The 119,270-nt window shown below is 44.2% G+C and overlaps 1 protein-coding gene and 1 pseudogene across 2 annotated transcripts; both read left to right on the forward strand.

Moving 5' to 3' along the window:
• The first annotated feature begins 17,505 nt into the window (after window positions 1-17,505).
• On the forward strand, window positions 17,506-19,212 carry LOC106834923 (cytochrome c oxidase assembly factor 5 pseudogene; annotated as a pseudogene).
• Window positions 19,213-26,654: 7,442 nt separating this feature from the next.
• On the forward strand, window positions 26,655-100,715 carry GLRA1 (glycine receptor alpha 1). 2 transcript variants are annotated; one of them, XM_014846942.3, is made up of 9 exons: window positions 26,655-26,845; window positions 58,431-58,558; window positions 63,562-63,629; window positions 79,726-79,949; window positions 82,921-83,003; window positions 84,190-84,327; window positions 86,451-86,665; window positions 94,301-94,447; window positions 100,263-100,715. In XM_014846942.3, exons 1-9 carry the CDS (start codon window positions 26,790-26,792, stop codon window positions 100,551-100,553), a joined length of 1,350 nt encoding a protein of 449 aa, XP_014702428.1. In that variant the 5' UTR covers window positions 26,655-26,789; the 3' UTR covers window positions 100,554-100,715. The 2 variants fall into 2 exon arrangements, with proteins under 2 accessions (XP_014702428.1, XP_014702427.1); XM_014846941.3 differs by having other exon boundaries at window positions 100,239-100,695.
• Window positions 100,716-119,270: the final 18,555 nt, after the last annotated feature.

Genomic DNA, 119,270 nt, shown 5'->3' on the forward strand with positions numbered 1-119,270 from the left:
GAGGAATAGTTAAAACAAGATTAGCAAAATGTCAATAATTGCTAAAACTGGGCGATAAGTTACTACATCATTTTGTCTACTTTTTTGTACTTTTAAACATCTCCATTACAAAAAATGTTTTTAATTCTTGGCACTGTTACTTGTCCCTGGTAGGAAATGAGTCAATGATTGGTGAGTAGGTGGGTAAGAGTGAAAAATGAAAAGCAAATAAAAATATAACTGGTTAAAACACAGGAGGATCATGATTAACTGAGCTCCTGCTCAGCGTCGCTCGATACAAATACGGAAATCTCTCTTTAGACATTCGTTCATTTTTGCCTCATCCTGTATTTCAGGCCTGACATTAGCTTCTGTGAGGGGAGAAGTACCTCGGGGAGATTTGAGTCCAGTAAAGTGATCAAAATTAAAGCAAAATATAATGTACAGAACAGTAATTAAGAAAAGCTAACTTTTTGAGCTCCTACTCTAGGAACTGTCCACTTAATATTATCTTATTTAATCCTCACAGCACCTTTGAAGGTAGCTACTATTATCCCCATTTATAAAGAAATTGAGTCTCAATAAAGTTAAATAACTTGCCTAAAGTCATGCAGGTAGTAACTGGGGGAGCCAGGCAGCCTAAGGACCATCACCTGGCACAGGGAGAAACGTGCTTGGGAAGATGGAATCATTTCTTGCTGGTTCCTCTACAGGAATGAGTTTAATGATGGAGAAGTTAATGTCCTTACTTTGAGCAACTGGGCAGCCTAGAAGGCCCAGGGGGCATTTGGAAGTTATGTTGGTATCGGTTTTACTTTTATCTCTGGAATACGAAGGAAGTTAAAACTTTCAGGAAAATTCAAACTTCTGAAGATGCTCAACCCATGAGAATCTTTCCTCTTGGCTCAGCCTCATCATCAATTTCTGGCTCATTTCCCACCAGAAGAGCCAAGTCTTTAGAGATTGAGGCATTGGAGTCAAATAGACATGAGGTTCAATCTTAGCCCTGCCACTCACCGGCTAGTGACCTGTGGGGAGGAAAAGGGGTTCTTAGATCCTCTGCACCTTGGGTCCATCTGTAAAATGGGATGATCATCCCTTCACAGGAGGATAATGAATTTTCCATGCAATGTGTTTAACACCATGCAGGTGATGAAAAAATATGAGTTGCTATTAGAATGATGAAACTTTGCACCCTGCTGAGATTTTTCCCTCCTTCCAGACCCCTTGGGCTCATTGACAAGTGAACTTCAACCATAATAAACCAATGCCTGGCATATGGTAGACAGTCAATAAACACTCTATGGATTACTATGCTACCTAGTAATGTCTCTCCTATAGGCTTATAACATTATCTAACTTTTGTACATGATCCTCAACTAGACTGTAAGTAGGGAAGGTCAGAACTTGCCTTTCTGCATCCCCCATTTCATGCAGCATGAGATTACAAGATCAACAATGCCTCCTGAAATACTTAAATGAATAGCAATGCGTAGGCTGCATCTATGGGACAGAGTGAGCAGGGCTCCAGGCATGCCCACAGTACAGCCTCCAGTTGAGTCCATTCCTACAAGAAACACTGCAAAACCTGATGAGTCCAGTGGGGGTAATTTAAACCCCAGGTGACCAGAAGCAATTTCTCCCCAGTCTGCAACACCCACCTCTTCTCTCCGCTCTGCCAGGCCAGGGAGTGGACATGTCCCTCTCTGTGATTTGTGACGCTTCCATTGGGACAGAGGAAATGCAGCAGCAGCGGTGACAGTGTCTACGTGGGGACGCATGCAGCAGGCTGGCCAAGGAGCCGAGGGCTGGCTCCCCTGGGCACGGCACGCTGCTGCGCTGACCACGGCAATTCATCATGCTTAAAAACCTGCCACGGGAGGGGCCCTGAATGGAGCCAGAGGAGCCGAAGCCACAGGTTCTCAGGGAAAATCGAGGCTTGTGATCATTTTTTTTTTTCACCAAGCTTAAAACGATGGTGAGAAACATCCAATCCACAGGATGCTATGAGCATGATCCAAAGCGGAACACTCATTCTGGACCGAATGGTCAAAACAGTCTAAGAAAAATCAACCTCACCTACAAGATGAACTCCCTGTTTCCTGCAAAATACCTCATCACATCTCAACTGCATCCCACCGCCTTAGACACCAATCCCTGTGCAAGGAAAAGAGCTCAGTTTCAAGACCCAGATGGTCTAGCCCAGCCACCGGGTGACCTTGGGCAAGTCAACTTTGCCCACTTGACCTCAGCTTCCTCGTCTCTAAGAAGAAAAGAGTGAACTAGATCAGGGGGCACAAATTTAAATGATTGGGGGGAGGCAGTTTACAGACGTATATGTGTGTGTGTATGTACGTGTGTGTGTGCATAACGGGTAGGCAGATGGCAGTGGTGCTAAGCTGCTTATACTGTCACCTGACTAAAACTCTGGAAGGGTATAACAAAAAACACAGCAAAACAAAACTCTCATGAGTCTACCTGTTTGTGACCCATGCTGAAGAGCCTCTTAGGACCTTTCCAGTCTATGGAGTTCTCCTCCTCCTTGTTTCAATGATGTCTACAGTTTTCTCCATGGCACCATCTCCTTGGCACCCGGCCAGAGTTGGCAACCAGATGTGCTCACGGGGGCCAGCACTGGAGCAGTCCAAGAGATTATCTTCTCCCAAAAAGTGAATGGGGAGAGGTGAGAATGAGGAAGAAGAAGGGAAGGAGGAGAGAGGGAGCGAGGAGAGGGAGAGAAGGGGGTGAGGAGAGAAAAAGAGAGCTCTTCATTTAAACCGTTTCTCAATATCCCCACACATGAGAAAACTGAGCCTCAAGGGGGCTAACTAGTTTCGCTCAAAGTCCCTCTACCAGGAAGGAGCAGAGCCAGGATTCAAACCAGGTCTGTCTGAGTGAGAAGCCCTTGCTCTCTTCCTTCTCCACATTTCCCCCCAAATAGGGTCAGGGCGAGCCTGGCCCTGACTGAGTAAAACAAAAAGGCACGCCCTGCCCACACACACAGGTGGGCTCAGAAGCAAAGATACGTTCAACAACTTAGCGTTTCATGGGGCCGACCCCGTGGCCAGGTAGTTAAGTTCCCACGCTCCACTTCGGCAGCCCAGGGTTTCGCTGGTTCGGATCCTGGGCACAGACATGGCACTGCCCATCAGGCCATGCTGAGGCGACATCCGACATGCCACAACTAGAAGGACCCACAACTAAAAATATACAACTATGTACCAGGGGGCTTTGGGGAGAAGAAGGAAAAATAAAATCTTTTAAAAAAAAATACAACTTAGCATTTCAGAGCCTGCGTTTCCTCTAGGGCATCTTACTCTCGCCAACATTTCCATTTTGGGGTGTTTGCCTTCACCCTTCCCTTTGCCTAGAATTTCCCCTAGCCAGGCTCCAGGGCAGTGAAAGCGTCTCCCCTCCAGGAAGTCTTGCTGATTCATCCCTCTCTGACCCTACTGGAAGTTCCCTCTCTACACAGTTTGCAGCCCACACTAACAGTAAGGAAAATATGAATACAGTCCCAGCATTAACAGTTTTTGTCAAGCTCTAGATCTATGTCAGGCTCAGTTCTCAATGCTTAATGGATGTAAAATTTAATCCTTGCAACAGCCCCATGACGTGAGCATGAGAACCCTCTTCCTCCGTCAGCAAGCTTGGGTAACTTGTCCCAGGTCACAAACTCAGAAGCCGCAGGGACAGAATTCAAACTCAGGCAGTCAGTGCCAGCCAGATCCTCATCTCTAACCACCCCACTGCACTGCCTCATGTTTCCATGCTGCTTTACAAACGGCCTCCTCATTTGTCATCTTGTATCCAGGCTCGTAACAACCCTCAAGCGTAAAAAGAGAGGAAACTTAAAAAGTTGCAACAAGCCTGCTACATTAGGAGACTTGCCAAAGCAACAACGCCCAGTACGCCATCAACCCAAGATCCCCGGCTGGACAGACCCCTGGCCGGGCTTGTAAGAAAGTCTTACAGCCAACCCTGGAACATCTCCCAGAGGCGGCACAGCCAGTACCAAAGAACCGTAGTTATTGACCATTACCAGGGACCAGGGAGGAGACCAGGGTGTGGCCATGAAACTGAAGGCAATAATCAGGATCCAGGGAAGAGGAGGTGACAGGGCCCAGGAGAGCAAATGCTGATGATTCTGTTCACTCTGGTGGAGGGCGGGAGGCTGCCGTGCTGCCCAGGGCGGCACATTCTAGCTATCTGATGAAGGATGGAGACTCAGTGTGCGTGTGCTTCTCTTTTTCAGGAACTGTATGATCTGAAAGAGCCAGTACTGTCACTCCCTCCTTAGAGAAAATGAAACGAAGGCCCAGAGAGAGGAAGGTCTTGACCGAGACAACAGAGCAAATCAGCACAAAGAACCAAACCCAGGCTCTCCCTTTGAGCCTTTCTTCACCAGACTCATCCTCTGCAGCACCCCACAGCCCCGAACAGGGACCATCACTCACTGGACAGGAAGCCTGGGAAATCCCAGCCATCTGGCCTCTGCCCCAGCATGTCCCTAGCCTCTGCAGACAGATACGCCACGTGCAAGGAGGTGGGGTGCCTCCATCTGCACGGAGACTTAATGAGAAGCCTGTGATTTCCTGATGTCTTGGCCAAGCTGTTTGCTGGTCCCAGCAAGTGGGCACCTTTGATCTAACCTAACATAGGCCCTTAGCCCCTGCACGGCCTAAATAAATCACCTTGGACTCCTCTCATCTGCTCTGTAATGAATAGCTTCCTTGGTCAGGGAAATACTTCTTAAAAATCCTAGCAGCAGGAAAAGCATGGAATAAATCCTGTAGGGTTTATGGGTTTGAAAGGAAAACATCATATCTTGGTCTGTCTTTATACAACATGAGATTCTTAAATGCCCAGTGTCCTGGGGTCCCTTTGCTAGGGAAGCTAATGGTGACCCCCCCGCCCCAGAGTCTTTGATGGAGAATAAGGAGGTCTTTGGGGAAAGTAGGAAAGGAAGGCCATTCTTACTTCAGTGAAAGCCCACTGACAGTGAATGTCCTTTGTCAATGGAATGGGTTGGCTCCACAGGACAAGGAGCCAAGTGGAGGCTGAATCTGTTGGGGATCCATTAGCAGATCCTATGTGGGTAGAACATTAAATAGAGGCTTTGGAGGCCCCTCCGAATCTTGCGTCCTATTCCCATGATTCTTGGAGGGCCGCAGTACAAACAGCTTTAGAATCAGGATAATGCAGTTCAGTCCTGGCTCTGCTATTTAGAGGCTGCACGACCTTGGCTAAGTGTTCCTGATCTGTAAGATGTGGCTGACCCTCCCTCTACCTCTTTCGGTTATCATTGGGGTTGAGATAACACTGGAAGGGGTGTGTCCTGCCAGGCACATAGATACTCAGTGAATGTTAGTTCCTGCCTCCCTCTGAGGCAGCATGCAGAAACCCAAGATCCCCTGATCCTATGACTTATAACATTTTTAAAAATCTGTGATTCCCACAGAAATAGGGCAAACAAAACACTGACATGGACACCTCCTTTCCTGCCTCTCAAGAGCACCAAGGCAATCTTCTCCCCGACCTTTGAGACGATGCCCACGTTGATTTTCATTTCTACACTTGCTATTTGGCAACCTGCTTTCAGCTTCTTTTTTTCCCCCTTTTCCTTCAAGTGACTTAAGCTGAGCTGTTACTTGAGCCAAACAACAACAACAAAAAAACACACAAAACCAAGCTGAAGTCTGCACCCTTCCTTCCAGAAGATAAATTATGTTGATTTTTGCAGCGAGTGAATTGGGGCAGGAGAGAGATTTCACTAGAATAAAATTTTCTGGGCTGAAGAGATGACTTGAAGTAGATCTGTTTTGTTCCCAGATGCCCCCGATCCAGCCTGGGACCACTGCTGACCTGCAGGCCCTCCCACGTGGCCCAGGGAGAGCCTCTGAAGACTTGGAACATAGGTGGGTCTGGATGGAAGGGCCCTGACCCCTCTCTCCTCTTCCCTCCCTTGGGAGCAGAGCTGTGAGTAGAGACAGGAAGAAATAAACCATCCTGTGTCTTGTCAGGAGGAAGAGAGATTTTAGTAGTATTGTCTAAGCTATCAGACCCGAGGAGAGAGGAGGAGGACTTCCACTGATTCAGCATTTTTCAATCAGTCTAACACCGACTCCACATGGCACAGGAGATGATTGTAGGTGGGAAGCAGCCACAACATGAAATCACACTGAGTCATTGACCGAGAAAGTGATTTCCTTTCCAATCTCTCCAAATTCTTCTCATCACAAAGAAGAGAGCCTCAGCTTGGTACTAGTGTGTCTTTAACACTATTCTACCACTTCTTAATCATCCTTCTCAACAAAAAAGCAGGCCCTGGCATAAATCCTTTAGCAGACAACAGTGTCTACTAGAACTTAATTACTTTTTCTATTTTTGTTATATTAATTTTCACATCACCTACTTTTTAAAGCAAGAGGTAATGGCTTCCCATTTATTGTAGTGTTATAAAGATTCTTTTAAAATAAATATATGTATGATTTTTAAAAGGGGTTGATTTTTTTAAAAAAAATACTAAGTAATATTACAGCTGGTTCACAGATATGGCAACAATCATAAAGACAGAATACAAAAGACTAAAACTGGAGAAACAGTGGATTAATTGGAAAGAAATACATGGCGTGCAACTTTTTTCCACCTTTCCCAAATTAAATAATATATCTTGTTGCCTTGTTTTTCCAAGTGAAATGAGAATGTGGGCTCTCCCACTTTCTTCTCCCAAGGCTTCCTTAGCAGCAGAGGAATTTGCTGCTGGGGAGAAGTATATCATTTCCTTTTCCTTAGATTCTAGGTGAATGCTTTGAGCTAGATAAATGCTCATGATACTCATCTATTCATTCACCCATTTAATAAGCATTTGCAGGTGCTCCCTCCATACCTGTCCTATGCCAGGTACCAAAACACAGTAAAGAACAGGAAAAGCCAGGTCCCTGCCTTCCTCAGGCTTATAGGCCAGTAGACGGAGGACCACACAGGCAACTGCAATGTAGTTCCACAAGGACTGGGATGGGAGAATTGCATGACAGTGGGAGCACAAATTGGGGGTCAGGGAAGGTGGCCAGGCATGTAACAGCAAGTCTACCAAGCCTCCCAGCTTTGGTGTAGTCAGACGTAGAAATGAAACCCAGCACTGTCCCTCTTCTGCCAGGAGATCTTGGGCAAGTGACTTCCACCCTCAGCCTCAGTTTCCAGTTTTATTAAGTAGATGTATTAAGTAGGTATTATCACTTTATCTCCCCCTTGATATTACTTAGAAGATTAAACAAGATAATGAGTGTAAATTGCTTTAGCACAGTGCCCAGCATGTAATAAATGCTCAATAAATGCCGAATAATTTCTTTCAGCATCTTTCATCCAAGTGCTATCTCTTATACACACACACATGCACACACGCATGAAATTTCATGCAAATATCCCTGCCTTGCCTGAGCAAACGCTATCTGAAAGGCAAAGAGAAGATAAGTATGTCCTTACAGCACACAGCAGACCTAGCACAATGCTGAATAGAAATACTTTCTTGCTTCTGATCGGATAGTGTTTCCTTAAGTACAGCTCAGTCCGGAGGAAGAATCCTGGGGTTGGGGTAGAATTGATTACAATGGCCAAGATGAGGAAGATCAAAGAGAAAGGTTGAGGGGAAGGTACCTTAGCTACCAGTGAGAATAAAAAGAACTAAAATAGTAGAAAATAGCAAAATAATGAATTTCAGAAGCAGAGAAAAATGAAACAATAATCTCTCCTTTGGTTAAAAATAGACCTCCAGATTCCATTAGAAAATATGAGGACTGGAGCTGGTATTTACGAGTGCACAGTCTTTCACAAAGCAAAAGTTAGAACTACTGAGGGAAGTAAACATCTCTGATATTTTTATAGTGCTTTCACATTTACGAAGTGGATTCACACGCGCCCAGTCCTCACGATGGCCATGTGAGGTAAGGACTATTGCTAGCTCCATGTTGTAAATGGAACACTGAAGGTTGGAGAGAGGATTTGATTCTCCCAAGGTCACCCAGTGACTGAGTGTGAGTGCCAGGGGTCAACCCCAGGCCACCTGACTCCAAAGCCTGGTGATCCTCTAAAACAGGTCAGCACGCTTTCTCTGTAAAGGGCCTGATATAAATACTTTAGGCTTGTGAGCTGTGCAGTCTCTATGACAACTACTCAACTCTGCCATTGTGGCATGAGAGCGGTCATGGACGATGCACAAACAAACAGGCGTGGCTATTTACAAGAGAACTTTATTTATAGACACTGAATTTGAAATTCATGTAATTCTCATGTTCATGAAATATTACTCTCTTGCTTTTTTTCAACCGTTTAAAAATGTAAGAACCGTTCCTAGGTGGGCCATACAAAAACAGGAAGCAGGCCAGACTGGGCCTGTGGATGGTATTTGCCAGCTCCTGTTCTAGAATATCTTAAAGATGAATGAGGCATAGCCCCTGGCCTTACAGACTTGAGAGAAAGGAGGCATAACCAATTCCACTCCTAGAGAATTCGTTTCAGTTAAATTTCAGTCACTGGGGTGCAACTTCCACTATACTTGGCTTATCTACAGGAAACTTCTATTATTTAATCCTTTTTTCTCCTACCAACTCACTTTTTGATTCAAGTTTCTTTTTTAATATTATAATACTTTTATAAATAGAAAACCCCTATTCTTTGCCAAAAATAAAAGATAAACACAAATAAAAGCAATATAATTAAATGAATGCTGTAAAATTCCAGCCACCTACAACCACGTGTGGAAGACTGTGGGCCTGAGGCCTGCTCTGACCTCTACCTTTATTTGAAAAAAAGACACTGGCAAGTGGCAAAAAACTATCCAAGTCACAGCAGCACCAACGTGAGGCCTCCTTCTTGATGTAGTCAGAAGTACGGAAGAGGGAAGAACTTTCTCGCCACGTACTTCAAATCCACATCTTGCCTACGTAAAACCACCCCAGCCACTCAGTAGCACACGCGAAGTGCCACAGGTTCGTACAAGCAGGAGAGAAACATCTGGACAAGTGTAGGAAAAAACCACAGGGAGGACATGGCCCTTCAGAAGCACTTTGAATAATGTCTAGGATTTCATTAGACATGAAATTCCGAAGAGCATTCCAGACTGACTGAATAGAAGAGGGAATCAAGATGAGGCGAAAAAGAAATGTGGCTTCTAAATTGTGGACGGCCTGGGACACCATGCCACAGGCTTCAGATACAGCTCTTTTTGTTTTCTCAAGAGGTCCCCAAGTCAGCGGATGCTCAAGGTTATATTTTTAGGCTCTTCTGGAAGGAGATGTGGACCCGGGTCTCCAGAGAAGGCCCATGGGGATAAAGAAAATAATTAGGACTGGTGGCCCTTGACTTTTGTACCACAGAAGACCCATTTCACATTTATCCTCGTGCATTCCTGGCTTCAAAATATTTCAATCTACTAGACTGCATGATTAGAGTCTTGATGATTGTTCTTCTGTTTTCTTAACCAATGACACACATTCTCCCCAGTCACCATGAGAGCCTGGTATGGACCACACTGAGTTGCTCTGATTCCAGCCAAAGTTATGGAGGAGTTGTGACAGGAGGATTAATTGGGGTCGACTCATTTTGGTGACCCCAGGGATGAACTCCGGTCCCAAATCAAGCATTCTCAACGCTGGACCCCACTGCCCTGCTCTGACCCCACACACAGTATATGAATTCAAGGCCAGCTCTCCAGAGCTACCAACTATATTACACGACACAGGAGTGGTATGGGAATGGAAATGGAACAGCCTTGATGGTAATTTTCAAAAACGAAAGAAAGAATAGAGCATCATATGCTCAATTGCTTGCTCTCGCCTTCCTCTGGAAACCCACACGTAAGTACGAGAAATGTCTTCCTTTATAGCCTGCAATGTAATCACAGAGAAGCAAATGGAGTTTGCAGGAGCTGCCTCCTACCTGCAGTGCTCCCAGAGTGTTCGATAACTCGATAACCTCACCATTGGTTGCCAGAATAACAGTGTAAGGCAGTGGCTGCAATGCAGCTGCAGAAAATGCCAGCAGGACCTCTCCACGGAGCTCCATGGAAGCAGCAGGACTGGCGCCTGGCAGAATCATCAGAGAAATAGACCCATCCTTGCACCTCCATGATAGTCAGCCCCCTGTGAACACAGGGCTTTGGGGCTTATAGAGCGCTCACCTTGTCTCATTCCATGCTCACACTCTCCTGGGAGAGAAGTGGGACAAGACAGCTGAGCCCCAGTGTCTGATGTGAGATGACCCCAAAGCTTCTGCTGCCTAAAATTACCTCTCCTGACCCTGCCCGCCTCCCTGAAATTGACAGCTCCCTCCTCTGGCATGGAAGATTGTCTCATAAAAAAGAAAACTGCTTCAAATTCATCGTGGCTTTCCCGTGTTCTAGCAAACACTTTCCAAGTACGTGAGCTCCCAGAGACTCAAGTCTGTGTTATTTTTAAGTCGACTTCACCTGCCTGACCATCACGCTCCTTACGCTGCTCTTCAGTGCGTTTGTGGTTTGGTCTTGACTCTTCTCTCCAGTTTTATTCCCCGCTGCTTGCCTCCCTACCTTCTGCTGAGACCCACAGTCCACCTTCCAAGGGAGTTCTGCCCCACCCCTTGGTTCTGGCTAAGCCTACACTCTAGAATCCCTCCTCTTATTGATCTACCAGCTACCCATCTCCACAGTTTGAAGTCCACCTCCTCCAGGAGACAACAAGTCCCTCTGGAGTGTGCCCATGGCCCCACAGTGCCTTCTTCATGGCACTCATCCTCCCCTCTCCACCTTATAGGGGGCCGTTTCCCAGACAATGAATTCCTTATGGGGAGGGATTACGCCATCTTCCCCACTGCGTTCTGGGCACTAGATCCAGTACCTCTGCAGGTGGAGATTCTCAAAGACTGTTGCCTCAATGAATAAACTACTCATAGGACAAGCATGTGAGCCCAGGCTTGGGAGTCAGATACAACTGCCTTCAAACCCTGACTCCACTAGGCTTTAGAGCCACCCATGTGACAGTGGGTGAGTCACTTAAACTCTTCAAACCTCAACTGCATCATCTGTAACATCTGGAAGAGAGCCTGAATACCCTCCTCAGGGGTTGTTGAGAGGATTAAATGGCATAATGCATGCTAAGCTCTCAGCACATGCCTAAAGCAAGAAAAGCATTCAATAGATGGTACACACAGCTGTAGACCTAGAACCTAAACTTTATGACAGGCCCTGAAATAGGCACTGGGGATTCTGCAGTTGTTAAAATACAGCCCCTGCTTGGCATTTTAATTACTTTATTTATGTAAGTCTTATCTACCCAATTAATAGTGCTATCATTTGTTCAGCATTACTATAATAATAAAGAGCACATGCCTTGTGCTAAATAGTTTATATTAATTATTTCCTGTGATCTTCACAATAACCCTATAAATTAGGCATGTTTAACAGATTAGGCAACAAGACCGAAAAGAGTTAATTCACTTGCCTAAGGTCACACGACTAACAAGGAACCAAACAGACACTTGAACACACACTGTCTAACTCCAAAAACCAATCTCTTATTCTCAATACCAAGCTCTCTTGTCTCTAAGAACTTGCCATTGACCTTTCTCACCTTCATGCTGACCTCTGTTACAAGATGGGAACACTTTAAGTTGCCATAAACATCTATACAACACAATTTGTTTACAAATTTTGAGGTCCCCAAGAGGTAGTATAGGTCCCAGTAAATGTGATTGGGAAGAGATTAGGAGAGGGGAAGTGGGGTAAAGCAGGATAACTGGTTTCCAGGTCAACTCTTCCCTCGGCAACCACCTGGCATACAATGTGTTGACTGAATGAATCGCTGGGAAGGGGAGACCCAAAGAAGCACCAGACTGGACGACCTGCATGGTCAAAAGAAACCAAACAACTCAAGGAATTGGGAAGGTGGAGCAGCACAAAAAGTGAATGGAGGAGAACCAAAGGTGAGCTTCACATATTTGAGAAGACCTGGGGCTAACCTATCTAGCTCATTGATCTTGTTTGACGTTAAGCAAACCTCCTAGCCCCGGGCCTGTCATTCCTAAAACAGGGTACTGAAAGCCCACCCTGCCAGGCTTGTTGGATCACTGGATCCAAGAAGATTCCTTAAATTTCTTTGAAGAAAATTAAAGAAGGTATATTTTGAGGATGACTTTTTAAACTTCTTTCTTGTAGGGCTACAACTGTGAGGTGCTGGAAAGTACATCATCCAGTTGTTCAAGAAGAAGAGTTTGCATCCTAGCTTTGCTTCTGGGGACTAGTTTGCTACCTCGGGCAAACTCCTTAACCTCCTGGAGTCTGTTGTTCCTATCTGTAAGTCAGGGCTATGAACTTCATCCTCTCAGGGCTAGCCTGAGAGATAAACATGAAGATGTATACATTAACTCATTGTACATGTATGTTATGATGTCTGACATTTCTACAACTGTTTTGTTAATCTGTTAAATTTATTATATAAATAATAAATCCTCTCCTATAGACTTCCTAACAGAAGACAGCATGATTCACCATAAATGGTCCAAGCTTTGGGGTCAGACAGATCTGCCTTTGAGTCTCAACTCTGTTCCTTACTAGCTGAGTGGGGGGAGCTACTGTGCCCCTGTGTTTCTTTATCTTTAAAGCAAAAGTGATAACACTATGTCATTCCTCTTTTAAAATGGAGGGGATATTAAGTAAATGAAATGTATTTAAGAATCTACCATATGTAATAATTTATTTTCAAGGAGCTTATATAAAAGAAGAATTTATATAAGAGAGTCTTTGAATCAATTTTGTTCCACCTTTCTTAAACCTCAAATCTTGCAGGACAGAGAATTACTCTGGGAGCAACTTTGCTCTGAACCAAGGGGTGGACTGGGGACTGGAGATCTCTTCTTGCCATTCTCTAAATGACTGAAGGACAGGAATGGATTTTCTATTCCCAGAGCACATGTTTTGCTGATGCACTAATAACCCAGACACTGGAAATTCAGGTCAGGGATTTGGGGGGAAACTGAAGAAACTGCCGTCAGCCTTTTGGAAACCCAATGTTAGACTCTAAGCTTCTAAAACAAAAAACGAGCCCCTGCCTCTGAAATTCAGGAGAAAACTGCCTTAATGAGTGCCTGCAGCCAGGATCCCAGAAGAGATTGGAGAAATGATATTGTGTTTTTACCTCACATTGTTGGCTTTGAAAAGTGGTCGGAGGCCTCAAAGGCTCAGATCTCCAGTCTCACCGTCAGCTGTCAACTGACTGCTCAGAGGCACAAGCTCTGGGGTCTCTGGGGAACCTGCCTGGTCCTCTTCTGCCTGAGGCCTGAGATGCCACCAGGAGGGAGGATGGAGACAGCCCCCAGAAAGTGCGGGTCACAAACAAGGCTAGGGATCGTGGTGGAAGAGGGAGAGTGGTGGTAATAACGACAACAACAACAATAATTGGGCACTTTCTCTGTGCCAGGCTAAGTGCTAAGTGTTCTTTGTGAATGACTACACAGCATCCCAAGGAGGCAGGTATTGTTATCATCACCATTCTACAGATGAGAAAACTGAAGTTCACAGATGTTAAGTAACTTTGCCAAGGTCACACATTAATAAGTAGGGCTGCCAGAATTTGAATCCCAGAGCCCACATTCTTAGTCATTGTGACCACTGCCTATGTGTATATCAAGTGAGGGAGGATTTACCTCTTGAGTACAAGCTTTGCTCCCAAAAGCATTCCATAGCCAACTATTCTGAAGATCTCTCGAATACCACCGTGTGAGCGGGAAGGGAGCCTAGAAGCCCAGGTCCTCCTAAGATGCTTGAATCTCCTCTACACTCTCCTGGTGATCAGCCAATACCTGCATTTATACGTTCAATGACACAGACCTTAACTATCTTATAAGACGGCCCCTTCACCCTTCAAGAGCTTTGGCTACAGGAAATCCTATACTAAGCTAAAATACGTCTCCCTAAGATGTCTACCCGTTGGCCTTGTTTATGCCCTCTGGGAGAGCACTGAACAAATTCAGCTCTTCTTCCACCTAACGGTCCTCTAAGCGCTTTGGAAACCATTCTGGACCCTTCAGCTATACCATCCCCCATTTCCCCAACTCCCGCAAAAAATATATCTGTATATTTTAAGGTATTTATTTACTGTTCACACTCTCAATAAACACTGCCTGAATACCTACCACAGATCAAAGACTCTGCTCTCTATGTGCTGAGGGAACTATGGCACTTAAATTCTGGGAAAGCAGGTATATTACAAATGATTATATTACAAGGTAGAAAATTATGAAACTGTACAAAGACCTGAAGGAGTGCCGTGAAGGTTCAGAGGAGAGCTCTTTTCCAGCTGGGCTGTGTGTGGAGATGAAGTAGAGGAGATGCTTTTCAAGCCTGGTCTTGAAGAATAAGAAGTATTATTGACCATGTGCTGTTGCAAAGAACTGGGTATTCAGAGGGCCACGGGTTGGTGCAATGATGAGAGTACAGGACCTGGAATGCATCTGCTACACTGTGGCTGTCTCTCTCTGCACCTCATGTTCCTCATCTGTAAAATGGAACTAGTAACACCCGCCCTGACTATCCGTGAGTTGCCAAAAGGATCAGGTGCAAGGGTTTTGAAATAAGATGATAATGAAAGGAAAGTGTCCTGGGTGTGCAAGGAATTGTTAAACCCTATTTTGCTATCTGCGGATTACTCTACCCTTCCACAGTTTGGTGAGAGCTGGAGGAATCAGAAGACACATGCTTTGGTGACAGCCCCACTGAGGGGCTTCTATTCCAGCACAAGCAGGGGGAGAAGAAAGAAAACTGAACCACCAGAGCAAAGCAACAGGGCCTAAGTGTGAGCCAAGACAACCAAACAGCCTCTGTTCCTCGGCACCATCTCATTACAGAATAATCCTCTAAGGCGTGATCAAAGAAAGGATCAACAGCTCAAACATATTATCAGCCACCTAAGCCTTTAGAGGGGAAGGCCTACCAAGAGATTCAGACACTCAGGACATGTCAGAGAGGTTTTCCTGCAGTTAGAGCGTCACTAATTGATAGCCAGGCATCAGCAACCACTCCGTCTGGCTCATTATTACCACCATCCGAGAAAGGAGAGCCTGCCCTCACAAAGAGTAAGGGCCCAAAGCAGAGAGAAGAGGGAGGCGCATGGTGAGATTTTCTGCGGGGTCACTTACAGTTACCTGCTATAAGGGTGCGAGACACCCTTTTGCTTGTAATCAGGCTGCATGGGTACACTCTAGGGTTAGGTACAAGTTGCATGTCCACATAGGCAATCAACCATCAAAAGTCATTTATGGAGCACTATATGAATCAGGGTTCTTTCAGGTGTAAAGGGAAGAGAAATTCAACTACAACTGGCTTAAGCGCAAAATAAATTAATTGTCTCATTAACTAAAAAGGCCGGAGGAGATCGTGGTTTGAGGCTGGCTGGATGCAGGTGCTCAAACAATATCATTGGGAATCCGCTCTCTGCTCCCTCCAGCTCTTGATTCTGATTTCCTCGGCATTGGTTTCATCCCTTCTGTCTTGTTTTGGTGGGGGAGGGGGTAGTAGGCTCTCCGATTTACATCCTGAAAGCACTAAGTCTAATTAACTGTGTTTGCATAGATTGGATCGTATGTTTACTCCTGAGCAAGTCCCTGTTCAGGGGCTGGAGTATACTGATTAAGCAGTCCTGTGTCAGGCCCTCCCACCCCTGGATCTTGGGAACCCCACCCAAACCATCTGGACTGACAGTGGGTAAGGTGAGGGGTGTTCGTCAATGAAAATCCAGGTGCTGTTTCCAGAAGAATGATGAATGGATGCTGGTTGGGAAAAACAGTAGATATCTATTCTCAAAACTCTTCAGGGGAAAATGCAAAAAGGAAATCCACAATAAGGCCATACTTTTGTCATCCAGGAAACTATTCTTTAGTTAAGAGAAAGTTGCCACATGTAAAATTAATAGAAAACCTTAACTGATTATAACAAATAACTAAAGTGTACACTACAGATCTTAAGTCTAAAAAATGACATTAGGGGTTAACAGTGCAGCTTTGGGGTTAAATCACAGTGCCACCAGTTACCTGCTATAGCTGAGCGACACACTTGCTCTCTCTGTGCCTTACACATCATTCTTCTGTAAAATGGGGACAATAGCACACTCTACTCCACACAGTTACTGTGATAATTTAATGAGAAAGTGCATCAGAAGAATGAAGCGCAGTGCATGCCACATAGTAAGTAAATCTTATAGGATTTCATTCATTCATTTAATGCTTACTAAGTGCCAAGAACTACTGTAGGCACTGGCCATACAGTGGAGAGAAAGAAAGTTCCTATTATTTGCTCCTTATCTTCTAAAATGAAAAAGTCAATACAGAAATGAGCAAAAAAATCTTTAGATAAGGATAATTGCTATGGATAAAAATTTTTAAAAAATGAATGATAGTGATGAGGGAGTATGGTCATGGAAGCCTTTGTTGAGGACTAACATTTTAACTGAAATATGAATACCAAAAAGAACAAAGCATGTGAAGATCTGGGCTCAAAGACAAGAGTGAGCAAAAACCTGTAGCTTGGTGAGGGCAGTGGAGAGTGGCATGAGGTTAGTCAGAGAGGGAGGGCAGGGCTGATCACATAAGTCTGGAGTGAGGAACTGTATTTCATTCTCAGTGCAAAGGGAATTCAATGCACTGACCATATTTTAAAGATTGCACTGACTACTGTGTAAAAAGCAGACTATGGGTTGAGCTAAAAGTAGAAGTGAGAGCTAGAATAGAAAACATTCTTGATGGAAGAATAGAAGCAGAAAAGTAACAGTTGATCCCTGAAGAAAGCGTAAGTTGGGATGGGCAGAAAGATGGGCCAAAAGTGAGCCAGTTGCGGGGAGCCAGGAGAATAGTGCAGAGTAGAGGTGGGAACCCTAGAGTGGCTCCCTATTGCCTCCTGGCTATGAAGAAGTAATTCATATCTGAGAAACTCTCCTCCTGAGAACAATTGTAAAAACTGGATCAAAACTAAAATCAGGTGCTTGAAGGCAATGGGGAACAACCAAGGCAGCCTTGACCTGAAGGGTGGGAGAAAGGAAAACATGTTGAAGTGGGTCCTAAATAAGTGCTTTTCCCACTTGGGGCATTTTTTGATTCTCATTGCAGAACAAAAATGTGAAAGAGAAAGCAGTGGCCTAGCAGTTCCACTGGGGTGGAAGGACAAAAACATTAGTTACAGACAGCCAGAAATTGAGGAGTCAGGATCCTAGAGAAAAAGGAACCACAGAGAAGTGAGCCCAACATTCTGCACACAATTTCTTATCTGTGCTTTTACCAAATTCTGAGATGCAAATGTAAGGGGTGAGTCTGAGAAGCCAAGCAAACGCTGATAACCTCCTCCAGGAGGTGGGGCTAATTTCCCTCTTCTTGAGTGAGAGCTGGACTTAATAATTCAATTTCAAAGAACAGAGTGTGGGAATGGAAAAATACTAACTTTACAGCGGAGAAACCTGCAAGACACTACCTTACCCAAATGGTCAAGGTTACCATCCATGGTGATAAGACATGGCGGTATCATGTACCTGTTGAGATCACAGGACAAGAGGGGCACTTCACTTCTGTGATGTTCTTCCAAAAACTCATGACCTCGGTCTAATCATGAGAAAAAACTCAGACAAACTCAAATTGAGAGACATTCTACAAAATCCCTGACCAACACTCTTCAAAACCATGAAAGTCAAGAAAGACAGGGAAAGACTGAGAATCTGTCACAATTCAGAAAAGACGTGATGACTAAATATAATGTGGTATCCCGGACTGAAGCCTGGAACAGTAAAAGGACAATAAGGGAAAAATCAGAGAAACCCAAATAAAGTCTATAGTCTAGTTAATAGTAATGTAGCAATATTGATTTCTTAGTTTTGTCAAACATACCATGATATCTAAAATGTTAACATTAGGGAAAACAGGTTGAAGGGTATATGGGAACTTTCCTGTAAATCTAAAAATGAAACAAAATGGATGATAGTAAGGGGGGGGGGGTACTTCAGGGAGAATGGTGAGGGAAGGCTTCATTACAAAATAAAATAAAAAGATTATTTTTGAAAAAGCCGCTGCTAAGAACTGAAAAAGCTAAGCAATGATTTGGCAGTCCCAAAGAGTTGGGGAAACAAAAATTGGAGTTCAGGACCCACCAAAGAGAAAGTACTGACTTTCAGTTGAAACCCTGATGGGCAATGCCCAAGGAGTGGCACAAATCAGAAATAGACAGCCCTCACAAAGCCTGAAAATGCATCTTCAAATCATCTCAGTCCAAACTTGGATCAAGGTAATCTGGCCATACTGTGCAATCAGAAGGAAATTTAATCCTTTCTAAAAGAAAATCTGATTCGGAGCCACTATGATAGTTCATATACAATTTAAGGTATTCACTGCAAAAATATCAGGCATGACAGAAAACAAGAACAAATGACCAAAAATCCAATTTTAAAATATCAGGCAATAGAAACATACCAATAGATAACCCAGATTCTAGGATTATCAGACAGGAACTTTGAAATAATTACGATTAATGTGTTCCAGAAAATACATGAAAAGATGGAGAGTTTCTACAGAGGACTGGAATCTATTTTTAAAAAAAGAAAAAAAAAGCCAGTGGAAACGCTAGAGCTGAAAATTAAAACAATTGAAATTAAGTCAATAGGTAAGTATAAAACCAGATTAAACACAGCAGAAGAGAAAATTAGTCGAAAGAGTGAAACGATCTGGATTGATGCAGAAAGAGGGGAAAAACAGAATAGAAAATGTGGAAATGAGCATAAGCAACACATGGAACATAATGAAAAGGTCTAACACATGTGAAATAGAGATTCTGAATGGAAAGGAGAGTGAAGAAGCATTAATTAGAGAAATACTGACTATTGATGAAATACATCAAGACACAAATTCAAAAATCTCTACGACCCCAAGCAGGGTATTCACAAAGAAAACAAAACCTAGGCAGCCATCGTGGACTGAAGCTGGTTGAGATGGCAGCAGGCCGAAGGCTCACTCTCAGTCTTAGGAAGACAAGCCCGAGGGCAGAGCATGCGTGGGCATGAAAGAGGACGTGGGCGCACGTGTGCCTCGGTCAGACTTTGTGCTCCAGGAGAGAAAATACTTTCAGCAGTCTTTGAAGGAAGAAACTGCAAAGCTTTGAAATATTCATTTTTTGAATGTCAAAGATCAAGGTTGGACGCCAGATCAAGATTCAGAGGAAGAAAAGGATATTGATACCATTGTGATGAAAACAACAAAGGATTTTCTCTGGTCATTAAAACAGAGAAGCCAAAATAGGAAACATACTTTTGCTACATCTGGTTGGACCAGATTTTCCCTCATGGAACATTGGAGAAAATGGATGAGTTCTGTTTTTTAACATGTATAAAGTAAATGATTCTCTTGCTCTAAGTTATTTTTAGAAGAAAAATGTAATTGAACAATTATGGCCTGGGAGCATAATAAATGTGTTCTGAGAATTGTTCTAAAGCACAAAGAATGGAAAGATTGTTATTTTCAAGCTTGACTCTTCAACCAAATGACACAATTTGTACATCCTTTGTGAATATTATAAAGGCCACTGATGGGACTGACACAATTGATAACATGGAGCCCAGCGAGAAAATGTCTATCAGGAAAGTTAAGCATAAAAAACTTTATTTTATTCAATCTGCCCTATTTAGTTCTACAATAAATTGTGTTTGATTCCTTGGGAAACAAACCAACCAACCAACATAGGCACATCGTATAAAAACCAAAGTCAGTAAAACATTAAAAACCACCAAGGAAAAAAGATGTGTTATCTTTAGAGAATCAAAACTAAGACTTGTAGGGGCCAGCCCCATGGCCTACTGGTTAAGCTCAGCGTGCTCCACTTCAGCAACCCAGGTTTGGTTCCCAGGCACAGACCTACACCGCTCATCAGTGGCCATGCTGTGGTGGTGACCCACATACAGAATAGAGGAAGATTGGCACAGATGTTGGCTCAGGGAGAATCTTTCTTAGGAAAAAAAAAGAAAAGACTTACAGGTAACTTTTCGAAAATATGATGTAAGGCAGAAAAGAATGGAATGACACAAACAGTACACTTCCAAATACCTCTAAGGATCAAAGACTAAAGCAGAGTGGATACAAAATATTTTGAACTGATTAATATTGAAAATACAACAACTTGTGCAATGCACCTAAAGTAAAGCTTAGGAGAAAATACAAAACTTTAAATAAACATATTAGAAAATAAGAAAGGCTAAAAGTCAATTGTCTAAGCATCCATTTCAAGAAGCCACGAAAAAAAACAAACCAAAAAGAAATGCATAAGTTGAGAGTAAAAAGAAAAGGGAATAAAAAAATTTATAATATAGAAAACATTTTAAAGCTAGTTATTTGAACAGACCAATAAAATGGCTAATCCCTTAGAAAGAATAATCAAGAAAAAAGAGAGAAAGCACAAATTACCAATAAGACAAATAAAGAAGCCATCACTACAGATTCTGTAGACTAGATAAGAGGATTATAGCAATTTTATGCAAATAACATGAAAATTTATTAAAAAATGAGCAAATGCCTAGAAAAATACAACTTACTAAAACCAACACAAGAAGAGATATGTAATCTTAATAGTCTTATATCTATTAAATGAATTGAATCTGTAAAAAAAAACCTTCTACTAAGAAACCTCCAGGCCCAGAAGGCTTCACCAATGAGCACTTCCAAGCATTTAAAAAAGAAATAACATCCATCTTATATAGACGTTCCTAAAGAACAGAAAAGAGAAAACATTTGTAACTTGTTGCTGAAACCACCACACTCTTTATACCAAAACCTGAAGAAGACATTTTTAGAAAGGAAAGTTATAGATCAATCACTCTCATGAACAAAAATGATTTCATTTTGTCAAAAACAAGAAAACCAAGTAATAGAATTAGAATAGTAGATACTTTTAGCAGATAATGACTGGGAGGGGACATTACGCAGGCTTCCGGGGTGCCAGTAATGTTCTATATCATAGTATGGATAGGATCCATTTTGTAAATAATTTATCAAAATTTCTGCACTTTACATATGTGTATTTCCATTATAAATGGTTTTTCAATATGCAGTACAAGAACCTCTTTTCATCACCTCCTCCCTTCTAGCAACACTGACTATGCTCTTCTTGTGCTACCAATTGCCAAAGTTCCTAGCACAGAGAAGGTACTGAATATATATTTGTTAGAAACAGAATCAACAAATCTTTTGTTAGACATGGAAAACACCAGCACAGTGTCGCTGTGTTTAAACACACAGACGGTGTTTAAAATATACGCACTTCTTTAACTCAAGAATGAACCACTGAGTGAAACCTCGGGAAAAAAGTGTATCCTCTTCCAAAACCTCTTGATGTCAGAAGTCCTGGCAGAGGCAGTAGAAGATGAGTGATCCAATAAGAGGAACTGATCGAATAAACATGAAATAAGAGGTAAGGGCAGATTGAGAAGAAAGTAGAGGGGAAAGACAGAGATGATTTGAAGGAAAGGTGGAAAGGAAGCACAAGGAGATAATGAAAAGTCTCACATGGATGTCAAGCTGCTAGAGCTCAGAGGTCAAGTACAGATTCAGCTGCACAAGAAAATTGGGGAGTCTCTGGGCAGAAAGCCAAGGTCTGATCAGCCTTAATATGAGGCGTTTCTTCCTCACTGAGCCTACGTCTTCTTCTTTTATTTTAGGGCTCCGAGTGACCTATGACTTGAGAGACGGGAGTCCTGAGTTCTAGATTCAGCTTTGTGATGATGCCTTAAGCCAGTCATTCCACTTTCCTGGCTCCTGGGGGACTAATCAGTAAAATGGGAGGACAGGTCTTTCAGTATTTTATGTATCTACTCCTTATGACTAAAAATGCTCCTGGCGCCACTGAGATTTCCCAAGAAGTTCTGAGGTCCCTTCTTTAAAGCACAAAGAACAGACTATTGCTTTGCAATAATAATTTTTTTTTAAAGTGCAATGCATTCTCTAAGTTGGGTTAGGAAATGTTGGCAATAAGCCTCCAGCTCCTTGGAGGAAAGGCTCTTCCATAGTCCCATTTTCAGAGGCACATTCATCATAATGCTTCGGCACAATTAGGCAAGCTGCTCAGTCACTCCAAATATCCATCTCTCTTTACAAAGTACCATTGAAGCCTGTCAAAGTGGTGTTGAAGCCTCCGGCACTCTCCTCTGTGAATGTCACTGTGGGAAGAGGCTTGGCATTGTGTTAATTACATTAGCTGGCTCAGGACAACATAATCTCACCTGATCAACACTGTTCCTTCCTCTTCTTTTCCTCTCTTCAGGCCCTCTGCCTGCATCTTTTTATTAGTCTTTCATTTACTTATTCATCCTTGCAAGAAATATTTACTGAGCACTCCCTTGGTGCCAGGCCCTGTGCCAGGTGCTAGGTATATATCAGCAACAAGCCAGGTAAAGTCCCTTCCCTTGTAGATTTCTTGGACTTTCCCTCTGCATGCCTTTTATCTTAGTTGGATTGAAAAATACTTTAGCCATAATTGGGGTACATGTATTCTTGTCTCAACTCTGCTACTAGTCTAAGGGGTAAGTCGCTTAACCTCTCTGAATATGATTTTCTTCTTCTGTAAATAAAAGTGTTGAACAAGAGCAATTTCTAAGAATCTCTCACATGGATTTTTTTCAGTAGCTCCTGACTAGTCTCCCTGCCTTCATTTTGGCCCTTCCCTCCCCACACATTTTATCCTAAACACAATAGCCAGACTATTGTTAAAATGTTAAGTCAGATCTTGTAACTCCTCAGCTCAAAACTCTCCAACGGGTCTCACTCAAAGTGAAACCCAAAGTTCTCACTGTGCCCTGGAGGTAGTGCGTGATCTAGCCCCCAATTACTTCTCTAACCTCATCTCCCATCACCCTCCCCTCACCGGCGCCACCCAGGCACACTGGCCTCCTGGCTGTTTCTCGCACACTCTAAGCATACTCCTCTCTCAGGGCCATGGCATTCACTTCTTCCACTGCCTGGAAAACTCTCCTTCCCCTCCCCAAGGTTCACATGGCTCATCCTCTCACTTCCCCCATCGTTTGCTCAGATGTCTCCTTTTCAGAAGATATTCTCTGCTCTGACCAGCCTATACAAAAATAGCACCTGCATGTCACTCTCTGCCATTTACCCTGCCTTTTTTTAATCCTTATGATTGTCTAATACATCCAAATTTACTTGTTGCTCTTCCGTGCCCCTCCACTAGAAGATACACTCCATTAGAATGGGGATCTTTGCCTGTTTTGTTCCCTGCTATGTCCCAGTGCCTGGAGTAGTGCCTGACACACAGCAAACACTCAATAAATGTGTGTTGAATTAATGAAAGAATGAATCTCCTCTAGTAATCAAAGAAGTCTCAGTGCGTGTCAAACTTTATTCGTACTTTAGGAGGGTTCAAATCTGGCTATAAGGAACCAATTATGTACCGGAATTAGGCTATGCAGAATACTTACCAATAAAAATTGACCATCAGCTGAAGCCAATCCATTCCATTCCATGAAGATTTCTGTTTCATAGCATGAGAGGCACAATATGATTAGACCTGAAAGCCATTTCTTCTATGCAGCTCCTTGTGGTGAAAAGAGTGGGCATTACTGTCTTCATTTGACTTAGGCTCACGGAGGTTTGGTCATTTATCCAATATCATCCAGCCTTTTTGAGGCAGAGGTAAAATAAGAACATAAATGCCTGACCTCTAAGCCTATGGTCGTTTATTTTCAATAGTGACCTACACAAGACAGGAAGGCCTGGATATACTGTTTATAGGCATAAGAAATATGCGAGGCATGGACTAAAAAGTGTAAATTAACAACCATGAGGAACTTTTCCCACTGATCTTCTGAAGTGATTGGGTGTCCCGGAGGCTCAAAGTACTATTTATCTTCTATGTTGCCATATGCCCAATGCTTGGCACATGCTCAATTCACATGTGATGATTAAATGAAAGTATCTGTCTCATAGTAAACAGAATCCTCCTAGCAAACAGGTGCCCCCAGGTAATAATTACTCCCACTCCTGCACAGGCCACAGCCTTGGAGCCACTCACATCCACAAACGGCAACACCCCCACATCGCCCCGCCCCCACACACACACTCACAGCATCCCTTGAAGGAGAAGAAAAAGTACCCTCTACACACTGCATCCACACCTGCCTGTACAGGTGCTTCCTAGGCAAGTGAAGAGCTAGGACAAAGTCGCCAGCTCCCAGTTTGTCTAAAAGTACCTCCAGGGGCACCACAATGACACGCATAGATTCATACATATATATTTACTTGGACAGAGACCCATTTACAAACACAAATGTACAAATACACATATGCACTTCAAATTCACTTCAGAATTAGGCAGGATACAAACAATAAATCCATTTCTAATGCAGAAATAAACATGCTGGTCTTGCCCAAGCATATTCACAAATGTACTCACACATGTATACAAGCACATTGACAAAGATAATATTTTCCCCAAGGTATGACTGTGAGAAGTAAATGAGATTATACGAATTGCACAATAGTGCCTGGTATATAGAAATCATGCTAATAAAGGTTGGCAATAATAGGCAGATGGATAGATAGGGAGGTAATATAAATTTGTACCAGACTCATGTTTATACCCACCTTCAAAGCAAAATTTCCTTTTCAGTCACTACTCAGAATCTCATGGAAATTCTAAGCAGCTCATCACTGTTCTGGTGTGTGGGAGCCAATAAAAGAGGGAGTGATGTGGGGTATGCTACAACAGTGGAGGCAGGGGAGAATCCTGCCAGTAGGAGGCTGGTGAACAAAGCTTTCCAGACCGCTCTGCTTGGGAGAAGGCCTGGACTTGGGGAGAGCTGAACTGTTAAGAAATATCCCAGGGAGAACCAACCTCAAACACTCAAAAGCAGGAGTTCCTAAAGCTACTGTGTAAGGGAGAGGGGTTGTCCCTTCTCAGCAGGCTGGGAGGGAGAGACCCCAGAGTCCCAGCGAGTTCAAATCAGCCTGAAAATCCTACAGAGGCTATTAATCCACTAAAGTCCGGTGGCTTGGAGAAAATCTGATTAACTCCACCTCCCAAGCTGGGCTCTAGAGTGAAATGTATAACTGGTTTCTGAGACTCAAATCAAGTGGGGAAACAGAAAAGCAGAAGAAGAAAAAACGGAGTGGGAATGGTGAGTACTGGATACCTGTATGTTCAGCTTGGCTCTACCTTAATTTGGAGCAAGCTGCAAGCTCTCTGAGGCTCTGTTTCCCCAGCTTGTGAAATGTAAATAAAACGGTCTCCTGTCCAGTTGGAAGGGGGCATATCTTCCTTATCTCCCAAAAGGGTGCCAGTGGTGAGGCCAGGACTGCTCCCTCTTGACCCTGGAAACTGCTCAAGGAATTTCTCTTCTATATTCCTGCTGCAGTGGCCCTGGAGAGGCAGAGGGAGAAGGGTCTCCTTTACCGACTAGACTTCTTTTTGAAACCTCTCCTTTCCTTCCAGGGCCAAATATTACAACTTCAGAGCTCTAAAGAAACTCAGGGATCTGACTCAATTCTTCATTTTAAGATGATAAACTGAGCCCAGAGGCACGTCTAAACTGGGACCCATGATGTTCGTTTTACTGACATAAGAGTACATTCTTTAAAAATCAAGGTAATATTTTGAGAGACCTCTAGAGATTAACTCCATAACCCCCTGCACCCCACCGCCCTCAGGCAAAGGAGAGGGGAGGGGCGGATCTTGTCCAGCACACTAAGCGTTAAACTCAACCCGGAGTCTAACACGCGATTGGCTGAACAGTGGGAAAAGATCTGGTTTTCGCAGCTGCAGGCCAATGAGCACCTCGAGTGGGAGGGTTTGAAGATACTAAGGAGTTTTCCCCCCTTTTTTCCCCCCTTCACCCCCTCCCATGGCCATCGCCCGCCCTCCCCCCGCCCCTTCAAACCCCCACGCCGCCAGTTTGTTAAATTAATGCAGTAAGAAAGTCTGAAGATCTGAAGGAGTCCTGACCAAAGGAAGATGGGCGAGCTCAGAAAACCGAGATGCCTCTGAAGCCTTGGGCTCCTGAGCCCCGCGGGGTCGCCATGGACCCCGGCAGCCCCTGAAACTTGCCCTGAGCTCTCTCACGCCTGCATCCCTAAGCAATGGGACACCTTTCCTGCAGCGATCATAACTTATTCGGCGGGGACCAGAGAACACGGATCGCAAAGCGGCAGCAGACCGGCACGCAGGCAGGGGGACGAGATTCCGGGACTCGGTCGCGAGGCGCCAGCCTGGCACACTCTCCGGGATTTAACTGAAGGCAGCATCGTCAATCGCTTCCCCTCGTCCCTAAACCCCTCAGGCCAGCCTAGGGGCATAAAGCCCTGCTCTCACTAACCAAGATGCTCGCTCAATCTTACCGTCCGAGGCCAGCGCTCTGATCTCCACAGAAGATTTTTTTTCTTGTTTGGAGCTGGCCGTTTAAACAGAAAAACAGGGGTAAAAAAGAAAATATACCCACCCCTAAACGTGCTTCCCCAGCGCCGCAGGGAGCCAGCAGACACGCTGGAGTTTAACAAACAGCAATACTCTTCGCGCTCCTGAAAAGCAGGGCTGGACGCTCTCCGTGGTGCTGAAACGCTTCGCTGCTGCCGCTCTCCGTGGTACCCACAGCTCCCTCGCTTCAATTTCCCCTGGGGCTCTTCCTCTGCTCCCCTATTCCCCACCTCCCCTTAGCATCTGGATTATTTTTTTCAATAGCGCTCGCTGGTCTTGTAAGTGCCAATTTGAAACATTTTTTGCCCCCATAACTCGTGGACTACAAAGCACAAGGACCTGAAAAATGTACAGCTTCAATACTCTTCGACTCTACCTTTGGGAGACCATTGTATTCTTCAGGTATGCAATTTTCTACTGACCACATCGCTTTGATGGAAATGGGGTAAAGGAGCAGGGAGGCTGACTCTGTCCTCGATCCGCTCATTTAGGGGGAGGTGGGTGCTGTATACCTCTGCAATCGGGTCCTTCCATCCCACCCCCACCCGCCACTCCGCCCGCAGGGTGTCTGGCTTGTGCGTGGAGGTCTGAGACAGTCGTTGCTCTGGCAGCTGTTTGCCTTTTTCTTGTGATTTGTTTGCCCTTCCGCCTGCTACACCCCTACCCCATCACTGGCCCCCAGCCCCCCTGCATACGGGCTCTCACTTGGCTGAGGACTTTAGGGGGAAGCTTTAGGAGTTACTCAGTTTAATTAGGACTGCATTCTCTCTAACCGCAGTGCCGAAAACCTCAGCTCCCCGGTCTGGGAGCCAAGTGACAACTAGCGGTGACGGGGAAGGTTGCACTCGAACTCGCTGGACACAACATTTCATTTTCTCTCCTTTTTTGTTGTTATTTTCTTTTTCTGCGGGGTGTAGGTAGGGGTGAGGGTGTTGCTGAGGTTTAGTGCCTGGAAACGATATTGTTATGACCTCAGGTTGTAAAGCCCTGAATTTAGGCGCAGAGTAGATCTGTTTATGAACAGATTCTGGGAAACATTTCCCTTTTGAAACTTTGACTCCCTCGTCTCCCTCACTCACCTTTCTAAACTCTACTTTGTTAGCTGCAGATCCTGAACTGATGAACAATTCTTGTTTGTTTTGTTTCTTAGTTTATGTCTATCCCTGACTTAATAGCTGTTAAGTTGTCTTTCAGGTTAAATTTTTTTGTTTACAACAGAAAAAAAAAAAGGCTTAGTATTTTTATGTTAGTACAAGTGAAAAGTGAAAAATCACCTCTTTGGGAAGCGTTGAAATAGATAGTGCTTTTGTAAGTGGATGAATCATGCCGTCTTCAGAGGTGGTTATGATAAATTCCATTTACATGAATTGAAGGAAATTCTTCTTCTTCCACGACCTGCAGGGATCATTAATCTTCCTCATTTTAGATGCCTGCCTCTCATGTTTTACCATGGCATTGGATTAACAGTCATTTGGAAACAGCACTCCAGGTTGTTTTTAAAAACAAGTAGCCTGCGAATATAATTCTGTCCCACCATAAACATAAGCAAGTAATTCTTGATTTTTTTACTTTGTAGAGAGCTCTGCATATGAATTGCTGGTTTGATTAATGCATTGGTTTGTTTATTAAATAAATGATACCTCCCCCAGATTGTAAGGATCTATATGCAAGCCTCCCTTCATGTCTTTCTCTTGAAATAAAGAAAAAACTCCCTTCCTTCTCTGAGATTTTCAGTGCTAAAGCTTCTAATCTCCAGTTCAAATAATTCTTTGATAGGCCACAGTCCTGCCCGCAGCTCAGAATGCAAATAAGGAGTCAGAATGAAAAAAGTCCAACAATCCAGGGCCTTGTGAAATATAGCTACTTTATGAGGGAAAGGGCAGAACTCTTATCTAATGATATCAATTCCTTTCTCCCCTACATACATAGTAAAACAGTAAAATGCTGTGGAGGTCGGGTACTTGGTAACATTTGTATGCAAATTGATTCTCTGTTTGGCTTACCGAGACAGAACTGAACCAGGAAGATTAAAGAGCAAATTAATAGGACCAAGCACATCACCCCCCCCCAGCTCCTTTTTTCTTGATGAACAGTATGTAATGCTTGATTTTCTTCCTCAGACATTGTCTTTCACAAAAGGGAGACACAGTCCAAAAGGTTTGCATTGTGATCATATTGATAAGGTTATGAATCCACCGTATTAATTCTTCAAGTAAACTGATGGTGACCTATCAGGAAGCATCACTCTATCTACTTCCCTTACATGTGTCAAGGCATACACGAGCTACCATGGATATGAGATAGAATTCCAGGTGTTTGTAAGGAAGAAAAGTCATGGCTGTGGAGAGCTGGAAAGGAATTGGTACCATTGCACTTTCAAAATATAGGAATGGCTACATGATTTGAGGAGTAAACGTTGTTTCAGAAATGTTCTGTAATGTAAAATGATAAAAATAAGACTTGCACCAGGGAAATACCCTCAGCAGTTTTTCAGGGAGATGGGGAAAAAAAAAGGTTACGAGGAGGGAAAGTATTGCCTTTGTCTAATTAGCATTCTCATTTCTAACTTTCTCATTTTTAAAAAATTTCAGGTGAAAATACCAAGTATTGAAATCTAGGGGCTTATTAGATTGTATGTGGGGGTAAATGGAGACTGGCAGCTCCCTAGCAGGTTCTATTTGAATAACCCCTTCTCCCCCAAGGGAGAGGCACTGTGTTGGAATGAGCCAATCCAATCATCTCAGGCACCTAGGTACTCCTTAGATTAAATGATGCCAGCTGCTTACCTTGTTGAGTAAATCTGGGGGGCTAGAAAAGGAAAGGCTCTCGATAATAGAAGTGTTGCTGCATCAGCACGTAACCAGCAAAATGGCAATAATGACAGCAAAACAAACAAAACAACAATCGAAGTGAGTGAGGCGGAAATCTCATATGGTGCCAATACAGAGAACGATGAATCGAGGTCTTAGCAAGAGCTGAAGGGGAGAGAAACATAGGGTACTGGGAGACACAGCATTGCAGTGTTCATCAACTGTGTCCCCATAAGTAAAATGAGGTAATTTGGCTGAAGTTCCTGCTCTGATATTTTAAAAGCCTGTGGTTCTAAAATTCCATGAGTGACAGTCTAGGATTCAATAACCTAAATTTTGTCTCTTTATTTTAAATTAGGGATGGGGCTTTACATCCAGACCAGTCAAAAATAATAGGCAAAGATAAGGTTTTTTATGATAGAAACACATTCCCATTAAACCTCCTTTCAAGCCAAAGGAAACTTGCTTTGATTCCTAGAGCCCTTAGGGTGGCTTATGGCTGGGAAGGGCCAAGAGTGACCCCCAAATTTACTCACCTTCTGAGTCACTCAAATAGACTCATGGTGTTTAACCATGCTGCTCAATCTTGGCACTATTGACATTTGAACTGGATAATTCTTTGTTACGAGGACTGTCCTGTGCATTGTAAGATGTTTAGCAGTATCCTTGGCACCAGTTGCACCCCTTCCCTGAGTCATGACAGTCAAAAATGTCTCCAGGCAGTGCCAAAAATCGGGGAAGGGGGGTGGGAGGGGATTTCCTGCAGTGGAGAACCACTGGTATGGAATGACCAAATATTTAATCTGCTGCTCTGATGTACAATTACGAGGAGAACAGTCTAGTTTCCTTGAGAAAACACCTCTCACAAAACACGCAAAGTACCCCAGTGAAGCAAAAAGGGACCCAGCTTGTGCTTGAGAAGGGAATAAAAGCAGAGGAGAGAAACCAAATCTAAACCATGAGTGGTTTTCCCAAAAGATGATCAGCTTTCCTTTATGTGCACTTCCATCTGCCATCCCAGTGGATGCTTCCTTGCACAGGGTTTTGTTCTGAATATGGCACTCCCTTATTAAGAAAGGTCACCAAAACCTTGAAGGGGAGATGTTTCTATTCACTCTAGGGTCAAAAGGAACACGGCAAATAGATTGTTTGGTATCTCGGTCCTGAAAGGCAACCCAGTTGAAAGGTAAATAAGCTTTCCTTTGAGGTGGTCCCTCTGGCTCCCCAGTCTCCAAGCTTGCCAAGAGAGGCAGATGACCACTTGGATCTTTTCCTCCTGGTAGCGTAGCTGTATTCTCCCTCAAATCTTACCCGCTGCATTTGGGGTACTGCGGAAAGTGTCTAGGAACTTCTGAAATGGGCCCAGGACTTTTTCCTAAGGAAAGAAGCCCCTTGAGCAGTCTGCATTAGGACCAATCAAAATGTCAGTCTACCCTCTTTTGGGGGCTTGGGAACCTTGAGAAAGAGAAAAGAAAACATCATTTCTTTTGTTCCTGAGGGACGGCTTGGACAAGAACCCTAGGCTAGTGAATGGAGTTATGAATCAGCACATAACATCTGCATATTTGCAAAACTGGTAATGACCTATTGGGATATTTAGGGAACTGATTTTTGAGACCATCTTATGAAAGAGGTTGCAACCATGTGGTGAATTGGGAAGAGCAGGTAGGCTATGATTTGAGAGCCCCCTTCTAGAGTTAGTGCTGCTCCCATCCTGCAGCATGGCTTCCACAAGTCTCTTTCCATTGTGGGGACTCAGGTTTCTTATCAATCAACTCAAATGACTGATTCCTATGCTTCTAAGTTCCCTCCAGTCTCAGATAGGGTCTTGATTAAGGACAGGGGCCCACACCCACAAAGGCTCGGGATGAATTTGCTTTGGTGCTGATATAGCCTTCATTTCTTCACTAGGCATTTATTTGTCATGTGTTTATGTGTCCAGTCCAAAACTAGGCACTCTGCAGGGGAGACAGAGGTAATAGATGCCACAGTCCCTGTCCTTGCAGAAAGGGGAGTCACTTCTCCCTTTAAAGCTACATTAAAAACGTTTTTCCTTCTTCAGAGGGCCCACAGATCTCCCCTCCAGACAGCCTGTGTGCATGTCCTGCCACAGCATCACATTTATGTGGGCGTCATTAACTTTATTTCCTTCATCAGCTGGCAGAAGCCAGAATGATTTTTAAGATGGATGGCACTGTCTCCCGCCTGGCCATCTCGACGCCATTCTGCAGGTTTTCTGCTGCTTTAGACAAAGCAGCTTTGGCCCAAAGGGCAAGAGACCTGGGATCCAAAATTTAGCTAGTGGCATGACCTTTAGAGGGTTCCATGACCTTTCTGGCCCTCAGTTTCCCCAGCTGTAAAATGAAGGGAATTGACAAATCACTCGCTCTAAAATCACTTTTAGCTGTGCCAGTCAAGGATTATCTTCTCCCAGTCTCCTCCATGACAGAACAGTTTTGGTTACAATTGTTGCCGCATATTTTAATTATCACAAGAAATGGCAGCATTAAATTATATTCAACCTCAAAGGTCTGAAAGAATTGAGGAGGTCACTAAGCAACTTCACTCTCTGGAGAGTTATCTCAACCCGGATACAATTATTGAGAGACCCCATAAATATGTCAGTTTCCCCAGGAAATGCTTCATAAAATGGGAAAACATGATGCCTTGATCACTGTCCTCATAGATCTCAACAGTGGCATAAGAAAGAGACCGGAGGTTTCTATACATTTATCGGTAATTCTGTTTGGTTTTTTCCTCCCCCATAAAGACTATGTTTTAAAAATTTTGTTTATCAAACCGTGTTCATCACCATCTTCCCCATCTTTACTAATCAAAGGCATACATAACACACTGAACATCATGGGACAAGCAGCATTGCCACACTGAGTTGACCTAAGAAAAAACAAAAGTCAGGGCACGTGATGCTTTTTAGCTCTCCCACAGAGCCTTGTCAGAAGTAAATATGCAATTTGTTAGAGTCTTCGAAACATTTAAAACAGATTCTGAGTTCTCATTACTATTTCATGAACCCCCTAGGTACCCGGGGACCCCATTTGGGAAATATTAGATTTGATTTATTCTATATAGCTCCAAGAGAAGAACTGGAGTAAATTGATAGATATTTTTTTTTAATGTACACACACAAATTCTGGATCAATGTAATTCAGAACTTTCTGGCAGATCTGTCAAATGGTGCAATGGGCTGCCTTAGTGGTAGTGAGGGTCCCTGCCAGTGGAGGTATGCAAGCAGAGACTGAAAATCCACCTTGCAGGAGTGATGTAGAAGAAATTCAAGCTGCTTTTGTGGATTGAGATTTGTGATTCGCTGCAGAAATGTAAATGAAATGCAGGTCAGAGATAAATCTTCACGATACTTATATTTCCTCCTTTCCTGAGTCCCAAATTAACTTCTGATCTTTGTAAGCTCTCTGAGTCATGCCATAAACACACATTCACTCGTACCTTTCCTTTCTTTAAAATGGATAGGATAATGAATAAATTGGGCAATAAACACACACGCACAATGCGACAAAGGATTATTAAAAGGAAATCACCTTGGTTACATAAGAGCCTGGTTTTAAGAAATGAGAAGGACCTCAGAATAAGAGAATGTCAAAGCCGGAAGGACCACCAGAAAATGCACTGGGCCAGGACAAGTCCACAGGCACAGATGATGTTCACCGGACTGATGGGCTGTGTGGCTAAAGGCCTCTCAGCCCTGAACTCCAGCTGTCTCTCCTGAACCAACTTCCTATTAAGCCTAACACACAGCTGAAAACACCATAGGGCCAGCCAGCAAATTCATTCAGAAAGCACATTAGAAGGGAACAATGCCCGGAGATGCTGAGGAGGGGGGCTCAGCCACATGGTGCCTATGCTTTGTAATGCAAGCCCTTATGAGGGGTGCTGAGTCCCCAAAGCTTTTGAAACTCCTTATAAAGGCTCCCTTTGTGGTTTTCTGAAGTTGATATTGTCCGAGTCTCCCGAGGCTAATTCAGTGCAATTAGATTACCACTCTCTGCCTTTGAATTCCGCTGTTTTTCAGTGTCCGCAGCTAAATGAGTTTACCATTTTCACAGGGAGCTGCTGCCAGTCATTAATCCCAGCCATGAAATGGGCAGCGTTCTCTCTTGCCTATTCCACTGGGCAACCCACAGGCACCTTGAGAACCAGACTCTGCTCCCTTCCTCCAAAGGTCCATCCTCAGTCTCCCACCCATTCAGCCCCCAAGAGTCGCACTTTCCTTCAGTGTCTTAAGTACCAGTGGAATCATGGAGACTTACAGCAGCTCTATAAGTCAACAGCCCTCAAAGCTAGCTGTGAGGGGCTTGTCAAACATACAGGTCCCCACCATCATTCTAGACTACTGAAACAGAATCTCTCAGGATGGGGACCCAGAATCCTGGAGTGTTAACAAGAGTCTCCAAATCACCTGAAGATCTCAGTAAGAGGCTGATTCAGACTCAGGAGGTCCGGGGTGGGGCCTGAAAGTCTGCATTTCTAACAGCCCCCAGGTGATGCGATGCTTCTGTGGACCAAAGATTTGAGTAGCAAATCTCAACATTACTCTGACTGGGGACCCCTGATTTAGATCAACCCTTTATTTTGCAGACGAGGAGAGGATAAATGACTTCTTCCAGGTTATAGAGTGAATGGCAGAGCTACCAAAGCCCACAAAATTGTGCACGGGCCCCACACTTATCTGCATGTCAGCTCTAAAACCGCGTGCCCTGGACTCTGTCACCGCACTTTCCTTCCTTCAACCCCCTCTCACACTGTCCTCCCTCATAAACACGTACCTCAAGAAGGACTCCTCAGGGAGCTATCCCCAACCCCAAACTGGTGGCCTGGTCCCTGAAGTCCTAGTGCATCAAAAGCTCTCATTCAAAAAAACAGCTCTCATTCACAAAGCTGGGAACTCTGACTGTGTGAGGCTGGATAAAGAGAAGGGGCACCTGAGGAACAGGCTTTGAATCCTGGCACCAAGGGGCCCTGGGACACAGTGACGAGTCTGTTGGGATTGATGGAGGAGGTAGATCAAGGTGATCAGAGGGAGGGAATCTGCAGTTTCTTTCTCCAAGGATGGCCTTGCTGACCAGTCTTGCTGTGCCCATTGTACTACCAGCCCTGCATAACTAGAGGCTCACTTAGGACTCCCAGGTGTTCAGACTGCTGCCCCATTCTACCATCTGTCTAGCCTCAGGACCATGTCCTTCCTTCTTCTCTACCCCCTTGACTTACATCCTTTCCACAAAGCACGTTAGTATCTTATACATCAAATAGAGTAACTTTTGTGATCGTCAGCCTCTGAGAGCTGCGTGTTCGTTGCTGTGTGCTCAGTCAGACAATGCTCCCCAGCTCCAGAGATATGCGGCGAGGCTGATGCAACCCTGGCTGCCAGGGAGCCTTCAGTACTCTTACAGGAGTGCTTCACAGTCAACAAGGTCTTTCAGAACCACAATCCCAGATGCACTTCCCAACCACCTTAAAAAATACACACAAGACAGTGGTTACTATCCCCATTTTAGGTGTTGAGAAAACTGAGGTTGGGAGAAGAAAACTGACTTGCCTAAGACCAAACTGTTAATCTCAGGGTAAAGCCAGGATTCAAATACAGATCTCCTTCCTCCTAGTTCACCATACTGCTATATATATATATATATATATATATATATATATATATATATATATATATATATATATACATATATATATATATGTATATATATGTAAAAGAGAGAGAGGAACATATATGCTTATACACACACAAACACACGTATATATATTCCTCTTTAAGGTGCAGCCCCTGTGAGCTGGTGCAGATATCAGGCTAAAAGCCCTCACCTCTCACCCTCTGCCACTGGGCCTCAGGGATGGAAAGAAGCCTATGAGAGAAGAGCTGGGAATTTCCCATCAGGCCTTTGGTTTGACAGCCATATTCTTCCAATTCTTAGCTAGATAGGTATATCTTTCTCTGTCCTTGGTAATTTTTAATTGTACAATATATGCATACATTCTCCCTTTTGAAAATTCTAATACTAGACTTAAGCCTAAAATTCCCTTTGATAATGATGTCCAGGTCCCTGCCAGCATTTCTTTCTTTGAGGGGTATCCTATTTGATCATTTTGTGGAACGATATTGCCCATATAGTTCTGCAATTTGTTTTGTTCACGTATCAACATGTCCTGGGAAGCTTTACCCGTTGAGGCATACGGCCCCACCTCATCTTTGTAACGATTGCAGAGCATTTTATGTTATGGATACCCCACTGTTTTGCAGTCATCCCCCTACTGATGGGCATTTATACTTTTTTCTAATTTTTCCACCACAATCAGTGCTGCAATAACCACAGTGCATCTTTGTGAACATTTCTGATGTTTTCCATGTAGATAACAAGTACAAGGAATGGAATTGCTGGAGCACAGATCACGTACATTTTTTATGTTAATAGCTACTGCAGGCAGGCATTTCTTTCTTCCTGAATCTTCCCTCCTTCCCTCCTCCATGATGCTCCTCCTCAGCTTGACTGCAACAACTCACTAATAATATTTACTATTTGTTGAGTATCTATTGAACGTTAGGTACCATGCTAACAACATCACATGCCTCATCCCATAATCCCACAAAAATCCTTAGATGTAAGTACTATTATGTTCCCATTTTACAGGTAACAAAACTGAGGCATAAAGAGGTTATGTAATTTTCCCAAGGAAAGACAAATAGATAGAGGCAGAGCCAGGACTTAAAAACAGGTCTGACTCCAGAAAATATTCTTTGAACTGTTGCACTGCCATTGTTGCTCCAAGAATGAACCAGGGAGGAGAAAGGAGGAGACTGAACTAGACGAGGAAGATAGAGGCAGAAAAGAGATGAACTTGCCTCTTAAGACAATCAAGGGCTCATCTCCTGTGGGTGGTTCTAGATAATAATGAAGTTAACATACCTCTATAAACAGATGTGAGTTTTCAATGTCTGTCCTTCACATGGGAGGGATATTGCCTTAACTTCCGCCTCCATCACTGAGGTATGTGGTTAGAGTTCTACGGATAGAAGCCAGTTACTGCAGCACATGCTTTCTTCTCTGTCCCACCTGCCTTGTGGCCTAGATCGCTCAACTGAAAGAGCCACTTAGGAGTACAGGAGAGAATTTCCGAGTAGGGAGGTCAGGAAGAAGAACAGCAGAGTCTCTGGCTCAGGAAAAGAACCTTTTGTATTGCTAGTCCCTAGTACTCAGACCAAAGACCTTTTCAAACCTTACACTCTAACCCCCAAACACACAGCCCTGAGTATACCCCATTTCCTTTTATCTTCCATATGGGAGGTTGGAGAGGCAGCCCAACTCCAGCATTGGAGTTCTCACCAAAAGCTCCCGAGTTGCTGCTTGAAAAGCAGACCCAGGACATCTCTAGGCCAGGAACCCACACCTAGTCCAGATGAGGGTGGAGAGAGCAGAATGGGGAAAGGCAGCAAGGACTGGCTGGCCCTCCTTTATATTCAAGAGCATCACTCCGCACATGGCCTGTGGGAAGCCCAAACGATGCTGTCTCAGACACCTGTTTCCATTGGCTCCCTGAGTGACACCAGAGACATCTCTGAAATTGACCCTAGCAGGCCTGTTGCTAGTAGATAAACACAACAGAAATCCCCTGACACCAACTTTTGAAATAAACTTTCTGGTTTGTTTGTTTACATTATAAACATTACACATGCTTGCTATAAAATATTTAAACCACATAGGAGATATGTCTAAAACTAAAATACACAGAAATCTTACTCCCTAGGGTAAATCACTTAACAGTTTGATATTCATCCAAATGATTTTAATAACATAATAATGACAAAAACATGAGTGCTTACTATGTGCCCAACACCTTTCCAAAAGTTGAATATGTATTAACCCGTGTAATCCTCAGAACAAATCCTGTAAAGCATGTACTATTATTCATCCCATTGTATAGATGAGGCTACAGATGAGGAAAACAGAGAGGTTAAATAATTCCCCTAGGGTCGCCCAGGCTGCAATTGACAGTGCCAGATTGGAATCCAGGCTGTCTGGCTTCAGAGGGGCTTTAACTGCTGTGCTACGATAGTAAGCTGTTTCTGTTTTACAAAAATGGGATTATAGCAAACATCATGTTCTGCAACTTCCCTTTTCTCGTTGGCAGTACCTTGTCAGTGTGCTTACAGATCCATCTCACTCCTTCCTGCATTTGTGCTCCCCTTCGCTGAGCACACCAGGTTCTAGTAGGACACAGCTCTCAGCTTGCCACAGCATAGCCCCTACCTACATTTCCAGCTCCTTCACACCAACCAATTTCCAGCTCAGACTGGATTTCTCACTGGTCTCTGTAACCTGCTGGTTATTCTCATGTCTGCGCTTTTCTCACACTGTTCCCTATCCCTCCATAAATCTAGAAAAACCTCTCCCCTTGTTTCTGCCCTGGAAGACACACCAACCAGCTCTGGATTCAAGCTAATTTGACTTTGAATCCTGCCTCCGTCACTTCCTTGTGGTGTGATCTTGGTGGTTTGCTCAACCTTTCTGAGCTGCAAGTTCCTCGTCTTAAAAAAGGGAGATAACTTCACCAATAAACAGATAAATGAAGTCACAATTCAAGCGTTTCTCCCATGCAGAGCACAAGCCCTTAACAAATGGCAACTCCCCCTCCCTCAATTCTCTGAGATCCTATCCATGCCTCAAGCTCCACCTCTAGCACCACTTCCTCCACGAGGATTCCCCTGGATTGCTGCCGTCCATCCCCCAAACTGGGCACAGGCTCTCTTTCCTAAATCCCCTTGGAAATGTAGGCATTATCCTTGGCACTCAGTTTGTTCAAAGTGGGCTTACATACATTTGGGTGCCCTTCTAACTTTCCTGCTGGACTGTAAGCCCTTCAAAGTCTAGGAACTTAATGAATTTCTCGGTGCATGTGAAAGGCCAAGAAGACAAGAGACACATCCCCCAGTGCTTCCCAGAGTGTTCAGCTTGCTCCACTCCCCCCTCATAGATGGCACCCTCCCAGTGGTTTAGATATATTAGACTTCAGTGCCTGTTGGTTTGAGTTGCTTTGTCTCCACATGCCGGCTCCCATCCTCCTCTTATTGGCTCTGCAGAAGCCCAGGACTGGAAGGCTTCCAAGCAGCCAACCCCAAAGCACTGCTGTGTCTCACCACGACCCCTCTTTGCTCCAAGAAATGAGTCACGGTGAGAGTGAGCTAGACATGGCAGCTCAGCCCTGGCTCTGTAGCTGGTGCCGTGAGGGGCTCGGCCTTATCCTTGCCGGCTGGCCAAGCATGTCCAAACTCTAGCAGTCTCCAAATGTCTCAGCCACCGCAGAGAAGGCTGCTTCCCATCATTGCCTGGGTCTGCAGAGAGACCCCTTCCACAGAATAAGGCAAACTTTCTAAAATGGTTTTTAAGTGTGTAGAAAGCATGGGCCTCATTGGAGACAGTTTTCTCGACGTAACCTAAAACATCTAGTAGAAAAAGAAAAACTCTTCACAGGAGCCAAGAAAAGATTGCATCAAGCCCAGAGAGAAGGGGCTTGGAGGAATTCATTGAACATGGCTTGGAATATGAAAAGCTACACTTCCTGCAAAAGAAAGTGACAAGGCTAGGTAAATCTCTCATGCTGCCTCGAAATTGGACAGCCTAGAGAGTGGAACAAGTTTTTCCTCCCCTGAAAGTACTGCTCTGACTATAACTGAGTCTCAGTTTTTCCATCCCTCAAATAAGACTGGACTTATGGAAAGACTATGGGTCTTTCCAGCTATCATTGCATAATTCTTAAATTAAGTCGGCTCAGCGAAGACTCAGCATTTAAAAACTCTAGCCTGGGAATCAGTTAGATATGTTCTGGAATCCTGGTTATACCACTTGCTAGCTGTATGCCTGGGAGCAAGATAGTCTTTAAGATTCATGAGCCTTAATTTTCCCCATCCGTAAAATGGCAATGATAATTGTCCCTCCCTGACAGACCACCCTAAGGATTAAATGGGAGAAGACATGTAGAGTGTTAGCAGTGCACATGGCACAGAGCATTGTGTAAAGCAGGAAAACCATTATTACTATTAATAAAAAGGGATAGGTGCAAAGCATTGTGGGAGCATAAGGAAGAGTCTGACTAACTCTGCCTGGAGGTGGGGAGACAGGACAAAGTTGAAGACAATTTTTTAGGAGTCAGGACACTTAAACTAGGCCATAAAGAATGACTAATTCACCAGGTGGCAAGAGTGCCAAGAGAGAATGATGCAGGCAGAAGAAAAAGTCTTGTAGAACAAGCAAGCTGGATGATGTGGAGCTCAAGGGCAATGGATTGGCCAGCTGTCCACTGTTACCTAGGCTTGGCCCAGTCCTGCCCTGCCCCATTCTCTCCCAATGGACCTTTTATCATTTGGAAGCCTGGCTAAGAGTGGATAATTTGTTCATTATCCAAAAAATATTTATTGAATTCCTACTATAAGCCAGCAATTGCTCTAAGTTGACAGACATAGTCCCTGCTCTCACATAACTTAACTTCTAGAAGGGGTGCAAACCAATAAACAAATTAGGAAGCTATAGAATTTCAGGCCATGGTCAGTGCTATAAACTCAGTAAAACAGGATAATGGGACAGAGAATGGGCCACTGGAGTCCACCCAGGGCACCTATACTTTCACACGGGCCCATTATCTCCCTTGAACCTATGACATAGGGAGACAGGGAGGTGGGAGAGGATCGTTTCTTTCTACAGATGAGGAAACTGAAACCCTGAGAGGAGCAGTGACTCATCTAAAGCCTCACAGCCAATAAGCAGGTGACCTCATTCCATGCGGGAAAGTCAAAAATATCCAGGCAGGAAGATTAAATGGAGGAAAAAAGCAAGTAGCAAAACAGTATGTATAGCAGGTTCCCACTTTTATTTTATTAAATGTTTTATTGTTCTCATATGGGAAAGAAAAAAATCTAGAGAAATGGACCCAAAACTGTTTATAGTTGTTATTATCTCTTAAGAATGAGACTATGGGGGACTTTTATTTACTACAGTAAATATTTCGGTAATGCTTGAATGTCTTACAACAATATATATCACTTTTGAAAGCTGAAAAAATAGATTTTTTAAAAAGAGGATGTCAGGGAGTGTGGGCACACAATCAAACTTGAAGCCCACCTTAATAAAAGATGATCTTCACAAGGTGGGAAAAAAATATGTTTGGAGTGATCCAAACCAGTACTCAGTTGATTGGTTTTCACCAAGCAACAACGAGCCTAGAGGCTGAGACTGTTTGGTGTGTTTGGAGGAATTTTCTGAGCAAATGGAAGTTGTTTTTCCCACTGAAGTCATTGTGCTGGAAGTTAATGTCATCGGAAAATGGAAGGCCAGAGTTATATTATAGACTTGGGTTTTTAGATCAAGTGATGGATGGGACATATTTTCATCAGGGTGACTGAAGCCCTACCTAATTCTGTGTGTAATTTCATAAAATCCTCCTGGTCATAAACAAAGTTAGAGATGGAGAGAATTATCTGACCCAATCCTTTCAATTCCCAGGGAGGAACTGAGGCGATGGGAAAAGGGATTTGTCTAAAGTCAACAGTGAATTAAATACTCAGCCCAGACAAGGACTGAGGACTCTAAGTTTCTTATTACCATGACAATTTTCCCTAAAATCTAATGATTGTTCCACTGGTAGTGTACAAGATAAATTTCAATGGTACGGGATAATTCTCTTTTATTTTACTTATCATGAATTTTACTTTACTGGGTACTAGAATTTACTGATTCCAGTATAATACTGATAGTTTATTTTAAGCTAAAAAAATTCAAGTTAAAAGTAAATTAAATAACAGTATATGAATTGGGCAAAACTTGTCATATGACGTGCAAGCAATCTGGGCTTGGAGAATACTGGACTCTACACCATTCTACCCTAGACCTTACTATTGGAGTAAACGGAAAATACCAGAAGAACTTGTGAAACTGGATCAGTTCTGAGCAAGGCCTAACTTTACCTTTAAGTCCCAAATAGCTTCTCAATGTGAGTCATGGACATGGGCTACTTATTTGAATTCAAATAATTGGAGAAAAGATGGCACATTTGGGCAAAAAGGAGGCACATGCAGCAGGCAGAGCACAGCAGGGATGAGGTCACCAACAAGTATCTATTTAAGCTGTATTCATAGTTTTCTATTCCCTTCTTATGTTAGATTGACATCTGTGACTCCCAACCCTTTGCCTTATGGACAGAAATTCCTCTAAATAATGATATTTAGAATTAATAATGTTATCAGATAATGTATATTTAGAACATACTATATGCCGGGAACTTTTCTAAAGCTCCACGTGCATTAACCATTTAATCTTTATAGCAACCCCATTTTGTGCATGAGAAAACTAAGTCAGTGATCTTACCAATCTGGGAAGCCTTTAGGCCACCTTGCCAATTCAGTTCAAAGTCTTCGTATGCAGAAAGACGTTGCACAAACCTCTCCAAAGATGCAGTGGGGCAGGGTGGAGAGAGCGGAGTCTCTGAGGAAAAAAACTGAGCGCTCACCCCAAATCATAGCCTTTCCCAGTAAGGGAGAGAAGTGGGGAGCACTTGGCTACACAGGGCCCCTCGGTTCTGCTATCCAAGGTCCTGATTTCCTTTCCACCTATCACCATGGGATTTATTGTATTTTATTTTTTTCTTTTTCTCCCCAAAGCCCCCCGGTACATAGTTGTATATTCTTAGTTGTGGGTCCTTGTAGTTGTGGTATGTGGGACGCTGCCTCAGCGTGGTTTGATCAGCAGTGCCATGTCCGCGCCCAGGATTCGAACTGACGAAACACTGGGCCACCTGCAGCGGAGCGCGCGAACTTAATCACTCGGCCACGGGGCCAGCCCCATCACCATGGGATTTACAAAGAGACAAAATATAATAAGAAATAATACTGGGCAAGAAATAAAAAGAGGGGGAACAAGAAGGGGGAAAGACGGGGAGACAAGCAGAGAAATAAAGAGTGAAGACCCCTCAACTCAGGTCTACACTGGATTCAGCCAAGAACTCGCTGTGTGAGTCTTTTTCCTTCTTGGGCCACAGTACTCTCATTTGTAAAATGGATGGGTGGACTGAACTACACAACTTTTAAGATCTCTCTCAGCTCCACCATCCTAGGATTTAGAAACAAATGAAGGAAAAAAAGAAGGTAGAGGACCAGAAGGAGAGAGAAATTTATGTGGGAAGAAGCAAATGCTAAGGAGGAAGGATGAAAGAAGGAGGAAACAAGAGGAGAAAGAAAGGAAGGCATTTCCCAAAGTAGCTGGAGTCTGCTTATCTTATTGAAAGAGGAAAAGCAAAGACTCTTACATCAAGAATTACAACGAAATCTTTATCCTCAGGTAGCCAATTCCATGTCTCCTGTTGGTGGGAGCCACAGCTGATGTTGGTGGGGTTCACGCTGATGTTAGTGGGAGCCATGGCTGATATCTGAAGAACAGGGGCCTGAAGGGAGCCCTAGGAGGAGTGAAGATGCTGCTTTGTTCTCTATGTCCAGGAAGAAACGCAGCCCCCTTCCGCTAATCAATGGATGACAATGATTAGCATAATTCGAGTCTCTGGGAGTTGTCCTGGGGAAATGACTAGAGAATGTGCCAAGGAAGCTATAACTGCAACAATACCACATTGTGTCTGAGAGGAAGCAATCCTGGGAACTACCAGAGAAAATCCCAGGCCAGAGAGAGATCTGCCAAGGTCATCTTCTCCAACCTTTTGCCACTAAGCATCCCTTCCCTAACTCAAAGGATTTGATGCAGAATGACACTCAGTCCTCTAATCTTTTCCTAGTTGTCTCAGCCATCCCAGGCCTTGAGGTCCTTGAAGACAAAGACAGTGCCTCCAATTGATTGAATATACCCTTAATGCACATGGCACAGTGATAGACACATAGTGGGCTCTTCAAATCCATGTGATAATTCATCAATAGGTTAAAATGGTTCTAATCTCTCTCCCAATAATATCTATTCTGTTGTTTAACATTTCAGTCTAAACATCTTTCCTTTTCTTTACTCCACTGCCCCTGTTTCAAAGTCCAACCTGTCATTTGCCTGAGGGGACAGAAGCTGGCAGATACCTGCCCCTGTAGAAGTGAAGCAGAATACCCCCTCTGCAGGTGACATCTCCAAATCCAGAATTGACCCCAGGGAAGAAACAAATAGATAGTGTCACCATATAAATTAGAACCACTGGTGCAAGTAAAAAGACCATAGATAATTGTTCACTTAATATACAATAAGCAACTTCTGTATACCAGATTCTTGGCTAAGCAATTTATCTGAGTCTTTTACTCTTTTCGACAATCCTGAAATTAAAATTAAGTATTCCTAGTTTACAGATGAAGAAACTGAGGCTCGAAGATGTTAAGTAACTTTCAAGGTCACACAAGTAAGTAGTAAAGTCACAATTCTGGCCCATTCCTCGGCAGGTCATCCTTGCAGCATGCTACTGAGTTCAGCCTGTATGTGAACTCTTCCAGTGACAGGAAACCCCCATCTCCTTAGGTAGCCTCTTCCATTGTAGGGTAGTTCTAATGATCAAAATATTTTATTTTCCACATGTATCAGGCAGCCACATCCCTCTTTGAAAGTCCACCTTCCCTGGCCACCTGGAATAAGTCAGTGGGCTGCAGAAGGTACCTAAACTATGGAATCAGAAAGATCTGGTTCTACTCATCCCCTACCACCTACTAGCCATGTAACCTTCAACCAAGTCACTTCTGCCATCTGTGCCTTCGTTGCTTCATCTGTACAATAGGAGCTATGTACCTCATCGAGTGTATTGGAGAAGAAAAATAAGTAATATTTTCAAAGAGCTTAGCTCAATGCCTGGCAAATAGTAACTATTCCAGAATATTATTTTATTAAGTTGAGTCCCTCTTCCCCGCAACAGCCCAACAGAGATGTGTAAAAAATGATCCCTCTGCTTAAATCTCCTCTGAGCTAAACACCCACAGAGTCTTTAATTATTCCTTACAGGTCAATTTCAAGTTTGTTTACCAACCCAGTTGCTCCTTTCTGGACTTCCTCCAATCTGTTCATGTTCCTCTTAAAATGCAGCACCTATCATGGAATATAATAAATTAGCCAAGATTTGAAGTACAGCCCACATTCAATATTTCCTGCTGTACTTGCCTCTTTGGGTCTTTAGATTTTTCTGAAGTCCTTCAGAATTATTAGGTTTAACCTAGACTGGTATAAAACTTTGGTGAAGAATATCTGAATCTTATGAATAAAAACTTTAATTTGTATTTTTATTTGTAATAATGGCTAACATACTAAGTGGTTTTGTGTGCCTGGCACTGCATCAGCACTTGACAGATATTTTCTTCTTTAACCTCAACAATCCTAGGACCACCATTATTATCCTTATTTTACTGATAAAGAAAGCAGTTTGAAGAGCTTAAGTGACTTACCCAAGATCGTACAGCTATGTGGCTGAAGGAGATTTGAGTCCACTCAGTGCTATGCTCTAATTTCAAGCTATCTCTCATTTCAAGCATTTACGGGATGCTTGTTATATACAAGTACTCACAGGGATAAAAAATTGAATATGACACAGGCAGAAGACATAGGCAGGGCAATTTAATAGAAAAAGAAATGGTTACATGTCAAATTTATTCAATAAAAGATAAAGAAATGTATCGCACCATGCAATGTTGGACTTCTGAACTACGCTGTCACAAAGATCTCCCCTTCTCCCATCCAGCGCATTCCAATGTCTATGGCTTCTTGGGCAATATGAGTTAATGGGGAAGAAGGAAAAAGATAGAAACAGTCATCTCTCTTCTTTTAACTTTTGCTTCCTCACCATTGCCTTCAGCCCTTGCCCCTATCCAACTCCACCTAATGGAGAATTAATTTTCTCCATTATGAGAAATGAGGAGCCAGGCTGCTGGTCCGGGGGTGAGGAGGGGTTCCTTTACACTGGTACAGCTTTTCTGCCTTAGAAATATTCATACCCTTTGACTCAGCAAATTTGCTTCTAGGACGTGAATAGAGGTTTGTGACCAAGGGGGTTTTTCACAGTATATTTTATAATAGCTAAAAATTGGAAATAATATTAGTGCCCATCCATAGAGCGATAGCTAAATGAATGTTAATACAGCAACACAGTGGCATATGCAGCATTTAAAATTGTGTTTCCAAAGTTTAATAACAAGACAAAATCTCATTCAGAATCTTCAGTAAAAAAAGCAGGAAAAGAAACAGATTATCATCTATAGAGGGAAAAAACCCTGGCAGAAATTTACTAATGTGTTAACAGTAGGTATCTAGATAATGGGATTGCCAGGTGGGTTTTATTTTTTTCTTTGAACTTCGTTGTATTTTTCCAATGAGCATTTATTTCTTTAATCATCAGTGGAAAATGTTACTTTTTTAAAGGGTTGGAAGAATCTGGTCTGAGGGCAGCCAGCCAGCTTGTGAAGAACAGTTTTTGCCACTGGACAGTTTCTATCTGAACAGCAGTAATTACTAGTCCGTTACCATCAGATCATCTTAATCCTATTGACTGAAATGCCAAAGTAATGCTATTAATTTACTACCTAATAGATAAGTTACTAAGAGCACAGCAGAAGGGTTACCTGAGAAGGCTGTGGTCCCCCTCAGGTTCGCTTGAACCTCCTTGAAGATTCAAGCGAAAAGCACAAAGAAGCCTCTAGAAGTTCATATATTCATCCCCCATCATAGACCAATCTCTCTGAATTGATCAATGTCTCTAAGCCCAATGTCTCTGAATCCGAATCTCATACACCATCAACCAATTCTCCCTGAATCACCAAAAATCTTATTAAACATTTACAATGTGCCAGGCACCAAAGTAAGCACGACAAAGAATTATTTATTCTTAACAAGAACCCTCTGAGCAGCAACTACTAATGCCCTCATTTTACAGATGCAGAGACAAAGACAGATACGATAAGTGACTTGTCCATGGCCACAGAGCTAATAATGGCAGAGCCTGGATTTGATGGCAGAGTCCATGTGCTTAACCCTGGAGCATGCCCCTGTTTCAGTCCAGAAATGAGTTCTTGTGTAGCATCTTATGCTTTCTTCAACATGATTTCAAATAGTAATTTATAAGTTAGGACAGGAAGTATCTACATTCTGTGGATGAGGAAACGAATGCTTAAATATAGCAAAGGACTTTCTCATGATCACACAGGAAAGAATGAGAACAGGCCAAAGTCAAATCAGGATTTCTGACTCTACATCCACAGCTTGTCCCATTCCCTGGGCTGCTTCTCTCTGCCTCTGAGACCTGCAACAAGAAGCAGGAGGCAGTGGAATTTGGTCCTTTTGCTCCTCCTATAGCTACACAGAGATGACTCTGCAGGAGGATCCTCAAGGTGCAGGGTTGACAGGCAAGAAACCCCAGAAAGAAAAGAAAGACTCAACAGTGAGTGACCCTCCTTCATTCTAAAACCAGGAAGTTGCACTGGCCACAGAACCTTGTTTTTTCTCATCGACCATCTCTTTTCCTTTCATCTCACTAAGTCCCACAGGCTTCGCTGACACCTCTTCTCCCAAATTCTACTCAGTAAATATTCCCTATAGAAGCTAACACTAAGCCACAAAGGAGCAGGAACAATGCAGATTTGAGTTGAGTGAGCTGTTTTAGCACACTTGGACAGCTCCTCCAAAACTTATGCCAAAATTCCAGCTCGATTAGATGCATGTATCAACTCTGCCACCAAATCACTTTGATTAAGTCACTTAACTCCGCCAAGCTTCAGTTTCCTCATCTGAAAAATAGAGAAGAAAATACTACCCGTTGCATAGAGTTGTCGGGCAGATTAGAATGCACCTATGGGAAAGTTCTGTGCATGGCACCAAGAAAGTGTTTGATTATTGGTAGCCATTGCCATTATTGTTAGTTAATCTATGAGTCAATTTCCTCAACTATAAAAGGAAATGATAATCCCTACCGACATTGCAGAGTTGTAATATACAGTCATTAATTTATAGCACTGCTCAATAAATGTTTGAGTTTTTTTAATGAACAAGATGACCAGGAGCCATAATTCTATGACTCTTCTACCCACTTCTTCCCCAAGACGTTGGAACCTGCTGAGCGAGACAAAGAAGTTCCACCCCACTGAGCAAAGCTGCAGCTCTGTGTTTTAGAGGATTCAAGGGAATCAACAAGGTCTATTTAGAGCATTATTAGAGCCCTGGAGCTTCCATAAAACTCTGTATTTACATACAAATACCCACTTCAACTAAACCCTCTCAACTCACAGTGAAGTGTTCTCTTTCTGAAGACCAGTCACTCCGTTTATTCAAGGCAGCTTCTGATTTTAATCCAAGTTGCTCTTTCCACAGTTTAAAATCATTTCTTCCTCAGTGCACAGTTAGGATTGTTTATTTTCTCAACATCCTCCTTTGAATCACAGTCTCTCGGATGCTCGAAGACCACACACATCCAGGCTCCACTCTGATGAAAATCTCTGTTTTCTCTGGGATAAATAGCCCCATCTTGCTGATGCATTTCCTAGGGGTTCATTGCAACTTGGCTTATTTTTCACAAAAGGTTTGAACTAGTACAGACTTGGGAGGGAAAAGTGGTATGTTTTTTCTAATAAGACCAGACATTCAAGCACTTATTTGTCTTCACATAGGTTTCCCTTGTTTCGTTTGGGAGCCCTTGGAAAGCAAGGGCTATGGCATATTCATTACTCATATAGTTAAGAGAGAAGTCTGTGGGTCAGGCAGACCTGGATAAGTTATTTAACCTCTGTGAACCTCAGTTTCCTCATCAGTAAAATGGGTTAAATCTTACAGATAAAGCACTTAGTGTAACGTGTGGCACTTTATAACCAATCGATGAGGGCTAGCTGTTATTATTAGATTATTTATGTGCTGCTCAGTCGCCTAGTACAACCTCTGACTTATAGTAGGCACTCCATAATTATTTTGGATAACTAAGTAAATAAATGAAGTAATAAATTAATGCAATCTCAAATGAGATGATGATTACCTCAAAGTGCCTGGTGAATGGAAAAGGTTGACTGACCTGAGAAGGAAGAGTCTCTGTCCACAGCATCTGGAAAAGCACCATGACCTTCTGCCATTCAGACACGCCTGCCGTTGGTAAAGGCAGGTCGTATTTTAAAGATGAGGGAACTGAGATGGAGAAAAATAAAATGAAAGGGAAGTGGACTCCAGAGAAATTCTGAGAGACGATTTAATAAATAGTCAAGACTGTTTCACCCATCCCCTTCCTGTCTTTTGGGAATGACCAAATGGTCAGGATGCCCCAGACCAGATCTGGAGATCCTGGGCACACGAAGGTGCTGCCATCCGAGATCCTGAGCAGGTCTCTTAACCTTTCAGGTGAGCCTCAATGTCATCACCTGTACATGGAGATGCTGTCATGGGGATGGTATAAGGATCAAATGCAGTGACCGATTTGGAAGTGCCATGTAAACTAGAAGTGTTATCTGTGTGAGAGTAACGGTCACATTGTTTCCAGCCCAAACTTTCCAATTCCCAGAGCTCCGTGAATTCTCACTTCTTGTTCCAAACAGTCAGGCAAACATTTATATCATGAACCAGAGCAGCTCCTCAGAGGGACTTTGCAAATCACTGTCACTTGGAAGAGCCAGGAGAGTGTAGTGGTTAATAGTATGGGCTTCAAACACCAGCTGACAGGTGGGCTCTGCCACTTCCAAGCTATACGACCTTGGCTAAATTTCTGAAAACGCAAGTGTTGGCGTCCTCATCTGTAAAATGGAGGTGATGATGCTGTCCATAGGCTTGTTGAGAAGACCAAATGCAGCAACATACGTAAAGTACCCGGGACATAGTCAGCCCTCACTGAGTGGTAGCTATAACTGTTATTAACTAATATCACGTCTTTATCTGTGTTTACCCTACTATTATTTCTCCTCAATATTTATACTCCCAGGTCTTTGCAACCTCAAATGACCAGTCCCTGTTAATCAATGTAATCTTTTTCCCCAAAACTTTTTGTCCAGAGGCCCTGAGCCGCGTTCTCTGCAAAGAGGTGCTTTTCCAGGGCGATGGACCTGATTATAAAGAAAGCCGCGCTGAAGGCAATGAGAGCCACATGCTCTCCTCTCCAGCTCGTGGGACGCATGCTGATGACGCAGGGCCCACTCAGAGCGACGACTCAGGCACAGCAAACCCCATAGGCCTGTTCTTCAGCACACCAGCCTCTGAAGAATCCCCCTGGATTCCTCACACTGTAACTCACCTGAGGGGCTCCTTGATGCCCACGGGCTCAAGTGAAGAGTCCTTTCACGGTGGAACCAGATTGCAGAATGACGCTGTAGGTCAGAGGCACAGGAAAATTTCCCCAACTGACACATAGGGACAGTCAGGGCAAAGTCAGATGGCTGCTGTAGAATTATAATTAGTGACCTAAGAGGGGAGAAATATGGGATTTATGCACAACATATGCTTGCCCTAGGCCGCTGATTCAAGTCCTTCCATGGGAGAGTTGTGCATGCTCCTGAAAGAAAAAAGACAGCATCTTCAGCATCTTCTCCCCTTTTCCTGTCTTGGCTTTTCCCAGAGTTCATCAGGTATTTTCTCCAGGGACTGACTAGGCATTAGGGCTAGAATGGGGGGGCAGAGGGGAGGTGTTTTCCTCCAGTCAAATCACATCACTGATGCCAAGTACCTGCACAGCTAAATTCAGCTTCCTCTGGAATGCCAGGTATATATCACTCATTTAAAAAATATTTATTGAGCCCTGACCATGTTCCAGGCTCTGTCCTTGATGAAAATTGTATTTATTAAGAGCCTGGAAAGAAGCTTGCAAAAATCGTTCTCTCAGGATCTTGCGTACATAAGGCCTTGCCTCAATTCCTAGGGAAAGGAAGGTTACAGAGTTGAATGTCGAGCTTGAACCAGCAAACACCAAGGGCTGCCATGATTCCAACCATGAGACGTACCCATGAGTAAGGAGAAGAGAGGTGAGAAGAAAGAAAACATCAACCCAATTTAAGGACAGAGTGGTATGTCAGAGTGCGATCAAGTCACACGCACCTTACAGCTTAATTTTCTTATTTGTAAAATGGGGACAGACATCTCTACCTCTCAGGCTGGTGGGAAGATAAAATGAGATAAAATATGTAATGCTGTTTCTTGCCACCAAACAAGAAAAATAAAAACAAAGCTATTTGGAAATAAAATGAGAGGCTGTGAGAAGCAGCGGCTCCCTCTCCAGGTGAATACGTTTTATCATACACAGGAAATTCTACCCCAGATAGACTGGGTTTGAGGACCTAGGATGCTGCAGGAGGGCCAGGACCAGGGTGAGGCCAGTGAGGCACCCAGGGCACAAAATTTCAGGAGGTGTTCACTCAGGGCCCTGCAAGTGCAGTGTTGGCACTTACACAACCCTGGGAGTGAGTGTCTCCTGAAATTTTGCTAGGTGCCTCATTTGCCTCGCCCTACTGCTGGCTCTGCCATGTGGGGTTACATAAAATAAAGCAGGAGGGTTAGTGGATGGAAGGCTCTCCCGAGGAACAGACTGGAAGCAATGATAAGGAGTAGGAGAGATCCCTTGAGAATCAGGCTTTCCCAGGGGCACGGGAAGAACCAGATGGAATCTCGAGGTTCCTTTCAACTCCAAGAATCCAGGAGTTTATCTTACTGCAGAAGAGAATCATGTTCAAATACCTGTGCTTACAGGAAGCAGAGAAAGCAGTGGGAAGCGGGACAGGAAGGAGGAAAGTTGTCTTGTTCTACAAGACCCTGGGGAGAACTGGGCTCAGGACATGCCAACTGCAACATTCTGCTCCCAGGAGTGCTTAGCAGATCATGAAGTGAGAGCAATAAAATGTCAGTCACTCCCAGACCAGCCTAAGCCCCTTACTGAAATCAAATAAAATCAGAATTGCACAGCTGGCCAGGGGAAGCCAGATGTTGACCTGAGGATGCAACCCAGGCAAAGCTGAGGATAACAGGCAGGGCCAGTGCTGCACAACAACTCCCAAGTCTGCGGGTGTCAGAGCCGGGGACAGGAAACTGGTTCAGTCCATAAGGCCGGAGAGTGCCAGCCTCATTCAGCCCCACCTCTTCCCAGGAGCCTAGGACACCATGCCTCCCCACCACCTCTCCATTCCTTTCCCAAGGCCAGCCCACAGGCAGAAGAAAGCTTTCTCCCCCAAGTACACAACATGGACAATGGCAAATATTGGGTCTTTCTAAAAGTGCACAGAGGCTAAAATTAATAAAACTCAGAAAAATTCTCTGATTCCTGTCCCCACCTCCCCCCAAATACTGCCTTCCTCCCCTGAAGCACCATAGCAGTCCAGTTACACGGCCTAAGCTGGCTGGCAACCTATTATAATTGTTTATGTACCTAATCTATTCTACCTGCTGAATATAAACAATGAGAGGGCAAAGCCCGTTCATCCACAAATGATTATTGATCACTGCCACATGCCAGGCACTGAACGAGACAGACACAAACTCTGCCTACATGCAGGGCTTTTTCTGTCAGCAGCAATCTGTTTACCTGCATCTCCCCCGGAGTGCCTTATGCATATAGTAGGTGCTTAATAATTCAGAAGGACCAGAGGATTTTAGAGGAGGTCCCATAGCAGTGAGACAAGCCACCACTCCACAATCTCATCCCTTGGCAGAGGCTGATGGTGCCTCCTGCTACCCTGCCCTGCGGGTCAGGCCCGGAACCCTTCTCTGAGCAGCCACCAGCACTTGAATGGAGTGGCACTCAAGGGAAAACTGTTTACTGTGCCTGATCTAATCCAAAACTGGCATTTCACAGATAAAGAAACTGAGGGCCATCTAAGAAAAAGAATTAGCCCAAGACCACACAGAAAGTTAGAGAGAGCCAAGACTGGAAACCCATGTTTCCCAGCTCGCATCCCAATGTTTTTTCCTATGCTCCACAGTGACCTTCAAAATTGTACAGTAAGTAAGTGCCCATGGACCTTCAAACAATCTCTGACTGGTTGACCAGGTACTTTCTGCACAGAATAAATACCAGCTCAATGGATTACCTCCCTGCCAAGGCAAAGGGGATAGATATTCTGGCCCAAGTCAGAGGACGAGTTGCCTGGAAACCAAGTTGGTCACCGACCACTTGGGGGCATCTTTGGAGGGCCCATTTGCCAAGCTTGACCAGGTCATAATTCGGTATAACTAGAAACAGCTGGGAAATCAGGATGGATTATTTGCACTGTAAAGAGATTGGGGAGAGAAAATCTTCCCTTAACTTTCAGATGCACCATAAGGGCATAGGCCAGGGGGCCAATCCTTGCGACTCCCAACCCTGCAGACTCAGTGTTCCATCCTCACTTCTTATATTTGTTCTCTCTCACTCTCTCTCTCTCTCATTCTTTCCTTTTCTCCCTCCTTCCCTCCCTCAAACACACAGTAAACTTCTTTCACTTCTCCAAGTCCTCTCTTATCTCTAGACTTTACATGTGCTGTTCCTTCTATCCAGAACACTCTTCCTCCACTATTTCTTCCAGGTCAGCTCCATACACAACCTTCACGTTTGACTGTAAAGCCACTTTCTCTGCAAAACTTTTGGCAAAACCCCTCCTCCAACCAAGTGCCATTGGAAGTCCATCCTCTGCTGCCGGAACTCCTCCCTGACAGCACTGGCCGTACCTCAAACACCTCCACTTCCACACTGGCCTCTTCTCTTCCCTCCCACCTTTCTTCCCTCCTCAACCCACACCTCCAACCTCCTCCTGCAGCCCCACGCATCCACCCCTGGTTCTCTTCAGCCTCTTAGCCCGTCCTCCACCCTTCCTTGTCCTTCAGCCCCTTTTCCACCCCTGACCTCCTGACTTCTCTGCCCATGGCAAACTGAGGAGATGGGATCTGTTGGGGGGCCCCCTCTGCTAACCTAGAGTAGTTCTCAGGGAGGTGGTGCCATGCAGGGTTTAACTGAAACTGTTTCCCCCAGGTATGGTTCCCAACCCCAGCTCATCTGAAATTCAGACTGACAGCTCCATATTGATTCTCTATTTCCAATTGCTGTTGCAACTGGAGAATGAGAATCTGAGCATTGATCTGGCCTTTCTCCCAACAAATCCCCGAAAAATGAGTTCTTCCATTGGAGAGAAATCTTGAGACCAGATGGGGAAGAACCAAGACACAAACACACTCGCATTCCCCTAAAGGAGTCCAGATGAACTTGGACCCCAAGACCAGATGTGTGAAAAAGAAAAATAAAGAGGGAATGTTGTAGACTATTAAATGATGGTTTAGGGCCAGAAGGACTCTTAGAGATTGTTCTAATCCCCTCATTTTATCATTTGGGAAATTGAAAACCAAAAAGAGAAGTGACTCACAAAGGTCACACAGCCCCCACTTCACTATGTCACCCTGTCTCCAGCCCCACAGTGGTCCTTTCCATAGTCTCTGCCATTAGGAATCTAAACTGAGGTCTTTTAAGTACCAAAGTCTCCTAGTGTCATAAAGCCCCTGACTAAAGGGTGGTAGACGGTTTAATGCTCTGTCCAGTCAGCGCAGCCTTCGCCATAAGCCTTCCCAGCGACGGACACAACACTTGGTCCCAGAGGACCTCACTGTCTTTCTAAAAATTACTATTAATCAAATCCGTCTAAACCACGTCTGATTCACTACATTACATCGCAGTAATCCCTGAAACCATTTGCATCATTTCCAAATGCTTTTATAGGGTCAGCAAATCCTGACAATCAAATGTTTCGTTTCCCAGATTCCATCCCGGTTCTCTGTCCAGTAGCTCACAGTCTTGAAGCAAATGTGTAAGTTCCCCAGAGGTTGTGGTTCCGAATGTGCATCCAGGGCCCGGGGATGCATATATGCACTGCACAGGAGCACAGAGCACAAAGGTACTGCAAGGGGCCCCTGGACTAATTCTGTGCAAATGTGCTAATTACAGACAGAAATGTACCATGGTTATCAAGTGGAGGGGCCTGGCTCTTTGGGCATTAAAATGGAGGCTTTGTATTTGAAAAAGAATTAGGGAGATTTTGGACAGGGCGGTAAAAGATGGGAGATGATTTTAGATGTTCACACACAATGATAAGGTGAATTATTAGTGAACCAATTCTCTTCCAGTTCTTCTCATTATCTCGAGAAGAAAGCCTCAGTTCAGTGTTATGTGTCTCGAACACCTTTCTAACACTTCCCCATCTTCCTCTGGAACTTGGGGCGGGCCTCAGGCTCAGAATGTTGGCAATCGACAGGATGTAACTAGAATTTTAAACTTTTGTTTATTTTCCTTGTATTCATTATTATGATTATTTCTACTATGTCAAGTAATACTGGTTTTTCATTTGTGGGTAGTCAAATATAAAGTTCTCTCAAAACAGGGTAAGTTTAAAAGAAGTGAGGCAATTTAAGGAAAAATTTTTAAGTGACTAATCATAGAGGTGGTACAGAAACAGGGAAAAAAATGTGAAAGTGATACCCAAGAAACCGCTGGAACGTGACATATGGGAGAATCCCGACTAAAGAATCTCGACATTTCAGAGAATCCTGCCATGACTCATTTGACAAAACAGAGGGTCCTTTGGCAATTCACAACTATTTCTTCCCTGTTTTGAAGTGTGGGAAATTCAGAGTGTAGGTGTCAGGATGGCTGGAAGTCAGACACACGTTTTGATTTCCTTGGATGTAACAGAATATAACAAGCTTCAAAAACAAATAGCAGGAGTAGCAGCTGTCACGACCTACACTCTTCACCATCTACAGATGGCTTTCCCACACATTGTAGCATTCAGATGAGGCAACACTGGAAAATTTGAGTTCCAATCCCTTCTCTCATCAAAGTGCTGTGTGACCTGAGGCCAGTTCTTTAACTTCTCAGAGTCTCTGTTCCCTCCAGTTCAGCTCATTGTGCCGGGTTTTCAGTGAGTCAATGGCCTAGTAACCAGACTGCAAATGCCTCGCTGCAGACCTGGGAGCTGGGATGCGCAGAGGACTGCAGCTTTGGGGAGGATGTGGGTGTTCAATGGCGCATTTTGCTAATAGCAAATAGTAGGGGATAATTGGGGGCGAATTCATTCTCTCACTGTACTGCCTAACGGGATTCAGGCTTATGAAGGAGGCCTAAGGGCCAGGGGGTGGCTTGGGCTCTGGTAACTGCTGAGAGGGAGTCCTGTGTTCCCAAATCTCGTTATCTGAGAGGACGGCCGGACAGAGAACAGGAACTCATGAAAGCTTCATCACTGCCACTCCTGGAGAGGTTCTAGAAGTGAATGACAGCAGCAGAAAAGGCGTAAATCACCAGTTGCGTGCCTTGTGGTCCCCTCTGCTCACGCCAGAGCCACAGAGCAGCCACGAGTCTGGGGCTGAATGGAGAAATGGCTGGGACTGTGGTACTAGCAGGCGGCCATGGAAGGCATCTGGCAGGACTTCCTAGCCATGTGGGGTCCAGGGTGCAGCTGAAAGCAGCTGTGAGACCCAACGAACCCCCAGACTGGCTCTGAACTGCTTCAGATACACACACACACGCAGCAAGGCAAGAGCAAGACAATATATTGAGTGCCTGCTATGCTGCAAGAACTGCCCTAGGTGTTTTTTACCTGTGCCATCTCAGTTACTCCTTGTGGAAAACTCATTTGACATATGAGGCAACCAAAGTTCAGAGAGGTTAAGTAACTTCCCCGAGGTCACACAGCTAGTAAATAACTAAGACAGGATTGACTTGAACTCATCTGTTCCTTTCACTCTTTTTAAACTATTCTATATTACATCTCACCGTACATTTCAGAAACACACACAGGTGCATTATACACACCATATACATGCATCTACAAAGGCATTTTACACATTCATGTCCTATGCCCCACATGTACATACACCCCACATATACACACAAAAATGCCCATACACAATGCCACACTTAACAACACGCTTTCACATGAACACCGGTATTCACATTTTTGCACATACGAATCTGTGTAACACAATCCACTGTTCATTCGCAAACAGCCCCGTGCATGTCCTAATCCCCACACACATCCATACACATCCACACACTTGTATACATAACACACATACACATCACACTTAGAAACCTACCCACATCACGCGAACTCACAAACATCCATAGTCATACATGTAAAAACAGTAAAATGCATTTGTCCCTCATCCTGTCAATCAAAACTAGCTCTCCAGTAAATGAATGAGGGACCTTCAGATTGTAAGCATGAGCGTCTCAATAATCCTGGAACGCCTCTGAATTGTCAGAGGAATACCAGATCGCTTTCAGGATTTTTCATTCCTGGGTATAATAGTCTAATTATTTTTAAATTGTTAACCCATATATGAATATTCATGAATACCTTACTAGCCAGGATATTTGATAGGTAAAGTAGCATATCATTCATTCATTCATTCGCCGTGCAATTCCTGAGCACCGATTATGTTTGAGACACCATGGAAGACACAGCGGGAGATTAAAAGAACAAACAATAAATAAAAACACCATGATTCCTGCTCTTAAAACGCAAACTCAAGTAACTATATTACAAGGTAGCGTGGCCCAGGAGCTGCTGAGTGAGGCGATGAGAGAGGGGAGGGGACAGGAGACAGGACGGCTCCAGTCCTAGAGACTGGGAAAAGGTTGGTGCCATCTGGGGAAACTGTGATCCTGAAGAGAAGCTTGAGAAGGAAGCTGTGGCCTTCAGTATGGGAGGCGGACGGGAGGCACAGGCAGGACACATGGATGGACTTGCCCTGCATGTGTTTGCAGGTGAGGACAGGCTTAAGAGGGAAGCCAGGGCGGAGACAAAGATTTAAGAGTCACCCTTTAGAGGCGATCACCTCAACAGTTACAACTATGAGATCAGAGAGGAGCCAAGGCGAAGAACAGGAGACACTGACTGCAAGTCCTTGGGGAACGTGATGTCCTACTTGGCTAGGCGACAGGATCTCCTGTCTTACGCAACACACGCCTCTCTCTCTACACGCACTTCCTCCAACCTGCCAGCCCCTCAGCCCCACACGACAGGGTTGCACTAGCTCCTAGCTATCTCCTGGGGATGATTTCAGGACTAGGAAAGCTCAGTTGCCCAAAGCAACCCAAATAATTGTTCTTCAACCCTCCGGCTTCCAATCTAGACTCCGAGAAATCTGCACGCCTTCGAGAGTGTGGTGGGGAGGGCCACTGTTCTCAGACGTCGGTAGTTCATGCTGTGGTGTGGATGAGGACCTCGAACCACATTGTGGAGGGGGGGTGTGGGGAGGCGGTGACGGAAACAGTGGGAAGCATCCCCAGCAATTTGATCTCAAATCCCCTAACCCTTGATCCCTTGAGACAGGCTACCCCTGATTTACTCTGGGACCTGCATCTGTCCCTTCCCCTGGCTGCGCCTCAGGTTTCCCAATTGAGCATTTTCTAAAGTGCATGTTTCACGAGCTAGCAGTCCCATAGGTAGAGGCATCTAGGCTTCTTAAAGCTTCTGCGAAGACCTGAGGAAAAGAAGCCTGATTGCGTTTGTGTCCCAGATGCATTTGACTCAGGCAACTTTTTTTTAAATTAGTGACTCTGATTCTGAGGAGAAACTTTGGGGAAAGGCTGGACTATCCAGTCTGTAAGATTCCTTCTGGCTGTGCTGTTCCGTGGCCATGCAAGAGCGCAGGCACCTAAAACACGGGGCTGGGCCCGGCAGGAGGTTAACTCTTCAGTCTCCTCTCTCAGGGAGACCAGCAGCCAAGTGGGGTTGCTGGAAACCCCAGAGATGCAGCCTTAAAGGAGTCTTCAGCAGGGCGGCCCCGTGGCTGAGTGGTTAAGTTTGCACACTCTGCTTCGGCAGCCCAGGGTCTCGCCGGTTTGGATCCTGGGCACAAACATGGCACGGCTCATCAGGCCATGCTGAGATGGTGTCCCACATAGCAGAGCCAGAAGGACCTACAGCTACAATATACACTATGTACTGGGGGGCTTTCGGGAGAAGAAGAAGAAAAAACAAAAAGAGTCTGCAGCTTCTTGGCAGTCCTCCGACACTCGGCTGCCAGCCAGGATCCCACGCTGGGTGATATTTGGGCAGGGTAACTAGCTTATCCTCAGCCTTACCTCTTTAAGAATCCGTATTACCTATTTCTCAGCCTAAGAACACCCTAGTGGTTCTTGGGGCTGGGGAAGACTGGAATCTGATCACAGCGTGAGCACAGGCCGTCATTAACCCTCTGCTTTCCTCTCTCCCTTCCCAGCCTTGCAGCGTCTAAGGAGGCTGAAGCTGCCCGCTCGGCGCCCAAGCCTATGTCGCCCTCGGATTTCCTGGACAAGCTCATGGGGAGAACCTCTGGATACGATGCCAGGATCAGGCCCAATTTTAAAGGTAGAGAAAACTTTCCTTCCAGATCACCAGGGATCTGCTTTCCTAGATTACAGGAGCAAGCGCGTGGCATTGTACGCAAACAGTAAATACACGATGTGCATCCCGTGATCTTTCCTCTTTCAGAGACAGCCATTGTTAGTCAAGTCGGTCTTCTCTCCCACCCAGCCCAAACAAAGCCTCCGAGAATCCAACCCAACAGCACCTCTGGTTGTCAGGAGTCAGTGTGTGAATTAAAACCTGTTGGCTACCTCTGGTGTAATGGACAGACAGCAAACGTGGAATGTGGTGAAATGGGTTCAAGTTTTGGTTCCTCTAAAGGAAGCAGCCTCTCCTTAGCCCTAGTCCACCCTATAGGAACATAGGCCCATGTTGCCAGATCATCCAGTATTCCAAGAAGAGCCATAAATCAAGATTTATGCAAAATGTCCTTATTCCTAAAACATGTCAATTCAAACAAAATATGTCTGTGACCCAGATACGCCCTGTGGGTAGCCAATTTACAGACCCTCACCAAAGTGATCTGAGAAGCTTCTTTTAGCTCTTACAGTCCTATGAGATCTTAACATCTATGACAAGAGGGGACTAGTTCCCCTCGTCCACTGCTGCCTGAGGAGGCTGTAACCATCTCAAACCGCTGAGTGGGATTTGGCAGGTACAGCATGAAGGGCCTCCTCGGGAGCCTGCACACTCCCACCTTCCTGCCAGCACCCCTGCAAAATTCTTATTTCAAGGACCCACTGCCAGCCTCCTAATCAATTCTTGATTTCAGATGCCCTTCCTTGCTCTTCCTTTTGGCTCAAGTCCAAGACCAAACAAGGGAAGTGACAGCTGGTAACAGCTTCCTAATATTTGCACCCTTTGCTCCTGTTCTCCAGTCCCCTTCTCAGAGTGTCTGCAAATGGGTAACGGTCTGGGAGCTGCACTGAGGTTTGTACTTGAGCCCATCTCCCACCCCTGTGTGCCCTGAGGCTCCATGGCTCCCCCAGCACCTTGCTCCTGAGGCCTATCTTCCAGCATCTTTAGCATAACCGTGGTTCCCTCCAGGATAGAGAAGTCAGGACTGTTACAGCACACTGGGTTTAAGCCCTACCAGGGTCACAATCTCAAACACCCAGAGGGACTAGGCAGGTATGATACGTGAGTGAAGCAGGATGGGAATCAGAAAAGGAAGAAAAAAAAAGCACAGGGCCCATCTACCAGCAGCCACTTCTCAGCTCCTGCCGGCAGCAGGCCTTCCAAGACAAGACTTGAGTCGAGTCTGGGGTTTTATGAGAAATCATCCAAGTAGGCAGCTAAATCACATCTTTTAGGAACACCATTGGCCAAATCAAACACGTTGGAGACCTGACCACCAGGTTGCATCCCCTGCCCCTGGCAGTTTTTGGGAATTCTGGCCCACAATGCCCCCTGGTGGGCCCTCTGGGAACTCCATCCTGAGTGCCAGGGTCTTGCTCTCCTGAGAAAGGAAAGCCTCTGTAGGATGTGCGGGCATCCAGGTTCACGTGCATACCACTGTACTTGGCACATAGAAGGCCCTCAACAAACCTTTCATAAACAGAGGAATGAGTGAATGAACCAACAAATATGCTCAGGCTTAGAGCAGTTCAGTGACTTTCCCAAGTCACTCTGTCAAGACTAGGGATTCTAACCCAGCTAGCTACTCTCACTCAAATTCTTTGTCTAATGCCAGTGAAGTATTTATTTGTTTATTTGCTTATTCATTTATTTATTTGCTTACTTATTTAGCAGTAGCCGTTTTTAAGAAATAAAATTTCTCCGAGACTATGAAACCACTGAATCAGGGCCCTTCCCTTCCCACACTGAGAACCTTACTCCTAACACTGGGACCCCAAATCTACAGGACTGGAAAATCTCTTAGGCCTCTCCCAACTCTGCACTGTCTCTAACCCCTTCGGTGCCCTCTGAGTCGGGCTCTGAGCATCCTCCTGGAACCCCACCCCAGGGGTGGGGAAGCAAGATGTCTCTTCTCTTCCTTGGGGTGAGGGCTGAAACACTGGCATAAGGGGACCTCCTCCCCTGAGCCCTGTGGTCCCTTCACAGTTCCACCAGGCACAAATAGGACCCCCAAAAGCCCCACACAAACGGCAGAGCTCCCGAAGAGGCCATGCACATAAGGCCTCTGTGACCCCAACACAGTAGGAAGAGGCATGCATTGTTCGGAAACTCCACAGAGCGATTAATCACTCAGCACTTTCCTTCAAGCACCAGAAATTCTGCCTGCTCCTGACTCTCCTGCAGACACGAGTGGCCAGGAACAGCAGGCTGGGTCTGCAGAACACAGTGGGAATCCAAATCACAATATAGGAAATAAGGGGTGCTAAAATTGGATCCTAGTCCTCTCACTCCTTACCCGATACGTGTGACCCAGAGTAAATCACTTGATGCATCCGGACCTCCATTTCTGCATCTGTAAAACGGTCCAGTAAGACGAGGCCCTTTCGGCTCTGATATTCTGTATCTCCTCTAAGACGTGTAGGATAATGGCTCCCAGGATCAGGGGCACAGCCCAATGCAAACACATATACGAAAACAAAATGAAACTTTAATATTTAATGAAATATATACATTATCCTGTTGCCAAAGGCAGCCGGATTGTAATTTTCTCGAGGATAATTTAATCTCAGATTTATTTCAATGAACTGCACCTCCCCATGGGGTCCTTTGGCTGGCGCCCTCTAGCACACATAAATCAGGACCTAATTTATATGGGAGTCACAGTGCCAGACACTCACAGGGCCTGGGTGGGAACTCCATGCACGTTATTTCAAGGCACAGGCAGTAACGCTTTGAGGCATCTTAATGGTATGAGGCTAAATGAAAAGAAAAACCTGGGTCTGAGTCTAAATGAGGGGAAAAAAAAAAAAAACCTAATGGATTGTTTAGGTAGAAGGACCAAGGAGGCAGATTTCCACACAACATAGGGCAAGTGTTTTAGCAGGCAGAGCTATCCAACCGTGGAAAGGGCTGCTCAAGATGAAATGAGTTCCCCCCTACGGGAGGTGTTCAAGCTCTCAGCCTTGAGTGGGTAGCTGGTCTACAGCAGTGGCTCCTAAACCTGGCTGTGCGCAAGAATCATGCTCCTTAAATAATAGACTCTGGGCTAAGCTCCAGGGACTTGGGTTCTCTGGGGCTGGGGCTGGGCCAAGGAATCTGCAGTCTAACTAGTTCCGCGAGATGATCCCACTGCAGACAGCCTTGGCTGCACATCAGTTTGGGAAGCAATTGATTAGGTGAGCTTTAAACACCTTCCAGCCCTGAAATTCTGTAACCTTGTAACTCACATGGATAGCTTCCATAAGGGAAGTCCAAACCACTGGAGCTCCAAGTGACAGCCCAGATCAAGAGCTACTCTCCCAGACTGATGGGGAAATTGCGACCCAAAAAGGGAAGGGGCACTCCTGAGTAAAAGAGCCAGCCAGCACCGGAGCTGTGTCTAAAACTCAGGAATCCTGGCACTCCCTTGGAGAGAAAATCTGGATTCTCACCACAAGAGTGAGTCGCTTCCTACACCAAGATTTCTGAAAAGAAGGAAATCTTAGCTGAGTTTGGGTGAAATGCTTGGGCAACTTTTTCAAGAGAGACAGAGAGGAGCGGGTAACAGAGGATGCAAGTATATCTGCTTCCTTCTTTCCGCAATCAGAAACTTGGGTTCAAGTCCTGGCTTCACCACTTGCTGGGTAATAGGCCCAGGTGAGTTACTAAAACTCCCTGTGCTCCACTTGTTAAATAGGGACGGTCACTCTGCTCTGCCTGCCTCAGGACCTCTGGGAAGCAACAAGAAAGTGGGCCTGAAAAAATTCACCATTGCACATTGCAATCTTCATGTGAATGAGTATGGCCCGTTATCCAAGTCTAAGCCACCTTTAAGGTCACCTCAAGGTCATCAACTTCCTGAGGTCTTCCCTAAAACCTCGCTCTCAAGAACCTCTCTTATACCTGGACTCCTGCTGCATACATCACTCCTACTCATGGTCTCACATTCCTCTCTGGTTACTTCACACTGGCCCTCTTGTCAGCTCACGTGGAAGCCTAGTGCTTAAAACCCTGGATTCTGCCACTGTGTGACCTTAAGCATGCCCCTTCCTATCTCTGAACCTCTTTCCTACAACTCTAGCCATTAAGACCACCAGCTTTGGAATTACATAAATCTTAACTCAGACTCTAGCTCAACCATTTACTAGCTGTGTGGCCATACACAAATGACCCCTCTGAGCCTGTTTCCCCATGTGTAAAAAGGAGGTGATAACCATGTCTTCTCATGGAGTCGCTGAGGGATGGAAAGATATTACGTCAGTGACACTCTCAGCACCACAGCAAACCCTGAAATGCCCAGTAAACGGTAACTGCTATAATTAATAGTGTAAAATGAAGAGATCGGGCTTCAGCTGGACAGAGGTCCCTCTACCAATGAGATTCCAAAGAGCGAATATTCCTCTGCTTCTTTCCTATCCTTTCAATAGGCTTCAAAAAAATTGCCTGGAAAGTATTTAACAAAGACTTATGGACTTCCCTTGAGGTTGCCTCTGGATTCCTCAGCTCGTAATTCCCATCAACGCCCTTTCAGACAATCATTCTTGGTTCACAAGTTCAAGGCAAGGAACTTGCTGTTCCTTGTGATTCCCAAGATGGCCTCCAAATGTTGCAGCCGTAAATACATTTCAGCCACAAATTAGCAGGCAGCCGATGGGGTTTGGGGAAGGGATTTCAACCATATGGCAGGATGATGAATCATCCCGTGTTAATGAAAGTACATCTCGGCTCAGCCTGTGGTGTTCTGTACCTGGTGCTCACTTGGGGACCAGGGAATCTGGCACAGCCAAGTGGCTGGGAGTCCCAGCTGCTCGAGGATGGGGTGGAGGGCAAGCAAGGGTCTCCTCCACCAAGTGGGATCTCTCCCTGGAGTCGGTGTTCCAGGGATGGGTCCTATCCTGTGGGTTTCTTCATGGCCCTGGAGCTAAGCAGGAATCTCTCTTGATCGGCAGGTCCCCCAGTGAATGTGAGCTGCAACATTTTCATCAACAGCTTTGGTTCCATTGCTGAGACAACTATGGTGAGTGAGTCAAAACGTAAGCTGCTATTTCCTGCTGGGGATATCTCTCTCCCTGAAACATTCACCCTCTGCACTGGTCTTCTCCGGGAAGATGGGGAACCTGGTGTTTTTTTCAGGTCTCCAGAGGTATGCTATGAGACTTGGACATTTTTACTGTCCTGTTCAATGTTTTGGGTGAAGACACACGTCTGAAAATAGCCAAAAAGCTAGCATGGCTAGCACAAGTCAAACACTTAGGGTTCCAAAAACAAAATTATATCAACAGGCTAAAGTTTTTGATTCAAAGAAAATGTAAAGACCTGCTTGTAAGTTTAAAAAATTCAACTGCAGAATAGCCGAAGACTGGTTGTAGAAGCTGAAATGGGTATGTTGCATTGATTCTAATCTTCTCTCTACTTTTGGAAGTATTTTAAAATTCCTGTAGTAAAAAAGTTCAAAATAAATCTATTACATTCGGGAAAAAGACTAGAAGGAAAAATATCAAAACGTTAACAGCAATTATCTCTGGATTATAGACCTATGGATAATTTTTAATTTTCTTCTTTCACTATTCCTGTTTTCCAAATTTCTGCAGAGTAAATATTACATTAGTAAATTTATATAAATGTAATGATACTTTAAACTTTTTTTTCTCAATCCTTGAAAACAAAACAATCAATTGTACTCATGTGACGGGAGTGGTCTAGCTTGTGAGAAAATAATCAAAGCCTCCAAGAAGTTGTCTGTTTATGAGCAGAGTGCGAGGCAGCCAGTCACCGAGTCCTGTGGATGTTACTGCCCTGAAGTCCTCTACAGCATCCGTTCCCGGATGGCCGCCTGCCCCTAGTCTAGTTCAGGCTTCCATCGTGGCTTGTCCACACTACTGCAAAGGGTGCTCGATTCTCATCTTGCCCCCTCCAATCCATTGTTGCCCACACAGTGGTCTATCTAAAACACAAACCTAACCACACCGCTCTCCTGCTTTAATCCTACCCGTGGCTCCCCGGCACCTTCAGCATTAAGTCCAATTTCCTGTGCAAAGCTTAGAAGGCCCTGCCTCATCTCTTCTCTCTCTCACTCCCTACTCTGGATAAATGGACTCGCTCAGAGTTCTCCACGCAGAGGGTGCCCTCTCTCTCTCGGTTTCCAGCCTTCTCTTGATGCTGTTGAGGCCTCTGCCCAGAGCATCTACTCCAGCCTCCTTTCCCTTGCTGACTCCTACTCTCCTTTAAGTCTCTGCTCAGAATCACCTCCATAGAAAGCCTTCACATCTAACACGTATGTACATGGGGGTGAGTTCATGTGGGTGCTTGACCCAAGGCTAGAATGGGTTCCTGCTACCCATTCTCGACACATTTTACAACTCTTATAACAGCACTTAGCACCGTGACAGTCTGCTTATTTACCCCTCTTCTCGCTGTAATGGAAGTTCTTTGCAGGCCAGAATCTTGTCTCATTTCCAGTGGTAGCCTCAGCAGCTAGCACAGTGCTGTAATAACAGGCACTCAATAAGTTTTTAAAATAAATAAACCAAATCAGATAGACTGTCAATTCAAACCATTATTTGGTCTTAAACGTCTATGGAAATTAGATCTAACCTTTCAGTCCCAGACTGGCAAAAATCACTGAGCTCTGTGGGTCATGGAGCAAATGGTCCAAAATCCATCCTTTTGCAAAAAAGGCTGCCTTGATATGCTCAAATCGACCCCACCCACATCCAAAGGGCAACTGATCAAACTCTCTAAAACTAACAGGCCTCGTATCTCCAGATGGAGACGATCCCACCTGTCAACTAGGAATGAACAACGCTGCTTTCACTGGGATTCAGGTCAAAAAGCCTAGTTTTTCCACACTTCGAATGGATGTCTTATAAGGGCTCCTGATGAGCCCCTCTGCTTTTCTTCTCCCTCCCAAGTCAGACGTGCATTGGCATCTGCATTATTCATAGTCTTTGTGTGGTGGGTGTTCACATGTGCACTCTTCTTCCGAAATGGTAAACAGTCATCAAACCAAGTCAGGGCCCATCCAGTTATGTAAAGCACTTGGTTTTTTGAGGACAAGTGCACACATCTGCACCCTGCCCTCACTCCTACTTCTTTCCCTATAACGACCGCACAGAGATCTCTTTCTCTGATACAGATTCCTAAAAGAACAGCAGTTGGCCCTATTTTGTGCGGTCATTGAAAGCCCAGGCTCTGGAGTCACATAGACCTGGGCTCACTCACTCCATGTGATTCGCTTCATGTCTTTCAGCTTCAGTTTCCTCATCTCTAAAATCCCAGTGGTGATTAGCAGACCGACCTCATCAAGTTATTAAGGGTGGAAATTATGTGCAGGAAAGTGTTTATCCCAGTGAATGGTCTAAATGCTTCCAGTGATGACAACGACGGTGATGATGATAGAGACTCCGGACGCTGAAGCCCCGAGACTCTCGGTGATTAGCTGTGTGATCCTGAGCAATCCCTAGACTTCTCTGAGCCTTAGCTTCTCCTTCCCGCGTGTCTCCTGTGCCTTTCCAGATTTCACTCCTGTTGCATTTAGCTTCCTACTCAGTGTAGCAATTAAGACACAGTCTTCCACAGCCAGACAAAATTTGAGGCTCAGCTCTGTGACCCTGGGCAAGCTGGCCTGTCCAAGTCAGCTTCCTCATCTGTGATGTGGGGCACCTTGTTACCTGTTCTGAGGGTTAAGAGATAAGGCATAGAAAGCGCTAAGCATGGTGTCTGACACAAAGGATACACACAGTGAATGGCAGCTGTTATTATTAAATGCCACTTAAAATTTTCAGCACATTTTCACACTCATTCTCTTCCTTGATTCCTTCTCCAGACACTTGGTCTTACAACCACTCTATTAACTAGACATGGCGGACACTATGTCCCCGATCTTACAGCTGAGGGAAGTGAGATCTGGAGATGTCACATCACAGAGCTAGTTAGTGACTGAGCAGGGATTAAGATGCAGTGGTCATATCCCATAGACGAGTGTTTGCTCTGCCCCACACTGCTGTAACACCACAGAGCACAGACTCAAGAAATCGGGGGACCACAGATCCACAAAGCACATTTAAGCAACAACTCAAGTGCCATCAAAAGTGGAAATCCAGCCTCCTGTCATGCCAGGCTCAGCGCAGCTCGGGAGAAAATGGTAAATAGTGATAATGGAGGTAACCAACAAGGGGAGCCCAAGGAGATGGCTCCCTGGGGTGAAGATAAATAGCTTGAGACAGGGAACGAAGGATTGGCAATGATGTGCTTCCTCAGGAGTGGTCCCCAGTTGACATCGCTTTCCTCCTTATTAATTAAAATTAATCCAAAGTAGGAGTGGCCATTTTCCAGCTTGCACATCCCATAGTACTGTGATTTTTTTCCACTGGATTCTTAATTATCTTTATATGTTTAATTTACTTTGCAGATCATTTAGGAGAAAAACCCCTAAAATCTCAGAGCCAGAAAAAAATCTTAAGAAATTGTCTAAATCCTCCTTTATTTTACAGAGAGGGACTCTGATGGCTAGAGAGTGACATCACTTGAGCAAGGTCATATAGCCTGGAATGGGTGTGACTGTGTCCCGGGAGCAGAACTCTTTGCAGTGGCCAAGGGTTTCCCTCCCTTTAGCTTCTTTCTCTCCTAGATCCCATTAACCAAACACTTTGGACCACCTTCCCATTCAAGCCTTGTTCCCTGCCACTCAAAATATGCTTGGAGAGCAAGAGAGCACTCATATTAATTTAATAACAAGAGCAACAACCATGCATTAAATGCCAGTGTGTTTCAGGTAGTTTGTAGAGCACTTCTACATATACCATCTCATTTAGACCTCACAACAACCCCCATGAGGCAGGAAGAGTTATCCCCATTGTACAGATTAGGAAACTGAGGATCAGAAAGGTTAAGTCACTTACCTAAAGACACACAGGTAACAAGTGGCAGAGATGGGATCTGAATTCAAATCTACCTCACCCCAAAGCCCATGTTCTCCTGAGCCAGCTATAAACATTTAATCCCTAGATGTTTGGGATTACCCAGTCCCGCTTGTTTCCTTTGGTCATAGGGAGTGTGAACTGAAAGGGAACTTCGTTGAACAGACATGCCCAGGCCCCCAGACTTCCAGCCCAGGGCTCTGCCTCGCCAACCACACAAAGAGCTGGTTGTGCACCCTGGGCCCATGGCAATACGGACGTAGTCTCAGTGTCAGAAACTTTCCAGGCTGTGTTTGTTCTCCAGGAGCAGCAGGAGTGCACAGCAGCTCTATAAACAGCTGGAGTCCCTGGGCCTGACTGTCTGCTTCCCAGCGCCTGGCTTTATTCACCAGAGCTAACAGACCGGAGAGCACGGAGAGGCAGCCAGCAAAGCAACAGGGGTCTCTCTCCATTCCCGATGAGGGGAGGGCTGAGGCTGCCTGTCCTTCACCTGACCTTTCCCGGGACTCTTTGAGTCTATGCAGCAAGAGGAAGGTAGAAGCTGGAACAGGATGCATGAGGGAGGAGAAGGGGGAGGGTCCTGATCCAGAGCAGCGCCCCTAGCAGTCGACAAGAGAACGATCTGGAGCTAGAACCTACAGGAACCATCCAGCTTGTTGGGACATGTGTGCTTATGACTGTGCATAAGTGTGCACTGTAGCATCTATGTGTCTGTGTAGCACAAATGCACATGTGTATATTGTAGGATTGTGTGTTTGTGCAAATGTACGCATAGGCATGTATATATGTGTGTGCTGGTTTGAATATATTTAGACACGTGACCTCAAAGAAAAATGTGCATGACCATGTACAGGCATGAATATAAATATGTGTATTTCTGTGGTTATAAACGTGATCGTGAATAGGTGTGAGTATGGATGTGCATGTATCTGTGTGTATGCGTATATGTGAGAATATGTGAAAGTATCTGAGAGTGACTATACGTGAAGCGTATTATTTTCATTTATGTAACTGTGTGTGGATATTTGTGAATATGTAAGCACATATTTAAGTATGCACCAGCATTTGAGTCAGCGTAATTATATGTGTGTATATGTATGTGCTTGTGAATGTATGTGCAAATACATGTGACTAAGTGAAAGAGTATTCAAATGCGTATTAATATGTGAGTAGGAGTATGTCTAAACATGTGTGCAGGGGTACATGTGAGTGTGCACATGGTGGGACATGTATATAGCTGGAATTCATGTGGAACTATGTATAAACAAATGTGAGACAGAGACAGAGAGAGAGAGTGTGTGTGCGTGCATGTATGTGAGTGTGTGTGTCTGCACGTGTGAGTGTGTGTGTATTGACATCCTTTGGGCATGAATCCCAGTATTTCCATTATTAGGACATGAGCTCCAGCCTCTCTTGCCAAGGGTCAGGCTAGCCTGGCACAGAGACAAGCACGCTGTGGCCAGGACCCCTGGTGATTAGTGACAGCCTATCCACAGCATGCTGATGGACAGCAAAACTCTGGAAGAGTTTTTTAAGTATATGAGAAATAGATGAAAACAAGCTTTTATAATAAGGCCAATGAAAAGGGAAACAGAGAGAGAGAGAAACATAAATGCAGATGGACAGTTTAACGTACATCCTACTAGTTTCCTCTCCTTGATTGTACATACATTTGTGCACATACGCACATCTCTGTAGAAAGAGGGTTGTGCAATACAATTTGCCTTTTTCACTCCTGCCATGTCTTGGAATCTCTCCACTTCGCTACATATAGGTCGAGCTCCTTCTTAACTCTCTACACACCACTAAATTTGGAAACATAATACATCACTTATTATTATTACATTCAACATATGACCAAATGATTTTAATCTATGTTTCCAGACTTTACGGGCTGCCTGTAAAATTCCATGGTCTGGACACATCGTTATTTCATGGTGTTTAGTCACTCTTCTCCTGATACACCTTAAGACTAATGTAGCTTTTCACCATTACAAACAGTGCCATAATGAACATTCTCTACATAACTCTGTGCATTTCCTAAGGACATGTTCCAGAAGTGGAATTTATCAAAGGACATGTACATTTTTATTATTTTGACAGATATTTTTGCCCAGCTCACTTCCAAAGAAGCTTCAACAATTTACAGTCCCCCCAACAGTATTCGTTTCTCTTTATCCTTACCAAGCCAAGATATTCTCAAGCTTTTTTATTTTACCAAATGGGATTTTTAAAATTACACCTCATTGGGATTTTTAATTTTCACTTAGATTCGTAGTGAATTTGAGCACTTTTGCATATGTTTATTGGGCATTTTGAATAATATTATAGGTTTCTTTTTTTTACATGTAACTCCTTAATCCATTTGGAGTTTGGTTTTCTGTAAAGTATGTGGTGGTGGTTTAACTCTATTTTTCTCTGATTAGACAGTAATTTCTCCAACACCATTCTTAAGTAGCCATCATTTCTCCACTGCTTTGAAATGCTCTCTTTTTCATAAACTAAATCCTCATATATACTTAGGTCTGTTTCCAGTCTCAGTTTATTGTTTCATTGTTCTGTTTATCTGTTTCTGTACCAATACCACACTGTTTTAATTACAGTCATGAGTCACTCAATGACGAGGATATGTTCTGGGAAATGTGTTGTTAGGCTATTCCGTCATTGCGCAAACATCACAGAGCGTACTTACACAAACCTAGGCTATACTATACACCTAGGCTATGTGGTACTAATCTTATGGGACCATGGTCGTATCTGGGGTCCATCATTGACTGAAATATTGTTATGCAGCACATGACTGTACTATGGCTTTTCGTTACATTTCTATGTCTGGTAGAGGAAGTCTTGTAGGACTTCGTTATTCTTCTTTTGTAAGGTTTTCTTCACCTTTCTGGCCCATTTTATCTTCCATATGAACTTTAGAATCCACTTGTTGAGACCTATAAAAATCGCCTCAGATTTTGATTGGGATTGCATCGAGTTTATAGATTAATTTGGGAAGAATTGACACCTTTACAATATTTTATAAACATGGTACATCTCTCCATTTGTACAGGCATTCCTTTATGGCTTCGAGTAAAGTTTTAGAGTTGTGGGGTTTTTTAAAATATATACAAGTCACACATTTCTTGATAGGTTTATTCCTAGATGTTTTGTGGGGTTCGTAGCTACTGTGGATGAGATCCTTTTTTGTTGTTGCTTTTTCCATTACACTGTCTTTCTACAGAGCTAACGCTAGGTCAGTTTTTATACTCTTGGGTTTGGAGGATCCAAGAGAAAGTCTATCAACTGTCATCCAGTTAGATATGGCTCGACACTCCATAAAGCCTTGGTACACTGAAGACTAAGAGAAGGCCAAGCAGAGAGCCCTCAGAAATGCCGTTAGAGTCTGTTACAGGCAGAAAATGGGGTGACAGGCAGTCTTGGTATCCTCTGCTGGATGACGCTCTCCCAATGCACCACCAAGGGAGGCACCAGGATCATGGATTTATGAGAGCCCACAGTTGGCTCTCCACCAGATCAGATTCAGGAAGGCTGACTCACGACACCCATCAAAAGTTGCTTTTGACATACCTGGAATTAGAGGGAAAGAAGGTAGACAGTCCGGAAGGAAATTTCATCCAGGCCAGAGAGAGATCTAAGAAATCATCCTTGCCTCCCTGCACACAAGCCCTCTTTACAACGATGAAGAAGTTGATTTTCTCTCAGCAGTGTGACCCTGTCCTCTAGATGACGCTAGATTACAGTTGCCAGATGCCTGCTCCTTAAACTGCCCTTTCCTATACTACTGAATGAATGTCTCCCATGGGTTTATAAAATAGTTCTCTAAACAAGACACAGTACAATAAATTAGGGTTCCACTTATTAAATTATAAGCACATGCCTGTCCTAAATCATTGCGATGACACATGAGTCATCGTGATTGAGGCTGGGCCCTGCCAAACTCCTCCACTGCAAATTCATCTCTCTTGTTAGTTTAACTCTCAAAGAGCAGCCTTACTCTTCCTAGTTCCAAGTTTGTTAGTGGTGTGTTTCATTATTGTGCCCTATACTGCAAACACTGTCCTCTTTGCTCTTTCCAGGTTAACATCCACCCTTCAGTTTGCAACCAGTTGTGAATCCGCCTCACTGTTCAACATCCCAACCCAAAGTTCTCCACCTGATACTGACTATAAGGCTGCGTATGAGCCACCCTGTCACAGGGGCTCAGTGAGGTGCCAGTATACTACGTCTCCTACATTTCTTTCACCTACCCATATAGGAACTTGGTTTAAAAAAAAAAGGAAATAGAGGCAGCACATGATTGTCAAAAAAATGTGAAATGGGGAGCCAGACAGCCTTAGATTCATATCCCTGCTCCAGCACCTAGTAGCTGTGGGAGCTCGGCCAAGACAGTTAACCTCTGTTTAACCTCCATGAATTCCAGTTTCCTCCCCTATAAAATGAGTATAATAATACCCAGTGTGCTAGGTTGATGAAAGGTTTAGAGATACAATGCATATAAAGTTCCAGCAAATGTTAGACATCCAATAAAGTAGCTGCTATTAGCATTTTGACGCATTTATTAAACTCACGCTCAGCTTTAGTGATGCCCTAAAGACAAACAAAGATGCTCAGCTCTACTGGTCCAAACCATCTACAGTTCTTTACAACAAATGTAGTTCTGACTGTGTGAGATCCAAATGAGAAGGCACCAGGCAGGGTGGTGAAGTAGGAGAGGTTCAGGGCACGGAGCAGGCATCTGGAGCCAAGGAGGCAATGGGTCAGGATCTGGGGAGTCTGCCAGCGCTGGACTTGAGTGTAGAGCAGACAACGGGTCAATGCAAGGGTCAGATTGGGAGGGAGCTAGGAGTGCTAATGGACTGCTGGACCTGGGGCAGAAGGTTTTCTCCTTTGCCCGTTTTAATATTTTCTGCTAATTGTGAATATCTACAAGACCACAGGTACATAAGAGCCGCGAGAGGCAGTATCTGATGGCATGGAGGTGTCATAAAACTGTCACTCAGTGCAATTTTGGGAGATCCTGGGTAGTGCAGTTTAATGGTTAAGTTCTTGGGCTCTGGGATTAACATCTTGGGTTCAAATCCCAGCTTTGCCACTTACCAGCTGTGTGATGTCAGGAATAGCATTTTAACTCCTGTGTGCCTTGATTTACCTAACATGGAATGATAGCAGAACCTACATCACAGGATATTGTGAAGATAAAATAACACACATAAAGCTCTTAGTGTCATTCCTTGCATGTGATATGGTCTCAATCTATTAGTATTATTTTCATTGTTGTTATCAATTCTGGATCTACCAGTAACTAGTGGTGAGAACTTGAGCTTTTAGGGCTTCAGTCTCTACATCTATCCAATGGGAATAAGAATCTTCTCTTCCATGCCAAACATCGTAGAACAAAATTAACATGAGGGTGCTTTGAAAAGTAAAAAGCAGCAAATAAGGGGGCCGACCCAGTAGCATAGTGACTAAGTTCATAGGATCCACTTCGGCAGCCCAAGGTTCGCAGGTTCGGATCCTGGGCATGGACCTACACACTACTCATCAAGCCATGCTATGGTGGTGTCCCACATACAAAATAGAGGAATATTGGCAATAGATGTTAGCTCAGGGCCAATCTTCCTCACAAAAAAAAAAAGCAGCAAATAAGTGCAAGACATTATTAATAAAAGGAGCCAATACAGTGTATTGCTTGAAAGCCTAGGACTTTGGAGTCAGCCAGTCGTGGATTCAAGTCTCTGCCCTGTCTCTAACTTTAAATGAAGCGCCATTATCCCCAGGCCTCAGTTTATCTGTAAAATGGTGTCGTTGGGAGAATTTGGAGAGAGAGCTCATTAGTGCACATAGCACAGTACCTGGCCCTCCATCAGGATTTAGTAAACTCTACATGTGCCCGCTGAGCCAGGTCCACACTCTCACGGGACTGTGAGGAGACCAGGGCTGACTCTTCCCACATTTGGAAGCAACGTTCTGACTCTGGCTCCACAACGCTTCTCAGGAGTCTGGAAAACCACCTGAGAAGAAGGGTGGCAGGAAGGAGAGGGTGCAGCAACATAAACCAAGCCTGGGCGTCCCCCACTCTGAGCAGGCCCCTGACCCCTGGCCTTCGGCAGATTCACCTTATGTGTCTCGATCCCAAACTCTGTCGGAGCAGAGTCTCCATGCGAGCTTGTCCAAGGAGAGCAGAGCCTGCCCAATGGCAGATTCAGCTGGGCTCTCCTCCTGCTAGTCCTGGGGCCGCCCTCAAGGGTGCACAAGTGGATTGGGAAAGAAGTGGGATAGGAGTCGAGATTGCTGCATGCGAGTCCCACCTTAGTCACTGAATTGCTCCCTGGCCCTGGGAAAGCCCCTTTCTCTCTCTGGGCCACGTGTGAAATGAAGGAGTTGAGACAGAAGTCTCCACGGTTCTTTCCAGCTGTAACATTTGATGACGAAGAAGATGATGATGATGACGAAGAACTATGATTCTCCCATCTACCCCCACTCTCCACTCCTGCTATCTTACTTTAGATGCTCCTCGCCTCTCAAACTGGACTGTCACAACAGCCTCATCACAGGTCTCCTGGGCCTGTTTCTCTCACTGCCAATATCCCGTGGTCGTTCCTGTCATACGGATCTTCCCGAAGTCAAACTGTGGTGTTGCTCCACTGCTTGAATCTTCTGTGGCTCCCACTTGGCTATAGAATAAAATCCAAGCACTGTGGCTGTCAGTTAAGGATACCCACAGCCTCAAATCAACCCATTTTACAGCCTTTGCACAGCAGAGCAGTCGAGAGCATGAACACTATACAATCAGACAAACCAGATTCGAATTCCAACCTCGCTGTTTACTAACTGTGTGAATCTGGACAAATTATTTAACTTCCCTGAGCCTTCTTCATCTATAAAATTAGATGGAAGATACCTATATCTCGGGATTGTTTTAAAGATACAATTAGCTGAAGTGTGTGGCACGCTTTAGCACATTGCCTGGCGTATAGTAGATATTCAATAAGAGGGACTTTTCTTGCTAATGCTGCTAATGGTTGAGCTAAACTGAACTGTTTGAATGCCCCTGTCTACACACCTTTGTTTGTGCTGTTCCTTCTACGTGAGATTCCTTTGACTCCCAACTCTACACATCCTAATCCCAAATACACCAAGATTGCACCCCTAGCCTTCATGTCCTGTCCTGGTCTAAGCCTGCACTGCTCACCTCTGTCCTTCAACCTCCTTGCCAGCTGAAATCAGATATTGTTCACATCTCAGAACAATACCAGATCTAGAGATGCTAACTTCAGGAGGATGGAACGGACTGACAAGGACCATTTCAAATGCCACATTCTCTCCAAAAGCTTCTACAGATTCACCCAAACTGGCTAGAAGTAATCTCCATGACATGAGAGCAATATCCAATAGCAATTTGTTAGGACCTCCTATGACCTTTATCACTTTCAGTTTTGTCTGGTAGATATTTGTATCCATATCTTGCCTTGCCTGCTGGATAATTTGAGTTCAGTAAGGGTAGAAACAAGACCTTGTTCCTCCACGCTCACTGCTCTCCCACTGGGCCTAACATTTATAGAGTTGAGTTGAGTTTAGAGAAGAGACATCCATTTGAGAGGTGGAATGCTGAGACTTAGGAAAGTCTGGGAATCTGGTTCCTTGTCCACTTCTGGGACAATGTCTCTTGGTTCTGACTGCAATGGGCACACATCTTATCCTCCACCTTCTCTTCTCACCAAAACATTCACACAGGAAATTGGCTCTTTCTTACTAAAATACTTCATGCTTCTGATTTCACCACAATACTGAGTTTGAGTTTACTGGGAGAGCTTAGAATCTGAAACTAGATACAATGGCAGGGAGGCAGATCCCACTGCAGGTGGCACATGGGAAGTCCTCAATAAATGTTTGTTGAATGAATGAGTTAATGCTCTACCTAGGTCTTATAAGCAAGGCTGTTGCCCAGTTACCAGAAATCAGACCATCAGGGAATTTCAGAAGCAGGATGGGTGAGTTGATGCTAAAGACCTCTGAGATAGAACTCTGGAAATCCCTCCAGCCTCAGACCCAGATGGGCCACCTTTAAGAGTGTGAGACCTAGAAACCAACTCCCAGAGTCTAACCCGAGGTTCTAGGGTGGAGAGTTCAAATGTTGCTCCTCCAGCCCCTGAACTTGAGCGTGGACCTCCAGCATATCGAACACCAACCAGTGCGAGTGCAGGGCTAAGCAAGCAAAACAGCCTTTAGCTTCCAACCTATTACACCAATTACATTGATCTCTTCTGAACTGCACTTCCCACTGCTGTTTACCAACCAGGGAGGAGAATCAATGGCAGCAAGTTGTTTGGCAGCAGCTGCTGAGGGGAGAGCGGGGGGCAGTGGGAAGGAGGACTCGAGCTGCCCAAGGACACTGAGACACATTCTCCAGGTCTCCTGCCCTCACTTTTCATGAGTCATTTCATAACGAGACCCTGTGGCTTTTACTTTGTTTTTCTTCCTTTTGACGATGTACCTTTATATTTTTTACAATCAATCTGCATTTACTTTTGTAATAAGAAAAAATAAAATATTTTTTAAATATCAGTCATAAGATGCAAATGTAATGATGTCCTCCCTACTCACCATTCCTGGGGAAGGCTCCACAGTTCTCTGGGGATGAAGTCCCCACTCCTCAGGACGCTCGCTAGGCCCTGCCGGCTCCCGCCCACTCCTCCCCTTGCTTCTTCCCTTGCTGTTCTTTCCAAGTGCTCTTTCCTCTTTAGCTCAGCCATTTGGTTGGCTCACCTTAAATATCATGTCCTTCTGGAGCCTTCCTTGACCACCACCCCAAGTCTAGACGGGGAGCCTGTCCTCTACATCTCCACAGACCCTGCACCTCATCCCTGTGCGAGCCCTTACCTCAGGTGCCGTCAACATTGCCGTAGGCTCTGTGACTGCATAAATACGTCCTTCTTGTTCTCATCGGAGTCTCCAGTGCCTAGAACAGTGCCCGGCATTTAGTTGATGCTCAGTTAAATGTTGTTGACAAAGTAAACTAATAACAATGAGCTATTCGATTTGGAAGGGTTCTCAGAGTCCGTCTATCCCAACTCCTTCTTTTAACGGTGAGGCCCAGAGAAGCAAATCCAGGTTCTAATCCCAAGTCTTTTACTGAATTGCTGTGTGACCTTAGAAAATGCCTTTCCTCTCTCAGTCTCAGTCTCCCCAGCTATAAAATGAGGAAAGCTCTTCCTGCTCCAATGTTCTGGCTTTGCCTCCTCCTCCTGGGTACTGGGCAGCTTGTAGGTTTACTGACTGGGTGGGCAGCTGGGATGATGCAGGGGAAATAGAAAGTCAGGTTTATCCTCTCGAATTGTTGCCCATCAAGTTGAGGAGATAAGACACACACAGTGCAAAAGTGCTCAACTAAATGTTTCTGGTGATTCCATTTTGCTAGGAGATCAGAAAAGGAAGAGATCAGCCTGGGGAAGCCTGGGGGCAGCAAGGCTCCCGCAGGAGATAAGGCTTAGCTGAGCAGGCAGAATTTCCCAGGCAGTAAGGATGAGAGAAGAGGATCCTGGCACAGAGCTGGCTAGCCACACCCACAGGGTGTGATGAGCAAGGGCCCACTAGCATTAGGCTGATGTGGACTCAGATCCCAGCTCAGCCTCTTACTAGCACTGGTCTTGGACAGATTTCTCAACCTTTTCCAAGCCTCAGGTTCCTTACCCTCACTGTGGGAAGCTGAACGTCTAGCTTGCAGGGGTTTTGTGAGGATTAAACGCATGTGACAGGATCTAGAACAGCGCCTGGTGCCTAACAGACCATTTTAAGAAATGTCACTTTCTTTTCTTCCCTCCAGCCACATAAACAGGCTTGACGTGTCACTGGCAAGAACGTCAAAAGTGCTGAGGCTTTGGGGCTGAGGCTTTTTCTGCCCAACCATTCATAGCCTGTTTACTCTAACGTGTCTCGTCCAGTGCCTCATCACACACACACTTCGTGTAAAATCCAAGGGAGAATCAGGGATTGTTTCCAACCCCCTGATCAGATGGGGCCGGATTGCAGCTGTCCATTACTGTCCGCAGCAGAAACAAAGAAACAACGTCCAGGTCTGGCCTCAAGTTCTCCCTCCACCATGGGACTTATAAGACATGAGATTACGAGACCAAACGTCATTTTCTATGGGGCTGGAGGGAGAGGCTTCAATTGAATTATAGAACAATCCTATAAAATACCTTAGAACATTTTATGAAGCTATTGTTATTTCTGTAAGCAAACAGAAGGAGGCATGTGCTGTGGGAGGGACTGGCAGGGGTGAGGGAGAGGTGGGGAGGAGGGCTGTTTGTTTTAGCTCACCCATGCTGATGACAGATCAAGAGAGCTTAGGATCTAGAAGCAGCATCCCAGAAGAAAATATAGCATGAGCTCATTTATCCGGCACCTTGAAGGAAAGAGCAGCAGCAGGTGCTCTCATGTGGAGAATATCCCTTGAAGGAGAGCGTTTAAAGTTGAACTTGAGCTGAGCTTATTAATCTTTTAGGGAACTGTAGACCCTTTGGGGATCCATCATGGAGAGCTATGCCCTTCTTCCTGGGAAAACACAAATAGACCCCAAATTCCACCGGCAGTGTCATAATATTCGTGGGCCCCAGGTTTACAATGCCTCTCTAACAAAAGAGAAACCTTTTCTTAATGAAAATATTCCTTAACTTCATTACCCAGTTTCCTGCCATGGAGACCTACCTGTGCCACTAATCACTTCTCAGATTGTGACTGGGAACCGAATGGACTCTTTCAGTTCCTCTAGGACCAGTTGAACAAACCTTGAGGTAGAAGTCAGGACCCTTGGGCACCAGAATCGGCTCTGCCCCATCTTTTCAGAGCCACACTGGGCCAGGCTCAATTCTCTCTGGACTTCAGTTTCTCCATCTGGAAGAAAAGATGGAGGAGGTGGGGAGTTTTGACTCAGACGGCAATTCCTGACCTATGTTCTGTAGAAGACAAGCATCATGCGCAAAAGAAGAGAATTCTGGGGCCGGCCAGGTGGCGCAGCGGTTAAGTTCGCACGTTCCGCTTCTCGGCGGCCCGGGGTTCGCTGGTTCGGATCCCGGGTGCGGACATGGCACTGCTTGGCAGCCATGCTGTGGTAGGCGTCCCACGTATAAACTAGAGGAAGATGGGCACGGATGTTAGCTCAGAGCCAGGCTTCCTCAGCAAAAAGAGGAGGACTGGCAGTAGTTAGCTGAGGGCTAATCTTCCTCCAAAAAAAAAAAAAAGAAGAAGAAGAGAATTCTATGACCGAAATAAAGGAGGGAAAGGCTGCATACTCTATTCTCCTCTTGGAGATACACACAACTCCTTAGCATATTAAGGTCTCTGAGAAGTCCTGCAATGAAGAAATCTGTTGCATTTGGTTTAGTCGAACATTTCCCTAATTGGTTTGATCCATGAATTTTTTTTTTTCCCGCGGAGTAACTACCCTGCAGTCCCAACAGAGAGGCATTTAACTTAGCACTGAGTTTAGAACCCAGTAAGACGTGACTCCATAACATCTATTAATCCTCCCCAAACAAATCACACATTATAGAAGGTTCCAGAAGGCTGGTATTAACAGAGTGGTGTGGACCCGAGGACAGCAGGGACATTAGAGAACTCCTCGATCCATCCTGCCTTCACTGCTCAGAAATTAACTGCTCTCTTTGGGCGAATAGTTTGAACGCTCAGCTTTTAGCCTTTCCTTTAGTTCCCTCGGTCTGTCTGGAAGAGTGACTGTCAAACCTTCGTGAGCAGGGGAATCACTGCACTGACGGGATGATGATAAAAGAGGGACTTCAGTTTTATCTCTAATGTATTATTTCTCTTATCTAACAAAAATGAAGCAAACATGACAAGATGTTAACAGGATGAAAACAGGTGTTTATTACATCAGTCTGAACTTTATTTTTAAAATTTCTCAAAAGAGAGAAGAACATTTAAAGAGTCTCAGTTCAGAGTTGAATATACTCAATGGGTCATTTAGAGGATTTCAGGGGTAATTTTGATTCCTGTGGTTTTTGCCTGATGCATAGACTTTACTTCTGATGCCCACATAAGATGCAACAACACTCTAATAACATCCTCCAGAAGAGGCCTTGGGGAGCACTGGCCGAAAGCACCGGAGCCCTCCAAGAGTGGGCATCCCAGGGCCTGACCTGACTCCGCCTCCTTGTCTCCTGGCTGTAGGACTACAGGGTCAACATCTTCCTGCGGCAGCAGTGGAACGACCCTCGGCTGGCCTACAATGAATATCCCGATGACTCTCTGGACCTGGACCCATCCATGTTGGATTCCATCTGGAAACCTGACCTGTTCTTTGCCAACGAGAAGGGGGCCCACTTCCACGAGATCACCACAGACAACAAACTGCTGAGGATCTCCCGGAATGGCAATGTCCTCTACAGCATCAGGTGAGTTCCAGACAGGTTAGTCCCCTCCATCCTCAGAACATGCTTTGCCCCATTGCCTTCTGGGAGCAGACATGAACAGGGGGCCAAACCCAACACCTCTGCAGAGTAGGTAAAGCCAGCTCTGTAATTTACACTCAGCAAGAAAGAAAGAAATACCATGGGAAGTCCTTGGAGCCAGGGGTTCATTATAACCAGGGAGACCAAGGATGCTTCCTAGAGAAGTTGGGGTTAAAATTAGGCCCCTAAGCTTATGCAGCACTTCAATAAAACAAGAAGGGAAAAGAGTATTTAACAACAATGATCCATAGCAGGAGCATTCAGCTACGCAAGATGAATATGTTCTAGAGAACTGCCGTACAATGTGGTGCCTATAGTTAAATATACTGTAGTATAGGGGGCCGGCCCTGTGGCCGAGTGGTTAAGTTCACGCACTCCGCTTTGGTGGCCAAGGGTTTCGCTGGTTTGGATCCTGGGCGCAGACCTAGCACCGCTCATCAAGCCATGCTGAGGCGGTATCCCACATGCCACAACTAGAAGGACCCAAAACTAAAATACACAACTATGTACTGGCAGACGTTGGGGAGAAGAAGAAAAAAATAAAAAATAAATAAAATCTTAAAAAAAACCCCACTGTATTATACACTTAAACATTTGTTAAGAGAGTAGAGCTCATGTTACATGTTCTTACTACAGTGTAAAAACAAGTACCAAGAGCAAAGGCACAAAGCTGAAAAAATCACAGCAACGTCAACATAAATGGGCCTGCCAGGTGGACAGTGCTGGTACAAGCCAGGGCAGCTCCATCCTTCTAGAAACCTCTATAAATCCCATCTATAAACTCTTTCTATCCTCCATACCTTGCACTGAGTTTAGGAAGCTGGGACCCCCTTCCCCAGCTGGGGGTTATCCTGCAAATGCTAGTGAAGGGCATACTTTCAGGGGCTCCTGCCAGCCCTGCCCACCTAATTCCCAATCTCCTCCTCAAGGCATGGAGAAAATGATCACTAGTGCTGTTATCCTTACCTATGTACCATGCACTGAAAATTTACTCACTAGGCTGGGTACTTCTCATATATTATTTCTAATCTTCCTAACAACCCATGAAGTAGAATTGATTACACCCATTTTGCAGATTAGACAAGCGAGGATCTGAAGTTTAAGTCACTTGCCAAAGTTTCCACAGGTAGTTAGTAGCAGCGCCTAGATTCTACTCTGTTAGTGTGGATCAGATGCCCACTCAGAGCACAGAAGAACAGTGCATGGCATTCAATAGGCACTCAAATATTTGATGAACCAATGAATATGTTTTCATTTCAAAGACCTTAAAAGGGGCACTGGTCCTAAATGACTCTCCCTCCCCTCCAGTTCCTCTGGGGAATGAGCTTTAAGTGTCAAGGCTGGTAGGAGAGGCTGCACAGGTCCTAACCCTCAGTCGCTCCTGAGGGGAGAGGGGACTTCGGAACCTCAGAAGGGAAAAGAGGCACCACAGAGGGGCAGGCTGGGAAGAACCAGAGATTTATATGGGCTTCCTCACCCCAGAGCCCGCCCCACCCAGTGCCCCTCCAGACTGAAGGGTGACGGGCTCAAGATGGCCACCCAGGCCCTGGCTGGCTAGAGGGGTCACCCTGCTAGATTTTACTGCTGCCAGGGTAGTTTAATATCTCTGAGAAGCTAAGCCCCAGTGCAGCATGACAGAAGGATAAATCAGCAGAGAGTGATGTTCCCAAGGTCATTCAACTTCAGGAAATTAACCCAGTGTGACAGCTGCCCCACTTTGGAGCTTTTATCTTCAGAAATTCTACAGCATTCACTTTCCCTTCACTTTCCCCCTCCTGCTCCACTCCCTTCTTTCTTCTCTTCTTCCCCTCCCTCTCTCTTCCCTTTCCTGCGTCCTGCTTCTACTTCGTGCTTAAAGGGGCCCCATCCACAGTTGTGGGTGTGGGCTGGAAAGTAGAAGCTCACAAGAGGCTGTGTGCCTCACCATGGGCAGCCAAGGGGCCAGCAGCCAGGTGCCACTAGACCACCACCAACCAGGTGATTTTCAGGAGAGCAGTGCTGGGAAGCCTGCCAGCTGACACACGAGCTCAGAATCCAAAGGCGAGGGGACATGGTTTTGAATCCTGGCTGAGGCATCAGCTTCTGTGTGCCCTTACATGCGTCCCTCCCCATCCTCTGCACCCCAGTTTTCTCACCTGTCAAATGAGGGAGCTGGCCTGATGCTCTAAGCCTTTTTGGGCACTGAGAGACTTTCTTCTCTGTTCCCTGCAGCAGGTGCTCAGATGTTGGCAAAGCCTTTTTCAAGCTGAAGCCTTGTGTCCCTGCCCGAGCTGCAGACTTGGGCTTCTATTAAGGGGATGCCTTCTGGTTCTGAGTCTGCAGCCTCTGCAAGAGTTGAACAACCCAAAGTAAACAGCTAGCCCAGAAGCCTGGGGCACCCACCACTTCCCAACTGACCCCAGCGTGAGCCCACAGATGTGAGCCAGCTGTGTTTGAACACCCAGAAGGCAGGGGGCCTATTTGATGAGCCCAGAGTATGAAGGGAGGCAGCCAAGAACCACTTGCAGCCCCTGCTGCAGGTGCACCTGGAGATGCCTAAGCCCTGGTGCTGCTCAACTTAAAATTCAGGCTCTGCCCTACCCGAGGGCTCTGCAGAAGAGTCACGATGGGGGTTGGCCCCTGGCCTCCAGGCCTTCAGGCAACTTGCTAAGGGCAGATCCCTAGAAGTCAGATGGACTCCAGAGAAACCCAGAAGTTACACTAATTGTGTGACTTTAGGCACCCTACTTTATCTCTCTGAGCCTCAATTTCCATATCTGGAATGTGGAAATATACATGTACTTATTCAATAAACACTAGTTCTCTGACCTCCTTGACCTCTCCTCGATCACTGATTTTCTGGTAGTAACTAGAAAGAAGGTTCAGCCTCCCTGGAATGTGGGTCCAGCATCATTCAACTCCCTTCTCTTCCCAGAATCACCCTGACACTGGCCTGCCCCATGGACTTGAAGAATTTCCCCATGGACGTCCAGACGTGCATCATGCAACTGGAAAGCTGTGAGTCCCTTGAGTGAGGCCTCTAGAAAGAACCAGGCTCCCCTTTACCCTCGGGACTGGCAGAAATTCCCACACAGCTGCTCCCAACCGCTGAAACCCAGGAGATTACTGGAATAGCCCAAAATACCAAATGAGGGGCTTGCTCTTAGAAAAGCCACTAGAAATATAACTCCCTTTCCATGGTCTGACTGAGGCCCAGCTTTGGAGGCAACAGCATTCTCCCAAGAGGCACTGTTCCATGTCCGCTGGGAACATGCTCTCCAGGAATGGGAGAGACATAGCTTGAATAAGTAGTGGTCCTTGCACTCAGTGGGATGCTCACTCCAGCAGGGGAGACAGAAGACTGGCTGCCCAAATAACACTAACCCGGCCAGCAAGTGGTAAGCATGTTGCTAGAAGTACAAGATGCTGTGGCCTCATGGCAAAAAGAGTGTCTCCTTCTGATTGGGAAGGCGAGAGGGTCTCGGAGGAGATCACAGGGGAAGCAGCATTTTAACAGATGGGGTAGCTGACTTCTTTGATTGCAAACACAGAAACCAACCTGACTAATTTAAAAAATGAAATTAAATGGAAGGACATGGGAGTTTCTCATGGACTTGAAGGAGAAGCCATAGGACAGGCACCAGGGCAGAAAATTCAGGCAGCAGGAACTAATGGACGCTCCCCTTGGAGCACCCCTTCTGGGGGAAATCAGCACCAGCCAATTCTGAACCTTTTGTGACTTCACTGAAAGTCCAGGAGCAGAGAGTCTGATTGGCCTGGTTGCATCGCCATCTCACACCTTGGCCCCCAACTGACAGTCCCACCATGACAGCACATCAAAGAGTCATTCCCCAGAAGAAAAGCTGCTGTGAGCAAGAGGGAGCTTGCGAGGATGGTGTGCAAGCACAAAGGGCAGAAGTCAGTTGAATTTGCTGGGGGGTAAGGGGTGGGGGTAAGGAGTGAGGGCAACAGGACAAGCTAAGGTCAGATACTTGGAGGGGTAGGAGGAGAGGTAGAAGGGCTGTGGGGTGGATGTAACAGTTAAATCAGGTTAACTTCCCTTGTGGGGAGATAAAAAGCAACATGGTCTCATGAGTTCCATCGAGTGTCTCATGCCTCTCTGTCTCTGACCCTAACCAACCCTGACATGCTGCAAATAAGTGCTTCTGAGTGGTGACTGCTCCTTCTTCTGATCCCACCCCAGTTGGATACACCATGAATGACCTCATCTTTGAGTGGCAGGAGCAGGGAGCTGTGCAGGTGGCAGATGGACTAACTCTGCCCCAGTTTATCCTGAAGGAGGAGAAGGATTTGAGATACTGCACCAAGCATTACAACACAGGTGGGTGCAAGGGGTCACCCTCCTCAGAGCCCCAGCCAGGGCCAGAGGTCATTTCAAACATTCATTCAATCACTGATTCAACTGATCTTATGAGGTACCCCAGATGGACCTAGCTCTGTACTTATTACCTAGTGGCTAAGAGAATAGTCCTTGAAACCAAAAAGTGGCTCTGAAACCTTCTTCCTGTGCATCCTGGGACAAGTAACTTAAGCTTAGGCCACGCCTCATTACAAGGGGAGTTGGGAGATATAGTCTTTACTCCAGGTAGCAGTATGCCCATCCCAAAACAGACCCTCTTCCTAAGGCAGAAGGGAAGGGTTGATATTAGGATATCTAACAGTGTCTCTCACAGAGGAACTGGCATTCCTGATAGGGCAAAAGTACACAAAGTGCTCACATTAGATCTCAGCAGGAGGGAGAAGAGGTGGCGCTGAAGATTAGTAAACAATGAAATTGGAAAGGGTCCTCTAGACCGAGAGCTACAAGAGGGCGGAGAAACCATGACTGTTTGGCTCAGCTCTCTATCTGCCATGCCTAGCACAGCCTTTGGTGGAAGATTGAATACAGGATGAACTGGGGCCAGATCAAGACTGGCTTTGCATGCCTATCTCAGGCTGGGAAAGAGCTCATGGAAGCACTGTGGAAGGGAGTTAGCATGCCAGCTGGAGGTCTGGCTAGGAGGCTGCTGTCTGAACCCAGCTGAGTAGAGTAGACGCATAAAATAGGATGACGGGGCCAAGGAGAGGAGGAGGTGAAGGAGAAGGATTGAGAGAAAGCACTGTGGGTTCTGGTACAAGTAGAAGGCCCAGAGAAAGGGCAGGCAGCCTGCGCTCTGGTCTGTAGGACAGCTGCTTCTTCCTGGGTGACCTCGGAGATGTGTCAGAACCTCCAAAGATACTCTCTCCATCCCCGGGCGAGCCGAGACTCAGAGAGATAACGGTACTCCCAGAGCAGCCAGGAGAGCAATGACTCCCCAGGAATCAAGTCACCACAGCTGACTCTCATATACCACAGACCTTTAGTGTTTACACAGCTTTTTCTCATTCATTATCGCATTTGCTCTTCACCATTCACATTTAAGTGAGAGCTGAGTTCTGCTTTAGGTCCCATGGGTACAAGAAGAGAAGACTGGCAAGGCCCTGTCCACTTGGAGCGTACAGTCTAGGAAATTCCCTAGCCACTGTACTTCCAAGTACTGGAGCTGAGAGCCCGCCATGGGACTGGCCCCATCCCAGTTCAAGGGATATACGGATAGGGAGGGGACAGGCTTCCCAGTGCCTACGGCAGAGGGCAGAAAGAAAGAGGGAGAGACCGATTTGCCTACGCACTCACTGTATGTTGCCTTAAAGGCGGTGATGATGGTGTGAACAGAACTGAAGGAAGACAGGGTAAAAAGAGGCCTTGTGCCCGGGGGAGACTTCACATTTAAACTGCCAGGGAGGAGGAGGATTTCTTTGGCTGGTTGTGGGAGGAACAGGACATTCCAGGCAGAGGGATTAGCTGAATCAAAAGCTCAGGAGTGTAGAAGCACAAAGGATCCTCCAGGCAAGGGATGGAGCAGAGCAGGTCATGATTGGGGTGAAGAAAGAAGGGAAGTAGGGTGGAAGAACAGGCTAGAGCTTGATTGTGAAGAGCAGACTAAAGGGTGTGACATTTTCCTGTAGGTAATGGGGACTTTCTCGTATGAGGAGAGAAGGAAGGAAAGAAAGGGTTTACAAGAGGAAGTAACAGGGTCCAGTCACGTTTTGGGAAGATAACGGGCAGAAGGATAAAGAATCTTAGGCTCACTCTTAGCAATAAAATAGTGATGGTGAGGATGATGACAACTGACATTCCTAAGCATTAATTACCTATGAGGACTGTGCTAAGTTCTTTATAGGCATCCTCTCATTTTATCATCACAGTAACTGTCTGAAGTAGGTATTATTATCATCATCGTCATCATCATCATTATCCCCAATTTACCATAGATGAGAAAACTGGACACAGAGATTCAAACACTTCCCTAAGGGCACAGCTAATGTAAGGCCGAAGCAGCCTTATTCCAGCTGAGGTTGTTCTGACCTCAAGGCCTTGTTCCTATCCACCAGGCTACTTTGCCTTCTCACTATAATCTCTTGCAGGTAAATTCACCTGCATCGAGGCCCGGTTCCACCTGGAGAGACAGATGGGCTACTACCTGATCCAGATGTACATTCCCAGCCTGCTTATTGTCATCCTCTCATGGATTTCCTTCTGGATCAACATGGATGCTGCACCAGCCCGTGTGGCCCTGGGCATCACCACTGTGCTCACCATGACCACCCAGAGCTCTGGCTCCCGAGCATCCCTGCCCAAGGTAAGACCTACTACCCAGAGCACAGAACACCTGGACAGGTAAGGAGGACACTCCTCTCCCTACCCTGCCTGAGAGAACAGGAGCACAAGGAATTCGTCACTATTTCTTTATCTGCTATACTTGGCAGGATCCAGCATTCTGATCTATCAAACCTTTCTGCCAGACTTAACATTATGTTCTATACAGTTCCCAGATGCCACATTTTGCTCCAACATTAGACACACATTCTGCTTCATTTACTATTAACACTCAACTCCACCTCCTCCCCCACTCACTTTTAGTGTTAAGTACAACATTCTGCTCTTTTCACCATTAATGTTAGATACTTCACGTTGGGGATCTCCAAGACCACCCCCCCATTCAGAGATCTGACAGTACTCACAGGACTCAGCCTATCGTTGTACTCTTAGCTAAGATTTCTCACAGTGATGTATTAAGGATACACAGCTGGAGGAGAAGGGGAAAAGACACAGGCAGAGTCTGGAGGAAACCATGTACCAGCTTCCTTGCTCTCTCCATCCCATGAGGAAGCACACAGAGCACACTCTTACCATAGCAACAAAAAGGCAGCCACATGTGTATGATGTTTCTGCCCAGAGAGACAGAGAAAAGGAAATTGTTTTGCGATTCATGTAAGATTACATACCCAATGTTTTTATTGGGAGCTGGTCGAGTAGGTACCCTCTGCCTGGTACAGACCAAAACTCCAGACTCCCAGAAGGAGAACAGATGTTCAGCACAAACCGTATTGTTTGTACAGTCTAGGAACAGTGAGGCACCCTGATCAGTTAGGGAAAGTGGGAACACTCCCAAAATCTAAGTTCCCAGATGTCAACCCAAGGCCAACCTTGCAAGCAGGTCCTTTGTAAGAAGGCAGCTTCATGCCTGCTATGTTAACCTTTTCTGCACATTTCTCAATCAGTCTTACATTTCTAATATTATAAACCACATTCTGTTATCTTCACTCTTAACTCTTGAACCATATTCCACTCCACTCACTATTAACACCAGACACAGCATTTCACTCCATTCGCTGTCAACGCCAGATCCACACTCTGCTCTGTTCCCTCTGCTAGACACAACATTCTGTTCCATTCTTCCAACAAGAGACACAGCATTCCACTTCATTATTGACACCAGACACTACTTCTCCTCCAGTCACCCTTAAAATAAATGCAACGTTCTGTTCCTTTCACTATTAACACTAGACCTCTCATTCTGTTCAATTCACTTTTAACACTAGATATGATGTTCTGCTTCATTAACTTAATGCCAGACACCACCCACTCCTCCATTCTCCCGACTTGAGGTGCAACATTCTGCCCCCTTCGCTGCAAATGCTGGATGCCTCGTTCTGCTTGACTCTCTTGTAATGCTAGGCACTGTATCCTACGACACTCACGACTGTTGTTGGAGCCATATTCCTCCCTATTCACTCAACACCAGACACAACATTCTGCTGTGCTATTAATGCCAGACACCATACTCTGCTCCCTTCAGCCTTATGTTAAATGCAACATCCTGTGCCATTTCCAATTAATGCCAGACTTAACATTCTGTTTTGTACAGAAAACTTGAAAAAATATACAATGAACACCTTAATGCCTTTCACGGGGATTCCAATTGTTATCCTTTTGCCACATTTACTTTCTCTGTTTCTATATATATAGATGGGTAGGTCAGAAAGCAGGAAGGTAGATAGATGCAATTTTTGCTGAACCATTTAAAGATTACAGACAGCATGACAATTCACCTCTAAATAAAGAATAAGGATCACAATGACATTATCACATCTAAAAAAATTAACATTAATTCAATAGTAATTATATAGCAATTATATCAATATCTATTATATATGAATAATTATTGTTGAATCAGAAATAATTCCATAACATCATCTAATATAGAAATTTTATTTAAATTTTCCCAATTGTCCAAAAAAAATCATCAATGAACATGGTGAGGGATCCAATCAAGGATCCAATAAAGATTCCTATTGCATGTGGCTGCTCTTTTAATCTAGAATAGTTTCCTCACTGTTTTTAGTTTTTCATGACATTGTTCCGTTAACTCTTAATGTGAGATGTGACATTCTACCTCATTTGCCATCAACACGAGATACCACTCTCTCCTCTATTCATCCTTACAATAAAACTCAACAATCTGCCCTTTGCACTATTAACACTAGGCTTTGCACGCTGCCACATTCACTATAAATGCTTGAAGCCAAACTCTCTGTTTACTATTAACACCTGATAACACATTCTGCTCTGTTCAATTGTAACAGCAGACTGAATATTCTGCTTCCTTCTTCTCATGTTAGACAACCTTCTCCACTATTAACAGTTGATGCCACATTCTGTTTCACTTATAATTTACGCTAGACACAACATTCTGCTCCACTCATTGTTAACACTAGACTTGATATTCGGCTCCATTTGCTATTGACATTCAACCTCACATTCTTCTCCATTCACTTTTTTTAAAGCGTAAAATTCAATGGCATTCAATATATTCACAACGTTGTACACCCTTACCGCTATGCAATTCCAGAACGTTTTCATCACCCCAAAAGGAAACTCCATACTCATTAATAGTCAGTCCTCATTCCCCACTCTCACGAGCCTCTGACAACCACTAATCTGCTTTCTGCCTCTATGGATTCATCCATTCTGTACATCTCATATAAATGAAATCATACGATGTGTGCACTTTATGACTAGCTTCTTTCACTTAGCATAATGTTTTCAAGGTTCATCCATGTTGTGGAATGTATCAGTACTTCATTCCTTTTTTGCAGGGTGAGGGGGGAAGATTAGCCCTGAACTATCATCCACTGCCAATCCTCTTCTTTTTTGCTGAGGAAGACTGGCCCTGAGCCAATATCTTTGCCCATTTTCCTCTACTTTATATGTGGGACGCCTGCCACAGAATGGCTTGATAAGCAGTGCACAGGTCGATACCTAGGATCCAAACCCGTGAACCCCGGGCTACCAAAGCAGAGCATGCGAACCTAACTGCCGTGCCACTGGGCCCCTTTCATTCCTTTTTATGGCTGAATAATATTCCAGTGCATGGGTATATCACATTTTGCTTATCTATTCATCAGCTGATGGGCATTTGGATTATTTCCACTTTTTGGCTATTATAAATAATGCTGCTATAAACATCTGTGTACAAGTTTCTTTGTGGACGTATGTTATCAAATCTCAAAGGTATATACCTAGGAGTGAAATTGCTGGATCATATGGTACTATATGCTTAACTTTTTGCAGAACTGCCAAACTATTTTCCAAAGTGGCTCCACCATTTTATAATCCCACCAGTGTTCCAATTTTTCCACATCCTCACCAACGCTTGTTATTGTATGTCTTTTCGATTATACATATCTTCTTGGATGGGAAGTGTTATCTCACTGTGGTTTTGATTTGCATTTTCCTAATGACTAATGATGTTGAGCATTCTTTTCCTGTGCTTGTTGGCCATTCTATATCTTCTTTGGAGAAATGACTATTCAAATCTTTTGTCGCTTCTTTTTTTTTTTTTTTTTTTGAGAAAGACTGGCCCTGAGCTAACTACTGCCAATCCTCCTCTTTTTGCTGAGGAAGCTGGCCCTGAGGTCACATCCGTGCCCATCTTCCTCTACTTTATATGTGGGACTCCTACCACAGCATGGCGTGCCAAGTGGTGCCATGTCCACACCCAGATCTGAACCGGTGAACACCGGGTCGCAGAGAAGCGGAACATGCGAACTGCAACTCCCGGGCCGGCCCCCTTTTGCCACTTTTTAATTAGGGTGTTTCTCTTTTTATTGTTGAGTAGTAATAGTTCTTTGTGTATTATAGATTTTAAATTCTTATCAGATATACGGTTTGCAAATATTTTCTTCCATTCTATGGGTTGTCTCTTTGCCTGAATGATAGTGTCCATTATACACAAAAGTTTTTAATTTTGATGAAGTCAAATTTATCTATTTTTTCTTTTGTTGCTTGTGATTTGATATCATATTTAAGAAACTAATGCCTAATCCAAGGTCATGAAGATTTTACCTATGTTTTTTTTCTAAGAGTTTCATACTTTAGCTCTAAAGTTAGGCTTTTGATCTATTTTGATTTATTTTTCTATGTGGTAGGAGGGAGGGATATAATTCTTCTGTTTGTGGATATCCAGTTGTCCCAGCACCATTTGTTGAGAAAACTATTCTTTCCCTCCAGTGAATTTACTTCCTTGTCAAAAATCAATCGACCATAGGTGTATGTGTTTATTTCTGGACTCTCAATTCTATTCCATGTTTATCCTTCTGCCAGTACCACACTGTTGATTACCATAGCTTTGTAGTAAGTTTTGAAATTGGGAAGTGTGAGTCTTCCAACTTTGCTCTTTTTAAAGATTGTTTTGGCTATTCTGAGTTTCTTGCATTTCCTGATGAACATCAATACAAATTTTAAGATCACTTAGTCAATTTCTGTAACAAGGAAAAAAAGGAATTTTGATTAAAACTGCATTGAGTCTATAGATGAATTTGGGAAGTATTGCCATCTTAACAATGTTAAATGTTTCAGTCCATGAACACAGGATGTCTTCCCATTTATTTGGGTCATCAGTCATTTCATCCCACTGCCTTCTAGACCCTATATAGTTTCTAATGAGAAATCAGCTGTTCATCTTATGGAGGATCCCTTGTATATAATGAGCTTCTCTCTTGCTACTTTCAAGATTCTCTTTGTCTTTGGCTTCTGACAGTTTGATTGTGGTGTGTCTAGGTGTGGATCCCCTTGAGTTTATCTTGCTTGAAGTTCATTGAGCTTCTTAGATGTGTACATTAGTGTTTTTCATCAAATTTGGGGAAATTTTGGCCATTATTTATTCAAATATTTTCTTCCTCTTTCTTTCTCACCTCTCCTTCAGGGACACCCATTAAACATGTTAGTGCACTTGATGGTTCCCCACAGGTCTCTCAGGCTCTGTTCATTTTTCTTTATTCTGTTCCTCAGACAGAATAACCTCAAGTTCACTGATTCTTTCTTCTGTCTGCTCAAATATGCTATTGCTCCTCTCTAGTGAAATTTTTAGTTCAGTTATTTTACTTCTCAACTCCAGAATTTCTAGTTGGTTCTTTTTTACAATTTCTGTCTTATGCTCTACTTGGTAAGACTTTGTTCCATATTTTTCTTTAGTTGTTGGATATGGTTTCCTTTAGTTCTTTGAGTATATTTAAAATAATTGATTTAGAGTCTTTATCTATTAAGTCCAAGATCTGGGCGTCCTCAGGGGAAACTTCTTCTGACAGCTTTTTTTGTCCTATATATGAGCCTGTCTTAGTCAATTCAGGCAGCTTTAACAAAGTATCATAGACTGGGTGGCTTATAAATAACCAAAATTTATTTTTCACAGTACTGGAGGCTGGAAGTCTAAGTTCAGGGTACCAACAGAGTCAGATCCTGGTGAGGACCCTCTTCCAGTTGCAAAACTGTTATCTTAGTACTGTATGCTCACATGGTGGAAAGAGAGCCAGCTAGCTCTCTGCCCTCTTCTTATAAGGGCACTAATCCCATTCATGAGGGCTCCACTCTCATGATCTAATCACTTTCCAAAGGCCCCACCTCCACATATTATCACACTGGGATTAGGATCTCAACATATGAATTGGGGGGAGACACAAACACTCAGTCCATTGCAGGGCCATACTTACTTGTTTCTTTGCATATCTTATAATTTTTTGTTGAAAATTGCACATTTTACATAATATAATGTGGCATCTCTGGAAATCAGATTCTGCTCCCTCCTCAGGATTTGTTGTTGTTGCTGTCTTGTTTATTTGTTTAGTAACTTTTCTGAGTAATGCTAAAATGTCTGTATCCTTCACTGTGTGGAGCCACCAAGGACTTTGCTCAGTTAGCTTGTGGTTAGCTGAAAATTGGACAGAGATTTCCTTAAATGCCTGGAACCTATAAATCTCTCAGCCTTTGCCTAGGGGCTCTGTGTGTGTATTAGAACACATCTTCAATACTCGGCCAGGCAGTTTACAACTTTGCCTTTGCCTTCACTTCCTGCTTGCTCAGTGCATCAAGGTTGGCTAGAATTGAGAGCTAAGGGCCTTCTCAGGTCTTCACTGAGCATTCAGAGGCCTAAGCATGCACATAGATTCCCAGGAATATGTCAGAGCTTTCTAAAACCCCCTGTGAGCATCTCATTCCCTAGCTTTTCCTTTTAAGCTTTTTGATCAACCTATTGTTTGCCTCAGCTGTTACCTACTGCCTCAAGCTGACATGATGTTGAACAATTGCTACATGGTGTTCAACAAATGCCCCCAGGGAAAAGACTGTTCACACTGGGCCAGCTCCAAGTCAGGTCAAATAAAGACAGCCTTGTGAGTAGGGTCTTTCAGTGAACCACAAGGATGGTCAAATAACTCTCTGGGAATGAGGCACTAAAGGAGCTCCCGATCTGTTCTGCCCCATTCAGTGATTGCCAGGATACTGGTTTTCACTGTGCTTGCAGGCTGTTGGTTTTCAAGGCTAGCGTGGAGCTGGGGATGGGAAGATGGGAACAGGGCAAGTTAAAACACCACAAAATCCCAAGAGAAATGAAAACACACGTCCACAAAAAAACTGGTGCACAAATGTTCATAGCAACATTATTCATAATAGCAAAAAGGTATAAACAACCCAAATGTCCATCAACAGACAAAGGGATCAATAAAATGTGGTATATCCATACAGTATGATATTATCTGGCCATAAAAAGAGTGAAATATTGATCGATGCTACAATATGGATTAATCTTGAAAACATTATGCTAAATGAAAGAAGTCAGTCATAAAAGGCCACATATTGTATGATTCCATCAGATGAAATGCCTAGAGCACGGACACCTATAGAGACAGAAAATAGATTACTGGTTGCTTAGAACTGGTGTAGGGAAATAGGGGAATGATGGCTAAAAGGTACAGTTTCTTTTTGAGGTGATGAAAATGCTCTAAAATTGCCCAGGATGTTGGTTGCCCACATGTATGAATGTATAAAAACACTGAATTGTACACTTTAAATGTGTGAATTGTGTAGTAGATGAATTATATCTCAATAAAGCTGGTTTTTTTTAAATGCCATGAAGCTTGCTGTTCTCACTGAGATTCAGCTGCTTTTCTTAAATAAATGCTCACATTTATCGCTATTAGCCTTTGGTTAATTAACAGAGCTCTGAAAAAGTTGAGTTTGACCATTTTTGCTGGTGTTCTCATTGCTTTTATGAAGGAAAGCTTTTGAAGATCTTACTCTGCCATTTTCACTAACATCTTCCATTTACTTCTAACATTAGGTACAACATTCTGTTCCTATTGCCTTAGTCTAAACACACACTCTGTTCCACTGTATGATAATGCTAGAAACATCATCCTTCTCTCATTAGTACTCTTTTAGGTACCATATTCTATTTTCCCCAATATTCTGTCCAGTCTCCTTGACACATTTCTCTTCTGTTTTCCTCTGCACCCTCCACCCTAATACCCCAGCTGAGGAGGGGGCAGCAATGGGTGACAGGGGGAGTTACTGAGGAGCAGACAACATCCCACCATACTCAATACTTCATTGTCCTCTGCCCTCACCTCCCTGTGTTCTTCCCGCATCCCCACTCCAGGTGTCCTATGTGAAAGCCATTGACATTTGGATGGCCGTGTGCCTGCTCTTCGTGTTCTCAGCCCTGCTGGAGTATGCCGCTGTCAACTTTGTGTCTCGGCAGCACAAAGATCTGCTCCGATTCCGGAGGAAGCGAAGACATCACAAGGTAGGCCTTTGGGTCACTGCCTAAGGAGGGGCAGCTGGTGGTAAGTGGAAGAGTTCCAGGCAGCCTTGTCTTGTGATACTTGTTTCACTACACCATCCTTTTCAGTGGGTAAGGCAGGCACAAAATAGAGATTAAAGTCCTAGAAGGCCTAACTTCCTCTCCTGTAAATAATGCCCTGATTAGGTCTATGGGCAGTCAGTCTTCCGACCTTAATAACACTACAGAAATTATCAGGTGACACCTGAAGACAGAACTGATGGAGCAAACGCTGATGCAGCCAAGATAATAACCAGCTATAAACCCAAAGCATGGCAGACTGAGAGATTTTTATTGGTGTTTTCTGCAAGCCTGCATTATTTCAGTGAGCTTGGCCCCTGAAGAGAATTGCACCACAAAAGGTGAGATCTTTGAATAGAATGTCCAGGTTCCAGGCCTTTGTTTCCTACCTCCAAGAAAGGAGCATCAAGCAAGATCGTCCCCAAGACACCAAGCTTCTTAACTCAGAGCTTGTGTTCCAACCAGCAAATGCCACTGAGGAGTAAGTAGCCTGTGAGAGTAAACTGGCTCCCACCCTGGTCCATAACTACTTTCCCAGGAGACCTTTCTCCTGGAGATCGAAGAACATGCTTTTCTCTCCAGCCTCATCTTCACACCACTTCTCCTTTGATCTCTGAGCACCAACCACTCTAGCTTTTCTCCTAGTTCCTCAAATACACACACAAGATTTAGATATCTTGTTGGCTCCTCCTGGATTGCTCTTCCAGTGCACTTTGCTTAGTATTAACCAAGCATTCCCTGAGGCATCCTTTCCTGATACCCTAGCCAAGGTATAGGTCCTGTATTGAAACTCTTATGCAAGGCTGTCGGGTATGGCCATGAAGGTTGTATCCTATAAGGGCCCCTAGCCAAGGAGGCACTGTTCTCTAAGTCTGCCTTGGTGTAGACTACATCAGCCAGAGGAAGGGATTCCAATTCATATGCTTGGAGAAGGGGGTGCCATTTGTCTAATTTGCGCTAAGATGCTATGCATGTTGGCAAAGGCCATGTTCTAATTGAATGCTATTTCTCTCCTTCTAAACATTTATCTTGATTTATAATTACACATTCAGTGATGTGATTGTTTTATGCTCATCTGTTCCACTGAATTATAAGCTCCAGAAGGGCAGAGACTCTATTTTTACTCAGTGCTCTATGCCTGGTGCCTAATACAACACCTGACATATAGTGAACATGCAATAGGCATTTGTCGAACAATGGACAAAATGATAAACAAGCTAATGAACAAGGAGGAGGCCTTCCAGGTAGGGAGCTTACCCAGGAGTTTTTCCAGTGACAGATGAGGGCAACTAAGAACTCATATACTAACACCTGTCGAGCCACACCACACACCTGCCACACACCAAGCCCCATCGAGCTTTAGATTGACCTGTTTAGATTAGCTTTCTGCCCAGCTACGACGTGCTTTGTGAAAGGACTCTGCCTCTTTAGCACTGTTTGGTACGTGACTTCAAGCTAGACTCTTTCTGGGCCCAGTTTCTCCATCTGTAACGTGGACTAAAAGGGCATAATGGGGGACTCTAGTGAGGATTAAATCAGATGCCAAAGTAGCTTTAAGTTTTGTTCCTGCCACACAAAGTGATTACATAGGCAAAGATTTCCACCAGTATCTTTCTTAAACATAAGCGGTCTGCTTCAATTAACTTCCAGCAGTTTACTGTAGGCAGAAGGCAGACATTCCAAGACAGAAGATGTCCATGGGAGTTAAGATGTAATCATCCTTCTACATCTGCACTGGAAGAGGAAAGTGTCTTGGATGCAGCAAACCAGACAGGACTTCTTAAAAGACCCGTCGTTTTAGTCCTTCCATTACTGTCCATTGCATACCTAGCCTCTGGCTTTTAAAGTAAGCTAAGCAAGGAACTTACCAAACACGACTCTCTCTGGGATTTATTTTTTACTTTTCCTTTTTTTCCCATGAGTTAGCAGCTTTTGCATTTCCCTCTGCTAGAAGGAGGTTAATACATTTGTCAAAGAGATACTTATTTGGGAACATTATGTCCAAAATATTTGACTAGCACCGGGTCGCCAAATTGTGCACCACTCAACTCCAGGGGGCGCTATTTGCATAGACGAAAATGTGACTGGAGCCCCCTCCAGATGTGTAGTCTGTGGGCCTATAGGCTGCCTCCACCCTCACCAAATCCCTACCCATTTTACATACTAGAGGAAAACAAAAGCTTTCTCTCTGGTCAGGTAAAGTGTGACTAAAGCCTCTACCCAGATTTGATCAGATTCTCTTGCTCAGTTCCCTCCTCACTCTCTCACAGCGTGTTAGGGCCAGAAGAGCTCTAGAGAGCATCCTGTCCACTCCTCCGGTGCAAATGATGGCGGGGAGGAGGAGCAGGCCACCAAGATCACAGAGGCACTGATGGCAAAGGCAGGGGAGGTGCTTGAGGACATACGGCTTTTCTCAAAACATTGACCATACACCATCAGTTGCTTATCTGTTCACCAATGTTTCCACCCTGCAGCAGTTAAAAATAGTCCTGCATTTATTAGATCTTAAATAAGAACTAAGATTTAGCCCAAGGCAGAGGTGAAAAACTAGTAGCCAGAAGGTCAAAGTTGACATGCAAATATCTTTAATTTTTTGAGCAGTGTCTTAAAAATCTGGAATAAGGTGCCAGCATTTAAAAATCACATTTCCAGCTTCACTCAAAATATCACAGCATCTGGTCCCACTGGATTCACATCCCATGTGGTATTCGTGTACTGGAGCTGCCTTAAGTAAAGAATGCGTTCTCCAATTCGACACAGTCCCTTATAACGGGAGAATTTTTTCAGCCCCAGCTCACCTCATCACTCACATTTCTCCTGCCAGGCCCCTTGTGTACATCTGAATTAGTGTGATGTTGTTCCTAATGGCTCTGGACTTGGCCCAAACGTCAGAAGCTACAAGGACACAGAATTGGGCTCACCATAGATCTGGAGTAAGCCCCTCTGGTTGTGACTTGTACACAGCGTCATACAAGCTTGGGCTGCAGGAATCTGCCTTTAGCAGGAAGTTTGGAGAGGGAATTTTAAGCCCCAGATGGTGAGTGAAGAGGAACCAGCTACGTGGCTGAGTTTCTCCAAACCTGTGAGCTTGGCCAGGCTCCCCAACTCCCACCATCCTCCCATGTTACCTCATTTGTTGGGCAGAAACCATCTGTCCTCGAATTCCCTGGCCGGCCTCATTAGTCAGATTATTAGGAAATCTCTGTGAGCCCAACTCAGTAGGCACACTACCAACCTCCCTGGGTTCTAGAGAACACTACCAGATTTCCATCCCAAAGCAGCTCTAGATGTAGTCCGGCGTTTGTTTCCTGCCACCTGCTGGGCAGGATAGGAATAGCAAGCCTTTGTCCGGTCATTTCTAGGGAATTTCCTTCTTGCTGGCTACAACATGAAATAGGTAATCATCTAAACAGATGAGGCTTCTAGGACACACTTTCATCCCTCCCGCTCCCATATTTAACAGATGAGGAAGGCAGAGAGTAATTCACCCAAAGTTATGTAGAAAGTTAATTTGATGCTTCCCTCTGCATAACCAGAGCCAAATGAAAAACATTTTCAAGCACCCCACCCTGTGGCAAGGGTAGATTTATATTGCTAAGCAACAGAGTCAGAACCAGCCCCCTTCCAGGCACGGGATCCAGGAATCTGGCCAGTTTCTCCCAACTCCTCTCCTTGGCCCTGGCACAAACGCTCCACTGGTGCCGTACTCTTAGACAAATATTTATTGAGCATTTATTTGCCAGGCTCTGTAGCACATCCTCTTTCCCCCACTTCTGCAATGAAGGTGTTGGACCAGATTCAATCATCTCCCAAAGATTTCTTGAGCATTTATCATATGTCTCAAATCCTCCTGGTGATAGGAATATAACCCCGTCAAAATAAACCAAAAAAAAAGGGAAGCTGGGACTGATGAAGATACACAAGTAAATATTTATTCAACAAATGCTTACTGAGTTTTGAGCTCAGGTCCAGGACCTATGTTTGTGTGTTCAGCGTTGAGGGTGCAATGAACACGGCAGACTTTGCCTCTGCCTTCATGGAACTTACAGCCTAACAGGAGAGACAGACATTAAACAAGAATATGATGTGATAAGAGCTTAAATAAAACAGGGAGACGTGCAGGGAGCTATGGTGCGCACAGCAGGGCCGCCTAGCCTACCGTTGGGCTCAGGGAAGGCTCCTGAGTGAGAATCAGTTCAGTGAAAAGAAGGAGTTGGCAGCAGGGGTGGATTTAGGAGTGTGTCCCAGGCAGAGAGAACAACTGGCACAGAGACCCAAAGTTGAAGAGAAGGAATGTGGCACTTAGGAATATGTGGAAATATTTCAGGATGACTAGAACATAGAATGCCAGATAGAGAATGGCGCAAGATGAGACGGGAGAGGCAGACAGGGTCCAGATCATCTAAGGCTTGTTTACCATGTAAGGATTTTAATTATCTTGGAGTCAGCGGCAGCCTACTAAAAAGTTCTAAACAAAAGATGATCACTAAGATCTGATGGGATGGGAGATGAGTGGGGGACGGACTACAGCCAGCAGAGAGACTAGGCTGGAAGTCGTCACAAGACCAAATGGTGGCCCAATCTAGAGTGCCAAGAGTAGGCTGGAGAGGAAAGTGGCTCCTATATTGTGTTTCTTGTTCTCTGTTCTGGCCCTGCCCTGCACAGGAACGAGCAGAAGATGGGGCTCCTGCTCCAAAAGCTCTCACTCTCTAAGAGGGCAATGATCAGACTTCCCCAGAGCCACACACTGAGTCAGCAGCTCCGCCCACTCGGCGCCACCTCAGAGCCCCCACGGAAAGTAACAAAGCCAGACGGGATGAGAGCAGACAATAGTGTCTCCATGATTCAGATCAGGGCAGGATCACCTTGAGCCGGGAAAAGGAGAAATTAGAAGGATGAGGGGAGCAGGCATTTTGGTAGTGAGCATACGGCAGGGAGATAGGAATGCACAAGGGATGACTGAGAAAGTACAACAAAACTGCCAGGTGTGCAAAGCTTCTGGTGAGGGAAGGGGAAAAAATCTGTAAAGGTAAGTTGGAGCCAAATGATGAAGGACATTGTATGACAGCTTGATAAAAATCCAGAGGTTTGTCTGAGATCCCAGCTGCCAGGGCTATGGGAACATGGAAGTGGGAAGAAGCTGCAGCTTCCCTAGGTTGCAAAACGGAGGTGAGGCCCACAGCTCTTGCTCCCTCCTGGACCGTTTTCCCCTCCCCCCAACCCACGCACAGAAGACATTAAATGGGGAATGGGGTGGGGGAAGAGGACAAGGAAGCAACAGAGGCAAAGCAGGGGATCTCTCCAAATTGTCCCCTGGATTTCTAACTAAACAGCATTCAGAGTATCTGCTCATCTCCAATCTCTGGTGGTCAAAAGAAACTTCTGAGGCAGTGGGGTGAATCTTACCCCGACCTATAGGAAAAAATGAAATTAAAAAAACCCGAAACTGACAGAAGGAAGTGACTTGCCTAAGGTCTCACAGCCAGCAAGTGACAGAGCCGAGATTTGAACACAGGTCTCCAGACTCTATGCCACATGCTATCCCCTGGTTTGCATCTGTTTTAGCAGGCGAGTGGCGCCCCTCTATAAGGCATAACTCCCCAGCCAGCCAAAAAGCCTTCGGAACCCTGGCATGGTGCAGTCTGGGAGGCAGGGAGAACGAGATGGGCATGGCCTGGCCCCCAGGGGAGTGCCTTGCAGGGAGGGTGCCCAGTCCCTGTCTTATTTTAAGTAGAGCCCCATGTTGAATCTATTCCAGGAGGATGAGGCCGGAGAAGGCCGCTTCAACTTCTCTGCCTATGCGATGGGCCCGGCCTGTCTGCAGGCCAAGGATGGCATCTCAGTCAAGGGTGCCAACAACAACAACACCACCAACCCCGCTCCTGTACCATCAAAGTCCCCAGAGGAGATGCGAAAACTCTTCATCCAGAGGGCCAAGAAGATCGACAAACTATCCCGCATCGGCTTCCCCATGGCCTTCCTCATCTTCAACATGTTCTACTGGATCATCTACAAAATTGTTCGCAGGGAGGATGTCCACAACCAGTGACGGGTCTGGGATCGGGGGAGGCTGGGAGAGGGCAGAGTGAGAACAGCACAGGAGTCTGAGAGCCCAAGGAAGAAGGGGGAAGAGAGGGAGGGGACGCATACACAATTCTCTCTTTCTCTGCAACATGTGCAATAGCGAAGTGCAGTGATGCATGAATCTTAGGATGTGGCACTATCTATTTAACCTCGGGTGGGCTGGTGGGAGGGGGAGGGAGGGGCTTTTCTAATATAGAAACTGACGGCCCGGGAGGAAGGGGAGGGTTGAGGGTGGGGGTGGGATTAGGGGAATAACAGCTTTCAGAAGTCTGAGTCCATGGGCTGTGCAGTTTTCCTGTTTGGAAGGAGAGTACGGTCTGCCCCAGAGCAGAAGGAAAGCAATGTAATATATGATATATATTCATGCTTACTATTAATGCAAAACCACAAGAACAAAAGATGTGTTTCTTAACCTATCAGCCTAGTAACTGCTTAAATTTTTAAAGTCACAGAAGTGATGGACAATTTTTCCCAGAGTGGAAACAGTCACAAATAAGCTTGCTCTGGTGTGTGTCCCACATCACCTCCCGTCAAATGTCATGCCTATCTTCAAACTGGCCCAGGTGGACACATGCCAAAAAGCCATTCTGCCTCTGCTTCAAGAGGGTTGTGCGGCCTGAGCATGGGGAGTGGAACTGGGGAAAGGTGGACAGAAGACAAGGGAGTGACTGAAGAGATGGGACATTTCCGAGGCCCGAGGATTGAGAATCAAGATAATCCCACCTCAATCCTCACGTCTCAAGGCTAAGGACCACAGCTGCCCCTCTCTGAGCCCTCTCGCTTCTGTGTTCCAACATCCACCCCACTTATCCTCCACCACCACCCAGAAATGGCTGCCATGGGTTTCTCATTATATTGCCAATATGCAATCTTTTTTATAGTTAAAAAAAAGTAATAATCTCAAGAAATAATATGCAGATAGACTGAGTATAACAGATGTACTTTTTCCAAATGTCTATTTTTCTGGAGAGTCTCTTTAGAATTGCAAGCGGGTGTGTGTTTGTGAAGGTGGGGTCCGTGGGATGAAATAGATTTATTATATAGTAGTTCTACAGCACGAAGTTTTAAGAGGTGAAGAGGCAGTGCTGAGGCTGCTGCAGCTTAGATAAATACGGGTGGGGAGAGACAGTAATGTTTAGAAAGTCTGTTCATTATATTTTGACATTTCATATACCACAGATAATGTGGGAAGCTTGGGGGATGACCCCATTATATTTTTGTAAGTCTTTTTTTGTTTTCTTTTTGGTGCTTTGTTTAGCTTTAACATGTAGGAAAGTTAGACAAATATTTCTCTTTCCTTCTAGCTCTGAAGTGCCAGGACTATCGTAGGATAGCTAGGGCACTCCAGGACAAAGGAAAGAGACTAGGAAATGAATTGTGAGGGGTGGGGGATCCTGCTGGAGGACCCGGGTGTTTACAGGTGGGAGGTCTGCAAGGTGGGCCATGGTGGCGGAATTAGACGGCAGCTGTCTCCCGAAGCCTCTGCCCACTCTGCCAACCCTACTACGCCTGAAATGATGGCACCATCGTTTGTGGCATTCTTCCTGCTCAGGCCCATGACCAGAATACCGGGGGTCAATTTCTTTCTTTGCACTTTAGCATCTAGGCTTTGGATCAAAGAAGTAGGTAGATGGTGAGACACAGGTGACAACCAGTTTGTACTGCAGCTTGGGGTTGCACTTGTATCTTTGGAGTATCCCCAACTCAGGGCAGTACAGAGGGGAGACGCTGGGAGCCTAACTCCTCCCTGAAGCACCTGCCCCTAGGGAAGTTTCTCCCATCCCCTGGGGCACAATAGCTCATGCTCATAGAGGCCCAAAAAAGCAGGCCATGACAAGGAACCAGAGGGACTTAAAGAAAATGCACTATGCAGCCAAAAAAGGATTTGCCTTCTAGGCTTGAATGATAAAGCTGTTTACAGCCAGGTTCCAAGGTCAATGAGTCATTTCCTTCCCTTCTCTTGGCCTCTGTAGACCAGAAAGCCGAACTGTAGTCTAAACTTGGACGATGGGGGTTGGAACCTGGAATCCTTTACTCTAAGAAGCATTGAGGGATGGGAGCCAAGTGGGTAGGAGTCTCTCGTCTAATCCCATGCTTTACCCACCACAAACATGTCTCTAAAGGAGGAAAAGTTAAATAGAGGGACTTGAGCAACTACTACCCATTCAAGACTAGACTATCAATCTTTGAACCGCTATCAGCACCTTTCATTAGCACTGTATTCACTTTATTTAAGGGAGGAAAAACCCTCAATTCTAAAGTGGTGCATGAGTCTTTGGAGAGGCTATTAGCCCCTTTCACTAGCACTTTATTCACTTTACTTAGGGGGAAAATTATTTTTTAATTAAAAAAATTAAAGAAGCCCTTCTCTCTGCTTCACTCATTACTGGACTAAATTCAGAATGTCTGAAGTCTGCGTGAGTCAGCCAACAAAGTCGCGAGGCCTCTATCAGGGACTAAAGACGGTACCGATTGTTCTAGGAGATTCTGCCTGCACTCCAACAGCAAAATCTGCAGACTTCAAACTGGGTTCCTTGTGTGAGGCATCTGGAATCTCTCCGAGACAGAGAAATCACTGGGCCATGTGCCCAAACTCTGCTGGGTCCTTGAACTTCTGCCACCATATTCAACTTGTGGGCCCACTGGGAGCTGCCAGGTGTGGTTGACAGTATCCAACAGACAATAGAATCATCTCCTTGAGACACAGAGGGAGAATGTCACTGAAATCTTCTCTCAGCCTATTCCAAACTTGGTATCCCTCGTGGAAAATAATGTGAGAGGATGCATTGTAGCCATGAAAATGAGAATCTGAATTTTAGTCCTGCACTAATACACAGGGTGACCTGCGGTAAAGGACTAAGCTTCAGTTTCTCTACATACACAATGGGAGAGTGGCACAGGGGCTCTGTGAACTCCCTCCCAGCTCACTGTTCTTGAACCAGCTTATAGGAAGTTTACACAGAGAAAAGTTGAAAGTCACTTTGATTTCTGAACCCTCCAGTGGACGTGTACATATATCCGCACGCCTACAGGGACCCACACAGCTCTTCTTGCTTTTCTGCTTTGGAAAACTTGCAGATTCGCTTTTCCTTTCGCTCCACTTTATCAAAGGTGAACTGTGGTAGGGAAGGGACATCGATCATTATACAGTGAAAAATACTATTACGAACCAGAAAGGGAGCGTGCTCAAGGAGAAGAGATCATCATTAATGTATAATATATAAGGATTTAGCAATAAATTACATGGATTTCATCCTTATAGAAACTCAAACCAGAGTATTTAGACCAAATTTTTTTTAGGTATCTCCAACAAACAGGACAACACTTTCTTAATTTCCTCTTCAATCTGAGCACAGAGGTATAATGCCTTGAGGCACACATGCCAAGTGCTATGGGAAGGGGAAAACTGAGTTAAGCATAATGAGTAGTTTACTGGTTTTCAAACCCTTTACGTGTATAGACCAGTATTTATGCATGGAGGGAGAAGCGGATACTGGCACAGAGGAGCTGGTGAATTCACCCACCTCCAAAACTGCAGTTATTCCCAGGAGCCAAATTTAGGAGATATCAATTAAGCAGACAGATAATAATAACAATAACTTGTCACCTATTAATTTACAAAGTATCTCCTTTGTTTCAAGAGCAGCCAAAATAAATGGCTCAGCTCTGCCATCCTCTGGTCCTTTCAAATATTCAAGAGTCCATTCTTGGCTAAGGCTACATAGGGAGTGACCAAGGACAGGTATGAAGAGAAAGAGAAAATGTGTGTGTGTGTGTGTAATACCTTGAATTTAACTCTAGTTTTAGTTCAAATCTAGAAAGACAAAAGAAGGTCATTTGATCCAAATTATTTCTTCCTGTAAGCCATCAATAAATAAGAAATGGATCCCTCTAGGAAGCTCACCAATATTTTTCATAGGCTATTTTTTTCATACTGGGAAGACAATAAATAAATATGACAGGAGGTGGTTCCTTTCCTTCAAAGTATGCATTTTTATGAGCACCATAAAAAAGAGATGATGTTTTGTGAGGCTGCATGATATTAGATTGCAGAGTAGGTTGGTGCCCCGACCAAGCTGGTACCGTCACTGATAACAGTCAGGTTTTTGTGAAAATTGGATTCCTTAGTTAATTGCAATGCACTGAAATTGAAGGGAGTTGAGTTATCATCATGTCCGCAGTAACTGACTCCTTAGTAGAAGAAGCTGGCAAGCAGAGGGCTGGTGAGGGTACTGTTTGTATCAGCTTTAGGACTAGGGTTGAGATCTGAAATTTTCAGCTATTTCCAAGTCTGGCTGGAAGCCCAGCCCAGGAATAATGAATACCACTCTGGAAGCTATCATATTTATTTAATGAGCACCCCCTTCGCACACTCTACCCGCCCTCCACCCCAATCTGAAGAGGCAGGCAAGATTGGGTTTTCTCTATGGGCTGTTTCTCAGGTTGACTAGAAAGTGTGCACTCCAAGGGGCTGGTAAGGTCTGTTGAGAAAGGGTAAATGGACCTCTACCCACTGATATAAAGCATCTTTAATTCATGAACAACCAGATCAAAAATTCTCTAAATAGATAAGTAGGAAGCATGTTTTTAAAATATCACTTAGCTTTTTTCCCTCAACTAAGCTCCTTCTCTCAGATACCAACTGGAGAAATTTGAATCAAGAACGTTCCTATTTTCCTGCAGCTCTCTGAAGCCAGAAACAAGAGCTTATCCTGACCAAAGAAAAGAGAAAAAGAAATACACCTTGTTTTGATTGAACTGGCTTGCTCTTAACTACCTGTATTAGTGTAAGAAAAAGCACATGTTGCAAAGGCTTTGGTCTCACGGTATCCTGCAATCCCGATGGATAGGGAGAACATCCTTGGATAGGTTGAAATCCCTGTAGAAATAAAAAACTTTTAAAAACCCTGAAATGCTGCCCTCCCCCGCCCCAGTCCAATGTTAAGAGAACAAAAGCAATGACTTTTCGGACTGTCCTAGCTGAGGGTCTCAGGATGTCAAGGAGGACAAGGCATCCTGCAAACATCTGTCTCAGGCCTGAGTAATCTAGAATCTTGAGGGTCCAGACTAGATGATGCCCCTACCAAATTATTATCCTGTTGCTTCCTTAAGGATTTCTCAAGCTGTAAAGACAGCAATGGCAGGAGATAGGTTTGCTCATACATGGGTGCTATCTCGTGCTGTTTTGATGGAGCCATGTGGTTATTTAAAGCAATAACTGAGGTGCTTTATCATCCTTTGGAACAGCAAAATGAGTTCCAAAGTAGAAATTATTGCCCAATAATTTTTAGGATCATTAAGGCTCCTTCAGCTAGCATCCAGATCATTACTTTTCCCTCTTTTGCTCTCCCCCTGCCTCCTCCCACTGCCTCCCTCTCTCTGTCTGCATTTCCTCTGTTTCATCAGTTTGTACATCTCATTTTGTGACACCAAACTCTGCCAGAAGATGCTGATTTATTTCTGAGGGGATGGGGGGACTAGAATGGATGTAGTAGATCCTGTCTCATTTAACACTGCGATTTCTATTTCTCCTCTTGCCCATGCATTGTGACATTTCATTGCTCTGGAAAATTTCCGTTGGAACATTGGGTCGAGAAGTCAGAATATAGAGAATGGCAAGCCAAAAATATGCCCTTTGGAGAGCCCTGTGATGCAAATTATATTCCACATAAAGCCATTAACCAGCCACAGAGCAGTACCAGCTAACTAATCTGAGGATGAGAGATATTTGCTGGCTGCATACAGCTTCCAAGCATAACGGCTCTCCCATTCCCACCCTTGCCTTGCTTCACAGTTCCCTGCATTGCCTTGTTTTGGGCCTGCCTTTCTCCAGATTCAACTGTTCCCTTATGCAACTTTAGAAATCCAGCATCCTATTTAAACACGCTGCCTTCTGAAATGGACAGAGGTCAATGGGAAGTGGGTCCTTGTTCTGGCTCTACCTCAGGCTCACCACGGACACGTAGGTAAGCTACTTCACCTTGCTTGGCCTGCTCACTCTCCTGTAAAAAGAGGGAGTCGAGGGAGATTTTTCAAAGCCAAACTCCCACTTTGATAGGTTGGAGAAAAGAAGAAAGGGTATACCGTGTGACATAAAAAGTTTCATTGTTTCTCCATGTCAGTGCCAGGCTTGGAAGCCCATCCCGGGCCTTCCAGTGGGCATGTAGGGAGGGGTTAAGAAAGAGGAATCTTGGCCCTCAAGGAGATTACAGTCTTAATTTTTTTGCCGTGAAAGTCACTGATGGACCTGCCTCTAAGACTGGGCTTCTCGAGACCTGAGAATCCCATCACACACCAGGACAAGGTTCCACTGTGGCACTTTAACATGTGTGTCCTGTGAAGGCTCGAAACCACTTCCTATGGCAGTTGTTTGAATTCTCTCTGCCAGAACCTCTGGAAGAATCAAAAAGAAATGCGTTAGAGCAGAACTTGTGAAATGTCCCTCAGGAAATGCTGCAATGACCACGTCCCCTCCCAGCCTGTTTCCCCCCACCACACAAGTTAATCATAACAAGAAACTTCCAGCGAGATTTAAAAAGATTTCCCATTTGTCCCTGTTACCCTAGCTGCAGTTACAGGCAGAAAAAGTGGGACTACGCCAGACCACTGGGGAGGTTCATCAAAATTCATCCCATTAGCCAGGCTGTCCTTGTGAAAACGAAAATTATTATAGCAGGTGTGGCTGGAGTGGGGCCAGCTCCCTCCAGCCCTCAACCCCAAACAAAACCTCACCCTGGCAACGTTGTTCCTGAAATTGCTTCCACATGCCGGTAGCTCCAACAAACCCTCCTTATAGTCAGAAAACACTGCTCCTGTCCTTTCCAACAGGGATGTATTTATGCTTTACATCAATGGAATCCCTTCAAAATGTTTATAGGGTGACATTATGGCAAAAGATCTTCACTGTCCCTTCCTCTGGCCCTGGAATTAAGGAGAGTATTGCAGACTGAAACTTTTTTCTTATTCTCAAGGTTAAAAATCAATAGACTTTAAAAAAGATTTTCAGATTTTCCATAGGATAATAAAATGGGAACCATATTGTAAACTGTTTCCTACCCATGCCCCCATGACCATAGCCACTTCCTTCTTTGCCCTTGAAAAATTCATATGAGTGATATTAAAATGGACCTCTATAGATATGTGATAAAACAAATATAGTGAAGTGGTATCTGTATAATCTAGGTGATTAATACAGTCACTGTAAAACTCACATTTTCCCGTTTCCTCAGAGCCTCAGTTTCCCCATCTGTGAAACAGGAGTATTCTATTAGTTGAGTATTGGATTAGTTGAGCTGGAAAGGTTTTCCCAGCTGTAATGTTTTCAAGGCCAGTTCTCCAGTCGTCTTTTAGCTGCAGAAAACAAGAGGACCTTCCCCAGGCTCTAAGGTGATCCTCCTCCTCATCTCGTCCTCTCTAAACTATTTGTGCTTTTCCTAGCAGGAAAGGACACTAGCTCCACATTAGAAGGCTGAGGGCAACTACTGTAGGCATGAGATCTTGAGCAATACCATTACCTCTCTCACCCTCGGTTTCTTTATGTATTTGGGGATGATATTATCCACATCACAGGCCCATTGTCTAGATAAAATGACATAATGAATGTTAACTCCACCCCTTCATTGTAAACTGTAAAGCATCTCATTATTTTCTCAATTTCTCTGAAACTCTTATTACTTCTTCCTCTCTTTGCCAGAGGAGGTCATCAAAGAGACTTCTATCAGAATCGAGGCCGGCTCCCAAAAGGCCAAATCCACCTGTCCTACAGAGCAGCCAGCCAAGTCAGTGACATTTCATGACTAGCCCCCAGGGTCCTCTCCCTGGTGAATTACTCCGTGCTTGCCTGAGAGCCTGTACACGCACTGCAAGACCTAAATTCCAGGCCTGAGTCCACTCATCAAGCACCTACATCCCTTTCCCCCCACAGATGTCATTTGAGTACCAATAGAAGGCATTGTATTAAGCTCTGCAAATAGGTGTCAATCACATGTAGACTAGCAAAGCTGGTGAACAAACCTTGACTATCACAATAATACTGCTATTGAGCACCTACTGTATGCCACTCTCTTTAAATTATAGAATTCCCACAATGGCCCTGATCTTATTTCTCATTTTATAGATGAAGAAACTTAGGCTCAGAAAATATTTTACTAGCCCAAGTCAAAGCCAAAGTTTGGACATGATTCTCTAGACAACGGGAAGCTAAGATTTGGAAATAGGCATGACGTGTGTTTACCTCTCCCACTTACCTGTTTTTGACCTTCCACAAATCATTTCATCTCCTGTGACCTTAGTCAATGACCTGTAAAAAGTTCCATACTCCCCAATTGTTGAGGATAAAATCGAGTAATTGATGTGGTAGTTTACTTTGTCATTAAAAAGCAGCTCATTAGTTCCTTGAGACGTCCATTGGTTCATTTTATCTTAAATGAATTTTGTAACTACTGATAAAAATATGGACCCTTTTTGCCCAGGTACACTCCAATACACAAAAACTTAATCTCCTATAAGCTGTTAAATGCCATCTTGTGCTAGACTGGAAATCAAACATCTTTTTGATCAAGAACCAGACAGACAATCCTGGGCCTTCCTCTTCTGAGAACTTGGTCACAAGCAATCTAAATCTGCCAGCCCACCTTAAAAGGTTGAGGGCGTACTGATGCAGTTTTCGGCTCAGGAAGGATTTGGAGTCCATGTGGAGCCACTTTCTGGCTAGAGAACTGCGAGAGTACACGGAGTGGGCGACAGGGCGGGGTGGGAACAGACGGCACTGGAGGCTGGAGGGAGAAACCACTCCCTGGTTGCAGCCCTGTGTGAGAGCACTGGAACGGCTTGGATCTGGCTGGAACCAGGGTCAGGACTAGACCTTTCCTCAGTCTAGAATTCCTTTAAAACATTCATTCAACTAAGAACCTACTACCAACAACACAAAGCACAGGAACCAAGAATAAGCACCGCCCTAACTATAGAACTTACAATGTGCTCAAGTGAGATGTGAGATGGATATGGATACTAATCCAAGGGAGGCGGTGACAGAGGAGGCGGCCGAGACACAATTGAGAGAGAAATAGTGTACCAGGACGCTCCAAGGTCCCTTGGAGGTGGGACACGTGAGCTCAGACTCTAAACAAAAGTTTATTTTCAATAGCATTTACTATCTGAATTTATGTCATTGTGGTCTCATCCACACAGGTAATGAAACAAGTGTTCAAGAGGGAGCACCTCTTCATATAAGACATCATTGAAATAAAAGTATTAAAAGTAGCAGCCTGACCAATGTTCCAGTAAAGGAGCTTTACCCTCATCCAGGTTCTGGAAATTAAGTGGGAAATGTAATTACGGGGAAAGTATAGACATAACCCTTCCCCACAAAAAATTTTTTTAAGTAGAAGCTGCTGCTTATCTCCAAGTCCTTTGTTCCTGATGTAATAATGCCCTAGGTAACCTGATGGGTACAAACTAGCCAGGCCAGTTCACAGGACAAGCCTTCTGCTTACTGCGTTTCCTAGGACCCACTTGGCCTCATCTATGTCTCTTCAGTTGCACCCAGAAGCTTGGCCTTTGGCTAACAGGACCATGAGCTACTGCTCTGTGGGCCAGGGCAGCTCCTTCTGTGTAGCTCCGGCGCTGGTGAGGAAAGCGGCACTCTGAATGGACCCGACTTAGTGACCTCAAGTCAGGTTCAGCGGGTCTCCAGGTAATTGCCATTTACCTTTGGATGATTTCTCAAAGTGTCTCAGCCTGGAGAAAGTAGCTCAGGCTTTCAAAGTTCAAGTTACAAGTGGAAGCTCAGGGAGGAGAGTCTCAAAAGTTACTCGTGTCATAGCTAGGACTAGAATATATATATTCTTTCCAGTTTTTCTATCCACTTTGTGTTTGACCTCCCTTCCTACCTGTCATCCATCCACCTGCAATTTATTAAATCTATTATGGCAAGGGAGTGTACCATGAAAGCAGGGCATCAGAATAAAACACAGCCTCTTTTCTCACAACATGGAAGGGGATAACAGAAGTACGAAAATAACTACTAATGTGGAGTGCAGGAAGTATGTAACAGAGAAAGGAGGGTGCCGTGGAGTGGGCAGAAAATAAACCATGGAAATTTTCAAGGCTAACAGGTCATCTGAGCAGTAGTACCTTAAAGAACAGATGAGATGTCAACAGATGGGGTAAGGGTATTCCAGCAGAAGGAATGAGTAAAAACACGGAAGTAAAAAACAGGGAGCACATACAAGCTATAGCGATTATCCATTTGGCTAAAGTGTAATGAATGGTAGGCATGTTTGGAAAGATTTGGAGCAACCTTAAATGCAGAATAAGGGGTCAGGACTCTACTGAGTATGGCAGTTCTCAAAGAGACCAACAGGTTATTCCTTCAAGGGCAGAGCAGCTCATCCTGTCTCCTCTGCATTAGCTGACACTTAGAGCCTAATTCAGACTTTCCTGTTCCTATTTTGGGGGAACTTACCTTTACCTTCATCTCAGAAGTAGATATAGTACCCACTAGAAATTCACATCTTCAAGGACATCAATTCAAGCCCACAAGTATTAAGTGTTTAGTTTGTGCTGAGCAGGCACTGGAATGGGGATAATAGAGGTACAATATAGTCATGGTTCCATGCTGAGCTCACTCTTCTACAGTAATTCTGAAAAAGTTACTCGTAGGGGTGTGTCTTTTGTCAAATATCAAGCCAATACTTAGTACAATGCAGGCATTTCTAAAGGAATGCTAAAGGTCCAAATACCATTACCTTTTCTTGACCTGAAATGTTAAACAGAGCTGACCTGGAAGAAAAGCAGTCTAGAATGTCCTTTTTACTCTCAGCTGCATCTGAAATGACTTCTCCAAACCTGAAGAGCATCTATCTATTCAAAGCATGAAAGCACGTCCATAAAGGAAAAAGGGTATAGAGGGGAAAAAAGCCAAATATCAATTGAAAAAAATAAAGACAAAATGCAACTGGTTTTTAATCAAGTCATTGCTAGTGGAAGTAGGTAAAAAGAATAGTTTCTTTCAGAACAATTTACCTTTCCTTAGGTAAATTCTTTAGAAAGAATATTGGGAGGAAAGAGGTATTACCTACCCTAGTAAATGAAAGATTGTCCCAAATCTTTTTTAAAAGTGGTGCTTACATATCAAATAAGTAGTTCACTAAACTCAATTTTTTTCCACATTAGATATATTTCTACCTCATTTAAAGATGCACCATGCTCAACATGCCACTGAGCCTCAATAGTCTGTAAGAAGCTAAAAAACTGGATGTTCCCACATGTATTTCAGGGCATTTACAACTCATGCTATTTCAAATTTTAGTGGTTCAATCTTCCAAAACCTAATCCATTATAATTCTTTCAGCACTAACAATAGTTAAAATGAGATGAGTGAATTAAATCCTGAAGGAGTGCATCTTGCTACTTAGTTTATTGGACATAGATAAAATGCCTACCCAACGTGACTCTTGTGCATATTAGACAAATGATAGTGCAATATTCTCCCAAAAAAAAAAAAAAAAAAGCTAAGCAGCCAAGTTCTACTTTCAAGACAATCATAGCAGGGACCTCACGGCCTCCAAATGTTTGAAAAACTGGACACATCTTCCATTGCCGTTATTAGACTTGAAATGTACAAAGTGAACCACCAAGTGACCGAGACAAAATCCTTAATACTTTTAAGCTGTCTAGGTAAGGTTGCCAAAGGATGTTCACATGTCTGTCTGGATCGGCATCACAATTGACCTGTTGGCTAACATCACTTTATCTAGAACTGATGCAAACTACTGCAATGTAAATAGCGTCATTTTGGGTGAAGAGTGGTTGGTGCATCATTGGAAAGGACAGCGATTGCTCACTTCGTAAGTGTCAAATATACTAAAGAGCTTCCAAATCACAATTTAGTCCTCTCCCCCAGGACAGGCCATTTCAGAGACCTCACTCTCAAACTTGACTGGCCCAGGGAACCCATGGGAGGAGACCGAATTACCTTGCAGCCACAGTTGTTATGAACCCGCCCGCTGGAGCCATACATGGAGGCCGGCCCATACAGAATTGGGGACGAACAGGCCTACTAGTGATATCCAATTCATAGCTAAGACATTAATGAAAAAGCAATATTAGATTTTGATTCAAAACATTCCAAAGTGAATTATAACATTATCAAATAAAGGCTCAGTCAGTCACTGAGGAAACGGGTATTTTATTTACATTATCTATCTTAGACTTAGTAACTTGTTTTTTTGACTCAAGATTCATCCACTAAGATGTGAGTTTCTGCAAATAGAACCCGAGTATGCAATCTCAAGTCTCACCCCAACCTTGCCAAAGCAAATGACTTCTGCATATCTCCAAAGGATTTGCCCATCATGTTTTCCCCATTTCACTCAGATATCTGCAGACAAGACCTACCCTTTGTCTTAAAAGTTGTCTGATTCGATGTTTAGGCAGAAGAGCAAATTCCATGTTCTAATTCTCCTGCAAGTGACTTTACATTTTCCACAAATGTAGCTGCCAACTTACATGTGTCATGACACAGGGGACAAAAGTTCAATATTAACTTTCAACAGCTCCAAGGGATGTGACTTGAAACCCCACACTTTGGTTCCTTCTACTGTTAACTATTCAAAGATTATTTTAACCCCTAATAACAGAACAAGGGTACCATGTAATTCTTTAGGTCACAATGCCAGGATTGGCTGTGGAGTCTACTAAGACAACTGCAAGTTATAATTCTGTGATTTCAGTACTTTTGGGAGGGGAGGTAAAAAATATGCTGAGTTAGTTCAGCTACAAAGTGCTTGATCACCCATGATTGAAGAGGTCCAAGATGATTCATGCGTCCGCATAAGAGACTACAGAAGTCACAAGCCCACACAGCAGTAACCGACAGCTAGCCAAAGCAGAAGAGATTTCTAAGTAGCCTGGGGACATCTTAAACAATTAATTGGCCTGGAAAATTGGGTCAGAATTACTCACAAAACTCCTCATCCTTTTCCAGGAGAAAACATGACAGTATGTCTTTTATATGGAAATTCCTTTGTATATATGTATAAACTTGGTATGGCCTTAATGCTGCAGTTAAGGATTTGTCTGGCTACCACCTTAAGCAGCGTGTCAAGCAATCGCTTCCTTAATGTAACATTTTTACTTCTTATTGGACTCTTAACCTTGAACAACCAATTCCCATTCGCCCCTTACTCTTCCCTCTTTTTTGCATGAAATCATAAAAGTTATGGCAGTTATTTTTTGGCTTGTAAAAAAAATCTATTTCTGCGGTTTGAAGATGGAATGTAAAATTTCTGTGATACATGTATATAAAAATATATTTATTGAACCATCCATATACACATATCCATGCTGATTCCAATGGAAAAAAAATTAAAGTTTTCTGAAATTTTCTCTGTGGTTAACTCATAGTTGTTACTATTGAACCAACTTTTTATGTGAGAGAACTTTCGAAGTCTTGCAATTAGCACAGAAAGAAACCTACATATAATCTGGAAAACAACATTTCACTTAACACAAGGCTTTATGTTGTTCATTCAAGAAATATTTATTGATAGGTGCTACGGGAGATACAAAGATGACTCAGACACAGATCCTGCCCCCAAGGAGCTTACAGTCTAGTAGGGGAGATAGAACACACATGTGGAATACATGGTCAGAGCTATGTTTCAGTAAGATGAGTCTAATATTGTGTAAAAAGTAGGCTGAGGGTAAAAAGAGGTAAAGGAAGCAGAGAGGCCACTGAAATTCTGTGGGTGAGGAGGACAGAGCTATGAGAGACTGCTGAGGTAGAACTGACAGGACTTAGCTGGAGACTGATGCGGGAGGAAGGAAAAGGGAAGCAGATGGCTTAGACTTGCGGCATGGATGAAGACACGAACTGAAATGGAGTTGTGCAAAACAAAAATTGGCACACGAAATTCTTCTGCATAGAAACAAAGTGCCTGAGACATACTGGGCACAATGAGAAAGGAAGGGCTTATTCCCCAGACTAGGGATGTTAGTACCTCAAAATGACCAGTGACTTCCTCCCTCCTCTGCCCACCCCTCAAAATTTCCAAACAATCCCCTCCACTATGAAATGTCATAGTGCCTAAAATTTATTGAATTAGGTCTTATCTCTAGGCATGCCTCCTTTGTGAGAATGAAAACAGAAACATATTAAGTTATTCAATTCCATATAAGTCACTGTATCTTCTGGCAGAATACAGGGATTAATTCCCCAGTCCTTGCCCTCAGGGAGCTTATGGTCTAGTAAGGTAGTAAAATCGATACAGGCCCTTCTAATTCTAGGTTGAAGGGTTAAGTTATGAGCTAGGAGAAAGGTATAAAGTGCTCTAGGAACACAGATTTTAAAAAATGAAGGTTGGGACAGAATCTCAAAGAAGAGGGACAACGAGGGAAGTTAGATAAGAATGAATTTGTTCACTTCAAATTCTGGCCAGATCAACCCCAAAAAAGAAGTTTCCCACTCCTGTTGCAAATCTTTTCTCTCTTAGAGAAAAAAAAATAGCTCTTGAACTGGGTCTTGAAAACAATGACTCTGATGGCAGAGATTGGGCGGGGGGGGGGATGCAGATCCAAGGCTATCTTCAGGAAGAGAAGGCACTTGAAACCACGGAATCAGCAATGCCTGGCTTATTAGAGGAACCATCATAAGTAAGTAGTTCAGCATGGCTGGAGCATCACATCCAGGAAGAACGGGAGAAATCACTGGAAAGGAAGATTACGGCCCTGATACATACATGGCGCTGCCAGGCAACGAACAGGATACATGCCTAAGACCAAATCGCTGCCCCTTAGGAGCTTACAGTTATAACAACACAAGGTGGGAAAAGCACCACAATGTACAGAATGCAAAACGCTGAAGGATTTAGGAGAAAATTACAGCTGAGTTTCAGCTATTAACACATTAGGATACCCAATAGCTTTCTGACAGCTAGTAGTAAACCCATCCCTGAGGGGAGCACAAGTTAATGTCCTTAGACAAAAGGCCCTGGTAGAACTGGGCACTAAGTCAGTTCTAACAAAATAGAGAAAACCGGGGTATGAAAACTGAGCCATAGAAGTAACTGGGTAAGCATATAAAATGTGGCTCCTTCCCTTTTCTCCCTACATCCTGACCTGTAACAGCTCTGGCTTCCTACAGTGAACCTAGGACAGACGTGAAGGTGCTCCATGTTACTTCTATGAGCCAATTTGGGACTCTGTACTAATAACCAATTCTCTGAGCCATTTATTCTTTGAAAAATGAAGGGGTTGTACAAATCACCTTAGTCCTTTTCAGCACTAACATTCTATGATTCAAAGAATTCTAGAAGCCTCTCCTGTCTCTTGGTAATAATCAGAACAGGAAGAAAAACTGTACGGAAATATTCTGGTGTTTCTCACTTAAAATTATGATTTTTTCCCCCATAAAAATCACAAATAATTCTTATCCCATCAGCTAAGTTCTACCTCCATTCCACACTTCTTCAAAATCTAACATCTACCTGTATCAATTTATTTTTAACATGATGTGTTCTAAATAATCTACTTAAGTGTGCACTGAATCTTTAAAGAAAAGAAGTCCTTTTCTTCTCCCCTACTTCCTTATGCCAGCTTCTCAGTATAAAATCTTCATTTAAAATGGTCAAATTAGTGTATATACACTCTTCTTAAAAACATTCAAGGATTTAAACCAAATCCAAAGTGGAACAGGTGACATCAAAGCTTGGGGACAGTATCAGTAACAAAAGTGGTTAATTACAGCAATAGTTAAACTGTTTATATCCAAATTAACAGTCCCTCTATTAGGGACTGTCACAAGATAAGCGTCCCTCTAGTTACTATCAAAAATATAGGCAAACTTCCTATAAGGAAGTTTCTGAAAAATACTTGTTGAATTCACTAGTGAATTTTTGGTAAACATCCCCTTAATTTATTTTTTTAAAAAGCTAAGACAGGGGTCAGCCCCATGGCCGAGTGGTTAAGTTCACGCGCTCCACTTCAGCGGCCCAGGGTTTCGCGGGTTTGGATCCTGGGCCCAGACATGGCACTGCTCATTAAGCCATGCTGAGGCGGCGTCCCACATGCCACAACTAGAAGGACCACAACTAAAAATATACAACTACATACCGAGGGTCACTGGGGAGAAAAAGGGAAAAAATAAAATCTTTTAAAAAAAAAAAAAGGCTAAGACACATTGGGTGGATGCAAGTCCCTTAGAAATCTGTGACACTGGCCACATTTCAAAGTACTAAACATGTATGGATTTCTGTAATTGGCAAGGTCACACAGCTTATGGAAGTAACAGTGGAAATTATTTCCAATACTATTTTCCTCTCACGGGGAACTTAAAAAAGCTACTAGGTTCAACGGAAACTGGAAGAGGGGAGACTGTCCAAGGTTTTCAAACCAAGTCAAATCAAAAAGCCAACCACCTTGATTCTAAGCCAATACATAAGCAAAATCAAAACCAGCACTGGTTAAGGGGTTCAGGCCACCTCTGATCAACTTTTTACTCATTCAGGCCATTATGAAAAACTGTTTCATGAAAGCATAAGCAAAGCAGTCTAATTTCAGCATTATCCTGAGCTAGATTCATATCCACTAAAAAGAATGTAAATAAAAGTTTTATCTCACATGTGTGCCACCATTTCTCCTTTAATATAGTCCAGTAAGAGTTCACAAGCCTATCTATGGTCCCCAGAACCTAAATACCACAGTAAACAAATACAAATCCCCAAAGTTACTACTACCTTAAAACCAGAAATCCTTATTTCATCATCTAGTGCCACATGGCCATTACTTGATCAACAACCTTAACCTACAACCTCATCCCAAAGAAGACAGTGCTAAGTTTCTAACAAACCCTTTAAAATTTCTAAAACATTTGTGGAAGACATCCTCTAATTATCCACTGCCCATTTTTTGCTATATTGAGCAGTTAGCTAGAACCCCATTTGCTTCTTTCACAAGGTTCACAATTGCTAAACTAAAAGGTCAACAATCACCTCACTTGTATGCAGTTCCTACAGAGATTCTTTTTAAGTAGCACAAAAATAAAACTTTAATATAAAAGATATCTTTAGATCAGTAGATTTGACAAATGCAACCATTTACTTAAAAGAAATAAGCCACTCAGTATAAACAATGGTCTAATTTAAACCTCATAGAAAGATTATTTCCATATAGATACTAACAAATTGCTTTGTATAAAGTGCCAAGTTTTCCACTAAATCATTAAACTCTACAGGGTTTTCAAATAAAGGGATGAAGAAAAAGTATCAGAGGACGGCAGTTAGAAGAACAAAACACAACTGCTATAAACTCACCTGGATTATGCTATAATAAAAATATTATCATCCACATCCAGATTTCAAGATTGTACTAAATGTATGATCAAACCAGATAAGAAAATAATCTAAGAACAAGTCATTATTATTGTGTTACCAAATAGTCTGCAAATCAAAAAAAGCCTTGCAAAATCAATGTTTACTTATTTTGTTTACCCTAAAGGAAATGGAGAACAGTAATACTAACCTTGTTCTGAATGTTTTGCAGACTCAGGGCTCTATACTGTAGTAATTTATTATGGTCATGTCCTATTCCACTAATATGACATTCCAATATAAATAGGTAGGCATTATGGTTCTAGGCAGAAAGTACCGGTTTTGGAGGCCAATCTGCGCCTTGGGCTCTGCGTGAGCTGGAGGCCTAGCCACTTAATTGCTCTGATGCCGTTTCTTCTTCATCTATTACTTTGGGAAGAATAGCACCTAATCCACAGGATAGCTGTGAAAATTAATTAGCTCTTTAACCTAAAACTAAAGTGCAAGTCAACTAATGCTGTGGTAGTAACCTACTCTTCCAAAACCAAATAACTATTTTTGGATTTTCCATTTCACGGCTCCCCAGCAACAGCACAAAAAGTTGAGAACACAGGAATACAAAAGTAAAGCCCAACTTCACCATAAAAGCAAAACAAAGTACTTACATAAGGCCCAAGATCTATTTATTTTCAACAAGTCTTAAAAGACTAAGACTCCTTGAACCAAACTAATCTTACCTAGCTAAAATACTCATGGGTCAAGGGTTTTAAGCTCAGTAGAAAAGATCTGCATACTGGGTCATTCCTACAGATGGAAGATTGTATTTTAAAAACTGAAGAGGTTGAATGTGATGAGCTGATGCTGCCTATAGAAAATCTTTCCCTGACCTATTTTATTTACACTTTCTACTAGTGTGAATATAGGTATCTCTAGGGTATCATGTTTAATCCATCAGCAGTAACGTAAACAATGAAATCTGGACTCTTAATAGTGTTAACAGCGATGCTAAATTCTATTTATAAAGTCCAATGCTATTTAAAACTCCACAATCATCCCAATTCTGATGACGTGAAATTACAGAGGCAAACTTCTGTTTTCTGAGATTATGCAGTAACTCCTTGCAACAAGTTAGAAACAGCATCTAGCATATTCCTATTACCTCTCCAAATTTTTTTTAAAAACCACACAATTGGTACAAATACAGAAGAGTGAGATAACTAATTACTTGCAATAAATGTTACTATAATTCCTGAAAGAGATTTCCACTTGCTGATTCGTTTACTTCATTTATCTGAGACTATTTCCAAGGAAGGAGCCTCCACTCCAGCTGTCCTAGTCCCCCGCTCTGCCCACCATGCATGCAGGAGAGACTA

This window comes from Equus asinus, chromosome 9 (assembly GCF_041296235.1).
Source record: "Equus asinus isolate D_3611 breed Donkey chromosome 9, EquAss-T2T_v2, whole genome shotgun sequence".
NCBI classification, from domain to species: Eukaryota; Metazoa; Chordata; class Mammalia; order Perissodactyla; family Equidae; genus Equus; species Equus asinus.

Coding starts and splice junctions, on each gene's coding strand:
- GLRA1 (XM_014846941.3), top strand. CDS start 26,790: ATGTACAGCTTCAATACTCTTCGACTCTACCTTTGGGAGACCATTGTA. Junction 83,004..84,189: donor CATCATGCAACTGGAAAGCT/GTGAGTCCCTTG, acceptor ATCCCACCCCAG/TTGGATACACCATGAATGAC. Junction 84,328..86,450: donor CACCAAGCATTACAACACAG/GTGGGTGCAAGG, acceptor AATCTCTTGCAG/GTAAATTCACCTGCATCGAG.